This window comes from Mustelus asterias, chromosome 25, assembly GCF_964213995.1.
Source record: "Mustelus asterias chromosome 25, sMusAst1.hap1.1, whole genome shotgun sequence".
Taxonomy (NCBI): domain Eukaryota; kingdom Metazoa; phylum Chordata; class Chondrichthyes; order Carcharhiniformes; family Triakidae; genus Mustelus; species Mustelus asterias.
Genome location: NC_135825.1, coordinates 48,650,691 through 48,772,586, shown reverse-complemented (window position 1 = coordinate 48,772,586; position 121,896 = coordinate 48,650,691). Strand labels below are relative to the sequence as shown.

General features: G+C 46.0%; 1 protein-coding gene, 1 non-coding gene and 1 pseudogene across 2 annotated transcripts; 1 reads left to right on the top strand and 2 right to left on the bottom strand.

Annotated features, from left to right (window-relative positions):
* Positions 1–12,205: 12,205 nt before the first annotated feature.
* On the bottom strand, positions 12,206–79,829 carry ampd1 (adenosine monophosphate deaminase 1 (isoform M)). Its single transcript, XM_078197751.1, has 15 exons — positions 79,680–79,829; positions 73,806–73,980; positions 67,648–67,813; positions 59,794–59,959; positions 55,330–55,546; positions 51,275–51,404; positions 47,726–47,920; positions 37,096–37,227; positions 35,468–35,631; positions 31,469–31,595; positions 28,981–29,144; positions 21,592–21,712; positions 19,743–19,916; positions 17,572–17,682; positions 12,206–14,719 (listed from the first exon to the last, which is right to left on the bottom strand). Exons 1-15 carry the CDS (start codon positions 79,699–79,701, stop codon positions 14,561–14,563), a joined length of 2,223 nt encoding a protein of 740 aa, XP_078053877.1. The 5' UTR covers positions 79,702–79,829; the 3' UTR covers positions 12,206–14,560.
* On the top strand, positions 36,257–36,462 carry LOC144479334 (U2 spliceosomal RNA; annotated as a pseudogene).
* trnas-aga (transfer RNA serine (anticodon AGA)) lies at positions 38,209–38,290 on the bottom strand. Its single transcript has one exon. It is a non-coding gene; the product is annotated as a tRNA-Ser (tRNA).
* Positions 79,830–121,896: the final 42,067 nt, after the last annotated feature.

Below are 121,896 nucleotides of genomic sequence, written 5' to 3'. Positions count from 1 at the left end.
TTTGCATGATGGATACTACCCTTCCTTGACCGCCCTGACCCCATTGTAGCTTTCAGTATGGTCAAACCGCCTGCCTTGCTTCCATGGCTGGCATCTGTGACACTGCCCTCATGTGTGTGCCAATATAACAGCCAATTCCACTGCAAAGGCTTCACTTTCTTCAGCCACACCGTCACCCTCAGTGTGCCCCAGTGTTCCATCGTCGGCGTTTTCTCCATTCTCATTAACACCATCACTTTGTGCGAGGAGAGCTGGGTAACGGATCCTCTCCACGCGTTCTGCTGGATCAGCTGTTGCTGTTTGTGAAACTGATTGGGAAGCTGCTGTGGGCTGGAGTTCACGAAGGCTAGAAAAGAGTTACCTCTGAATTACATTCACTCTGCTCTCTCTGTTCAAACACACAAACCAGACCATTCAGTCCCTCCATCCTGCTCCACCATTCAATAAGACCATGTTTGATCATGTGGGCGGCACGGTGGCACAGTGATTCGCGCTGCTGCCTCACAGTGCCAAGGATCCGGGTTCGATTCCCGGCTTGGGGTCACGTTCTGTGTGGAGTTTGCACGTCCTCCCTATGTCTGCGTGGGTTTCCTCCGGATATTCCGGTTTCCTCCCACAGTCCAAAAATGTGTGCTAGGTGGATTGGCCGTGGTAAATTGCCCCTTATGGTCAGGGGGGGCTAGCTAGGGTAAATGCCTGGGTGGGATTGGTCAGTACAGACTCGATGGGCCAAATGGCCTCCTTCTGCACTGTAGGGATTCTATGGATTCTATGGTCTGATTGTGGCCTGAACTCCACATTCTACCTATCCCCAATAACCTTTGACTCCCTCGTTTATGCAAGAATCTATCCACCTCTGCCGGACATACCTTCATTGACCCTGCCTCCACCGCTCTCTGGGGAAGGGAGTTCCAAAGATTCACAATCCTCTCAGAGAAAAACCTTCTCCTCATCTCCCTCTTAAATGGGAGGCCCCTCACTTTTATACCGTGTCCCCTGGTTCTAGTCTCTCCCACGAGGGGAAACATCCTCTCAGCGTCCACCCTGTCAAATCCCCTCAGGATCTTCTATGATTCATTAAGATCACCACTCCGATAGATTCAGGCCCAGCCTGTCCAACCTCTCCTCATAAGAAAATAGTGCACCCACCCCCACTCTCTCTCTCCCCAACTCCTGTAAACACACACATAAACATATACACACAAGACACACACAAAAATACACACAATCATATAAACATAGCATATAAACATATACACAAATATTTGCATGCAGACAATGACACATTTACATATTATATGCATAAAGATGTACACAAATACATGTAGATACACCCAGATTAACACAGGGCAAAATCTTCCAAGGACTGGCAATCAAGGTCGGATTGGAACTCCACTTCTATTTTTTACACTGCACTGCCTCTCAGAATACCTTTGAACAACCTACCCACTACTGATGCGAGGCTCGCTCGCCTGTAGTTCCCAGGCTTTTCTTAAACAAAGGCACAACATTTGCCACCTTCCAATCTTCAGGCACCTCACCTCTGGTGGAAGCTAAGTCGCGTCCCCCTTTCTATGGCAGCAGCTGCTGTGTTTTGTAAAGTTTTCATTTAGTGACAGAGCTTTGGGACATTTAAAGAGCCTTCCACTCTGTTACTGAATGAGTGTGTGAGGTCAGTGTGCAAGTGGGTAGGGTGGTGGGTGACAGGCTGCACTGGGTGGCAGGGTGAATAGGGTTGTGAGGTGGGTTTGGTGGGAGTGTCAGGGGTGCGAGTTGGAGAGTCAGGGGGATGGAGGGTTGGGGGCGTTGTGGAGAGTCAGGGGAGAAGTGCAGTGGGTGGGTCAGTGGGGTGCCAGAGTGTCGGGGGCGGCATTGTCTGTGGGATTGTCAGTTATATATTTATCCATGGGTTAGGTTTGATTTTTTTTCCAGTCTAACCTTTTCCTGATAACTATTCTGGTCAGTGAATTGGAACGCTCCTCAATCTCTGACTCTAATTCAGAGTTGGAGGCGTTCTCAAAGGATTCAGTCACAGGGGAATAACCCACCTGAAGCTGAAACTTCCTGGGAAATTGCCGTAGAGTGCTTGCGTTGGAACCTCTGGTGATACCTCTGGTATATGACCAGAAGATCTGGGCCACAGATAAATATATGCATATACTGTAAAATGTACATGTGCACGGGAACCGTGGTGCACCAAAAAAGTTTCTTTGTTGGTTAAAAAGAAAAAGGAGGCTTATGTTCGGATGAGACGTGAGCACTCGGGTAGTGCACTAGAAAGCTTTAGATTGGCTAAGAGGGAGTTGAAGAGCGAGCTTAGAAGGGCTAAAAGGGGACATGAGAAGACTTTGGCGGATAGGGTTAAAGAGAATCCTAAGGCGTTCTATAGGTATGTCAAGAACAGAAGGTTGGTTAGGGCAAGTTTAGGGCCAGTTATAGATGGCAGAGGGAAGTTATGTGTGGAACCGGAGGAGATTGGTGAAGCATTGAACCAATATTTCTCTTCGGTGTTCACGCAAGGGGACATGAATATAGCTGAGGAGGACACTGGGTTGCAAGGGAGTAGAATAGACAGTATTACAGTTGATAAGGAGGATGTGCAGGATATTCTGGAGGGTCTGAAAATAGATAAATCCCCTGGTCCGGATGGGATTTATCCAAGGATTCTCTGGGAGGCAAGAGAAGTGATTGCAGAGCCTCTGGCTCTGATCTTCAGGTCGTCGTTGGCCTCTGGTATAGTACCAGAAGATTGGAGGTTAGCGAATGTTGTCCCATTGTTTAAGAAGGGGAACAGAGACTTCCCCGGGAATTATAGACCGGTGAGTCTCACTTCTGTTGTCGGCAAGATGTTGGAAAAAATTATAAGGGATAGGATTTATAGTTATTTGGAGAGTAATGAATTGATAGGTGATAGTCAGCATGGTTTTGTGGCAGGTAGGTCGTGCCTTACTAACCTTATTGAGTTTTTTGAGAAAGTGACCAAGGAGGTGGATGGGGGCAAGGCAGTGGACGTGGTATATATGGATTTTAGTAAGGCGTTTGATAAGGTTCACCATGGTAGGCTTCTGCAGAAAATGCAGATGTATGGGATTGGGGGTGATCTAGGAAATTGGATCAGGAATTGGCTAGCGGATAGGAAACAGAGGGTGGTGGTTGATAGTAAATATTCATCATGGAGTGCGGTTACAAGTGGTGTACCTCAGGGATCTGTTTTGGGGCCACTGCTGTTTGTAATATTTATTAATGATCTGGATGAGGGTATAGTTGGGTGGATTAGCAAATTTGCTGATGACACCAAAGTCGGTGGTGTGGTAGACAGTGAGGAAGGGTGTCGTAGTTTGCAGGAAGACTTAGACAGGTTGCAAAGTTGGGCCGAGAGGTGGCGGACGGAGAAGTGTGAGGTAATTCACTTTGGTAGGAATAACAGATGTGTTGAGTATAGGGCTAACGGGAGGACTTTGAATAGTGTGGAGGAGCAGAGGGATCTAGGTGTATGTGTGCATAGATCCCTGAAAGTTGGGAATCAAGTAGATAAGGTTGTTAAGAAGGCATATGGTGTCTTGGCGTTTATTGGTAGGGGGATTGAATTTAGGAGTCGTAGCGTTATGTTGCAACTGTACACAACTCTGGTGCGGCCGCACTTGGAGTACTGTGTGCAGTTCTGGTCCCCACATTACAGGAAGGATGTGGAGGCTTTGGAGAGGGTGCAGAGGAGGTTTACCAGGATGTTGCCTGGTATGGAGGGGAGATCCTATGAGGAGAGGCTGAGGGATTTGGGATTGTTTTCGCTGGAAAGGCGGCGGCTAAGAGGGGATCTTATTGAAACATATAAGATGATTAGAGGTTTAGATAGGGTGGATAGTGATAGCCTTTTTCCTCTGATGGAGAAATCCAGCACGAGGGGGCATGGCTTTAAATTGAGGGGGGGTAGTTATAGAACCGATGTCAGGGGTAGGTTCTTTACCCAGAGGGTGGTGAGGGATTGGAATGCCCTGCCAGCATCAGTAGTAAATGCGCCTAGTTTGGGGGCGTTTAAGAGATCCGTAGATAGGTTCATGGACGAAAAGAAATTGGTTTAGGTTGGAGGGTCACAGTTTTTTTTTTTAACTGGTCGGTGCAACATCGTGGGCCGAAGGGCCTGTTCTGCGCTGTAATGTTCTATGTTCTATGTTCTACATGCCAAGGCCATACACACAAAATACACACATATTTGCACCTAAACAGACAGAGGCACATGTGTGAATGCACATGCAGACACAATGGGTGGAATTTTCCCATCGTAGTGGGTTGGCAGGGGGAGGAGGGGGTAGCGGGGTGGGGCGGTGTGGGGGGGGCGGTGGGTGGTTGGGGGGACCATGCAAAGGTCCGTTGACCATTCACCTCTGGCAAGATTTTCTGGTCCTGGGGCCAGTGTGGTCGGGCGCACGCGCCCACATTCAATAGCGATTTCCGTACAGCAATTCAGGAGCAGACTGAAAGGCTAACCATTGCAACCCTCCTGCAGCCCAGATTGAGACTCTGCCTGGGCACAACGATCAGTCCTCGCCTCTACCTGATGGGTATGTCCCAGATACCCACACAGGCATTGTCAGTGTCCAGACTGACTGGCGTACTGTGAGAAAGGTGAGTTACTGCCTGCAATTTCCTTTCAGATCCATCTGCCCATCTCCTGTACGGGAAGCTGCTGGCTACAGGCCAGAAGTTAATGACAACTTTTTTCCAAAATGAATTGACTCTATATTCTGCTACATTAGAAATCCCTTAACTGCAGAATTCTAATTGATGAATTCGAACTCTTACAGATTGCTTGATCCTTGCTGAAGCTGGATGCCATTTGTCATTGCATCTGCCCAAGTGTTAATCAATGATACTCAGCATCTAGTCACGCTCTCTCTCTCTCATGAACAGTATCAATTGACTCTGTCTCCTGAAGGTCATTAAAAATATGAATAGCAGAGTCCAGCCCCTGTACCAAGCCTGTGGAAGCCCAAAAGACCAACCCTGAGCATTTAAAAAGTATATCCGTTCTTGGAGCTAAAGGGATGAAGGGATATGAGAGGAAGGGGGATCAGGATATTGAATTCGAAGATCAGCCATGATCATAATGAATGGAGAGCAAGCTCAAAGGGCTGAATGGCCTACTCCAGCTTCTAGTTTCTATGTTTCTATGCATGTGATGTGTCTCACCCGGCTAGGCCAGAATTTATTGCCCATAAAAAGGGCAATTTGTCTGCAGCATCTAAATAAAATTTTTAAATATGAGTGTGCCTTTTAATCCCAATGTGATGATTCCTTGTATGTTTCCAATTCATTTTACTACTTGGTGCAGTACAATCACTAACTGAGGCCTTTCGTACCAATCATTCGTGCTCTGAAAGATGAGTAGTTCTTCCAGTACCCAGGAGACTGCTCCTGTTACATGTGTTTTGCCCCATTTACTCAGTCCCTCCATCTCCTACTGCTCCATCTGCTCCTTTATCCCCTCCAGGGGTGGGGAGGGGGAGGGGAAAAGGGAGTCCTTAAATTCCCTTTCCCCTCCCCCTCCCCACCGCTGGGTCATTGGCCCGTAGCATTGCTGAGGTAGCACCAGAGTCAGATTGCCACTGCGCCCCTACTTACCTCACTGGAGATGAACCCGCTCCTTTCTTGTCCCAACTTCCCGCCCGCCCAGGCTGGGCAAGAGTAACGCAGGCCAGCGGGTTCCTGAGGCCTTATGTCGAGTGCAGCTGAGTCGGGGCTAAGGAAGCCAAGCTCCCGACTTTACGGCACTAGAGGGTCCGCCTGGTGCACAGGACTTCAATAATCGGGCTCTGATTTGATGACATAACTTCAATTGACTATGGGCAGCACAGTGGTTAGCACTGCTGCCTCACAGCGCCAGGGACTCAGGTTCGATTCCGGCCTCGGGTCACCGTCTGTGTGGAGTTTGCATATTCTCCCCGTGTCTGCTTGGGTTTCCCCCGGTTTCCTCCCACAGTCCAAAGATGTGTGGGTTAGATGGATTGGCCATGCTAAATTGCCCCTTAGTGTCAGGGGGACTAGCTAGGGTAAAATGAATGGGGTTATGGGGATAAGTGGTCGGTGCAGACTCGATGGGCTGAATGGCCTCCTTCTGCACTGCAGGATTCTATGATTCTATGATATTGCAGGCAAAAAGAACAACTTACATTTATATAACACTTTTAATGTAATGAAATATCCCGAAGCACCTCACAGGAACATTATAAATACAGACTGTGCTGTAAATTACAGTGGCCTGGGGTCTTGATTTTAATTCTTTCACAGGGTGTGAGTGTTGTTGGCAGATCCCTAATTGCCTTGAGAATGTGATGGTGAGCTGGCAGCACAGTGGCATAGCGGTTAGCACTGCTGCCTCACAGTGCCAGGGACCCAGGTTCAATTCCTGACTTGCGTGACTGTGTGGAGTCTGCACATTCTCCCTGTGTCTGCGTGGGTTTCCTCCGGGTGCTCCGCTTTCCCCTCACGGTCCAAAGATGTGCAGGTTAGATGGATTGGCCATGCTAAATGCACGGAGTTAAGGGGGTAGGGCGGGACGGCGATAGGGGGAAGGGGAGTGGTGGGCTTGGGTAAGATGCTCTTTCGGAGAGTCGGTGCAGACTCAATGGGCCGAATGGCCTCATTCTGCACTGTAAAGATTCTATGGTTTTACTCCCATACAGTCTGCACACAAACCAAATACATCCTAGCCTCCTCCATCCTTTATGTCCATCCATGAAACCCTCAGGCCAACCAATCCCCCAGGCCACTAACAGGCCTCATCCTGGATACTCCAACTGGCCTGGGAGTGTCTCAAATCTGCAAGCAAATGCTTAGACACAGCAGGAAGAAAAATGATTTTTCCTTGTCTCTTAGTTTATCAGGAGCTTTTCTTTAACTTTATCTGATCCTCAGAGACCTGTGCTGCATTTTCTGTTTTTTTCAATGCAATTTTCAGGCAAAGTATAAACCACATTAAAAATTGACAAATATCTTTCTTTGCAAGTTCTGAAATATGCTGTGAATCGTGTGTGTGAATGATGATGGAAAGACTCAAAGAAGAAATATATAGGTGCGTGTTTGCTGTTTTCTAGAAACCGGATTGTTCACATTAATTTATGCCGATGTTACATTCATGAGATTAATGGTTAGCACTGCTGCTTCACAGCGCCAGGGACCCAGGTTCAATTCCAGCCTGGGGTCACTGTCTGTGTGGAGTTTGCACTTTCTCCCCGTGTCTGCGTGGGTTTCCTCCGGATGCTCCGGTTTCCTCCCACACTCCAAAGATGTGCTGGTTAGGTGGACCGGCCGTGCTAAATTGCCCCATAGTGTCAGGGGGATTAGTGGAGCAAATATGTGGGGTTATGGGGATAGGGCCTGGTTGGGATTGTAGTTGGTGCAGACTCGATGGGCCGAATGGTCTCCTTCTGCACTGTAAGGATTCTATGATTCTATGATTCTATGAGATTAGGGGGATAATTGAGGTAACTTGACATTGGCCAAATCAGTCAACATTGGTCGCAATTTCGGGTCCAATCTCTAAGTTGTGTCCAGGGGAGAAATTCCACTGACAGCGTCCTGTGGAACATCTGAGATTTCTCCACGGGACATAGCTGATATCTAGCCAGCAAATTGGGTCCAACAGTCCCCAATTCTGATGGCAAGCTATAAACCTTCATATCCTAATGTGAAGATGATGGGTGGGACTTTACAGCTTCACTCAACCCAAAACCATAAAATCCCACCCTAGGTCAACAGACCTTTCCATGCTCTGCCCCTCACTCGCTCCAATTCCCGCGGCGGGTGAAACGGTAAAATTCCGGCCTAGAACGTCCCTGCAGAGAAATGACATTTGTTGTGCCATAAAACTGGGACAAAATAAATGTGCTATTAGCAGAAGCAGCTCTGACACCTGCTATGGACCCTGCTTAGGCTGCAGTTTCCCCGGAAACAAGAATGGGCCGCTGAGGCTTTCCTGCGGGCCCTCGAATCCTTTTGCAGCCCCTCAGAGGAGTCTTTTAAGGGTCATAAAGAAAATGAACTTTAACCTTTCAATGGCCAGTTCATGGTGGTCATAAGTACACAAGCGAGACTTATTTTGAAATTTGAACTGGGTAGGCAGTGCTGGAGGATAAGCGCTGGCCCTGTTAATGAGCAAGTCGACAGAGTGCGAGTCACGAGGTTGCTTGGCACACAGCTCACTTATCTCAGCCGGGTTAGGGCACGTCCCAGAGCTGCCTGTCGCTCACACTCGCTCCCTCACTCACCTGGGGTCAGGTCAGGTCAAGCCCCCGGGGTTTACCTGTCACTCACTCAGCCTTGTTCGCCCCGGCCTACTGCAGGCTCAGCTCTCAGGTTAGACTAGCTGTCACTCAGGCCTAGCGTCAGACAGTCCAAACCATTTCTGGGCTGTCTCCTGAGACTGAGACTGACACGGGGTGACGAGGGGGGAATCAGATATGAATCTATCAGCTGTGGAACGAGCTGAATTCATTTCCCAGTGAAAAAGCAGGAATAAACAACTGTCAAATCACTCACGATGTGGATGTGTTTTTATTTTAGTTGCCAAACTGCAGTCTTCAGTAACTGGGGTGCAACTGGGAGTGTCACTCACTCAGCCCTTCTCGCTTCGGCCTACTGCAGGCTCAGACTCAGCAGCTGTTCTTTTTTTAACTACCAGTTTTCAATTTCCATTGACTTAGAAAATATTGCCAAGGTTTTTTATTTCAAGTCAAATAAAAGTGACACTGGGACCAGATAACAAGTCCCTAGAAAAGGTTTGAGCCATCATTCCGTGACCTTCAGTGGGTTGAAGATCGAGGCGAGTGAATAATCAGCTCCTGTTTTGTTTTTTAAAGTTTATTTATTACTCTCACAGATAAGCTTTACATTAACACTGCAATGAAGTTACTGGGAAAATCCCCGAGATTTTGTACAAACTACTGCTGCCAGCATAGAACAATTAGAAAAAGAATTTGTATTCATCTCACGCTTTTCACCACCTCAGGACATTACAAAGTGTTCTGGAGCCAGTGAAGTACCTTTGAAATGAAGTCACTGTTCTGAAGTGGGAAACATGACTGCCAATTTGTGCACAGAAAGATCCCACAAACAGCAATGCAATACTGAGTAGATAGTGATGCTGGTTGAGGTACAGATAGTATTCAGAGTACCTTCCCCTTCGAAGTAGCACCATTTGATCTTAATGTGGAGATGGATCGACATCTAGTTAGGAAGCAGATAGGAAGCAAAGAGTTGGCATAAATGGGTATTTTTCCAATTGGCACGCAGTGACTAGTGGAGTTCTGCAGGGATCTGCGCTAGTTATTTATTAATTATGTGGATGAGGGAACTAAATGTATTCTCTCCAAATTTGCAGATGATACAAAGCTAGATGGGAGGGTGAGCTGTGAGGAGGATGCAGAGATGCTTCAACGTGATTTGGACAGGCTGAGAGAATGGGAAAAGACATGGCAGATGCAGTATAATGTGGATAAATTATAAGGTCATCCACTTTAGGACGACAGATTATTACTTGAATGGGTGTAAATTGAGAGAGGTGGATACTTAGCGAGACCTTGATGTCTTCATGCATCAATCGCTGAAAGTAAGCGCGCAGGTACAGCAGGCAGTAAAGAAGGCAAATGGTATGTTGGCCTTCACAGCGCGAGGATTTGAGTATAGGGATAGGGATGTTTTACTACAATTGTACAGGGTGTTGGTGAGGCTACACCTGGAGTATTGTGTGCAGTTTTGGTGTCCTTATCTGAGGAAGGAGTCCTTGCTATAGAGGGAATACAGCAAAGGTTTACCAGGCTTACTCCTGGGATGGCAGGTCTGTCATATGAGGAGAGATTAAGTTGGTTAGGATTGTATTCATTGGAGTTTAGAAGAGTGAGAGGGGATCTCATAGAAACTTATTAGGAGTAGACATGGTAGATTCAGAAAGAATGTTCCCAATGGGGCAGTCCAGAACTAGGGGACACCATTTGAGGATAAGGGATAAACCTTTTAGGACTGAGGTGAGGAGAAATGTCTTCACCCATACTTTCAGATCTGGTGTTGCAAGGTTGGATGTTCCATTCCATTTGCTCCTCTTCAACTATGTGCCTCTCAAACAAACATCTCCAAAGTCCACGCCAGTCAGTCTCTGAGTGTAGGTAGCCTAAAGTGATAGACTCATGGTATGAGCTTGAGTGAACTAATAGCTCGAGACTACCACATGGGACCCTCAGGGTCTACAATCTGAGGAGATGGCCATCCCATTGAAGTACTCAGGGCGAAGGATTGGCATTTAAATCATCGTGATGCGTGGCAGACTCAAATGATTAACATTTCTGTCCCCACATCACAAACTACTCAAACTTTTTTATAATCTGACACACACAGGCAAACAGTATATAAATGCCAGAAATTAACCATTAGATGTAAATAGAACAGTAGCTCCCAGTTGGTGGAACCTCATCTAAACTTTCTGGTAACAGCTTTAAACCCATTGCGTTCTGTCCTTACAGCTTTTTCTGGTCTTCCTCATTCTTGTAATCAATGCCAAAAATATGAGATGGGGTTTTTTTTATTAATTCGTGGGACATGGGCATCGCTGGCTGGCCAGCATTTATTGCCCATCCCTAGTTGCCCTTGTTCAGAGGGCAGTTGAGAGTCACCACATTGCTGTGGCTCTGGAGTCACATGTAGGCCAGATCGGGTAAGGACAGCAGATTTCTTCCCCTAAAGGACATGAGTGAACCAGATGGGTTTTTCAGACAATCGACAATGGTTTCATGGTCATCAGTAGATTCTTAATTCCAGATTTTTTTTATTGAATTCAAATTCCACCATGTGCCGTGATGGGATTCGAACCTGGGTCCCCAGAATATTAGCTGAGTTTCTGGATTAATAGTCTAGCAATTGTACCACTAGGTCATCACCTAATTTTCCGGTCTTCTAGTCCTGCCAATGGTAACAGGTTCCCGAGTGGCAGAGGGTGTGAACAACTTTGACTGCAGCGGGACTGGATGATCCCACCACCAGCCAATGGTGGGCTACTGCCGCTGCTGTGAAACATTCGGCTGGGGGGGTAGGGCGGTGGGGGGGGGGGGGAGGGGGGGGGAAGAACCCCACCCATTATTCTTTTTCTCTTTTTCACCAATCTTCTCAGCCTTCACTCCTTCTTCAATCATGGCTACTCACAGATGTACATGTTCACAGGTGGCAGTCTGTCATAGGTACCTCATGGACAATTATTCTTTGCATCAGGGGCAGGAGAAGCCTCTTGACATGGTCTCTATAAGTCCTACAAAGGCTTTGGGCCTAGTCGACAGAAAGGGTCTTCTCCAGTTACTGGAGAGAATTGGTAGGTCACCACCCCCACCCCTGTCAGCATCCCACTCTGCAATGCACCTCAGTGTGATTCAATCCTTCCATGAAGTGTCCAATCCAGTGAACAATCTGATAAATCCCAAGCGATGTCAAGCAGGGATGTATTTTGGTGCCAATACTTTTTGTACATTCCAACACTCCTTTCTACCCTACCCAGTGCCAAAGGTGGATTACTCCAGCCCAGACCTTCAAATGTGGCATTTATGGAGCAGAAAGGAATTTCAGACAGCCACTGATGAGAGAATTTCTCGTCACCATTGACCGAGTGTTTGTTTCACACAGTGACAAGGAACTTTACGTTTTCACTAGCTTATGATGAATTTGGACTAAGCATTAGTTTAAAGAAGACAGTGATTGGGGCACAAGTTGTATTGAAGGCATTGGGAGTTTCAATGGTTAACACCAAGTTCTCTTATCACAGAACAACTGTTTTGGATGACTTATTTTTCTAAACTCCCACATAGAAAGGCAGCAAACACCTTCAGTTGATTAAGGATCTAAGGAAATTATCAAAGAATGCCAAGATACAGGTTTGGAATTGACTGTGACAAATTGCATTGAAATCTGGACCACCTACAGCAGTGTTCGAGAAGACTAAACTCCTTCTACACCCATTGTCTCTGCTGCATTCTGCACATTAGGTGGGGTTTAAGGAAAACTTTCTGATACTGAGATACTTGAGTGAGCTTTGTTGTCAAGTCTGTTACCTTCCTTCAAATGTAGAAAACACTAATGTCCTGATCATCTTGATCAGATGGGAGAGGAGCCTGTTGCAAAAGGATGTTAATCTTGCAGAGGGCTCCGACTTAAGCTCAGGTTTCACAACAAAGAACTTAAAAACTTTTAATACCGATACAACAAGCAGGGAAGATGCGGCTTGTAACAAGCTACATTAGGGAGACAATGAGGCTAATGAGAGGAGTGAGGAGAGATCAAGAAGGAAAACATAGCAAACTTCAAGAGTTAATACTGCACAAATGTCATGATCTGGAATCAATCTGATTCTTATCCTTTGCTCGAGAATTGTATCACTCCAAAGTGGGTGGCAAGGTGGCACAGTGGTTAGCACTGATGCCTTTCAGCACCAGGGACCTGGGTTCGATTCCAGCCTCGGGTAACTAAATCTGTGCCTGTGCTCCCGTGCCTCCGGGTGCTCCAGTTTCCTCCCACAATCTGAAAGATGTGCTGGTTAGGTGCATTGGCCATGCTAAATTCTCCCTCAGTGAAGCCGAACAGGCACCAGAATGTGGCGACTAGGGGATTTTCACAGTAACTTCATTGCAGTGTTAATATAAGCCTACCTGTGACACTCATAAAATAAAGTTACTGGATTGTTTTGGTGTTTACCCCATTGGCTTCTGATTCGGAAGGTTGCCATATATTTAAAGCTTGGTTAAAGCTAGGACATGAGTGAGGATTCTGATCAGCTTTGCTGGACAGGTGACATTATCACACTGTGCTGTGATATAGAATGTTACAGCACTATGATCAGAGTTCTTTTTCACTCTCTGCCCTGTCTGCATTCAGGTTCCTGATGCCAATATTCCATATTGACTGCCAGCTGCACACAGCTGTGGGTGCAGCACAAACAGAAGTTTGGCATCCTATGTACATGTTTTTATTTATGTGATGGCGCGGAGCTAAATATTCCTACCAGAGCTGTGACTGACTCATGAGCCCGGCTACATCCCATCTAAAAGTGAAGAGTTGCCACCTTTTGCTAATATTGTTGTATTTCTTCTCATCCGTTTTCTGTAATCCCTACACCCTCTCTTCACCTGTATTATGTGTGGTCCAAAGCACAACAGTGGCCTCCATTACCCCTATTGACTATCCATGTGTTCAGGCCGTGATTACCAGTCAGCTATCCAGCTGGGAGGGCATTACAACCAAGACGTGTCCTGACGTGCATGCATACCCACTTCAATGCAGGGGGTAACTGGCTATTAGCCAGGGACCTTCCCCCTCAGCATCACAGAAAAACTGAGGTCAGTTCTACTTTTCTTATTGCCCCCTCAGACGGAAGGATAGGAGTTGGTGCCATCACAGGCAGATTACTAGACAAGCACAGCGTGACACTCTTCCCTCATTAGAGAACAACAGTGTGGATTGCTGGATCTTGTTGAAGAATGTTGTTGGGTCACTTGTTCAACACAAAAACTGATTCTGTTCTTCAAATGCCCCATCAAAATAAGGAATTAGCAACAACAAAATGGCTGAGCAAGCGCGCTACACTCTGAACTTGTCTCTAACTTTTTTTTTCTTCATTCGTGGGACACGGGTGGCCCTGGCTGGCCATCATTTGTTGCCTGTCCTTGGTTTGCCTTGAACGGATTGGCTTGCTGGGCCATTTTAAGAGGGCAGTTGAGAGTCAACCACATTACTGTGGCTCTGGAGTCACATGTAGGCCAGACCAGGTAAAGGATGGCAGATTTCCTTCCCTAAGGGACATTAGTGAACCAGATGGGTTTTTCCGACAATTGGCAATGGTTTCATGGTCATCGGTAGATTCTTAATTCCAGATATTTTTTATTGAATTCAAATTCCCCCATGGCGGGATTTGAACCCGGTCTCCAGAACAGTAGCCGAGTTTCTGGATTAATAGTCTAGCGATAATGCCACTAGGCCATCGCCTCCCCTCCTCTACTATATTTGTAACGATAAAAAGAGGCTGGGCTCAGTGAAGGGAAGTTGACAGAAAGACAACATCGTAATGAAGAGGCTGCCCTACAATAACAGGATTTTTATCTGAGTGGCAGCTACTGCTTGTTAGAGGCAACACGGAAACAGCTGGGAGTTCCAAATCACACTGGAACAATCCTTAATAAGACTGAACTGAAAACAAAAGAACTTAAACTCATGATATTACCTTAGTTCCAATGATTGCACATTGGAGGAAGGTAGAAACGTTCATATAACTGGAAACTATGAGCTCCGGCCTGTGGATCCATGCTCCGGAGATACACTTCCTCATAGCTTACCCACTTTCACAGTGATCTGCCATTGGCATGAGTGACATTTCACACCAATCACTAGCAAATTTCCCAAAATGTTGCCACTGGCTCATTAAGATGTTCCTACTCTTTCTGGAGACCTGAGCAACTAGAACTACAGGGGTAGCTTTCAGAGCTAATGGTGGATTAACCCACATCACCAGTTTTCCACTGATGTAGCAGCAGTGACTTTACTCCAGATCTTTCAGCCCCTCCTTGATCAGGTTCAGTTCATAGCAGAGTGTTTCATAGCGATAGGCCATCCGTATCTGAGCCACGTTCGTCTTCTCAATGCAATTGCCGGCTGGGCCTTCCTGGCGGTAGTTGTGTCCCAGAAAATGGGCTTTCTCCTGCAGAGTAAGGTTAAACAAATGTCTGAGTCAGCAAATCACATTGAAAATTCGAACAGCAATGAGAAACCTTTGGTGCTGTGTAGGAGAATGAAACAAAATGGCAAGGAAGATTCTTTCACAGCATGTGGGCATCACTAACTAGGCCAGTATTTATTGTCTCTCCCTAATTGATCCTGAGAAGGTGGTGGTGAGCTGCCTTCTTGGACCTCTGCAGTCCATGTAGGTACACTCACATGCTGTTAGGGAGGGAGTTTCAGGATTTTGACCCAATGACAGTGAAGGACCGACGATATATTTCCAAGTCAGGTTGGGAGGGGGACTGGCAGATAGTGGTGTTCCCATGCGTCTGCTGTCCTTCTCCTTTTAGGTGGCAGAGGCTGAGAGTTTGGAAAGCTCTGTGAAAGGATGGTTGAAGGGTTCAAACAGGAAATGATTAAGGTACAAATTCCACAGGCAAGTTTTTCCTTGCAGGCTTTTGTCAAGCCCAAATGTGGACTGGATGATTTATACCAGAGCGATCAATTAATGACAAAGCAAGGAACGGGAGCCTCTAAGCTTGCCTGGAGCACTTGCTACCTGGCCAGAAGACCACCTCCAGGTAGTTAAAGAAGCCCCCCGCCTCCTCCGAGAACCTGGACTGTACAATCCACTGGACCATCACAGTCACCCTCCATTAACAGGTATTAACCAGGCTTCTAATTGGATCAATTGGTTAATCGTCGCTTGCAAATGGGTCAGCCTTTCATTGCCATTAGGTGGTAAAAGTTGTGGGTTTAGGGGGTGCTGGCAAAGAAGATATGTTGAGTTGCTACAGTGCATCTTGTATGGTACGCATTGTTGCCACTATGCATCAATGGTGGAGGGACTGAATGTTTATTGTAGTGGAAAGGGTACCAATCAAGTGGGTTGCTTTGTCCTGGATGGTGTTGAGCTCCTTGAGTGTTGTCGGAGCTGCACCCATCCAGGCAAGTGGGGAGTATTCCATTACAATCCTGACTTGTGCCTTGTAGATGGTGGACACGCTTTGGGGAGTCAGGAGGTGAGTACGCGCTGCAGGATTCCTAGCCTCTGACCTGCTCTTGTCACCACAGTATTTATTTGGCTGGTCCAGTTCAATTTCTGGTCAATGGTAACCCCCAGGTTATTGATAGAGAGAGATTCAGTGATAGGAATGCCCTTGAATGCCAAGGGTTGATGAACTGATCTATCTTTTGGAGATGGCCAGCCCAAGCCTGGTATTGTCCAGTTTTGCTGCATTTGGACATGGATTGCTTCAGTATCTGAGGAGATATGAATGATACTGAACATTGTGTAATCATCCCTACTTCTGATCTTAAGATGGAAGGAAGGTCATTGATGATGCAGCTGAAGGTAGCTAGGCCTCGGACACCTGCTATGTACCTTGAATTTTATTTCTCAGTGAGCCACCTTGATGTTGCTAGAATCGGAGAATCTTACTGCACTGACGGAGGCTATTTGGCCCATTGTCCTGCATTGGCTCTTGGAAAGAACTCTCCAATTAGTCTCACTACCCTATTCTTTCCTCCAGATCTTTTCCCCTACAAGTATAGATATCCAATTCTCTTTTGAAAGTTATTGTTGAATTAACTTCCATCATCCTTTTAGGCAATACATTACAGATCATAAAATCCTGCTGCATAAAAATATTTTCCTCATCTTCCCCCAATTAGTTCTTTTGCTAGTTATCTCAAGACTATGCGCTCTGGTTAACAACCCATCCAGCAGTGGTACCAGTTTCTCCTCATTTACTTTATAAAACCCAACATTAATTTGAACTGCTCCATTAATTCCCTATTAAAATCCATATGCAGTCCAGAAGATCAATGAAGAGGTATATGAAATCGCAAAACAAAAACAACTCTTAAAAAGTCACATCCAGAAAAGAAAATGCCAGCATTTCGGTCATTTGATTAGAGCTGAATAACTACTGAGATCTCTCCTGGAAGGTAAAGTAGAGGGCGGCAGAACGAGGCGTAGTCGGATGATGGATGTCACAGAGTGGTTGCTGATGATTCACACTGGATGTGAGGATGGCACAAGATGGATGAGCTTGGCATGCCATCGCAGCAGGATAGAACAGGATTAAATCCCTGCTTAACTTGCCCTGCACTAAAACGGACAACAGCAAACTTGTCTAATCTCCTCACATAACTCAGCCCTCTCATCCCTTGTACCATTCTGCTAAATCTCCACAACCTCTTTTCAAAGAGTTGTGTCCAGAATTGATCACAATACTCCAGCTGAGGACTAACTAGTGATTTATTGAAGTTTAGCATAACATTCTTGTGTTTATAAAGAACAAAGAATAAAGAAAAGTATAGCACAGGAACAGGCTCTTGGGCCCTCCAAGCCTGCGCCGATCATGATGCCTGCCTAAACTAAAACCGTATACACTTACGGAGTCCGTATCCTTTCATTCCCATCCTGTTCATGTATTTGTCTAGATTCCCTTTAAATGTCGCTATTGTACCTGCTCCCACCACTTCCCCGGGCAGGGCGTTCCATAGTACTTGACTTTTCTACCCTAGGAAAGAGCATCTAGCTATCCACTCTGTCCATGCCACTCATTATATTTGATGCCTATAATTAAAGACATGTGTCTTTATTTGTAAAATGTGTAATTTGTATTAACCTGGTCCCTTGCCGTTTGATTACACTATGTGAACAGGCTGAACTTTCACCTTGAGGGAGAGAAAGGAACTTTACCATCAAAAATTAAAGGTGTGATCAGACTAGAATGTAAAGACGATGAAGAATTCTTTTTGTTAAAAAGGGTTTTGGAACGCTCGCGATGCACGTTTCAGTAATCCCAAGCCGGGGCTACTTACCTGTTCGGAGAAGCCGCTCTGTAGGACACTGTTCCGTGCTATCTCACACATGTCACAGGTACTCAGCTTGAAGACCTGAGCAGCAATGGCATATTCCTCCATCAGCGGCTCCTGTCGAAAGTGACACACAATGAAGGACATGATAATAGTCTATTCTATACTGACATTTGGCATCACAGTGGAAGACAGGGATATGGTTCGTGCAGTGGGCATGGACTAATAATTCAGAGCTAATGGAGAATTAGTTCATAATCCCACTCTGGTGGTTTGTGAATTTAAATTCTGTTTTAAAGCCAACTGGATAAATTCAGAATAAAAAGCTGGCATCAGTAAACGTAACCTTGAATTTGTCAGATTGTCACATTGTTCTGGGACCCTTGCTGTTTGTCATTTTCATAAATGACCTGGATGAGGAAGTGGAGGGATGGGTTGGTAAGTTTGCTGACGACACCAAGGTAGGTGGTGTTGTGGATAGTTTGGAGGGATGTCAGAAGTTGCAGCGAGACATAGATAGAATGCAAGACTGGGCGGAGAAGTGGCAGATGGACTTCAACCCGGATAAGTGTGTAGTGATCCATTTTGGCAGATCCAATGGGATGAAGCAGCAGTATAATATGAAGGGTACCATTCTTAGCAGTGTAGAGGATCAGAAGGACCTTGGGGTCCGGGTCCATAGGACTCTTAAATCGGCCTCGCAGGTGGAGGATGCGGTCAAGAAGGCGTACGGCGTACTAGCCTTCATTAATCGAGGGATTGAGTTTAGGAGTTGGGAGATAATGCTGCAACTTTATAGGACCCTGGTTAGACCCCACTTGGAGTACTGCGCGCAGTTCTGGTCACCTCATTACAGGAAAGATGTTGAAGCCATTGAAAGGGTGCAGAGGAGATTTACAAGGATGTTGCCTGGATTGGGGGGCATGCCTTATGAGGATAGGTTGAGGGAGCTTGGTCTCTTCTCCCTGGAGAGACGAAGGATGAGAGGTGACCTGATAGAGGTTTACAAGATGTTGAGAGGTCTGGATAGGGTAGACTCTCAGAGGCTATTTCCAAGGACTGAAATGGTTGCTACGAGAGGACACAGGTTTAAGGTGCTGGGGGGTAGGTACAGAGGAGATGTCAGGGGTAAGTTTTTCACTCAGAGGGTGGTGGGTGAGTGGAATCGGCTGACGTTGGTGGTGGTGGTGGAGGCAAACTCGTTGGGGTCTTTTAAGAGACTTCTGGATGAGTACATGGGATTTAATGGGATTGAGGGCTATAGATAGGCCTAGAGGTAGGGATATGATCAGCGCAACTTGTGGGCCGAAGGGCCTGTTTGTGCTGTGGCTTTCTATGTTCTATGTTCTAACACACAAGTGGCAGTGGGAGGACTCAGAAAGAGGTCCTGTTAAGGGGGCATGAGCAGCTAACGACTAAATTAAAAAGCAGAAGCACACATGTTGTAATCTCTCCGTCACTGCCCAAGCCATGAAAAAACAGGGATAGAATAAATGAGATCAGGGAGTTGGATGTGTGGTTGAATGAGTGGCGTGGAAAGAATGGGCTTTGATTCATTGGGCAACAGTGTTGGGAGCTGTGTCATTGGGACAGTCTTCACCTGAAGTGCCCCGTGGATGGTGTACTGGCTAATCAGGGCCTCAGAGGGGGCCTTAGATAAATAGTTTAGTGAGGTGGGGGAGGGGGGGGGGGGGGAGAGAGGGTTCATATGAGGGGAGATTTCGAAAGTTAAAGACAAAGGACAAGGCAACAGTGCAGAGTTGTGATATGGGGAATGATAACCAGAGCGTGACAGGAAGGGTCAGAGTAGAAATTCCTTTCATATTATTCAAAAGATAGCAAAGGAGTTATCTTCACTTTGTTGTTTGTGAAGTGCTTTTGAGATGTTTGAGGCTGTGAAAGGTGCTTTGTAATGCACGTTCCTTATTTTGTTGGTTCTAGAGGGGAATATGGGAGAATGAGAATCCTTGCTGAGTATTGTGATTGATTGAGGAATCCCTGCTAGTGTCTGGCGGAGAGCAGTTATCTCAGCACTGTCCATGCTGCATAATCTATTGCCATGCCAGGCAATGCATTTCCCCCGATGAGCCATGGGGATTGCTTTCAGCCACTATACCTGCAGTGAAACACTGGGCAGTGCTGCACTCTGCTTGCTAAGCGATCTGGGTGATTCTCACCTTGGTGTAGTGAAATTGCATGGGATCATCGGTGGAGAGTGAGATCATCAGGCCCTTCCTCAGGAATTCAGGAAGTGGGTTCTTGGCGTACTCCAGGAAGAGGCTGTTGTTGCTGAGCGGAGACAAGGCGATGGGGATCTGAGTCAGAAAGTACAGGTACTGCAGCACCGGGCTCTGAAAGAAGAAGAGGACCTCTCAATGTCAGCTTTATAACCTTCATCCCCACGCAGTGTGTGTGACTGAAGCAGTGTGCTCAAACTGCTCCCGTGTGTCCAAACATGTCCTAACATCTCATGAAATAGCAATGGACACACAGCTACTTCTATAAAAGCAAAATACTGCAGGTGCCGGGAACCTGGAACAAAAACAGAAAATGTTGGAAAATCTCAGCAGGTCTGACAGCATCTGTGGAGAGAGGGTAGAGCCAACGTTTCGAGTCAGGATTACCCTTCGTCAGTGCTAAAGACAAGAAAATAGGGCAAGATTTAGAGGGTGGGGGGATGGGAGGTGGTGGGGGGCTGTAATTGATAGGAAGGACATTGGGTTTCTTCACATTGTCATTGAACTGTCCACTGAATCTCACTGACTCAGCATACACCAGTTCATTCAGCAACACCTGTCCTCATTCACCGGGATGCTGTCAAAGAACAAAGAAAATGACAGCACAGGAACAGGCCTTCGGCCCTCCAAGCCTGCACCGACCTTGCTGCCCGACTGAACTAAAACCCCCTACCCTTCCGGAAACCATATCCCTCCATTCCCATCCTATTCATGTATTTGTCAAGACGCCCCTTAAAAGTCACTACCGTATCTGCTTCCACTACCTCCCCCGGCAGCGAGTTCCAGGCACCCACCACCCTCTGTGTAAAAAAACCTGCCTCGTACATCTCCTTTAAACCTTGCCCCTCGCATCTTAAACCTGTGCCCCCTAGTAATTGACTCTTCCGCTCTGGGAAAAAGCTTCTGACTATCCACTCTGTCCATGTCTCTCATAATCTTGTAGGCTTCTATCAGGTCGCCCCTCAACCTCCGTCGTTCCAGTGAGAACAAACCAAGTTTCTCCAACCTCTCCTCATAGCTAATGCCCTCCATACCAGGCAACATCCTGGTAAATCTTTTCTGTACCCTCTCCAAAGCCTTCACATCCTTCTGGTAGTGTGGCGACCAGAATTGAACACTATATTCCATATAGTGGGATTAAGGGGATAGAGCCCTGGGTGCGACTATAAGGCTCAAGGGGCCGAATGGCCTCCTTCGGCACTGTTGTAATTCTATGATTCTATTACATCTATGAAAATTCATGCTGGGTTCATCTTTCTGCTGGAACCACCCGACCCACTCCTCACTGAGAAACCCAACCTGGTCCTCATGCTGGGACCCCCTGCTGGAGCCCCCTGCTAGTACTCCCTGCTGTGCTCCCTGCTGGAGCCCCCTGCTGGCGCCCCCTGCTGGCCTCCTGTTGAGCCTTCCTGGAGAGCAAGGAACCCCGGTTGACCACCTCCTGCCTCCCATCAGGGCTATCCTGGGGCTGGGGTTGCAGGAATTCCCAGTACAGAGAGTGTCTTTTCCCAGCTCTGTCACACTGCCAGAGGACTGGCCTTCTGACTGCAGTGCACAAGCTCTGGCTGTGCAGGGTTTCTGAGATTGGGTAGCAGCTATTTCCCAGCCTGGCTCACAATATTTCAGCACAAAGAGCTCCTGTTTTCCCTTTCTCTGATGGAGAACAGGTCTGCTGCGTGAGTTGCTCCAGCTTGGAAAATGAGGAAAACACAGTTGTTGGGTTTCCCTTCAAACCCTTCTGATCTCTCTTGCTCCTTCCCCATTCCCTCGGTCTCTCTCATGCACCGACCTTTTTCAGGTTGAGTCCGTGCGAGATGTCATCCGCTGTCATGAATGCTGTCAGTAGATGTGTCACAGCTCCAGCCTCACCACAGTGTGGACGGAATAAGAATGTGTTCATACCTCTCTCCCTGGAAGAATGAGAGAAGAGATGAAAGCATGGATATTAACGCACCCCATTCACACAGTTAAAATCTCACCCAATCACTTGTCTGAATGCATAAGGGACATGTATGCATGTCCCTTTAGTCTGTCCTGTCCTTTTGACTGTGCAGTGCAGTGCTGATAATACAAACATATTTCTGTTCCTCTTGGCCCCTGTGCTGCTCAACTCAGGCCACAGGTTAGGTCTTTATTCATTTGTGTGACACGGGCATCGCTGGCTGGCCAGCATTTATTGCCCATCCTTAGTTGCCTGAGGCAGTTGAGAGTCAACCCCATTGCTGTGGTTCTGGAGTCACACGTAGGCCAGGCCAGGTAAGGATGGCAGATTTCCTTCCCTAAAGGACATTAGTGAACCAGATGGATTTTTCCGACAATGATTTCATGGTCATCAGTAGATTCTTAATTCCAGATATTTTTTATTGAATTCACATTCCACCATCTGCCGTGGTGGGATTTGAACCTGGGTCTCCAGAACATTAGCTGGATTAATAGTCTAGCGATAATACCACTAGGCCATTGCACCCCCCTATATGCTTCTATATTTCTCTTCTATAGGGGACACCAGCAGCCTGGGGCTGGACATCCTTGACACATGCAGTTTAAAAGTTAGTTAGTCAAATCAAAGTGAGAAGGCAAGTGGGTAAACCCTTTATTCAATTTTAATTGTTCTGAAAATCATTCTACTCAATTTAGCTTGACAAAGTAAGCTGGTAGATGTTGTTGAATGTTACCATTATATACTTAGGAGAAAAATACATTCTCTGTAACTGCCAACCTGTAAATAGCTGTTAATCTGAGAGTCTTCTTTTACAGGTATTTATTCTGATGTAGTTTAAAGTTTGTTTATTATTGTCACAAGTAGGCTTACATTAACACTGCAATGAAGTTACCGTGAAAATCCCCTAGTCGCCACACTCTAGCTCCTGGAGTGTGGCGACTCGGGTACACTGAGGGAGAATTTAGCGTGGCCAATCCACCTAACCACGACTTTCGGACTGCGGGAAGAAACCGGAGCAAGGACAAAACAAAGTCTCTCGTAGGACAGGAACCCATGAGCGATCGGCTAATCAGAGCAAAGTTTGACTCCAAATACTGCAAAGAGCTATGGGGTGACATGGCTGTGGCAGCATCAAGTACAAGGGCGAAAGGTTAGCTGACTTCTGCCTACACAATAACTGTCATCCGAGGTGCAGTGTTCCCTCACAAAGTCATCCATAAACTATCAGATCCCCAGATGTTCATTCTGTCAACCAGATTGACTGCATCATCCTGAACAGCAAATGGAGGAGAGTTCTCTACTGGATGTCAAAGTCCGTCATGGGGCAGAAGGCAATAGTAACCAACATTTGGGGATAGTTAAAATCAAACTGAAGTTGCAGTACCCGATACCAACTACAAGTGTTGGACATTAGATCTCCTGATGTAAAGAAGGGATTTATCATCGAACTCAGGAATCACTTTAGCCTACTAGTCAAAGCAGATGAAGAAGATCCAGAAACAGTTGAAAAGAAGTGAGGCAACATCAGAGAAGCATTCCACTGAAGAAGATCAATGGATTCAATCAAAGTGTTTCAGAATAGAGGCGTGGAAGAAGATTGAAGAGAGAAGAAGACTTAAGGAAAAGCAGCTGACACTCAGTCACCCAGGCTGGCAGAACAGCCTGAAGAACAATATAAGACCAAAGACAAAGAAGTAAAGAAGAGGCAAGAGAGCCTTTGTTGAGGAATTGGCGAGAGAGGCAGAACCAGCCGCAGAAAGAGAACTGAGCAGAGTATAAACATGACTAAACAGCTCAGTGTACAAAACACTAATCACACCACGTCAGTCAAAGACAAATTACAGAGAGAGAGAGCAAGCTGCAAGATAGGTTCAGCCCTTTGAAAAGGTTCCTAACCGGCCTGAGCCGATGGTCCAGCTAATCTGCCAGTTTCTGAAGACATTGTTGGTATTAATCCCAGTCCACACCTTGGAGCAGAAATGCAAGAAGCCATCAAAGCCATAAAAAAATGGCAAAGTCCTTGGAATAGACTCTCTGCAGGCAGATGTGAACACGGCTGCCTGGCTGCTTACTGATCTCTTCTGCAAGACGGGAGAAAATAAAAGTCATACCAGAAGATTGGAGTGAAGGCCTCATCTTCAAACTGCCAAAGAAAGGGGCGTCTGCAACTGCGACAACTGGCTAGGAATGACAGTCCTTTCCATCTCCAGCAGAATCCCCATAGGATTCTCTTCAAGTGGATTGACAAGGCCATTGATGACGAGCTTAGGCAAGATCAAGCTGGGTTCCGCAAGGGCAGAGGATGTAAAGACCAGAGATTTGCTCTGCACAACCTCATAGAGCAATGCCTTGAATGGAATGCAGCCTTCTACATCAACTTCATAGACCTTAAGAAGGCGATTGACAATGTTCACCATGAGAGCCTGTGGAAGATTCTCAGAACCTACGGAATTCTGCTTCAGATTGTCAATCTCATTGGGAACTTCAATGAGAATCAAATGCTGTAGCATCCTTGGCAATACACTGTCTGAATGGTTTGAGGCAGAGTTCAGAGAGCAGCAGAGCTGCACTCTCCTATTGGCCAAAGTCCTCTGTCCTCATTTGTGACTGGGATTTTCCGGTGCCACTGAGAGTGAATGGAGTTTTGGCTGTAATGCCAAATTTTCCATTCCAGCTCACAACGGATCCCCAGAATGGAGAATTCAGCCCAGTTGAGTGTATTTCTCACCACCATGGTGCCAAACAACATCAGACTGTCCCAGAGGTACTCAATGCACCTTCTCTTATACTTGGAGGACCTCAACTTTGTCACCTCCAGGACTCAGCAGGACAGGTAATAAATAAACTTAGACCTATAAAATGATTAAAATTGGGGGTGTAGAGGAGTGCAGCTATCTCCCAAGGTTGGAGGACCGGAGGAGATCGTAGAGATGAGCATGGACAAAATCACGGAGAGATTATAGAACAAGGATGAGAATTTGAAATGAGACATCGTTCAACTGGGACCGCTGTGTGACATTGAACACAGCGATTGGTGAACGGGGCAAGTTTTAGATGAGCTTAGGAGGAGGGATGATGCAAAGGTAGCCAGGGTGGCACGGTGGCATAGTGGTTAGCACTGCTGCCTCCCAGCGCCAGCGCCTGGGTTCGATTCCCAGCTTGGGTCACTGTCTGTGTGGAGTCTGCACGTTCTCCCCATGTCTGCGTGGGTTTCCTCTGAGTATTCCAGTTTCCTCCCATACTCCAAAGATGTAGGTTGATTGGCCGTGCTAAACTGACCTAGTGTCAGGGGACTAGCAGGGTAAATACATGGGGTTATGGGGATTGGGCCTGGTGGGATCGTGGTCAGTGCAGACTCAATGGGCTGAATGGCCTCCTTCCACACTGTTGGATTCTATGACTGTCTGCATATCAACAAGCAGAAAACACAAGTCAGGAGCATCAATCCACCAGCAGTGCCTCCAATTACCATTGATGGTGAAGTGCTAGAGTATGTCGAGGACTTCACTTACCTTGAGCCTTATCAGTAACGGTAATGAGGCGAAGAAGGACATCAAGGTCCAGCTGAATAAAGCTAGGAGGTGCATTTAGCAGACTTCAAACCATCTGGAAGTCCAAATAATACAGCCTTAAAACCAAAATCAGACTCTACAACAGTAATGTAAAGTCAGTCCTGCTATATGGATCCGAATGCTGGAGGATGGTGAAGACAGACATGGGCAAGGTCTATGTCTTTCATAATAGTTGCCTATGTAAAATCTGTAACGTCTACTGGCTAAATAAAATTGCCATTGAGGGTCTGTAGAAGGAGGCTGGCTACTATATCATTGATGGCTGAGCAGAAACTGATAGCCAAGTTCCGCACACACGAGGACGGCCTCAACCGGGATATTGGGTTCATGGCACACTATTTGTAACCCCCACAGAGTTTCACTGGCTGTCTTGTCTGGAGACAATACACATCTTTTTAGCCTGTCTTGATGCTCTCTCCACTCACATTGTTTTGTTTCTTAAAGACTTGATTAGTTGTAAGTATTCGCATTCCAACCATTATTCATGTAAATTGAGTTTGTGTCTTTATATGCTCTGTTCGTGAACATAATTCCCACTCACCTGACGAAGGGGCTTGCAGCTCCGAAAGCTTGTGTGGCTTTTGCTACCAAATAAACCTGTTGGACTTTAACCTGGTGTTGTTAAACTTCTTACTGTACTATATCATTGCCCTTGAGATTAAGAAGCACTGGACATGATGTTTCGAACATGTGCTAAGGATGTCCCAGAAGTAAATACCGAAGGTTACTCAAAGATGGACACCAGCTGGGAAGTGTAAATGGGCAAACCATAAACAGCATGGCACAGGGCTGTGGTGACTGAACCAGAAGAGATGGGGCTTATGTGGAGCCACAGCACAAGATAGCACCCGATGTAGGAGAATTGTTGTGGCCTTATGTCCCACCAGGACTAGGAGGATAATTAACTAACAGAAGGTGTCACTGACAATGAACCCAAGTAGCATATCTAGGACATGTGTCGGGTAGTGCAATCTATTCTTCATTGTCCACATGGCACCTCTGACAATGCAGCACCCGAACATATCCTCAGTCAGGGTACAGAGAGGATCATGTTGTGAATTAGTAAAGTGAATCTTGGTTCTCAATGTACAGTTCCTCAGAGCTCCAGCATTCTGTTTCACTTTGTCACTGCACTGTAATATATCCATTTCAGCAAAATATATACTCAACTTTAAATCTGGAAAGTCAAATGGAAACAAGCTTCGTCTTGTGTCATGGTGACTGAATACGACAAAATATCAGCATGGAAGTCAGCCAGAAGAAATTTTCAGGTGATCATTTTCTAACACTTTCAACCTGGGAATACAATAATTCTCTCATACTGTACCCACCACCTCAAAGAGGTGTCACGGGACTTCTTCAATTATTACAACCAGAAAGAATCACAAAAAAGCAGAAGAAAAAAACAATGGGGAAACCTTAAATCCTATGACGATCACCATGTGCTTTTTGGGGAGAAAATCTTTATTTTATGTTGGGGATGGTTGCTTTAAGAATTTACATTTTTCTAGGAGTTGATTTCTGGTAAAGCACTTGACTTCCAGTAAATGATCATGTGACCAAGTCACCTTGGAGACTAAAAATAGAATTACAAAGAAGTTAATCATAGGGCTGAGTAGGCTATGGGCATGGATTTGGTCTCAAGAAGGGTTTTTACAACAATCTGATTACAGAGCAGGGAACATGCCCTTCCAACAGAGTTAATTTGAAATTTGGTATTATCGCTAAAAAAGTTGAAACCTCCTGTTAACTGAAAGATTCTAAGCAGTAAGTTAGACTTCTGGGAAAGCAAAGCTGAAAAGAGAGGGAGAGTTCTAGATAGAAGACTCCAAAGCTAAAGATTAGAACTAGGAAAGCTCTGACTCAAGTCACTTAAGTCACTAGCTATGCTTATGCTGAACTGCAAGTCCACAACTGTGGGACATTTGAAGGTGATTTGAAGGGAAATCCTCGCAAGAAGTATATGGAAGGTCCAAGAAATCTCAACCCTGATACAAATCTTTGAAGCAGTACTCAGAGGAAGTTATTAATCTTCCAATCTTTGATAAGTATCTGACCTGTGTTTTGGAAGTGTAAGTCAAATGGGTAGAGAAGGAAGTTTAAGTTAAGAAGCTTGGTTTTGAAAATAAGTAACTGAGTTCATTGTACCTTTAATTGCTGGAATTTTACTGTCTTGCCTGCCTCAGGCAGGATCTTATGAGCCTCGGGTGGGCGAGACGGTAAAATTCCGGCAAATATCTTTAACATCGCTGATCATTTGAGACACAGGGTATTAATTAAAATTCCTGTTCTTTGATTTCAAGTATTTTTTTTTTCTTTTTAAACCATGAGAATTGTGGCTTCCTTCTTTTAGTAAATACTTTGGATTCTTTGGATGTGCTTTGGATTCTAAAAATAAATCGACACATTACTGGCCTCTACAAAGATCATTGCACTGTAGCTGGCATCCATAGGGATCATTTCCTTGGTTTTAAGGGTCTGTCACAGATGAGGGTTAAAGGATTCAGAGAAATAAATTAGAGTAAAACTCTTTTTAGATGTTTTTCAGTGTTTTAGATGACAAGAGCTACATAAGGAAATATTAAGGAAAGGTGATCAAAAATTTGGTCAGAGGTAGGTTGAAGGAGCGATTTAAATGAGGGAGGTGGGGAGTGTTAAAGATTAGACAGCTGATGTCATTGCGACCAGGGGGTGGTGCGATGCAAACCAGAGATGAAGAACAGAACAAAGAACAAGGTATAGTACAGCACGGGAATAAGCCCTTCGGCCCACCAAGCCTGCGCCAACACATGACGCCTTTCTAAACTAAAGACATTTTGCTTCTGCACGGTCCGTATCCCTCTACTCTGTGCCTATTTGTGTATCAGTCACGATGCCTCTTAAACATTGCTATTGTATCTGCTTCTACCACCTCCTCTGGCAGTGCATTCCAGGCACTTACCACCCTCTGTGTAAAACAATGTGCCTCTCACATCTTCTTTAAACTATTCCTCTTTTACCTTAAACTATATCCCCGAGTAATTGACATTTCTATCCTGTTCAAGATGCTCAAGAGGCCAGATCTGGAAACGTGCAGTGATCTCAAAATGTTATAAGGCCGTGATGCCACAGAGTTAGGGAGGGGGGGGGGAGAGAATATGGAGGGATATATACATATATAAAATATGGTTTGAATTAGGAGATTGGCTCTTTGATTTTTGGAGGATGGACAGGATAGTGTTGGAAGAGTCAAGTCTGGACGTAACAAATCCCGACTCGGGTCGCTGTCTGTGTGGAGTTTGCACATTCTCCCTGTGTCTGCGTGGGTTTCCTCCGGGTGCTCCGGTTTCCTCCCACAGTCCAAAGATGTGCGGGCTAGGTTGATTGGCCATTCTAAATTGCCCTAGTGTCCTGGGATTCATAGGTTAGAGGGATTAGTGGGTAAATATGTAGGGGTATGTGGATAGGGCCTGGGTGCCTGGTGCACTGTAGGATTCTATGATTCTAAATGGATGATTATATCAATGGCAGGAGTGGCGATGGGAAAGGTTATTGAGGTGGTGGGTAGAGATGCAATAACCTTACACTGATATGAGAAATTTATCATCCTGTGCATGGGTCAACAAACATAGCAGCAAATTTCACAACTTCAAACTCCAGCTCCCCATTGATGAAAGGGCTTTACCTTCTGAGGTTGTTGAGGACCATGATGTTGGCATACATATAACAGAGGTAGTAGGAGTATGAAGGGTTCTTTGGCATGTTCCATTCCTCAGGTTTGGGGCTCTTTGTGCAGAACATGTGGCCACTGTGCTTGGACTCATCATCCACGCTATCAAAACCGGTGATCTGGGTCATGAGAAGATGCAACTCATTAGCCAAACTAAAATAGTTATTAATCGTGCAGAATCACCCACTGTTACAATAAAGACTCGCATTTCTATAGCACCCCATCACCATCTCTCCAAAACACCCCAAACCACTTCCTGTAAAATCAGCTAATCCAAAGTAAAGAAAGCAAAATTTGCATTTATATAGCGCCTTGCACAGGCTCAGCTCCCTTATGCCAATCAAATACTTTGTGAAGTGTAGTTACTGTCAGAATATTTGTACAGCAAGGTCGTCGACACAGCAAAGTGATAACAACCCGATAATTGACTTTAGTGATGCTTTCTGGCCACAACATGGGGATCACTCCCCTACCTTCCCTCAGAATAGTGACCTGGGATCTTCTTCATCCACCTGAGAGGGAAACGGAGGCCTTGGTTTAAGATTTCATCCAAAACTCAGTGTCTTGAACAGCACCCCCTCAGCACTGAACTTTCAGGGCTGAATTTCGTGGCTGTGAAGGTGGATCTATCCACTGGCTGGGAAACTGAGGACAAGCTGCCATGGCCATTTCTGGAAGACCCGACACAGTGTCATGTCTATCAGGCTGTTACCTGCCTGGCGTCGGGGCTTCTGTCCCTTTCAGGTTGAAGACCCTGCCTCCAAGAATGACAGCCAATGGGATGGCCTGCTGCCCTTCAGTCCCAGCACTCCGACAGGGAGCAGTGGACAACCAGCCTGGGCCGCCAGCAATGGGGGAGGCCGTGGAACAGAGAGTGTGGTGCTCACCAAGGCCAGCCAGGGAGGACCCATCGAAGGTAGGGGGAGCTGTTTAAAGGAAAGAAGGTGACCCTTGCTACTGTGGGCACCCTCTGTGGTACACAAGGTGCCCAACTAGGCAGGTCTCCGAACTCTCCATTAGCCCCCCAAAGAGGTTTTGAGATTTTGCTGGTAGCTCTCTCCATGTTGTACAATCCACCCCACCCCGCAATACCATCCTCCCATCCATTGCTGCTGGTAGAAGTGGTTAATATATTAATTAGCCAATTAGTCACTTAAGGGCCTCAATGGAGTTCTGGGTGGGAAGGCTGTCCATGGCTGATTCTCCTGCTCCCCCTCCCTCAGCCTAGGGTTGCCAACCCTCCAGGATTGGTCTGGAGACTCCAGGAATTGAAGATCAATCACTGGGACACTGCTGAGTGCAACCCAGGACGTTAAAAAAGATTGTTTTTTTTGTCACTTTTTATGAGCATTTCTCTTTAACACATAAAAACTAGTGAAAATGGGGGTAAAGGAGGCCATTTGACTGAGAGTCAAACATCGTGCAGTTGGGTAATTAAACTTTTTGTTCTCCAATTGGTGTAGGACGGCAGAATGTCACAAGGATGGTTGTGTTGACTGACTAATGGCTGGAGTATGGGGCTAGGTCATGTGACAAAACCTCCAGGAGCAAGTTTAATCACAGTTAGCAACTGCACCCCTCCCCCAAGCCAGCCCCAATTTCATATTGAGTGTCAGCATGGCATCTGAATTGGACTTAAGCCCTCATCTTCTCACTCAGAAGTGATGTGCTACCCACTAAACTGCTCTGTAGTAGTGCGATGGCCGTTGTTATACAAACAAACCCAGGTGGCCAAATCCCTTAAACATCAATGAAACGAATGACCCAGATTGGTTTGGAGGGTTGAATGTTGGTCAGGACATGTTCTCGTGGTGCTTTGGGAGGTTTGAGACCAACTGAAGGGAAGACAGCACTGCCATTGCCCAGCACTCCCTCACTGGACATACTGAACTAACGACCTATGTCATGTTACGTGGAAAAGGCTTTAGAATTGCGAACAAAAGTCAGGATATGATAAATAGTCTCAGAAACAATGGGTGGGATTCTCCTGCCCCCCACCCTGCCCCCCCAACTCGCCCGCCCAGGACATGTTTTCTGGCAGTAGAGACTGCACCCCATTGACTGCCAACGGGATCTTCCATTCCTCCGATGTGTATGGCATTTTGCGTTTCTCTTGCCGCAGTGATCGCCATCGGTGGGAATGGAAGGTCCCACCGGTGGGAATGGAAGGTCCCATCGGTGGGGAGGATCGGAAAATCCCACCCAATGTAGTACACACCAAGGGCTCCCGGGTAATTTTGACTTTGTACAATATTGCCAGGCATGTGATCGGGAAATGGGAACCACTTCAACATTTCTCCTGGTTTCCATTGTGTCCAATGAAAGGGGCCACTCACTCCCCATCGACCGTGTTACTCCACCACCCAAAGGCGACACATCAGGCACATGATACGTAAAGCCGTGCAAAGGGGACACAGGTCGGCTGTTAAGTCTCCTGACTCACGTGTTTGAGGAAGATGCTGAGTTTGATATTATTCTGAGGGTTCACCGTGGCTTCAAAGATCGGCATGAAGATATTTTCCAGCATCTTTCCAAAGTGTGGGATGAAGTTCTGGGCTCTGAAAATATCACTGAACGACAAGATTTAAACAGAAGCCATCAGATACAAAGCAAAGAATATTTGGCAGCAGAAATGAAAATACGTTCATATAAGTGTCAGCTTTTAAGAAGTGTTAGAGGAAGTTAGCACCTCCTTCAGCATGCTTCTCGCTTTCAACCTGATCCTGTGTTGCAATATAACTGAGCTGGAGCTTTCATAGAATCCCTACAGTGCAGAAGGAGGCCATTCAGCCCACTGAGTCTGCACAGACCACCCAGGCCCTATCCTCATAACCTTACTTATTTACCCTACTAACCCCTTGATTCTAAGGGGCAATTTAACCTAACCCACAGATTGTTGGACTGTGGGAGGAAACTGGAGCACCCAGAGGAAATCAGGCAGACACAGGGAGAATGTGCAAACTCCACTCAGACAGTGACCCAAGCCAGGAATCAAACCTGGGTCCCTGGTGCTGTGAGGCAGCAGTGGTAACCACTGTGCCACCCCTAGCTGGTGGCAATCATTCAAACATTGTTACACAGATTCCTTATTGTGGAGGGGGAACCTGTTCTGTAAGTGTCTGCTCCTGCCCCATGCATGTTTCCCAGCATCTCTTCCAATGGGCTAATGAAGGGCTGTAGCTGTGAGGTTAACTCAGCCATTCTTCCCACTTTCTCTTTGTTTGTCCTGTATGAATTTGCAGGTGGAAATCCCTATGCCTCACAGCCTCACCTGCAGAATCATCTTCAATACTAAACTCAGCCTCGATCTGCCTAACGTTCCATGTTTAGAATCCCAGGATGGTGTGTGAAAGTCTGTACTACACCACTATGAGAATGAATGTTATTTTAAAACATGATTTAGTTAAGCTGTAGGGAGGATTATTAGAGCCAGGTTGCCTGGAAGGCATGGTGGCACAGTGGTTAGCACTGCTGCCTCACAGCACCAGGGACCCAGGTTCGATCAGAGATTTCAGCCTGGGGTGGCTGCCTGTGGGGAGTCTGCACGTTCTCCCCGTGACTGCGTGGGTTTCCTCCGGGTACTCCGGTTTCTTCCCACCATCCAAAGATGTGCGGATTAGGTGGATTGGCCATGCTAAATCGTCCCTTAGGTTAGATAGATTAGCCATGGGAAAGGCATGGTGTTACAGGGATAGTCATGATATGGAGATGCCGGCATTGGACTGGGGTGAACACAGTAAGAAGTCTCACAACACCAGGTTAAAGTCCAACAGGTTTATTTGGTAGCAAATACCATAAGCTTTCGGAGCACTGCTCCTTCGTCAGATGGAGTGGAAATTTCCACTCCATCTGACGAAGGAGCAGTGCTCTGAAAGCTTATGGTATTTGCTACCAAATAAACCTGTTGGACTTTAACCTGGTTTTGTGAGACTTCTTACTGTGTTACAGGGATAGGACAGGGGAGAGGACATGGGTAAGATACTCTGTTAGAGAGTCAGTGCAGACCCGATGGGCCGAATGGCCTCTTCTTCACAGTAGTCATTCTATAATTCTATGATAGAGGTGTTAGGCTCGTGCACTTAAATGAGATATTATGGTGGGTTTGAGGTACAACTAAATAGGTTAGATCTATCATTTGCATTTTTAGATAAATTGAGAGTTTGTTTGAAAATCAAGTGGAAGTCGGAGGTAACAAGAAGCAGTTTATATCTTCCATGGGTAAACAGAAGAGGGTGTAATACATTTGATTTGACCCTAAAGTTGGGTCTATAGGAAACCATGAAAGATTTTTATATTTTGGAAAAGTTAGTTTGACGAAGTGCTGAGGACAATGGAGTCATAGATGACAGGGGAAAAAGGCTATTTATGGAGAGATGTTGAGTTGATTTGGCTGTGTAGGGAAACAGTCCTGCAAACAGCTCTGGGCTGGGAGAAGGTACAGCTTGAATTAGCCACCTAGTCAAGCCAAAAAAGTATTGCACTGCAAAAAGCAGTCATGGTTCTGAAGTTCTTGAATTTCCACAGCAGAGTAGAAAGGTGTTTGCAAGGTCATGTGGTGAACCTTATTAAAGCATCGGCAGCTTTGCCTTGGGTAATATTACTGGATTTTCAATTAAACATCAATAAGGGAGTGTTGTCCAGAAGTCCAGGCTTGTGGACCTGACCAAGTAGGGTGTCTTTTAGGGGAATGTTTTGTCAGACTAATTTTAACTGTCGTAACTGTAATCTTGTGTGCTTAAGTTGTCTTTTCTTCTTATTGGCAAACCTTTTATGTGTAATTTTAAAAATCCCAGCTATGATATTGGGCATCTTGCTGCTGAGATTAGTATGTTTTCTTCTCAGATAACAAAATCAGAATATAAAAGAAAGAGTTATGGTTCGTAAGCCACATTTCCCTCTGGGGTTTCGTTTGCTCAGCAATTAACATCTGCTGTGGTTGTAACACCATGCTCCCACTCTCCTCCCTCCCAGATAAGATGTGCTTTGCATTCAAGTTATGGGGGATGGATTGATACGAGAGGAAATGTTCCTGACTCTGGCTGAGATTAAATGAAGCTGGGAGTGTCCACGGCCAAGAACATGGTATTTAAATAAACTCCACCATTGAAATTTCAAACAGAACTTCCGTTCTGGGGTCTACGTTTGGTGGTGGGCGTGAAAGTGGGAATGATTTCTGTTGGGAGTGGGAGTGATGGGTGCATAAGATGGCTAACCACACGCGATCTTGCACTGTTATTCTCATTAAATATACATCTGCGAGGACTTCACCAATTTTCACAATGGGGGCGAATACAAAATCACAGTCCCCACTGTTACCTCATGGGCCCGAAGGTCTGAGCACCTCAGTTAAAGGGCTCCTGGACAGCATGCAATATCCCGGCCGCTGCTCCACTCTTCCTCACTAACCCTTCCTCCTTGGTCATCTGCCACGCAACTTGTATTGTCACCCCCCCCAGGTCTCAAACATAGACTGGCATTGACAGACAGTGGACAGGGCAATGCAGTGGTAACTCACCATTAATGATGGAAGAAGTTTACCTCACCAGGTGAACACCAGTTGTAAGAGTTAGCATCCTAATTTCTCGCTGGTGGAGAAATTCATTTGGTGGGGGGGGGGGCTTTGTCCCAGTGAGGTGGCCTTTTAATGAGCATGTATGACTTGCTAATTCAGGCAAAAGGGCTTTCTGATATTGGTTGTCAGGCAGTTCAACCCACCTCTAACCCACCTTTAATCCACCTTTAAAGTCCCCAGAACTTAATTCATAGAATCATAGAATCCCTACAGGGCAGAAGGAGGCCATTCGGCCCATCGAATCTGCACCAACCACAATCCCACACAGGCCCTATTCCCGTGACCCCTCAAATTTACCCTGCCAATCCCCCTGACACTGGGGTCTATTTATCATGGCCAATCAACTTAACCTGCACATCTTCGGACTGTGGAAGGAAGTCGGAGCACCCGGACGAAATCCCTGAGGTTCATCCCCATAATCCCGTGCATTTACCACGCCTAATCCACCTAACCGACGCACCTTGGCTACATCTCTGTCCCTTTCATTTCATAGGCTTTAACATTGCTGACAAGCCTGTGAAATGCCACACAGAGGAAACCCACGGAGTCATGGGGAGAACGTGCAGACTCCACACAGACAGTGACCCAAAGTCGGAATTGAACCCGGGTCCCTGGCACTGTGAGGCAGCAGTGTTAACCACTGTGCCAATGTCGGGAAGCCCTTTTGCCCTTGCCACCCCATCGGCGGAGAGAGAAACAGGATTAACGTTTTCAGTCCAATTACAGACTCAAAATGTCACCTCTATTTCTCTCTCCACAGACACTGCCACATCTGCTGAATGTTTCCAGCATTTTCCGATTTTATTTCAGATTTCCAGCATTGGTAGTATTTTGCTTTTATCCTTGTTCCTGTTGCAGCTTCTGACTTACTAGATCCGGGGCACCTGAATCATCCATTTCATTTTGGGGGAGCAGATTCTGTGCTTGATGAACCAAGATGCCAGCTTAGTCCACTCATCTGGTGACCGTCCGTAAATGGACAAACGTGGCTCTGCATGCTGGTACTTTGCATCATCCAAATCTGACGCCACTTCCTGCCACAAGACAGAGATAACTTTAGTATCACTGACAGCCATTGTTATATTCCAAACAGTCCAGTCTGAACACAGACAGCCCTACAATAAGCTGTGAGAGGTCAGGGATTCAACCAGTAACACCCACTGTCATATAGTGCAGAATTTTCCCATCCCACTCGCCGCGGGAATCCTAGTGGGAGGGACACAGACCATGCAAAGATCCATTGACCTCGGGTGGGACTTTCTGGCTTTGGGGTGAGCGTAGCTGGAAAAGCCCGCCCATTGTGTGCTGGAAGTTGGATTTATAGGAATGTTTCTCCCACTCAATGCCTCCAATGGTCGCCAGTTCCACTGCAAGGAGAAAAAAAAATTATTGACAGCACTTTGAAACTAACTCTCCTAGTAGGAACCAGTAATGATGTACTTTCAGAAACTTCCAAGAACAAAATGTTCGCAGCTCGCTCTACCTGAGGAGATCTTCTCCTGCGGAGATTCCCCACCCTGAGTCCCGATTGGCCACACAGGCCAGGTCACCCTTACTCTGCTGTGTTGCCCATAAAGGGACAATCACCTCAGAAACCATCGCAATCAGGAGCCACTTGTTTATACCCTGTTTGAGTATATTAATGGAGAGTAAATCGCGATCGCTTCTCGGCCTTTTGGCTAAGATCAAGTGTAGTATGGTCGGCAGCCCATGGTCGGCCGCACTTGGTCGAGGTCATTAGGTTACACTGAAGCTTCATATGTTTCATATGAAGCAATTTTTTAAAGCGGCATCTCGGCCTTTTGGCTAAGATGCAAATGAGCTCAAGTCTTGGAGGAGGAACCTCCCCCTTCTCCAATCAGCTTGGCTCATGTAGATCAGGCCCAGGACAGGGTGGTTTGGTCACTCGCCCTGTCTTGTCAGCCTGGATCTGAAATGTCTCAACTTGTTGAGACTCTGAATTGGATTTGATTTGATTGAATTGGAAAAGTATAAAAAAAAATGGAGAGTAACATTTGCAGGGTTTAAAATATGCCCAGCAGACAGAGAATCGAGGACAGTCCTCCTATCCAGCCAGCCCCGCCTCTCCATTGCCTGTAGTTAGGACCTCAGAATCTGAAGTGAACACTGCAGATGAAGTCACGGCTACTCCTCTGCCGCCCTAGTAAGGGGGCGAACTAGAACTCCGGCGCTCACGTCGTAAGAGACAGGTGCCCGTTAGATACACCCCTCTCACATTGGACACCAGGTTGGAGGATGCGGACGCAACGCTGAAACAACCCATGAGGCACAGGAACCAGAGATTCCTCGTACTTGGGTGGGGAGGGTGTGATTACTTCTACGAGACACATGGGGTTGGCCTCTTGGAGTATGAGCTCCCTAATTGAGGTCAGAATTGCCTGCCCAATCAGGGAGCCTCCTGTGGGGCGGGGAGAGGTGGTGGAGGGGCACAGACATCCGTGTGGAACCAAATCTACTAAGTAAAGTTTTCACATTACCTTGATAATATGAGCAAAGTATTCTCCTTCTATGGCATTCTCTGTCTTCAGATAAAGGTCACGGAGTTCACTGGCACCCACTGGATTGTATTTGGCATTAAACTTATCAAAGCGCTGGAAAGTCTGACGACCCTGAGTAAATAATTTCAAATTTGTTAGTTTCTGCACTGTATATTCCTGGTTTGTATTTTTATACATTCTCTCGATGAGGACATTGCTGAGCAGACAAGCACTCATCACTCAGCAGCTAGTTCCCCTGCCTGAGTATACTCCGAAGCTACTTTACAGGGGGGGTTTAAAAGCTAGTATTGAGACTGGAGTCACACGTGGACCAGTCTGGGTAAAGATGGCAGGGTATCCTTTCCCTAAAGACTATTTGTGAACCGATTGGGTCTTTGTGACTAACTGACATCTTGACGCTGACTTTGACCACTACTGATAGTTTGGGCATGATTTGCTCCCGCAGCACCATGTCTGGGTGCTAATACCGGCCCAAACAAAATCCATCACTGAATTAAAATGCTCACCTTTAACAGGTGTTAAAACACAGCTCCCCCTCTTCCTGTCTCTTTATAAGCTGCAACTAAAATTTACCCATCTCTCTGAGAAAATCTCAATTTGTTTGATTCAGTTCTCTGACAAAGGATCATCAGCTCTTTTCTCTCCTTACAGATGCTGCCAGACCTGCCGAGATTTTCCAGCGTTTTCTCGTTCAGTTTCAGATTCCAGCATCCGCAGTAATTTGCTTTTACTCTGAAATGATTTGTCCGATTATTCTCTTTTACAGTTATCATAGAATTCCTACAATGCAGGAGGAGGCCATTTGGCCCATCGAGTCTGCACCTACAAACAAGGCCCTATCCCCATAACCCCACATATTTACCCTGCTAATCCCACTGACACTAAGGGGTAATTTAGCATGGTCAATCCACCTAACCTGCACATCTTTGGACTGTGGGAGGAAAGCGGAGCACCTGGAGGAAACCCACGCAGACACGGGGAGAATGTGCAAGCTCTACACAGACAGTGACCCAAGGCCGGGAATCGAACCCGGGTCCCCGGCGCTGTGAGACAGCAGTGCTAACCACTGTGCCACCCCAAAAGAAATCGACCCATAGTCGGCAGGATTCAAACCTGCGCAGGGAGACCCCAGTGGATTTCTAGTCCATCGCCTTAACCACTCAGCCACAACTACAGACGTTATACTCATTAGAAATTCAGAACTATTAGCTTCATGTAAAAAAAATGAAGTGTTCATAACTGAGACAATCACAAAGTCTGTATGTATTTGATAACCGTTGACCAGACTTCCTCTCAGAGAAGGGCCTTTGAAGTTAAATGTCATTCAACCAATTTCTGTTTCTTCACAGATGCTGCCTGACCTGTCGAGCTTTTCTGACGTTCGTATTTCTGGTTTAACTGCTCGTACAGAAAAATTAACAGTTGTTTCCAAAACACTGATTTAAAAAAATTCTGGAACAACAGCCTGGAATTTGCAAAGGACAATGATGGTGAAGCTTTCAATGGTCATTGCCAATGGAGAACCCAGCAACTTCCAGAGAACACACTGCGGCACATTGATCTGGAAGCGGATTGAGACAATATTCTCTGCTCTTCACAGTCTCGGTCATAAACCTGCAGATTCAAACCAAAGACATAGTAATGGCGAGAAACTGGTTAATTGCTCACTAGCGTCCCTCCATGTCGATGCTATAATTAAGAAAGCCTCTACTTCCTCAGAAGGCTAAGGAAATTTGGCATGTCAACTATAATTCTCACCAATTTTTTACAGATGCACCATAGAAAGTATTTTTTCCTGATGCATCACAGCTTGGTATGGCTCCTGCTCTGACCAATACCGCAAGGAACTACAAATCGTTGTGAATGAAACCCAATCCATCACTCAAACCAGCCTTCCATCCATTGACTCTGTCTACACTTCCCGCTGCCTCGGAAAAGCAGCCAGCATAATCAAGGACCCCACGCATCCCAGACATTCTCTCTTCCATCTTCTTCCATCGAGAAAAAGATATAAAAGCCCGAGGTCACGAACCAACCAACTCAAGAACAGCTTCTTCCCTGCTACCATCAGACTTTTGAATGGACATACTTTATATTCGGTTGATCTTTCTCTACACCCTAGCTATGACTGTAACACTATATTCTGCACTCCCTCCTTCCCTTTTCCCCTATGTACTCTATGAACAGTATGCTTTGCCTGCATAGCGCGCAAGAAACAATACTTTTCATTGCATCCCAATAATGTGACATAATAAATCAAATCACCAACATTGAACTGTTCTGACTAAAAGTTTTCGGGTGGGTATTTCAAGATGTTAAGATTCTTTCCTCATTTTGCACATACTTGTGGACACTGGAACCAGAAGGAACTTTCAAATAAAGCTGTCAGGAACAAAGGTAGTTTTTTTCAACTTTTCATCAGATTCTTTTCAAACGTTCTAAAAGATTTAACAAGATTTATCCGTCTTCTCAAGTTTTGATGTATATAACCTTTAATCATGACTTTTCAGATCTTCAAAAGGATTTAATAAGATTTATTTGACTTATATGTTTTACTGTAAATGTTGTTTTCAACAATTTGATTAGACTTTTTAAATGTTTTAATGCACATGGCTTTAAAAAAATTATTTATATGGCTTTAAAATATGCATAAATTGATGATTTTGGAAAATGATTCTGATCAAATTAATCTGATTTGATCTTTGGTTTCAAGACTTTTAAACATGACAGACCCTGGAACAGCTTGGTTAGGGCAGAGTCTTTGGACATGGCTTCCAGTCACTGCAGCACATGATCTGTCCTTGCCTCCCACACAGACAATACTACAGGGCCACATTGAGGTCCATACCACAAGGGAATGCTTTCTCCTTGGAGCTAAAATTCTTTTTTAAGTTTATTTAATAGTGTCACTTACATTAACACTGCAATTAAGTTACAGTGAAAGTTCTCTAGTCGCCAAACTCTGGTGCCTGTTCGGGTACACTGAGGGAGAATTTAGCATGGCAAATGCACCTAATCAGTCCGTCTTTTGGTTGTGGGAGGAAACTGGAGCACCCAGAGGAAACCCACGCAGACACGGGGAGAACGTGCAGACTCCACACAGGCAATGACCCAAGCTAGGAATCAAACCCGGGCCCCGGCGCTGTGAGGCAGCAGTGCTAACCACCGCGCCACCCTTATTTTCAACCCACTATTGCATTAGTTAGGTTTGTAGTTTGGTTCAAGGTCAGTGCCAAATGCCACTGACTGCAGAATTCTGGTCAATATGAATTAAAACAGAGTTTGACTTGGTCACATCAGTGGCCCTGATAACATGCTATAATAACTCCACTGTTATATCAGAGTCCTATTGTGTCTTAACATATTGTCCGCTCACAGTGAACTGCATCCTTGGGAGATATTTGAAATATCCTGACTATACTGTGACACTTGACACAATTCAACTGTCAAACCTTTGTTACAGATGTCAGACAAAAAAAGATCTGCAATTACCTGCCGCTTTTTGTGACTACCAGGCATCGCAAAGCGATTTTCAGCCAATGAAGTATTTTTGAATTGTGGGATGGGATTATGCGACCTTGCATTGGCATGAGCGAGGCGGGAAAATTGAAGGGCAGCAAAAATGTCAGTTGACTTTTGGCCGTTCTCCAAATGACCTCATCAGCGATGCCTTCTGCTGGCAACGCCGGGAAATCCCGCCCATAGTCGCTGTGCAGCAGCCAGTTGGTGCACAGAAAGCTCCCACAAACAGTAATGTAATAATAACCAGGAGGAAACCCACGCAGACACGGGGAGAAAGCGCAAACTCCGCACAGACAGTGACCCAAGGCCGGGATTGAACCCACTAATTGCTAACCACTGTGCCACCGTGCTGCCGTTTAACTCAGTCCATTTTAACCGATCGGTTTCCTATTGACTTTAGCCTTCACCGGAGTTAAACTCCTTTCCCGGGTTAATTTGGGTGGGAGTTATTTGCAAACCTTCCCCAGCAGTGTCAGGCCGGAGGTGCCATTTGTTTTAATCCATTCCGGAATTGGTTGGTGTTGGATGTGAGTGAGAAATGATTGTGATATATTTCACGCACTCCACAAGTTTAGTCACAAGTTGGGAAACCTGTTTAAAAACCCCCGCAGAGCTGCTATGTTGCATGGAGCGTCACGTGAACACATACTGATCTGTTTCTCTTTTGGCCAAAGCCGTTTCGACTAATTCTGCCTTCGGTTGTTGCCGATGTGTATCACCGCATTGCACACAACACTTCAATCATTTTAAATGCATTCCGAAAAGGCTCCCTGAAACAAGCATTTCAGCTTCCAAGTGGAAAATAAAGGACTGAGTTTCCAAAGTCAGCTCCCACTGGGAGCTACCCTGGAAAAGTTAAAACAGACTTTACTAACTGAACATTCAGTATGCTCCACTGTGAATTATACAGCGCCCGGCATGAACTGGGAGTACAACCTATTGCAGATCCATCTAGAGTAGTGTCAGAGCACCAAAGTTTCATGCTCTCATCAAGATATGGGGTGGCACAGTGTCAGACCATAAAAGATAGATCCGCATTGACAGTGCGCTTTTCGTGACTACCAGGCATCACAAAGCGATTTTCAGCCAATGAAGTATTTCTGAATTGTGGGGTGGGATTATCTGACCTTGCATTGGCATTGGCACTGCTGCCTCACAGCGCCAAGGACCCAGGTTCAATTCCGGCCTCAGGTCTCTGGCTGCGTGGAGTTTGCACGTTCTCCCCATGTCTGCGTGAGTTTCCTCCGGGTGCTCCGGTTTCCTCCCACACTCCAAAGGTTAGGTGGATTGGCCATGCTAAATTGCCCCTTAGTGTCTGGGGGATTAGCAGGGTAAATACATGGGGTTGTTGGGGATAGGACCTGGGTGGGATTGTAGTCAGTGCAGGCTCGATGGATCGCATGCTCTCCTTCCGTGCTGTAGGGATTCTATGAATAGATCAGTGTAGTGTGTCCCAATGAAATAGTGCAGACCACAATATATATTTAGCACGTTAGAGTGCATATCATTGCCAGGAAATGTGCCCCCCTCAGTGTAGATTGTTACTGGCAATCACTACAGTGAATGACACCATTGTTTCCACTGAATTTGAAGTATCTAATCCAACCAATGTATTTTGGTCGAATGCAAATGGTGCATTCGGCCATATTTTAGAATACCAGTTGCTGCTGTAAAATGGTATAACTGCACTAAAGTGCCATTTTAAAAGGATTACCCTGAATTATATAACAGATTTAGCAACTTACTGTTCCATTGGCCTGTGGCCTTGTAAACCACAACATCTAATATTTGCCATTTGGGCCGATCGTGCCTGCATTGTCCCTTTGAAAGAACTAACCAATTAGCCCTACTCTCCGCACTTTCCCCATAAACCTGGAAATATTTCCCAGACCAGGTTTTAGTGAGCTGATATTAATCGAACAATGAAGCATCCAGGTCTCTCTCACTTTTAGTTCTTTCTCTCTTGCTTCTGTCTTCCATTATCTCTCTCTCCACCTTCTGCCCCTCTCTATCTTCCAGATTCCCTACTTGTTTCTGCAATTATAAGTTTAATTTAGAATATAGTGATAAACTGCAATGAAATAAGCTGTTAATTTAAGTGGCGGAGGATGGGTGAAGGATTGAACCCCACCTCCCTCTTGCTGCATCCAATGCCGTGTATTCATGTTGCTGTGTGCCGTGGGAGGAACTTGCTCTTTGACTGGGCCCTGTTCTTGTTGTCGAGCGCATGTGCAGAGCCTGTGAGTGTTCCCTGCTTTGAGATATTAATCCTGCAGTAATGCTCATCCCTCTGGTATTCTGATCAATAAATACCCCACGGATAATATTACTGAAACAGCTTGATCTGAAAATATAATCGTGGTTGCCTGGAGAAGCCTGCCCTGTGCAATTTGCCTGTGACATTTGTTACATAACAAGGGTGATAATGTTTTAAATATAACTTCTGAGTAGTTAAGCTGCAGTTGGACGGTGGTATAAATCTGTGGGTGAAAGCAGACACACCATTTTGTTTTTGCTACAATATTATTTGGTCCCTGGGGGGTGTGAGTAGGGGGAGGAGATTGTGATGGTGTGAGTGGGGGAGGTGTGAATGGGGAGGGGGAGGAGGTTGTGGGGGTGTGAGGGTGTGAGTTGGGGGGTTGAGGGGTTGTGAGTGGAGGGGTTGTGGGGGTGTGATGGGGGCTTGTGGGGGTATGAGTGCAGTTGTATGGGGGTGTGAGTGGAGGGCGTGATGGGGTGTGTGGGGGTCTGAGTGGGGGGAGTATTGGGGGGTGAGTGGGGGGGGCGTGAGTGGGGCGGGTGTGGGGTTGTGAGTCGGGGTGTGAGTGGGGGTATGAGTGGGGGGGGATGTGGGGGTGTGAGTGGGGATGTGTCGGGGAGTGGGGGGGATGTGGGGGTGTGAGTGGGGGGGTGTGAGTGGGGGGGGTGTGGGGGGCGGTGTGGGGGATGTGGGAATGTGAGTGCGGTGGAGTGTGGGGGTGTGAGTAATGGGGTGGGGGTGTGAGTGGGGCGGGTGTGGGGGTGTGAGTGCGGGGGTGGGGTGTGAGTTGGGTGGGGGTGTGAGTGGGGGGGGGGTGTGGGGGATGTGGGAATGTGAGTGGGTTGGAGTGTGGGGGTGTGAAAGTGTGGGGGTGTGAGTGGGGGGGTGTGGGGGGCGGTGTGAGGGTGTGAGTGCGGGGGTGGGGTGTGAGTTGGGTGGGGGTGTGAGTGGGGAAGGGGTGTGGGGGGGGAGGTGTGTGGGGGGGGGGGGGAGGTGTGTGGGGGGGGGGAGGTGTGTGTCGTCCTCTCATTATATTTCAACTGCCACCAGCTGTTCAAATGTTACAAACTCAGCGCCAAAAAATATTTGCATGCCCAGTTAAAGTGGGAAGATCTTATTTAATTTTATAGCAAACTCCAAAATAATATCCGTGAGAATGCTAAAAGTAATTTATACTATTGTTCACACTTTTAAAAAATCATATTGGAGAAATATGATTTTTAGCTATTCAACCTAAATAGTTTATTTTCAGTAATGTTTTTTAATGTATTTCTCTGTTGACTAGGTGGACAAGAGCTGCATGGAAATGTTTTAAGTATCAGTTACTATCTGCAACAAGTTAGCACAAAACCAGCAACTATTCCAGTTTCTCATTAGGTCCATGTTCTGGATGGATCTATTCAAACTATCTATTCCATTCATCTCTTTCTATCCCTTCCCCCCCTCTCTCTCTATCATTCCTACTCTTTGCCTTCCAGGTTGCTTCTTCTTTTATTTAAACGTTTAACTCAGGAATGTGATACACAGAAATGTAAGGTGTTATTTTAAGTGATGGAGGGTGGGCGGATCCCACTCCAGCTCCTCCCAGCTCTGTGTGACCACACATGTTGTGATCTGTGGAGGGAGATGTCCTGTTTGACTGGGACCTGTTCTTCTCAGTGGGCACCTGTGTACAGTCTGTCCGCTATAATTCTCACCAACTTTTACAGATGTACCATAGAAAGATTTCCAGTATCACAGCTTGGTGTGGCTCCTGCTCTGCCCAAGACCGCAAGAAACTACAAAGGGTTGTGAACGAAGCCCAGTCCATCATGCAAACCAGCCTCCCATCCATTGACACTGTCCACACTTCCCGCTGCCTCGGGAAATCAGCCAGCATATTCAAGGACTCCACGCACCCTGGACATACTCCCTTCCACCTTCTTCCATCGGGAAAAATATACAAAAGTCTGAGGTCAGGTACCAACCGACTCTTCCCTGCTGCCATCAGACATTTGAATGGACCTACCTCGCATTAAGTTGATCTTTCTCTACACCCTAGCGATGACTGTAACAATACATTCTGCACTCTCTCCTTTCCTTCTCTATGTACAGTATGCTTTGCCTGTATAGCGCGAAAGAAACATTACTTCTCACTGTACCCCAATATATGTGATAATAATAGTCAAATCAAGTCTGTGAGCATCATCAGGCTTGAGATATTAATGCTGCAGTAAAACTCATCACTGATCCATGAATCCCCTTCAGGTAATATTAGAGTCATTGAGTCATACAGGTTTACAGCATGGAAACAGGCCTTTCGGCCCAACTTGTCCAAGCTGTCCCGTTTTTATCACTAAGTTAGTCCCAATTGCCCACATTTGGCCCATATCCCTCTATACCCATCTTACCCATGTAACTGTCTAAACGCTTTTTAAAAGACAAAATTGTACCCGCCTCTACTACTACCTCTGGCAGCTTGTTCCAGACACTCGCCCCCCTCTGTGTGAAAAAATTGTCCCTCTGGACACTTTTGTATCTCTCCCCTCTCACCGTAAACCTATGCCCTCTAGTTTTAGACTCCCCTACCTTTGGGAAAAGATATTGACTATCTAGCTGATCTGTGCCCCTCGTTATTTTATAGACCTCTATAAGATCACCCCTCAGCCTTCTACGCTCCAGGGATAAAAGTCCCAGTTTATCCAGCCTCTCCTTATAACTCAAACCATCAAGTCCCGGTAGCATCCTAGTAAATCTTTTCTGCACTCTTTCCAGTTACTGAAAAGGTTTTACCTGAATATCTTCTCATGGCCGTTTGTGGGAAGTTATTTGGTGCATTTTCCCTGCTGCGTTTGCTGCATAATAACGGTGAGCTTGGTGAAGTGTGTGGAGGGACGGTGTGGGTGTTAGGTATGTGGGGGCTCTGAGGAGTCGGGAGATCTATTCAACCTGGCTGCACCCATCTCTCTGTCTCTCACTTTCTATATTTTTAAATGAATGTTTAAGAGTACGAATGTCAATAATAAAATGAGATACCTTAATTTAATCGGGGGAAATGCAGTAAAGAGTGAACTCAGTTTGCATCTGGATTCTTGCAGCCCTGTCTGTGAGCTTTGGTATGAACTGCAGTGGGGGTCTGGTGACTGGGGCCTTTTACTGTCAGCGAGAGCCTGTCTATAGCCTGTGAGTGGTGTCAGCTTCTTAGAACCCAATATGGCAGTAATGTTCCTCTCTCCCTCACTCTCTGACCTCCTGGGCAATGAATGCATTCTAGACAACATCCCTATAAATTTAAGCTGAAAGCCTGTGCTATAGCTGGTTGTGAATTGTACTGACTCACAAACTGTTTATTTCCCGTGAATTAAACCCCGTGATGAAACCAACTTATGAAAAGAAACAAGAACATATTACATTACTTAGTTATTACCCTTGGGGGAGGGGCATGATGTCATGGGGTGGAGGTGGAGGTGGGGGGGGGGGGGGGGGGGGGGGGTGGTTCCAGAAATGAAGGTGGGCACGGGGCCCCACAGAGTGTAAGTCCGCCCCTGGAGTTAAGGCTTATTTCAGTTGCCATCTTGTGCTTAACCTTAAACTTCTGCCTGACTACTTGCTCCCAGTATAGAATCATAGAATCCCTACAGTGCAGAAAGAGACCATCTGGCCCATCGAGTCTGCACTGCCCACAGTCCCACCCAGGCCCCACCCCTATAACCCTACACATTTACCCACTAATCCCTCTAACCTACGCATCCCAGGACACTAAGGGGCAATTTTAGCATGGCCAATCAACCTAACCCGCACATCTTTGGACCAATATTGGGTGGATTCAGCACCGTAATGCTTCCACAAGAGATTTACACTGAAAAGGAGATTGGGCCAAGAGGTATGGGCTAGTCTCATAGCCTCATTCGCAGCCCACACTTCCTTCAGACATAGATGTCTTAAATGTGACACTAAAGTCGATGGAGTTGTGGACAGTGCGGAAGGCAGTTGCAGGTTACAGAGGGATATAGATAAGCTGCAGTGCTGGGCTGAGAGGTGGCAAATGGAGTTCAATGTGGAAAAGTGTGAAGTGATTCACTTTGGAAGGAGTAACAGGATTACAGAGTACTGGGCTAATGGTAAGATACTTGGTAGTGTGGATGAACAGAGAGACCTCGGTGTCCATGTGCATAGATCCCTGAAAGTTGGCACCCAGGTTGATAGGGTTGTTAAGAAGGCGTACAGAATGTTAGCTTTTATTGGTAGAGGGATTGAGTTTCGGAGCCAGGAGGTCATGTTGCAGCTGTACAAAACTCTGGTGCGGCCGCATTTGGAGTATTGCGTACAGTTCTGGTCGCCGCATTATAGGAAGGATGTGGATGCATTAGAGAGGGTGCAGAGGAGATTTACTAGGATGTTGCCTGGTATGGTGGGAAGGTCTTATGAGGAAAGGCTGAGAGACCTGAAGTTGTTTTCGTTAGAGAGAAGAAGGTTAAGAGGTGACTTAATAGAGGCATACAAGATAATCAGAGGATTAGATAGGGTGGATAGTGAGAGCCTTTTTCCTCGGATGGTGATGGCTAGCACGAGGGGACATAGCTTTAAATTGAGGGGTGATAGACATAGGACAGATGTCAGAGGTAGGTTCTTCACTCAGAGAGTAGTAAGGGCGTGGAATGCCCTGCCTGCAGCAGTAGTGGACTCGTCAACGTTAAGGGCATTTAAGTGGTCATTGGATAAACATATGGATATTGGAATAGTGTAGGTTAGATGGGCTTTGAATTGGTTTCACTGGTCAGCGCACCATCGAGGGCCGAAGGGCCTGTACTGTGCTGTAATGTTCTATGTTCTATGTTCTACACTTACCGCGTGGACGTCCAAGGAATCAACCGTCAGGTCATAGGCATTCAATTTCAGCTTATCAAAGAGCTCTTTCAGAGTTAGCTTCTGATCCTTGGAGGTCGAGACAACACGATCGGAGTCAATCTTTGTGGATTTCTTTATAAAGCGCAGAAGGTGTTTCTGATTCATGCAGGCTGCTGCGTGGATGTGTGTGTCAACCTGAGAAGAGAGAAAATAGAGATGAACATTACTTGGACTTCCTCGCGTGTGTTAAAGTCTGAAGCTCACAGTGTAGGACGTCACCGAGGTTTAGCGGAGCAAGAAAATGGATGAGGTTAACCTAGAAATTAGATGACACCAACCCTGGGCTTTCAAAGCTTCACATTGACAGATAGAGGCAAAAAAGTTTGGAAGCCCTGATGAAATATGAGTTGTGTAGGAGAATGCGTAAGCAATGTTTTTGGAGCGGCAATATTGGCTTCTGCATCACAGTAAGTAGGCTGATCATCAATAAGTTGTTCTGACGTCAGGTAGGCTCATGCTGCCCAGTCTATCTGGCGTGTTGGGCTGGAGTAGTGCGTTGAGGTTGCAGGCAGCCTGGTTCAGGCTTCGCTAGTGGATGGGGAAAGGGCTGGAGTCGGAGGCAAGGAAAAGGAGCTTGGGATGGGGGCAATGACAATGGTCTACTCGTATTCAACTGGAGGAGACAGCAACTCTTTTGAGAATGTGGAATTCCTGACAAGCTGCCTAAGACACAGAGGCCTTTGATGGATTGTGAGAGGTGTTGGAACGAAGCAGCTGGGAGTTATCAGTACACATGGGCAAACCGACCCATCATCAAGCAACTTGGAGATGAAGAAAAGGAAGGGCCAAGGGTGGAGGTGACAGAGTCTCTTGGGGACTGCGGAGGTATGAATGAGAGGATGGGACAAATACAAATCGCTGGAGGTACTCTAGTTACAATCGGATGTGTAAATGTGGAACCACTGGACTCGACATTTGAGGGGAGGTATTGAGGGAGAATGGACGGCAAATCAAAGGCCACAGAGAGGCAGAAGGCAAGGAGGGATAATGTCACAATTACTAAAGATGGAATCTGTGACTTTGATTATGACTGTTTAAAATTTAAAGTTTATTTATTAGTTTGACAAGTAGGCTTACGTTAACACTGCAATGAAGTTACTGTGAAAACCCCCTAGTTGCTATACTCTGGCACCTGTTCGGGTACACTGAGGGAGAATTTAACATGGCCAATGTATCTAACCAGCACGTCTTTCAGACGGTGGGAGGAAACCGGCGCAGACACAGGAAGCACGCGCAGACTCCGCACAGACAGTGACCCAAGCCGGGAATCAAACCCAGGTCCCCGCCGCTGTGAGGCAGCAGTGCTAACCACTGTGCCACCCATTACTGTTACAGTACTGAAACAGCAGAGGAAACCTGGTTATTTTACAGGAAAGATCAGCATTGATTTGGGAGATGACAACATGTTCAAAGGCTTTGAAGAGGAAAAGGGCATTAATGATGGAGCAGCAGTTAGAAGCACAGTGTGACTAAGGTGGACATTTTCAGGAAAGGTATGATGATGACAGTGGAAGACACCCATTTACAAAGTCAGTTACCACGGGGATCAGGAAGGAAACTTGGGTAATCAGCCATTTAGTGAGGACAGAGTTAAGCAAGAGGGAAGAAGCTGGTTGACGAGATTAGTCACCAGTTACAGCACTATTTGGGAAGTTCAGCAGGATGGGAGGATTGGGGATTTAGGATTGCTGCTTGCAAACAGGCAACATTGGAAGTGTTGATGGGCTCTTCAGAGACAACCAAGAATGGCAGAGAGAATAGCTATAGGCGTCATCCAGGAATTCTAGCCTGGAATGACAGCTGGAAAATAGAAAGACTGAAGGTAATGAGGGGTTAGGATAGCATTAGCACTGTGGTGGGCAAAATTCCTGAGCGGAGATAAATGAAACATGGAAATGAAACAGAAGGCAGGCCAAGAGGAAACAAAGGCTGCGTATTTACAAAGCTCCTATTATCCCTAGGAGCTGTATACTTAGAGGAAAAGGCTGTATCATGGCTAGCCTATCTGTCCCTCTCTGCCTTCACTTTCATCCCTCTCTTTCTCTCTTCATTTTTCCATCTGTCTCTTTCCCCCCTCACTCTCTTGCCACTTTTGTCCTTCTGTCACCTTCATTTCTTATGTCTACCCATTCCTCTCTCTCCTTGACTTTGTCCTCCTTCTTCTCTTCCAGTTCTATCACTCTCTTATTTCTTCTTCATTCTACTCTATCTCCTATGCTCTTCTCTCCTTTTCACATCTGTGTGGTGAACCATAGATGGTTACCACTATGGATACTTGTATATATGTTACTCTCATTACTGTTGGGGTTAGGGTTGTTGGGTGTTCCACCTGTTATTACTGTTTATGTGGTACACTCCGTTTGGCTCCGCCCAGGACTCCGCCTTCTTACAGGAGTATAAAGGTCACTGCTACTTCCTAGTAGTCTTTAGTCTGGGATAATATTGTTGAGTAGTGTGCTCCTATTTGTAGTGAATAAAAGCCTTTATTCCCAGGTACGTTCTAGCCTCCCGTGTGAATCAATCGCGCATCAACTTGCCACTTTTGTCCTTCTGTCACCTTCATTTCTTATGTCTTCCCATTCCTCTCTCTCCTTGACTTTGTCCTCCTTCTTCTCTTCCAGTTCTGTCACTCTCTTACTTCTTCTTCATTCTATTCTATCTCCTATGTTCTTCTCTCCTTTTCACATCTGTCCATCTCCCTTGCTCTCCTTTTTGTTTCTTTCTCTCTCACTGCACTTCTATTTACTTTCACTTTTGCTTTTATGCCTTTTTTTAAACTCACTGAGGCCAGGAAGTATTGAGTGCATCAGTTTGATTATAGGGATAGGGATGTTTTGCTGCAATTTTGGTGTCGTTATTTGAGGAAGGATACTCTTGCCATAGAGAGAGTGCAGTGAAGGTTTATCAGGCTGATTCCTGGGATGGCAGCTCTGTCATATGAGGAGAAACTAAGTCGGTTCGGATTATATTCACTGGAGTTTAGAAGAATGAGAAGGGATCTCATAGAAACTTATAAAATTCTAACAGGGTTAGACAGGGTAGATTCAGAAAGAATGTTCCTGATGGTGGGGAAGTCCACAACTAGGGGCCACAGTTTGAGGATAAGGCCTTTTAGAACTGAGGTGAGGAAAAATTTCTTCACCCAAAGGGTGGTGAATGTGTGGAATTCACTACCATTGAGGCCAAAATATCGTGTGATTTCAAGAAGAAATTAGATATAGCTCTTGGGGCTAAAGGGATCAAGGGATATGGGGAAAGAGGGGAATCAGGATATTGAATTTGATGATCAGCCATGATGAAAATGAATGGCGGAGCAGGCTCGAAGGGCCGAATGGCCTACTCCTGCTTCTAGTTTCTATGTTTCTATCAATGAGTGATGGCTGAGAATTTCAGGAGAATGCAGTAAATGTGATTCAGAGACAGCAGTGCGGTAAGGCACGTGCGTCCACTGCTGCGTTATACACCAGGAGAAAGAGACAAGCACTCTACCTTCCTGACATTGTAGAAATCTCGGTGAGGATTACTCTTCACTTCTTTCATCTCTTCCATATCATTCAGCATTTCGTGTAGGTTGAACTTAGAGTTAAGAAACTTCAAGCGTCGGTGGGCATACGTTTTTCTAAACCAAGGAACCAAGAAAGGAAATCAATCCCATTTCAAAACAAAATAGAACTTTGTTCTCATCTGCAAAGCTGATTATTCTATTGCACGTAATAGGGGAGGATCACACAGAAAATAGATAAAACACTTCTGCCTTTCATGAAGGTTATGGGTTTAAATCCCGTTTCTGAAATTGAGCGCACGTGGGTAACTTTATCCTACCCTGCCTGACAGGGCACTGACCAGATTGAGTGTCATGCCAAATTTGATGCTGCTATTGTTCCCCATTGGCTGAGTTTGGTTAAGGTTATTCCCATAATTTAAGGCTGATACTTTGGTGCAGTGATTCATGCGTCGGTGCAGACTCGATGGGCCGAAGGGCCTCTTCTGCACTGTAGTATTCTGTGATTCTGCATTGTGTTTATGATGAGTTTGTAAACCTAGGGCTGTAAAAGGTCCCGTGGCAATATTTAAAGAAAAGCAGAGAGCTGGGCATTCATTCCGCCAACAAAACATATTGAGGCCTTGATTATCCGTGAGCTCTTTGTGACACCTTGATGTCAGTATTTGGCTGCCGTGCTTCTATACATAACTGCGACTACACTCCAAAGCAATTCCAATAACAGTAACACTGCAGCATGATAGGGTAAAATATAAATGCAATGTTTGGCTTTTTCTGTTGGTGGGGAGCAATTGGGAGGAGAAATCAGCCCCTGGCCTCTGGGAACATGGGAACAGGAGGAGGCCACTTAATCCCTCAAACCTGTTCTGCCATTCAATGAGATCATGGCCGGGATTCTCCAGCCTCGCCCGCGGCTGGGATTCTCCAGTCCTACTGCAGTGAATGGAGATTTGGCTGAGCACCAAAATCTCCATTCTCGCTGGCAGCGGTGCATGCCGTGGGAGACCAGAGAATTCCGCCCCATGGCGAATCTGCCACCTAACTCCATATCCCTGCCTTTGCCCTATATCCCTTTGGTGAACAGAAAATCAATCAATTTCAGTTTCAAAATTAGCAATTGATCCAATTGGGTTGGAAGAGAGTTCCAAACTTGTACCATCCTTTGTGTGTCAAAGTGTTTCCTAATTTTACTCCTGAAAGTTCTGGCTCTAATCTTTTGACTATGCCCCTACTTCTTATTTCCCAACTAGCATAAATAGATTCTCCCTATCTGCACTTCCCTTCAATACCTTGATAACGTCAATCCAACTTTTCTGTCATCAGCAATTTTGATGTGGCTTTTTTTGTCATAATCTTCTAAGACATTAACCAATACAACGTGCAGTTGTGGTTCCAAGAGAGTGAACTCTAGTCACATTGCGTCAATTAGAGCACTTGCCCATTATCCTTACTCTGTTTCCTCCTGCTCAGGCAATTCCTAACCAGGTCAATCATTTTCTTTCAATTCTATGAGCTTCAACTTTAGCTCACAAGTGGTTAGCACTGCTGCCTCACAGCGCCAGGGACCCAGGTTCGATTCCTGACTTGGGTCGCCGTCTGTGGATTTTGCATGTTCTCCTCGTGTCTGCGTGGGTTTCCTCCAGGTGCTCTGATTTCCTCTCACAGTCCGAAAGACGTGCTGGTTAGGTGCATTGGCCATGCTAAATTCTCCCTCAGTGTACCTGAACAGGCGCCGGAGCGTGGTGACTGGGGGATTTTTACAGTAACTTCATTGCAGCATTAATGTAAGCTCGCTTGTAAACTTAATAAACTTAAACCTTCAGAAAGTCCATATAAACAACAACCATCCACATTCCCCTATCCATTACATTAGTCACTGCTAATGAGTTCACAAATCAATCTTGAGCATTCACAAGTCCAAGCTGACTCTCTGAACAGCTGAAACTTTTCAAAGTGTTCAGTCACTCTATCCTCATTATTGATTCTAGTACTTTCCCAATAACAGATAGTGGGCTAGCTGGTCTTTTGTTCACCAGTTTCCCTCTCTCAAATAGTGGAGTGACGTGCACAGTTGTCCATTCTAAAGGAACAGTTCCCAGGAACAGGGGTATTGTGAATTAGCCATGTTACATTCAGTGGATTAACACCTCAGACCGCAGCGTTTTGTTTTAAATAAAGCAGCTCTCCTGAGATTGAACATTTGGTGGAGTAGGCATGTCTCATTCCATTTTAGCGTACAATCCTTTATATTTTAAAATAAATCAGTCAAGGTTTGCTTCACTGTAATTGCAGAGTGGTAAAACCATCTTTAAATATCCCGTACTAATGAGTAAATTATATTCAGAGCAGAAAACCATAGGGTAAGGTGTTAACCCACTGAATGTCACATAGAGTTAATCTTATGTAATTAATGTCATATAGTTAGAACATAAAAACATAAAAACTAGGAGCAGGAGTAGGCCATCTGGCCCCCCCAAGCCTGCTCCGCCATTCAATAAGATCATGGCTGATCTTTTTGTGGACTCAGCTCCACTTCATAGAAATCATAGAAACCCTACAGTGCAGAAGGAGGCCATTCGGCCCATCGAGTCTGCACCGACCACAATCCCACCCAGGCCCTACGCCCATATCCCTACATATTTACCCGCTAATCCCTCTAACCTACACATCTCAGGACACTAAGGGGCAATTTTAGCATGGCCAATCAACCTAACCCGCACATCTTTGGACTGTGGGAGGAAACCGGAGCACCCGGAGGAAACCCACTTACCCGCCCACTCACCATAACCCTTAATTCCTTTACTGTTCAAAAATTCATCTATCCTTGCCTTAAAAACCATTCAACGAGGTAGCCTCAACTGCTTCACTGGGCAGGGAATTCCACAGATTTACATAGTTAATATCATAGTTATAATTAAATATAATTGTTAATGTCATAGTTAATGGGTGGGATTTTCCAGCTGTTTGTGCTGGCAGGATCTTCCAGTCCTGCCGACAGTGCACCCCCACCGTAGTTTTCCCAGCAGCGAGGGTTATATTCAATGGGAAACCCCATTGACAATGGCGGGATCAGAAGATCCTGCCACCGGCCAATGATGAGCCACGTTCTGCCACCTCCAAACACATGTTGCATGGAAGATTCCGCTTGTTGATGGGTTAAGTTTATTTATTATTGTCACAAGTAGGCTTATATTAACACTGCAATGAAGTTACTGTGAAAATCCCCTAGTCACCACACTCTGGCGCCTGTTCAGGTACACTGAGGGAGAATTTAGCATGGCCGATGAAACTAACCAGCACGTCTTTCAGAACGTGGGAGGAAACCGGAGCACCCAGAGGAAACCCACACAGACACAGGGAGAACATGCAGACTCCACACAGACAGTGACCCAAGCCGGGAATCAAACCCGGGTCCCTGGCTCTGTGAGGCAGCAGTGCTAACTACTGTGCCACCATGCCATCATGTCATGTGGGGTTAATCCCTCCCTCAAATGAAAATCACTATATATAGGGCGGAATTTTCCACCCAGCCCACCGTGTATATCATGGCAGCAGAGGGTGGCTTGTTATTAGACAGTGGCGGGGTCTTCTGGTCCCGTCCCTATCAACAGGGTTTCTCGCTGAATGCATCCCTTGCCATCGCGAAACCCACAGTGGGGCAGAGATGTCAGCCGGACTGGGAGATCCTCCCAGTGTGAAAATCCCGCCCGATGTGTGAGTATGAGAAGGTGATCCGTGAGATGAGCAAGGAAAGAGTTACAGCTGAGCCTGAACTTGTCCTTAGTAAGCATTAATATACACACACACATTATCCAGAACAAGTCTCTGTTTTTTTCCCATCTGAGACTAGAGGCCTGGTGGACCATTGCTTTCATGTTATCTTGGCAAAGATGAATGTACCAATATAAATCCTGGGAGCTTCCTGATCTGCTATAGTGCATTGATTTCATGGACTATTCGGAAAGCTTAATTTCCAATGTTTTTAATTGACAATTGAAAGAGTTAAGTCTAAAATATCTTTTCCAGTGAGATGCTAACTTACACAGGCCCCTGAGCGATCAAGGCAATTAGAAAATTCATGTCGTCGATGAAGGTGGGCAGATCTGGGTAGGGTAGGTCTTTGGGCTCATTCCTCTTGGCTGATTCATTATTGGCATAAACGAAGATCACGCCATCTTTCATTTTGCAGATATAGTCGAGATTTTCAGGTAGACTCTTTGTGTCAAAAGGGTCCTCTCCAGGCTTACTGTGGGTAAATACTGGAATAAAAAGAATTACATTTCTTATTCCAGACATAAATAAAAGCAGATACCAGGTACAAGACAATGGTTGCATGAGAGGAAATCAATCTTTCCTTCACTGCCAGCTCTCCAACCCTCTACCTTAACCTTTTGTTAATGTTATTGTGGTAATTGCTCCTCTGAACTTTCACACAATGGTTCCTCTATAACAATGCAATTGGAACTATATTGTCCTCCACCATCTTCTACCTCCCTGCATCTAAATCAGGAGTCAGCGTGCCATTTGCAATAATTCTTCCCCCAAACCTCGATTCTAAGAACTTCCTTCTTATAATCCCTATATTTCATTCTTTCTTATGCAAGCATCAGTGGGAAGGCCAACATTTGTTGCCAATCCCTAATTTCTCTTTAGCTGGGTAACTTCCTGCGCCATTCCAGTGGGTAGTTAAGACCATTGCTCTGCTTCTGGAGTCACATGTGAGCCAGACTAGGTAAAGGACACCAGATTTCCTTCTCTCATTGGCATTAGTGAACCAGATGGGGTTTTCAAACAAACAATTGATGGTTACCTAGCTTTACAGGTCCAGATTTTATTAATTGAATATTAAATTCCAATCGCAGAAGTGGTGGGATTTGAACACATGTCTCAGAGCACAGGCTCGGCTTCTGAAGTGCTACACCAGTGACGGTACTGCTGCGCCTCCACCTCCCCCTGTGACAATAGGGAAAATTCTCAGAGCTAGGGGAAAATTGGGACTAATTGGATAGCCCTTTGAAAAACAGGGGTAGGAACTATGGTCTGAGTGACCTGCCTCTCTGCTGTATGATTTTCCAATTCTATGCCTGAGGATGCCTTCAAAACACATTCCATGCTAAGCAGTCCACTGCTAAAATAGGTGGGGTACTTAAACGCAAATATTGTCTTTATTTCTGCTGTAAAAAGGGAAGTTTCTTTGCTGTATATTGGTGCCATTGCCAACCCATGTAACTGGGGAGGGTTCGGAGCAGGAAGGGCATGTAAAGCCAGCTTAAGTTTAGAAAAAAATGCTCTGGGTTGGAGTTTAAGCTTGAAAAAAAAAGTAGCTTCACCATAACTCCCACCCGAACTAGCTGCATTTGAACATGTGCAAACTAATGTGACAATGGAAAATAATGTCAAGGCAGCTTGGAAGAATGTGATAAAATGGATGCCAGCCCAAATGAGACATTAGGTGACATGACCATAGTTAAAGTGTGGGTAATTGTAAGGTGGGAGGAGATTCGATTATGGGAAGGGGGTATACCCATAGAGCAACTTTAGTTGGAACATTTGGTGCTAATATAAAGCCGGAAATATTCAACAGGTCTGGTAGCATCTAACAAGGGAAGTGGTCAACATTTCAGGGCTGTGACCTTTCATCGGAGCTTTGGGTCTTAATCCCTCCATCACATGGAATAATTAATCTCCTATCTGTGTCTGGAACGCGCTGCCAGAGGTGGTGGTGCAGTCAGATACAATAGGGGTGTTTAAGGGGCTTATAGATAAGCACATGAATGTGCAGGGAATAGAAGGATCTGGTCCAAGGGCAGGCAGAAGGGGCTAGTTTAATTTGGTGTCATGTTCGGCACAACACCGTGGGCTGAAGGGCCTGTTCCCGTGCTGTATTGTTCTATGTAAAATCCTCAAAGAATGAATGGGGATGGAGAGTGTGATCAATCAGCATTCTGGTGACCCCAATGTTACCTGGTAAAGGCTGAAAGGGAAACAGAGAAGAGCAGAGCTGAGAATAGACTGGGCGAATCAATGAGGAACATGGCACTTTATCTAGTCCCCCACAGCAAGCATTTAGAAAGCAGACAACACACAGAGACAACTTTGACCACATCACTTTTCCCACTCTTCTCCTCTGCTTAATTCTTGCCTCGCTGATAGTTTGACCCCCTGCCTAAAAGCTCCAGATCTAACAGAAGTGTCCCAGGAAATATCTTAATTCCCTCCATTACTTTCCACAGTTGAATCAGCTAATGCCTGTGTCAAGGTTTGACATTACAAATACAGATAAAAAAGCAATTCCACATTTGGAAAGCTGAAATAACAATGGGAGTCATGGGAATGTTCCGACATTCGCCAACAATAAACAACACAAGCAATTTCAGCTAATGGGCAATAGTGGAGTGGAATTCAGTTGCATTCCATACATTCCTGTAAGTAGCACTGTCACAGAGGCATTGATTTCCCTATTGGCTTAAAGACCATAATAAGTCACAACTCATTTCATCCTCCCTTAGCACCCCTTACCACGCATAAAACATTTGTCTCATTGTGACCATGTGGTTACAAAATAGGGCAACGGGCTGCACGGTGGCACAGTGGTTAGCACTCCTGCCTCACAGCGTCAGGGACCTGTGTTCGATTCTCGGCTGGGTCACCGTCTGTGTGCAGTCTGCATGTTCTCCCCGTGCCTGCGTGGGTTTCCTCCGGGTGCTCCTGTTTCCTCCCACAGTCTGTAGGACGTGCTGGTTAGGTGCATTGGCCATGATAAATTCTCCCTCAGTGCACCCGAACAGGCGCCGGAGTGTGCCGACTAGGGAATTTTCACAGTAACTTCATTGCAGTGTTAATGTAAGACTACTTGTGACAACAATAAATAAACTTTAAACATTGGACCCTCAAGTCAGGTGACCCACTTCTGCTGTAGCATCTTAAGGAGATAGACGCCACATACACAGCAACATGGAAGGAGACATAATGGACAAAATCATAGCAAAGGTGGAGAGCATGGCTATTGGCTAACGATGATAGATATGATATAGAAGGACTCCTTGCAAAATTCTAGCTGTCACAGACATTCATTCACTTCACTGATTAGGTCCTTTCTTGGTTGAACCCCCATACTCCCAATTGTTATCTCCAGCCCTGCCAATTGATAATACAAATAACCCTCACACATAGGTTAGCAGAATAAACCAGTGGCAGATGGAATTGAACATAGAGAAATATGAGGTGATGCATTTCAGCAGACGGGACAGGGAGAGGCCATATGGACTTATTGACACAATTTTAAAGAGTGTGCAGGATTGGAGCGACCTGGGTATTTATGGACATCTTTGATGTTGGCAGGACACTGTTGAAAAACATATGGGATCTTGGGCATCATGAATATTGAGTAGAAAAGTGGGAAAGCTATGCTGGCCCTTCATAAAGCTCTGGTTAGGCCACAACTGCACCCAGTTCTGGTCACCAGGAAGGATGTGAGTCAGGGTCCTTAAGATTTATCAGAATAGTTCCCGGATAAGGTTAGGTTGGAGAAGCTGGCCTTATTCTCCTTTGATCAAAGAGATTCAAGGGGAGATCTAATAGAAGGGCAGAGGATTATTTACAGATCTACATAAGGTAGACATGGCACAAATAGTTCCCATCAGCTACAGGTGTAAGGACAATGGGACGTGGGTTTAAAGATTTGGGCAAGAAATCTGGGCGCAGGGTTGCAGGGTGAGGAAGAACTTTTTCTTAATGCAGTGAGTGCTAATGAGCTGGAATTCGCTGCCGATGAGAATGTGTGGAAGTAGGAAAGATCAAAAGTTAATTGGATAGGCACTTGTAGGGCTATGAGGATGGGGGTATATTTAGACTATTTATTAAATAAAACACCATCCAACTCTAGCCAATTCTTTCCCAAAGTTGTATCTACCCTTTATCTTCCTCAGCCATCCCTCCTCTGACAATCTGGACACCTAATCAATTATTCTTGATGACCCACCCTCTCTCCCATAACTTTCAGCCATAGAATCCCTCCAGTGCAGAAGGAGGCCATTTAAGCACATCGACTCTCCAACACCACATCCTACCTAGGCTCAAGTATTTACCCCGCTAATCCCCCTAACCTACACATCTTGGGACACTGAGGGGAATTTAGCATGGCCAATCCACCTAACCTGCACATCTTTGGACTGTGGGAGGCAACCCATGCAGACACAGGGAGAACGTGCAAACTCCACACAGTCATCCAAAGCTGGAATTGAACCTGTGTCCCTGGCACTGCGAGGGAGTAGAGCTAACCACTGTGCCACCGTGCTATCCTTCATCCAGGCTTTGTAGTTTAAGAATGTAAGAGGCACTGACTCAGATAATCAATGGGAAAGCAATTTGATTCTATTCTATATCTGAGAGCAGTGCAATTTGTCTTTGGCATAGATGAAAATGTTTGGATCAGAATGTGAAATAGGACCGACCGTTGGGGTGAGTGAGATGGATTTAATCTTTCCTCACATTTCTATATCCTTACCTGGGTGTAATTCATTCTCCTCTTTCCATTGCTCACAACCCATGGTCCGCAGGAAGTGGGAAGTGGTTCTGCAGAATCTCTGAAATGACAGCCGCATGTATTTCTCCCGAATGGTCAGAGCTCTATACAGGCCCTTGCAGGCAACTTCAAAATCTTCCACGGTTACCTATTCATAAAGAGTAAGTAGTCAATCTCATGGTGGATCCAGCCTCTTGAATTTCCCCCAATGTTCCATTGTTCCTAAATCAGCACAGTCATCTTGACAGTACAGTGGTAATGTCACTGATCTAGACACCTGATTAATGATCTGGAGATCAAGGGCAGCATGGTGGCACAGTGGGTTAACACTGCTGCCTCACAGTGCCAGGGACCAGTGTTCGATTCTGGTCTTGGGTCACTGTCTATGTGGAGTTTGCACATTATCCCCATGTCTGCATGGGTTTCCTCCAGGTACTCCAGTTTCCTCCCACAGTCCAAAGACATGCAGGTTAGGTTGATTGGCCATGCTAAATTGACTCTAGGGTTAGGGAGATTAACAGGGTAAATATATGGGGTTATGGGAAAAGAGGTTGGGTAGGATTGTGGTCAGTGCAGACGCGATGGGCCAAATGGCCTCCTTCTGCTCTGTCGGGATTCTATGATTCTATATGAGTTCAAATCCCACCATGGCAGCTGGTGGAATTTAAATTCTGTTCATAAAATCTGCAACATAAAACTAGTATCAGTAAAATACCATGAAGCTATCAGTAGAGGAAGCATCTGGTTCACTAATGTCCTTTAGAGTGAAAGATCCCCTAGGAAATAGTGATCATAATGTGATAGAATTTGATATTCAGTTTGAGAGTGAGAAACCTGGGTCAGAAACAATTGTGTTTGACTTAAATAAAGTGAACTGCAATGAAATGCGGATAGAGTTAGCTAAAGTGGACTGGGCAGATAGAGCAGCAGGAAAGGCAGTAAGCAAGCAGTGGCAGACATTTAAGGAGGTAACTCATGACTCTCAGCAAAAATATATCCCAGTAAGGGATAAACCAACCATGGCTAACCAAGAAAGTTAAGGAGAGTATTAAGTTGAAAGAAAGAGCATATAAGGAGGCAAAAGTCAGTGATAGCCCTGAAGAATGTGATGAATCCAACAAAGGACTAAAAAGGGAGAAAATAAATGAGTGTAACTAAACGAAGTATAAAAACGACAATAAGAGCTCCTTTAAGTACATAAAAAGGTTTACAATATATATTAGTGACTTGGAGAAAGGAAGCGAATGTACTGTAGCCAAATTTGCTGACAGAGTATTATTTAAATGGAGAAAAACTGCAGAAAGCTGCAACACAAAGGGACTTGTGGGTACTCGTGCACGAAACACAGAAAGCTAGCACACAGATACAGCAGGTAATCAGGAAGGCTAATGGAATGTTGGCCTTTATTTGAAAGGGGTTGGAGTATAAGAGGAGGGAAGTCTTGCTGCAACTGTACAAGGTACTGGTGAAACCACATCTGGAGCACTGTGAGCAATACTCCTGTGGGTACGATGTTCTTTCAGATAGTTGGTGCAGACCTGATGGGCTGCATGGCTTCTTTCTGCACAGTAGGGATTCTATGGTTCCACTTAGAAGAATGAGAGGGGATCTCATCGAAACATACAGGATTCTTAAGGGGCTTGACAGGGTAAATGCTGAGAGGATGTTTCCCCTCACGGGAGAGTCTAGGACCAGAGGCAGAGTCTCAGATTAAAGAGGCGCCAATCGAAGACTGAGATGAGGAGGAATTTCTTCTCTCAGAGGGTTGTGAGTCTATGGAATTCCTTGCCCCAGAGAACTGCGGGGCAGAGTCCTATGCATATTTAAGGCTGAAATAGATAGATTTTTGACCAGTAAGTGAATGAAGGTAGTCGGACAAGAAAGTGGGCATGAGAAATGTCAGATCAGCAATAATCCAATTGAATGGTGGAGCAGGTTGGAGGGCTACTCCGGGGTCCATTTCTTATGGTCTCATGGTCTTAAATATGCTGTCCTTACTCAGTGTGGCCTATACGTGACTTCAGATCCATAGTAGTGTGGTTGTCTCTGATAATGATGCCTAGCAAACTGCTCAGCTCAAGGGTAAATAGGGATAAATGCTGGCCTTGCCAGTGATGCCGCACCTCATAAAAGAACAAATAAAAACATCAGGTTTCCACTTGTATAACCTGAAGACAATGGACATAAAGATGGACCAGACTCTGGGGTTAGATTTTCATCTTCCATCTTCACAGTCCAGGCAGTGATCAGGTGAAGTAAATTGCCTGCCCCTTTTTCAACACTTTGCCCATTTTCTTGGAGATGTTGGGGATGGGGGGGAAAGTTCAGTTATGTGGAAAGACTAGACAAGACGAGATTGTTTACCTTAGAGAAGACAGAGTTAAAGGGCGAGTTAATTGAGGTGTTCAAAATTACAAGGAGTTTCTGATACAGTGGATTGGAGAGAAACTGCTTCCACCAGCAGACGGGCTGGAAACCAGGGGACTGGGCTTAAGCCAATTGCCAAAAGAACCAGGGGCAAGACGAGAGTTTTTCGCTCACTGAGTTATTATGATCCAGAATGTTTTGCCTGAGATGTTGGTGGAAGCAAATCCAGTGATAACTTTCAAAAGAAACAGGATGAATAATTGAAAAGGAAGAGATTGCAGAGAGCAGAGTGGGACCAAGAACCAAAGAATCCCTACAGTGCAAATGGAGGCCATTTCACCCAAGGAGCATGAACCAAAAGAGGATTTCACCCAGGTGTCCCACCCTCCGACGCCCTATCCCCATATCCCTGCACATTTACAATGGCTAGTCCACACATCCTGGGACACTAAGGGGCAATTCACCATGGCAAATTCACCTTATCTGTGCATCTTTGGACTGTGGAGCACCCGGAGGAAGCCCACCCAGACATGGGGAGAATGTGCTAACTCCACACAGACAGGGAATCGAACCTGGGTCCTTGGCCTGTGAGGCAGCAGTGCTCACCACTGTGCCACAGTGCTGCCCCCTGGATAGTTGGATAATTCTTTCAAATGCAATCTGCCAAATATTATTCTGATTCTATTCAGTAGCAGCCAACTGGGAGTGGTAGTACATTAGGTGAATGTGCAGTTTCACTCCTGTTGTTGGGTTCTTTCTGCTTAGAAACTTGGTTTGTTAGCGCCATTCATGCTAGTTACTTCAATCATATCGTGTTTATGGCACTAGCTGACTCTAATAAACTTACAATATCATGCAGTGTATCAGTAACTTGCATGGATCAGTTACCTCAGTGGTTAAAGTTAGCTTTGATTTGCATTTCCTTTAGACTTGCCTCATGATGATCTCAGTCTTATGTTTGCAAAGAAGGAAGAAGGAACTTGTTGCTCACAGTAAGAGTGAGTTATAGTTACTTGGTGAAGGCCTTAAGGCTCAATCAGTGACACCCCAGCCTGTGAGCCAAGAGCTCTGGGTTCAAGACCAGCTCTAGGTCTTGTTGACCATGGTCACAACAGATTAGCTAATCAACCTGATGACCCTTCCAACACTTCTCCGCTATTCCCCGAAGGGGGCAGAAGTGTGCACGAGGGACATGAAATAAACAAACAATTCTGTGCATTTTCCTTTCAGAATTGCTGACAATAAATCTGCATTAAAAGACAATATAATTTCTGAGTAGAATGCTTTGAATTCAGAGTTACTTAATTCAAATTATTTGAGAATTCATTTTGCACTAAATTCCTACATTGAGTTATTATAGAATCATAGAATCTACAGTGCAGAAGGAGGCCATTCGGCCCATCGAGCCTGCACCGACAACAATCCCACCCAGGCCCTATCCCCATAACCCCATGTATTTACCCTGCTAATCCCCCCCTGACACCAAGCAGCAATTTAGCACGGCCAATCAATCTAACCCGCATATCTTTGGACTGTGGGAAGAAACCGGAGCACCCGGAGGAAACCCACGCAGACACGGGGAGAATGTGCAAACTCCTCACAGACAGTCACCCTAGGATGGAATTGAACCTGGTGCTGTGAGGCAGCAGTGTCACCGTGCTGTCCCTGCCCTGACTTAGAATATTTAGAATGGTTATTTTGAAATATTTGGGAATACATTTTTTCTTTAGTACAGAAAGGAACACTGAATGATTAAGACTGGGCTATGGGCACTGAAGGTATATGTGCAGATTCCATGACTTCAAAGTATTGCTATGACTGACAATGACAAATGTCCCATTGTAATTGGATGGGTCTAATGTCAATTGCTCTATCACTTACCATTTTGTCAACTATTTTTATGTGACCTATTGCGAACATGTCTTGTATGTGCACAGTCTTGATATCAAATGAAGAAGATTTATTTAGTATTATGGTCTAGTGGAACATAGGGGCAAAAACGTTCCTGTTGACAGAAGCTCCTACACAAAGGAAGAACAATGGAATCATCTGTAGACTATAGTAGGTGGCAAGCCATAGCCAGATCCAGTTACAGTTATGCTGCCAGAGTCAGCTGAGTGGTGCTGAAGTTTCCGTATCGATCAGGCGTGACTATTCCAGTCCCAGAATATCCAATATAAAAAGGCCAGCTGCTCTCAGAGTCACAGTAACAGCGCGTTCCCTTTTAGTAAGTGATAATTCAACCCTCATCTGGCAGTTTCCACTTCAGTTTGTCAATGGGAATAGATTCATAGAATCCCTAGAGTCCAGATGGAGGCCATTCGGCCCATAGGGTCTGCACTGACTCTCTGAAAGAGCATCCCACCCAGGCCCTATCCCTGTAACTCCACGTATTAATCCCACGAATCCCCCTAACCTACACATCTTGGGACACCAAGGGGCAATTTAGCATGGCAAATCCACCTAACCTGCACATCTTTGAACTATGTGGTGATCCATTTTGGCAGATCCAATGGGATGAAGCAGCAATATAATATGAAGGGTACCATTCTTAGCAGTGTAGAGGATCAGAAGGACCTTGGGGTCCGGGTCCATAGGACTCTTAAATCGGCCTCGCAGGTGGAGGATGCGGTCAAGAAGGCGTACGGCGTACTGGCCTTCATTAATCGAGGGATTGAGTTTAGGAGTCGGGAGATAATGCTGCAGCTTTATAGGACCCTGGTTAGACCCCACTTGGAGTACTGCGCGCAGTTCTGGTCACCTCATTACAGGAAAGATGTTGAAGCCATTGAAAGGGTGCAGAGGAGATTTACAAGGATGTTGCCTGGATTGGGGGGCATGCCTTATGAGGATAGGTTGAGGGAGCTTGGTCTCTTCTCCCTGGAGAGACGAAGGATGAGAGGTGACCTGATAGAGGTTTACAAGATGTTGAGAGGTCTGGATAGGGTAGACTCTCAGAGGCTATTTCCAAGGGCTGAAATGGTTGCTACGAGAGGACACAGGTTTAAGGTGCTGGGGGGTAGGTACAGAGGAGATGTCAGGGGTAAGTTTTTCACTCAGAGGGTGGTGGGTGAGTGGAATCGGCTGACGTCGGTGGTGGTGGAGGCAAACTCGTTGGGGTCTTTTAAGAGACTTCTGGATGAGTACATGGGATTTAATGGGATTGAGGGCTATAGATAGGCCTAGAGGTGGGGATGTGATCGGCGCAACCTGTGGGCCGAAGGGCCTGTTTGTGCTGTGGCTTTCTATGTTCTATGTTCTAAACCGGAGCACCCAGAGGAAGCCCATGCAGACACAGGGAGAATGTGCAAACTCTACACAGTCACCCAAGGCCAGAATTGAACCCAGGTACCTGGCGCTGTGAGGCAGCAGTGCTAACCACTGTGCCACCATGCTACCCTAAAAACAGGGCCTGGGAAAGCTCAAGTACCCATTTCAAACCGCCGACAGTTTTCACATCTCCACCAAAGGGATTGGTTAAATTGTGGAACAGGTTTATCAATTTCCAAAATTTCTATTTGCTTCACTGCAGAAGTGCTCAATATATTGCCCCGTGTCTGCGTGGATTTCCTCCGGGTGCTCCGGTTTCTTCCCACAGTCCAAAGATGTGCGGGTTAGGATGATTGGCTGTGCTAAATTGCTGCTTGGTGTCAGGGGGGGATTAGCAGGGTAAATACATTGGGTTATGGGGATAGGGCCTGGGTGGGATTGTTGTCGGTGCAGGCTCGATGGGTCGAATGGCCTCCTTCTGCACTGTAGGATTCTATGATAACTCAATGTAGGAATTTAGTGCAAAATGAATTCTCAAATAATTTGAATTAAGCAACTCTGAATTCAAAGTATTCTACTCAGAAATTATATTGTCTTATAATGCAGATTTATTGTCAGCAATTCTGAAAGGAAAATGCGCGGAATTGTTTATTTCATATGTCAGTGGATCCTTCAAACCATCTTCCAGATACAGTAAAGGAAAAGCCATTGAAGTACGAGAGTGGGCCAGGAATAGGATATTGCAGAAGCAAGCCTCTTCAAGGGGCGAGGCTTCAGAGGGTCATGAGACCCATTCAGCCAATTGGGCCAAAACGTGCGAATCCTGGGGCTGAGCGTGGCTTTCCCAGGCAATAAAGAGACTCAATCGAAACCATCGGTAGCATCTATCTCACTCTCTGTGTATAGTTATTCCTGTTACTAAATTGTTCTTCAGTTACTCCATTTGGAGGTCACCACTCTTTCCAAGATATTACAGAAATGTTAATCAAGTGAGATGAAGGAGTGTGGAAGTAGACTTGTGTGGAACATAAACACCAGCAGGAATTATTTGGGTCGATTGGTTTCAGCTATAAATTTGATATAATTCTATGCAACTTATATAAACCGCTCTTCTTCAGGCATTGTTTTTGCTGTGAGCAGGCTGGGTCAACCTGGTGATGGAACTTCAGGCCCCCCCCCATAGTACATTCTGTGTCCTTGCCACCCTCACTGCTTCTTCCCAAGCGGTGTTCAACATGGAGGAGTTCTGATTCATCAGTGAGTGTGGGTGGTAGATGGTAATCAGCAGGATTGCCCATATTTGACCCGAGGCCTTGAGGCTTCATGGGATTCAGAATCAATGTTGTGGACTCCCTGGGCCACCTCCTAAGGCGGATTTTACGACCTCACTCCTGGAATTCCTGCCCAAGGTCAACGGATATTTTCGTTGTCCACCAGCTGCGAGTCCATGGCGGGTGAGGCAGTAGAATTCCGATGCTAATGACTATGTGAGGGTAGGTCTGTCCTGCCAGTGCGGGCAGGAAGTGTCCAGGATGGTGATGAAGGAGCCATTGAGTGTCACGTCTGATTTATCGAGTATATCAATGTCAAGCTGTTGCATGCCAAGTATGTGGGCCACAATTTTGACACAAGGCCCCAAATGTTAAAGAGGACTTTGCAGGGTCAACAAGCTGAGCTTTTACAGTTCAAATTGGACAAGCTGTTGTGTGGCCTGTTTGGTTTTATACTACTTACTCTTTGTAGCGTTTGGCATAACTGAGGCTGTTTCAGACAACAAGTAAGTGTGGTGTGGGATTGGAGTCAGCAATAGGTCAGACCCATTAAGGATAAAAGATTTATTTCCCTCAAACACATTGGGTAAACAGTTGTGTTTTTGCAACAACTTGACAATTTCTTGATGAGCTCCAGTCAATGGAACGGATAATCAGACACTGCACTTATTGAGAACCCAATCCAATAGCCCCCGTTTGGCTACACCGGTTCATCATTGCAAAACCCCATGTTTCTCTCTTACATTCTCCTCCGGTTCTCTCCATGCGTGGAAAAACTCTTCTCCTCTTATCAAAGTTTCCCTGACCCCACCCTTCCCCAGAATCTGCCCGTTTTATGACTCAGGTGGGTGGGAGGCTTCTCCCTGTAGACGGGAAGGAATGACACGAGGAACAAAGCTCAATTCAATCAAGCAAGAGTTAACCTTACCCCTGACGCGTAGTCTCCAGAAATAGTGACTCTCTGGAACTCTGGTACATTTGCGTATGAAGGCTGCACCATCTGAATGACTGAGCCTGTGCGCTGTGTGGCTTCAGGGACTTGGATAACCGGCACTGAAGCACCAATTTCCTTTGCTCTCATTATTATCTTCAACCTGAGAGGGGGACACATTCCAAGAGTCAATCCAATGTTATTTAAAGCAAAGATTGAGACCTGGATTTGTAACATATGTTATCACCACCAAAATCACTTAGTTAGCAAATTTTTAAAATTCTTACATGGGATGTGGACATCACTGGCATTTACAGTCCATCCCTAATTGTGCTTGGTCTGAGTGGTTTGCTAGACCATTTCAGAGGGCAGTCATGAGTGAACCACATTGCTGAGGGTCTGGAGTCACATGGAGGCCAGACCAGATAAGGAACACACATTTCCTTCCCTAAAGGACATTAGTGAACCAGATGGGTTTTTACAACAATTGACAATGGTTTCATGGCTATCATTAGGCTTTTAATTCTAGATTTTTATTGAATTCAAATTTCACCATCTGCCGTGGTCCCCACAGCATTACCCTGGGTCTCTGGATTACTAGTCCAGTGGCAATAGCACTACTTCACTGCTTTGTTACGCCGCTGTTTAAAAAAGGAAGGAGACAAAAGGCGGGTAACTATAGGCCGGTCAGCTTAACGTCTGTAGTAGGGAAAATGCTGGAATCCATTATTAAAGAGGAGATAGCAGGGCATCTGGATAGAAATGGTTCGATCAATCAGACGCAGCATGGATTCATGAGGGGAAAGTCGTGCTTGACGAACATGTTGGATTTTTATGAAGATGTGACTAGGGCGGTTGATGGAGGAGAACCGGTGGATGCGGTGTTTTTGGATTTCCAAAAGGCGTTTGATAAGGTGCCCCATAAAAGGCTGCTGAAGAAGATTAGGGCACACGGAGTTGGGGGTAGTGTGCTAAAGTGGATTGGGGACTGGCTATCCAACAGGAAGCAAAGAGTCGGAATAAATGGGTGTTTTTCCGGTTGGAGGAAGGTAACTAGTGGCGTGCCGCAGGGATCGGTACTCGGGCCGCAACTATTTACCATTTATATAGATGATCTGGAGGAGGGGACGGAGTGTAGGGTAACGAAGTTTGCAGACGACACAAAGATAAGTGGAAAAGTGAATTGTGTGGAGGACGGAGAAGATCTGCAGAGAGATTTGGACAGGCTGAGTGAGTGGGCGAGGATATGGCAAATGGAGTATAACGTTGATAAATGCGAGGTTATACACTTTGGAGGAAATAATAACAAATGGGATTACTATCTCAATGGAAACAAATTAAAACATGCTACCGTGCAAAGGGACCTGGGGGTCCTTGTGCATGAGACGCAAAAGCCCAGTCTGCAGGTACAACAGGTGATCAAGAAGGCAAATGGGATGTTGGCCTATATTGCGAAGGGGATAGAATATAAAAGCAGGGATGTCTTGATGCACCTGTACAGGGCATTGGTGAGGCCGCAGCTGGAATACTGTGTGCAGTATTGGTCCCCTTATATGAGGAAGGATATATTGGCATTGGAGGGAGTGCAGAGAAGGTTCACCAGGTTGATACCGGAGATGAGGGGTTTGGATTATGAGGAGAGGCTGAGGAGATTGGGTTTGTACTCGTTGGAGTTTAGAAGGATGAGGGGGGATCTTATGGAGACTTATAAGATAATGCGGGGGCTGGATAGGGTGGAGGCGGAGAGATTCTTTCCACTTAGTAAGGAAGTTAAAACTAGAGGACACAGCCTCAAAATAAAGGGGGGTCGGTTTCAGACAGAGTTGAGGAGGAACTTCTTCTCCCAGAGGGTGGTGAATCTCTGGAATTCTCTGCCCACTGAGGTGGTGGAGGCTACCTCGCTGAATATGTTTAAAGCGCGGATGGATGGATTCCTGATCGGTAAGGGAATTAAGGGTTATGGGGATCAGGCGGGTAAGTGGTACTGATCCACGTCAGATCAGCCATGATCTTATTGAATGGCGGGGCAGGATCGAGGGGCTAGATGGCCTACTCCTGCTCCTAGTTCTTATGTTCTTATGTTCTTTCTGAAGTATTGAGCCATGAGACAAGTGTTACTTAATGTCAGACCCAGTTCTTTGCTGAGGAACCAGGCAGGCCATTACAGCTGGAAACACTGCCCAAATCAATGGGTAATAGACCCTCATCCAGTTTTAAAGTTTATTTATTAATGTCACAAGTAGGTTTACATTAGCACTGCAATGAAGTTACTGTGAAAATTCCCTAGTCGCCACACTCCAGCACCTGTTCAGGTACACTGAGGGCGAATTTAGCATGGCCAATGCACCTAACAAACATGTCTTCCAGACCGTGAGAGGAAACTGGAGCACCCGGAGGAAACCCACGCAGACACGGGGAGAATGTGCAGACTCTGCATGTGACCCAAGTCGGGAATCGAACCCAGGTCCCTGGCACTGTGAGACAGCAGTGCTAACCACTGTGCCACTGTGCCACCCAGTCACCTCTGCTGGGAAATGTGGGATGGATCTCAGACAAAGACAGAATTTGGTTTAACAGTCATGACTGAATAACCTCTCAGAGGTGGAGAACAGTACCTGGAGCAAGTTACTGTAGGATGCTGATTACTGTAGAACTTTACCTCAGTGTGAGGTTGCAGTCTATGGTTTGCGGGGGTGTGGTGTTGGGGGTGAAAGATTCATCTACTTCAGACTGTGATAATTGCGATATTAGTTATCTCTCAGTCATTGATGGAAAGTGCAATGACAGAGCACATTATTGTCAGGGTATTTGTCATAGATCCCACTATTCAAAGTAAAGTAGGGAAAAAGCTATTGTCAAACACTCAAACAGGTGAATTGGCCATTTATCCCAGTTGCCTTGTGAGTTGGTACTTGTGGGGTACCGATGCAAATCGGTTGTCAAATTTATCTTCATAACAGCAGAGAGTTTTCTTTCAAACAATGTTCATTGGCTCTGAAAGCACCTTGGGATACCCCAAGGATGTGAAAGGTGTTGTATGAATGCAAGATTTTTCTTCTTTATTTTCTGATGTACTGTGTTCTACAAGGGCTGCACGGTGGCACAGTGGCTAGCACTGCTGCCTCACAGCATCAGGGACCCAGTTCAATTCTGGCCTCCACACTGTCTGTGTGAAGTTTGTACATTCTCCCTGTGTCTGTGTGAGTTTCCTCCGGGAGCTCCGGTTTCCTCCCACTGTTCAAAGATGTGTGGGTTAGGTGGATTGGCTGTGCTAAATTGACCCTTAGTGTCAGGGGGATTAGCAGGGCAAATACGTGGGGTTACGTGGATAGGGCCTGGGTGGGATTGTTGTTGGTGCAGGCTCAATGGGCCAAATGGCCTCCTTCTGCACTGTAGGGATTCTATGATTCTATAACAGTAGGAAGACATTGATAACTTGTGATTCCCTCCTCAAAGGGGAGAGCTGTGTATTATTCTACAATAAAGGAGGTGATACTCAGATAAGTCTCATTGGCACATAGAATTCAGATCAAGGTCCATGCTAGAAGTTGAATAGTTAGTATCTCAATTGGCTTGATTTCACTTTTTGAAGTTAATCTAACCTGACTTTGGAGAGAAGGAGAAACAAATGATTAAATAACAAATGATTAATAATCGAATACATAAAGGCTGGAATTCTCCGATCTTGTACTACCACTGCCAGCGAGAACAGAGAATTTGTCGCTCAGCCAAAACTCCATTCATTGCAGCGGGACTGGAAAATCCCAGCCACAGCCAAGGTTAGAGAATTCCAGTTAAAATGTCCACATGTGAAATTGATAGAATAGTCAATAACATCAATTATGGGTAATAGATGGCATTGTACATCAAATTTTATCTCCCCCACAGGCATCTTACATTTCACTGCATCATTTTGATCCAGCTCTGACATTGGGTAGACTTCCTCCTATCCTATGAACATCACACATACACTCCCCACTGCCACTCCTAGCAACTCCACAAGCCACAGAGTACTGCCCTAACACTGGGTAAACCAAAGCCAACATTTTTAGTCCCCATCACAAATGTCGTTTCCATGAACACCATTTCCATCCCTCCCCCTGGCAACTGTCTGATGTTGTGTTTGAGCCCAAGGTGAGCTTCTGACCACAGCCATCAAGTCTATTTCCTGCTTCATAACATTGCCCAGCTCCACCCCTGCCTCAGTTCACCTGCTGCTGAAACTCGTCCACATTTTTGTTACTTCTGGACTTGGCAATTCCAATGCTTGGCTGGCTAGCCTCCTATCCTCTACCGACATAAACTTGTGCTCATCCAAATCTCTGCTCACTGGAACTAGCACCAGATCCTGTTCACCCAACACACTTCTGCTCTCTGACCTACATTGGCTCCCAGTCTCCATAGAATGGGTAGAGCACAGAAACAGGCTGCTCAGCCTGACCAGTCCATGTCTGTGTCAATGCTCCCTCCTCTCATATTTGCATGTCTATTTTCCCCTTAATTACATCCACCACTTCAACCATTCCCTGGTAGCGAGCTCCACATTATTGCCACTTTCCTCCCAAATTCCCTGTTGGACTTCTTGTTCACTAACACTGAATGCCTCGAGTTGTGCTCTTCCGAATAGAGGAAATATTGGTGGAATACTCCTTTATTTCTTCTAAGTGTTGGCAGTGCCTGGGGGTTGGGGGGGGGGAAATAGTGCTGGGGCAGAGCTAGGGGAAGTGCGGGGGGGAATGTCAGGGGGCAGAGCCAAGGGCAGTGTTGGGAGCAGTGCCAGGGGACAATGCCAATTGGCAGAGCTAGGAGCAGTGCCAGGGGACAGTGGCGGGGACAGAGCTGAGGCAGAGTCTGGGGGCAGAGCTGGGGGCAGTGCAGGTGGAAGTGCGGCGGGCAGTGCAGGGGGCAGTGTGGGGGGCAGTGCCAGGGGCAGTGCCAAGGGGCAGTGGCAGGGGAGGTACCAGAGGGCAGTACCAGAGGGAAGTGCTGGGACGGTGATAGGGGGTGGTGCCAGGGGACTGCCTGGGCATGTCCTTGTACCTTCCCTGGGGCTATACCTTACCATGTGCTGCAGGCACGGTCTCGTTGCCTGTCTCACGTTGCCTCACCTATTGTGTGCCTCACCGAAGTGAGCGGGGGAATTTTCCCATCCCGCCCGCCATGGGGAATCGTAGCGAGCATGGGGGCGGACCATGCAAAGGTCCATTGACCTCGGGTGGGATTTTCCGGTTTTGGGGCGAGCGCGGCTGGAAAATCCCGCCTATGGTCTCAGTATCTACTCCAAAAAAAGAATTCTAAAATCACCTATGAGGTCACCCTTCAGCCTTCTTTTTTCAAGAGAAATGAGACCCAGCCTATCAATCCTTTCCTGATATGTAAACCCAGACATTTATCATCCTTGCTAATCTTTACGGCACTCTCTCCAATGCCTCTATATCTTTTTCATAATATGGTGACTAGAACTGCACACAGTAATCCAAGTGTGGCCTAACCAAGCTTCAATACAGGTTGAGCTTATATTCCTTACTTTTCAATTCTATCCTTCTATATGTCTAGTGCTTGATTTGCTTTTTCTAATTGGCTTGTGAAGCTTTGGCACAACAGCTTAATTTTTGTTTTCATATCCTTCCATAGCCTTGCCGCTCCCCAGCCAGGATTTACCATCCACCTTACGGTGGGTTTTCTGGCAGGGGAGGTGGCTCACCATTGGCCGCCAGCAAAATCTTCCGGTCCTGCCAAAGTCAATGGCCATTTCTGTTGCTCACCGGCCGTGCATTGGGGAACCTGCCAGCGAGTGGAACCTGGAAAATCTGCTATTGGGAAGGGGGGAGGTTACCAAGCCCCAATCTATTTAATTTCCCCCAATCTTGCAGGCCTTCTAGATCTATACACCTCTTCAATTCTGGCCCCTTTCCCTCCACGTTTTAGTCATTCCACCATCAGCAATCCTGCTTCCAGCTGCTTTGGCTCAAAGTTTTGGAATTTCCTCCATAAACCTCTCTCCCCTCCTTTAAGTTGCTCCTTAGAAGCTATGACCACATTTTTGGTTGTCTATCCTAACATTGCCTCTGTGGCTTGGTCAATTTTGCATTGTTTCCGTTAAACATCTTGGAATAGGTGAGATATATAAATGAAAGTTGTTGTAGTTTTGGTACCTTTTTTTGGTTGATTCCTTTGATTTTCTGTCCATAAAATTGTGCTGCATCTCAAGTTGTCCAATTGGACAATCATCTGCCATGTCGAATGGCGAGATCTCGTCTCTTTCATCTTCATCTTTAGCATCATGAGCGAAGACTTTCTCAGCCAAGATCCGCGATTCTTCATCAAGCTCTAAAAAGGATAGTCAAGCGATTACTTCAAATGACAAGAAGTGTCAATCGATCAGTATTAAAATATTAGCAGTGGGAACTTGCAGAGTGACTATCAGATGCAAGGGTTAAATGCAAGACATTTCTGTATTATAGGACCATATATACTACAACTGGACTGGGACAACTTTTAAACAAAGGGCAAGTCTTCTTGTCGGACTACAATACTTCTAAAATTAAAAATGTTTTTAGAATTAATACAGTGGTTTTAGAGTCATAGAGGTTTACAGCATGGAAACAGGCCCTTCGGCCCAACTTGTCCATGCCACCCTTTTTTTTATGAAGTTAGTCCCAATTGCCCATGCTTGGCCCATATCCCTCTATGCCCATCTTACCCATGTAACTGTCTAAATGCTTTTTAAAAGACAAAATTGTACCCATCTCTGCTACTACCTCTGGCAGCTTTTTTCAGACACTAACCACCCTCTGTGTGAAAAAATTGCCCCTCTGGATGGACCCTTTTGTATCTCTCCCCTCTCCCCTCAAACCCTCTAGTTTTAGACTCCCCTACCTTTGAGAAAAGATATTGACTATCTAACTGATCTACGCCCCTCATTATTTTGTAGACCTCTATAAGATCACCCTAAGCTTCCTATGCTCCAGGGAAAAAAGTCTCAGTCTATCCAGCCTCTCCTTATAACTCAAACCATCAAGTCCCGGTAGCATCCTAATAAATCTCTTCTGCACTCATTCTAGTTTCATAATATCCTTTCTATAATAGGGTGACCAGAATTGCACACAGTATTCCAAGTGTGGCCATACTAATGTACAACTTCAAAGGTTTTAATGCAGCAAAACATAGGAACATCCTTGTCAATGAGGTGGATAGGACATCAAGCGGGGTGGAGAGAGGAATTCGCGAGAATTGACTACAGATGTGGTCTAAACAATAGGTTTCAAGGAAACTTTTGAAATTAGGAGTGTTGCAGCAAGGTTGGAGAGGGAGCACTGATCCAGATTCAGAAATGAAGATGGTATAGGCTAGGGTATACAACTGAAGGAAGGTGCGGAAATGGAACAGCTTCATGGATAAGAGCAAGAATTATGATTGGGGAGTTGAGGTGCCAAGCTCCACATCTTTGGTATGCTATTTTCAACTTCCGACTGCTTCTACATACATGAATCCAATAAAATGCAAGACTTTAGAAAGCCAATGTTTCCAGAAACAAACCAATTTTCACTTTTAGACTACTGAGGTACAATAGAACATTATGGAACCTACACTTGCAGGCATGGATTGCTTAAGGCAAGTGTTAGCCCAGACAGTGAGAAATGTTTGCCACTGTATAAAGTTGTAATGTCCTAACTCTGTTAGGGATTGTGGGTTGTAAGAAAAAGTACAAATGTGGTTTGCATACTTAGATTCTAACTAACTAACAACAGATTTATTGAAGGAGCGCTTGGCTGTACAGATGACAAACTGAAAGTAAAACAGCAGATCCTGCAGCCTAATGACATCACCATCAAAACATGTGATCAGTTCTTAAAGCACCGTGGGGGCGGCACGGTGGCACAGTGGTTAGCACAGCTCCAGGGACCCGAGTTTGATTCCCGGCTCGGGTCACTGTCTGTGTGGAGTTTGCACATTCTCCCCGTGCCTGCGTGGGTTTCCTCCGGGTGCTCCGGTTTCCTCCCACAGTCCGAAGATGTGCGGGTTAGGTTGATTGACTCTGCGAAATTGCCCCTGAGTGTCCCTGGACCATTTCTTCTGATTCATACACAGCCATTATGAATCAATAAAGTTCAAGACTTTGGAAAGCCAATTTATCCAAACACAAACCAATTCTCACTGTCAGACTAGAGAACCTAGACTGATGCACATGGATTGCTTGGTTATGCATCCAATATCATGGTCTAAGCCTCTTTGTCTTATCAGGATTATTTCACTATATTCTAAGTTTCTAAAGGGAATCACCAACCCATAATGCATTATGCAGGAAACTATAAGTACATTTCCATACACTATAGAAAGCTGGATTAAAATTGAGATTCCTTAAAGTACAACCTAAATATACAGTATTCATGTTCTGAACAGGAATCAGTTATAGAACATAGAACAGTACAGCACAGAACAGGCCCTTCGGCCCACGATATTGTGCCGAGCTTTATCTGAAACCAAGATCAAGCTATCCCACTCCCTATCATCCTGGTGTGCTCCATGTGCCTATCCAATAACCGCTTAAATGTTCCTGTCTGACTCCACTATCACTGCAGGCAGTCCATTCCACACCCCAACCACTCTCTGTGTAAAGAACCTACCTCTGATATCCTTCCTATATCTCCCACCACGAACCCTATAGTTATGCCCCCTTGTAATAGCTCCATCCACCCGAGGAAATAGTCTTTGAACGTTCACTCTATCTATCCCCTTCATCATTTTATAAACCTCTATTAAGTCTCCCCTCAGCCTCCTCCGCTCCAGAGAGAACAGCCCTAGCTCCCTCAACCTTTCCTCATAAGACCTACCCTCCAAACCAGGCAGCATCCTGGTAAATCTCCTCTGCACTCTTTCCAGAGCTTCCACATCCTTCTTATAGTGAGGTGACTAGAACTGCACACAATATTCCAAATGTGGTCTCACCAAGGTCTTGTACAGTTGCAGCATAACCCCACGGCTCTTAAACTCCAACCCCCTGCTAATAAAAGCTAACACACTATAGGCCTTCTTCACAGCTCTATCCACTTGAGTGGCAACCTTTAGGGATCTGTGGATATGGACCCCAAGATCTCTCTGTTCCTCCACAGTCTTCAGAACCCTACCTTTGACCCTGTAATCCACATTTAAATTTGTCCTACCAAAATGAATCACCCCACATTTATCAGGGTTAAACTCCATTTGCCATTTTTCAGCCCAGCTTTGCATCCTATCTATGTCTCTTTGCAGCCTACAACAGCCCTCCACCTCATCCACTACTCCACCAATCTTGGTGTCATCAGCAAATTTACTGATCCACCCTTCAGCCCCCTCCTCTAAGTCATTAATAAAAATCACAAAGAGCAGAGGACCAAGAACTGATCCCTGTGGCACTCCACTAGCAACCTGCCTCCAATCCGAAAATTTTCCATCCACCACCACCCTCTGTCTTTGATCAGATAGCCCGTTACCTATCCAATCGGCCAACTTTCCCTTTATCCCACACCTCCTCACTTTCATCATAAGCCAACCATGGGGGACCTCATCAAACGCCTTACTAAAATCCATGTATATGACATCAACTGCCCTACCTTCATCAACACACTTAGTTACCTCCTCAAAAAATTCAATCAAATTTGTGAGGCACGAATCCGTGCTGACTATCCCGGATTAATCCGCATCTTTCTAAATGGTCGTAAATCCCATCCCTAAGGACCTTTTCCATCAATTTACTAACCACCGAAGTAAGACTAACAGGTCTATAATTACCAGGGTCATTTCTATTCCCTTTCTTAAACAGAGGAACAACATTCGCCAGTCTCCAGTCCTCTGGCACCATCCCCGTGGACAGTGAGGACCCAAAGATCAAAGCCAAAGGCTCTGCAATCTCATCCCTTGCCTCCCAAACAATCTTAGGATATATTTCATCAGGCCCAGGGGACTTATCGACCTTCAGTTTATTCAAAACTGCCAGGACATCCTCCCTCCGAACATCTATTTCCTCCAGCCTATTAGCCTGTAACACCTGCTCTTCCTCAAAAACATGGCCCCTCTCCTTGGTGAACACTGAAGAAAAGTATTCATTCATCACCTCGCCTATCTGCACTGACTCCATACACAAGTTCCCACTACTGTCCTTGACCGGCCCTAACCTCACCCCGGTCATTCTTTTATTCCTCACATAAGAGTAAAAAGCCTTGGGGTTTTCCTTGATCCGACCCACCAAGGACTTCTCATGTCCCCTCCTAGCTCTCCTAAGCCCCTTTTTCAGCTCGTTCCTTGCTAACTTGTAACCCTCAATCGAGCCATCTGAACCTTGTTTCCTCATCCCTACATAAGCTTCCCTCTTTCTCTTCACAAAACATTCCACCTCTTTCGTGAACCATGGTTCCCTCACTCGGCCATTTCCTCCCTGCCTGACAGGGACATACCTATCAAGGACACCCAGTATTTGTTCCTTGAAAAAGTTCCACTTTTCATTAGTGCCTTTCCCTGACAGTTTCTATTCCCAACTTATGCCCCCTAATTCTTGCCTAATCGCATCATAATTATCTCTCCCCCAATTGTAAACCTTGCCCTGCCGTACGGCCCTATCCCTCTCCATTGCAATGACAAAAGACACCGAATTGTGGTCACTATCTCCAAAGTGCTCTCCCACAACCAAATCTAACACTTGGCCCAGTTCATTTCCCAGTACCAAATCCAATGTGGCCTCACCTCTTGTCGGCCTATCCACATATTGTGTCAGGAAACCCTCCTGCACACACTGCACAAAAACTGCCCCATCCGAACTATTTGACCTACAAAGGTTCCAATCAATATTTGGAAAGTTAAAGTCCCCCATGACAACTACCCTGTGACCCCCACACATATCCATAATCTGCTTAGCAATTTCTCCCTCCATATCTCTATTACTATTTGGGGGCCTATAGTAAACTCCTAACAACGTGACCGCTCTTTTCCTATTTCTAACCTCAGCCCATATTACCTCAGTGTGCAGATCCCCCTCGAAGTGTCTTTCCGCAGCCGTTAAACTATCCTTGATTAACAATGCTACTCCTCCACCTCTTTTACCAGCTTCCCTACACTTACTGAAACATCTATACCCCAGAACGTCCAACAACCATTCCTGTCCTTGTTCTACCCACGTCTCCGTAATGGCCACAACATCGTAGTCCCAAGTACCAATCCACGCCCCAAGTTCACCTACCTTGTTCCGGATGCTCCTTGCATTGAAGTAGACACACTTCAACCCACCTTCCTGTCTACCGGTACCCACCCTTGACCCTGATACCTTCCCCAATACCTCACCACCCTCAACACTGAGGAGTAATGGTCTTATGGCTCATTAGGGAGAACCCCCTGTCCCTGAACCAGAAGTTCTGGGTTCAAGTCCCACTCCTGCACTTATTGGGAACATAAAGAGTGTTCATAATGTGTTTGGAGGTAGGTAGTGCCCTTATAGTTGGACCCCCTTGGACAGTGCCCTTATAGTTGGACCAGAAGCTCCGGGTTCGAGTCCAACACCAGGACTTGTTGGCCATGAAAGGAGCATTCATAACGCGGTCCAACAGGCTGCTAATCAGCTTGAGAATCCTCCCACCATTCTCCCCATTCTCCAAAGGGTAAAAAAAGCATGGCTGTGAAGATACGCGAGAGGGAGAGATGATGTGGCTCAAACAAGACGAAAATTAAGCTGCTAATCTTTCTGAGTCTCGCCCCAAGGGGAGGGAAAAGTGTGTGAAGAGGTCAAATAAACAGTGAAAGATAACGTCAATCAAATCTGCCCAGCAGAAACATTGAAATAGGAGGGAATTGGTTTCAATCCTCTGGCAAATGCCCACTTCTGATCAGCGCATGGATGCCAACCACACATACAGCAACCAAACTGGATTCCTAACTTAGCGAGCCATGTTAAAGGCTCTCCTTTACGCATCTGCAAACTGGCTCAGCTCAACGCAAACGTTTGCTTATATCAATCAGACAGTGGTATGGATGAACTCACGGTACTTGGAAAGGTTTTGTACCTGGCTTCTTGGCTTTGGACATCTTGGCTTAATCGTAGTTCTCAGAGATTTCCCTGCCTGAGGTGGAACACAGCAGTGGGTGGTTGAGTGTTGATTCGAGTCTCACACAGAGTTTTGATTGCTGCGTGATCTCGTCTGACCTGCTCCTATAAAAGGCTGGAAGTATTTATACACGGAGCTATTTCTGGAGGAGTGTCTTCGTGTGTGAATGCTGTGCGATAGATACTGGGTTACCATCCTGAACTTAGAAAATATTTTTATTAGACTTTCTCCATCATTGGCACATCATATAAACTGATGCTGGTTAAAGGAATTTCATCCCATCCCATCAGAACCAGGATTTGAGCGCATCAGCCAGTCTGACACTTCTGGGGGGGGTGAACCTGCAAAAAGGGGAGTGTGCGTTGGTACATGGATGGGGTTGAAGAATGAATATATCCTTTCGTGTTGTGAACCTGACTTCCTCTGACTTCCATCTTTAACCTGTGCATATGTTGAGATGTCGGGAAAACCCCTCGGGGGGGGGGGGGGGAAAACAGGCTGTTGCTGATTCAAAGATGCAAACAGGGCAGCACGGTGGCACAGTGGTTAACACTGCAGCCTCCCAACGCCAGGGGCCTGGGTTCAATTCCTGGCTTGGGTCAGTGTCTGTGCGGAGTTTGCACGTGGGTTTCCTCTGGGTGCTCCAGTTTCATCCGAAAGATGTGCCGGTTATGTTAGGAATGGGTTAACTGCAACCTTCCACTTATTTGTATGTTATTGTATGTACCTTATTTGTACGTTAATTGTTTAATAGTACTCACCAAGATATATAAAGGGGTTGCAGCTGGCACTGGCTGTTGGGTGTGTGTGTGTGGAATTGTAAAAGAGAATAAGGTGAGTTTGTGAAGAAGCTGGACTTGCATCGTCTTTTATTACTGGACTGCAACTGAGAGGCTTAACAAGTTGGGTGCATTGGCTATGCTAAATTCTCCCTCAGTGTGCTCGAACAGGCACCAGAGTGTGGTGACTAGGAGATTTTTCACAGTAACTTCATTGCAGTGTTAATGTAAGCCTACTTGTGACACTAATAAATAAACTTTAAAAAAACTTTAAGGCAATAACTGAGGATTCAACTCAGCATTCTGGCTTTCGCTGCTAACATATGGATTTCCCGAGATGTTTGAAACCCGACGGGGTCAGCAAGACGAAAGGGCAGAGGGGATTGATGGCTGGCAGGCTGAGAAAGTTTTAAATAGTGACCCAAGACAGCTGCTTCCCTGCTTAAGTGAAAGGCGCTTGCTCGCTGGGTAGCTAACAGAAGATCAGCTTTCTGGTGCAGCAACAGATGAGGTTTTCTGGGCAGGTTGTAATACTGACATCTCCAACTCTCTGTAATAAACCTTCCTGTCCAGTTGAGCAAGTGGCCACTACCTGTCAGTGGTCATTGAGTACACCACAGCCCTGAACCCTTTCACATCTGACTCCTGAACCATCCTGAACTTAGAAAATATTTTTATTAGACTTTCTCCATCATTGGCACATCAATCCTGCTGGTGACATCAGCAGGATTTCACAACCTGCTCTGGACAAGTGCATCTTCCAGTTTACTGATGCCATATCCACTGCACATCCACATTGCAATTCAGGTGGCCGGGCAGAATGAGAGGGGTCTGGAGATTATCTACAATGGCCAGATTGCCACAATCCTGGCAATCAGAGATTGCCCCCATTTTTATTATTCATTCGTGGAACATGGACGTCGCTGGCTGGCCAGCATTTATTGCCCATCCCTAGTTACCCTTGAGTAGGTGGTGGTGTTACAACTGATTGGCTTGGTAGGCCATTTCAGAGGGCAGTTGAGAGTCAACCACATTGCTGTGGCTCTGGAGTCACATGTAGGCCAAACCAGGTAAGGATGGCAGATTTCCTTCTCTAAAGGACATTAGTGAACCAGGTGGGTTTTTCCCGACAATGGTTTCATGGTCATCAGTAGATTCTTAATTCCAGATTTTTTTTATTGAATTCAATTTCCACCATTTGCCATGGCAGGATTCGAACCCAGGTCCCCAGAACATTATCTGAACATTAGTGATAATACCCACTAGGCCATCGCCTCCCCATGTGGCAATTGAAATGCCATCAGATCACCCAGGAATATTCATCTACAAAAAGAGATTCTGCTCCATTAGTGTGCAACAGGTTTGTAACCAGCAGGAGATTATCATGTGTGTCTACACAGGATATCCAGGGAACCGCTATGGTGCCTTCATTCTGTGTCCCTTAGAACTTCCAAACTGTGAGTTGACTCAGTGGATGGCTCCTTGGAGGCAACAGATACCCTCTGAAGATGTGACTGATGGGACTTTGAGAGGGGGCAGCTGGGGGGGAGGGGGCTTCTGAAGAGTCTCCACTTTCATGTGCATTTTCTGTATTTTCTCTCTCTCAGCACTTCCCCACTAGCCATGAACTGGTGAGCAGTTTGCTGCACTTCTGTGAGGCACTGGAGCCTTTTCTTCAGCCCATTTAAACTGATAGCCTCAGTGTGCAGCCATTTAGAGGAGGTGACTGGGTGTGTAGATGAGGGCAATGCAATTGATGAAGTCTACAAGGACTTCAGCAAGGCTTTTGACAAGGTCTCACATATCATAGATTCATAAAATCTCTATAGTGCAGAAGGAGGCCATTTGGCCCATCCAAGCCTGCACCGACCACAACCCCACCCAGGCTCTATCCCCGTAACCCCACGTATTTATCCTGCTAAACCCCTGACACTAGGGTCAATCTAGCATAGCCAATCAATCTAACCTGCACATCTTTGGACTGTGCGAGGAAACCAGAGCATGCGGAGGAAATCCAAGCAGACACAGGGAGAAAGTGCAGACTCCACACAGTCACCCGAGGCCAGAATTGAACCTGGGTCCCTGACGCTGTGAGGCAGCAGTGCTAACCACTGTGCCAATGTGCATAGGAGACGGATCACAAAAGTAAGTGTTTGTGGGATCATGGACAATTTGGCAAATTAGATCCAAAATTGGCTTAGTGGCAGAGGGTGATGGTCGAAGGTTGTTTTTGTGACTGGAAGCCTGTGTCCAGTGGTGTAAACACAGTAAGAAGTCTCACAACACCAGGTTAAAGTCCAACAGATTTATTTGGTAGCAAATACCATAAGCTTTCGGAGCACTGCTCCTTCGTCAGATGGAGTGGAAATGTGCTCTCAAACAGTGCACAGACACAGAAATCAAGTTACAGAATACTAATTAGAATGCAAATCTCTACAGCCAGCCAGGTCTTAAAGGTACAGACAATGTGGGTGGAGGGAGCATTCAACACAGGCTGGACTTGCGGATAGCGAAGAGCATTGTCGGGCAATACAGCAGGATATAGATAGGCTGGAAAATTGGGCGGAGAGGTGGCAGATGGAGTTTAATCCGGATAAATGCGAAGTGATGCATTTTGGAAGAAATAATGTAGGGAGGAGTTATACAATAAATGGCAGAGTCATCAGGAGTATAGAAACACAGAGGGACCTAGGTGTGCAAGTCCACAAATCCTTGAAGGTGGCAACACAGGTGGAGAAGGTGGTGAAGAAGGCATATGGTATGCTTGCCTTTATAGGACGGGGTATAGAGTATAAAAGCTGGAGTCTGATGATGCAGCTGTATAGAACGCTGGTTAGGCCATATTTGGAGTACTGCGTCCAGTTCTGGTCGCCGCACTACCAGAAGGACGTGGAGGCGTTAGAGAGAGTGCAGAGAAGGTTTACCAGGATGTTGCCTGGTATGGAGGGTCTTAGCTATGAGGAGAGATTGGGTAAACTGGGGTTGTTCTCCCTGGAAAGACGGAGAATGAGGGGAGATCTAATAGAGGTGTACAAGATTATGAAGGGGATAGATAGGGTGAACGGTGGGAAGCTTTTTCCCAGATCAGAAGTGACGTTCACGAGGGGTCACGGGCTCAAGGTGAGAGGGGCGAAGTATAACTCAGATATTAGAGGGATGTTTTTTACACAGAGGGTGGTGGGGGCCTGGAATGCGCTGCCAAGTAGGGTGGTGGAGGCAGGGACGCTGACATCGTTTAAGACTTACCTGGATAGTCACATGAGCAGCCTGGGAATGGAGGGATACAAACGATTGGTCTAGTTGGACCAAGGAGCGACACAGGTTTGGAGGGCCGAAGGGCCTGTTTCCTGTGCTGTACTGTTCTTTGTTCTTTGTTAAAGAGATGTGTATTGTCTCCAGACAGAACAGCTAGTGAGATTCTGCAAGACCAGGGGCAAGCTGTGGGGGTTACTGATAATGTGACATAAGTCCAACATCCCGGTGTTTCCTGTTCTTGGTGTGCATGTAGATGGTGTAGTTCCTTTGTCTCGTCTGCTTGAACCAGTGGTGTACACAGGGATCAGTACTGGCTGCCTTGCTGTTTATAATGTACATTAATGATCTAGACAGGAATGTGAGGAGTATGATCAGTAAGTTCACAGATGGTACAAAAATTGGTGGTGTGGTAAATAGCGAGGAGGAAAGCCTTAGATTACAGGGCGATATAGACGGGCTGGTCACGTGGGCAGAACAGTGGCAAATGGAATTTAACCCTGAAAAGTGTGAGGTGATTCATATTCACAGATTTAAAGTGATTTCCCGAGTGAAAGTCTTTTTCTTCCTTTTTTCCTATTACTTCTAGGTGTTATCACCCTGGTGGCTTCATCAGAGCTGGAGGTAGGCTGCTTATTCCCCTGCTCTGAGACACACGCAGTGAATGTCCTCTGGGCTTTGAGCTGGTGAGGTTCTGCCCCACCTGCAGCTGCGCATTAATGATCTAGATGTGAATATGGGAGGTATGATCAATAAGATCGCAGATGACATGAAAATTGGTGGCATGATAAATAGCGAGAAGGAAAGGCTTAGATTACAGGATGATATAGACGGGCTGGTCAGATGGGCAGCACATTGGCAAATAGAATTTAACCCTGAAAAGTGTGAGGCGATGCATTTTGGGAGGACCAGCAAGGCAAGGGAATACACAATAAACGGCAGGAGGCTAGGAGGTTCAGAAGACCAGCATGTCCAAAGATCCCTGAAGGCAGCAGGTCAGGTAGATAAGGTGGTTAAGAAGGCATATAGGATATTTGCTTTATTAGCTGAGGCATAGAATATAAGATCATTGAAGTTATGATGGAGCTGTATTAAACGCTCATTAGGTCACAGCTAGATACTGTGTGCAGTTCTGGTCGCCACTCTATAGGAAGGATGTGATTGCACAAGAAAAGGTGCAGAGGAGATTCAACAGGATGTTGCCTGGGCTGGAGCATTTCAGCTCTGAAGAGAGGCTGGTTCGGCTGGGGTTGTTCTCCTGAGAGCAGAGAAGGCTGAGGGGGGACCTGATTGGGGTGTACAAAATTATGAGGGACATTGATAGGGTAGACAGGAAGGAACATTCTGCCTTAGTAGAGGGGGCAATAACCAGCGGCAAAGATTTAAGGTCAGGGGCAGGAGATTTAGAAGGAATTTGAGGAAAAACTTTTTTCACCCAGAGGGTGTTGGGAATCTGGAACTGACTGTCTGAGAGGGTGGTAGAGGCAGGAACCTTCACAACATTTTAGATGAGCACTTGAAACATGATGACATACAAGGTTATTGTCCAAGTGCTGGAAAATGGGGTTAGAATAGAAAGGTGCTTGATGGCCGGCACAGACATGTTGGGCTGAAGGACCTCTTTCTGAGCTGTGAATAAGGGACAGCATGCACTCGGCTGCCTGCTGAGTCTGATGCTTCATGCAAGTGGACATCAGTTCGAAGGCAAATGCATCAAGGCACTCATGCCGGAAACAGGCTCCTGACATTCACAACACTTGGAGAAAGGCTGAGGGAACCGCACACATTTTCAGCAGAATGATCCTCCTCATCGATGTGCAGCTGGTCGGAGCTTGGATTGTCCAGCGCTCTCCAATAGAGATCCTCCAATGATGAGCTTGTGTCCAGCACCTCCTCCTGCTCACATGTGACATGTGCTGGCCATGTGACACAACAATTACTTGTGCTGGTGATCCCATCAATGTGTGTGTGCATGAGCATGTGGAGGATACACATGACTCGTGTGAAGATGCTTCCTCAGAGTGTGTGGCCTCCTCCAAGGGCTCCTCAGCATCCTCCAGCAATATCTGCCGTGTCGCAGTGGAAGGACCTATGGGAGATGACAGAGACCAGTTAGAACTGACAAGGGGAAAGGTGCAGATTGTCATATTTTAGTTGCAGGTGACAGCATATCAACGCGTGAGTGAGTGAATGTGTGCTATGTGGGGTCTCTAATTCTGTCACCAAGTATCTGGGAGACCTCCATCTCTCAATCTGCAATGGCCAAGCACTCCAACACTACCGATTTCTGATGACTCTTCTCCCAAAGCAGAGGGTGGTGATTACTGGAGGGTCAGACCTGCCGCTGGTGGAGTTATGCACTCTCTTATCCTACAAGGAGAGAAAGCAGAGATGTATAAGTGTGAGAGACGGATTGGAACAAGAGGGTGGGCAGGCAGGAGTTGTGGAAGGTGTTTGTGATGGAGCAATGGCCATCAGCTGAGGATGAGGGTCAGTGGCAGCTGTACCGATAAAAATGTGAGGAGGGGCCCAGTGAGAGGGGGATGGATAGAGTTGCGAGGTGTGTTGTTCTGAGGGTGATGTGCAGGAGAAGGCTGGTGAAATTAGAGTGAAGGGGTTGGCACCTGAATGTGGCATCTGCTTCCCTTTCCTGCCCTGTGAGGTCATTGAACCATTTCCTGCACTGTCAACAAGAGTGAGAGACTACACTCCTGCAGCTCACCTCACTTCCAGCCTTGCCTGTTCCATTTCAAAGGCTTCTCCTCCCATCCACTAGGAAGAATATCTCCCTGTGGGCCCTTGTGATCCACGACGTGACCTCCAGGGGAGCCTCTGAGAAGCATGGGGGCTGCGGGGGGAACAGCTTTCTCTGTTGAGTCTCCATCATTGAGGAAGCTGCCATTGTCCTGGTTGTTGTAGTATGCTTTTACTGGAACCCTGTTCCCTTAAATCGCAAGGCTTCAACAGTCAGGTATGAGTTGTCATCATGAAGAGAGAGGAAGTGCCCTTGTCGTCAGGGCAGCATTTGATGTGTGGCATCACATTGTAGGTAGCATCAAGGAATCCTCGCAAGATTGAAGAGATGAGGATTTGGAGGCAACATTCTCCACTTATTGGAGGCAGGCTGAGCACAAAAGATTGTGGTTGTCATCCATCTTAGGCCTAGGACATCATTGCAGGAGTTCCATAAGATAGTATCCCTGCTTCATTAATAACCTTCCCTGCATCATAAGGTCAGGTCACAATGATTACACAATGTTAGGTATCATTCACAACTCTTCAGGTACTGAGACAGTCTGTGCCTGCACTCAACAAGACCTGGAGTACATTCAGACTTGGGCTAGTAACTGGCAAGTTTTAAAAATTCTTTTATGAAACATAGCAAGGCCAGCAGTTGTTGCCCATTCCCAATTGCCCTTGAACTGAGTAGCTTGCTCAGCCATTTCAGAGGGGATTAAGAGTCAATGATATTGCTGCGGGTCTTGAGTCACATGTAGGTCAGATCAGGTAAGGATGGCAGATTTCCTCCCCTAAAGGACATTAGTGAACCAGATGGGTTTTTATTAATAGTTTCATAGCATGGTCACCATTACTGAGGCTAGCTTTTCAATTCCAGATTTATTCCAGATTGAATTAAAATTCCAACAGCTGCCTTGGTGGGATTTGAATCTGTGTCCTTCGAGCATTAGCCTGGGCCGGTGATATTACAACAATGCCACCACCTCCCCCCACTCATATTATACAATTACCAGGCAATGACCATCTCCAACAAGAGAGAAACTAACCATTTCTCCCTGATGTTCAATGGCATTAACATCTCCCAACATCCTATTGACCAGAAACTGAACTGGACTAGATGAATATTGGGGCTAAAAGTGCAGGTTAGAAGCTGGGAGTTCCACAGCGAGTCACTCACCTCCTGACTCCCCAAAGCCTGTCCACTATCTACATGGCACAAGTTAAGAATGTGATGGAATACTCTCCACTTGCCTGGATGAGTGCAATTTCAACAACACTCAAGAAACTTGATACCATCCACACAAAGCAGCCGCTTGATCGATACCCATCCACAAATATTCACTCCCTCCACCACTGACACACAGTGGCAGCAGTGTGTACCATCTATAAGATGCACTGCAGCAACTCACCAAGACTCCTTAGACAGCACCTTCCAAACCTACGCCCTCTATCACTTCGAAGAATGACATTGGCAGATATATGGGAATACCACTGGCTGGAAGTTCCTCTCCAAACCACTCACCATCCTAACCTTCCCCCATCTCCAATACTTTTAAAACCAAGAAACAAAAATGTTCAAAGAATGTGAAAAATATTGCAGAATATTTTCTTTGCCCCTCAGACTTTTCTCCTGAGTTTCTCACAACAGTGTGCCAGGAGATTCTTTTTTAGTTCCTGGAATTTCTGGAGGAGGGAGCAGGCCTGGCTCCAGCAGGTAGGTCTGCTGGAGAGAACTGTGAGGCATTCTGGACTGGAGATCACCCAAGAATAATTGTACAGGGGTCCATGTGTCTGCACGTGTGTGTGCGTGCATGTATTCATGTTTGCATGTGTGTGTGTTTACGTGTGCATGTGTGTGTGCACATCTGTGTGTGTGTGCGTGCGTGTGTGCATTTGTGTTTTTGTGTGTGTGCATTTGTTTATGTTTGTGCCTTTATGTGTGTGCTTGCATGTGTGTGTGTTTGAGTGTGTGTTTGTGCGTGTGTGTTTGTGCATGTGTGTGTGTTTGTGCATGTGTGTGTGTTTGTGTGTGTTTGCATGTGTGTGTGTGTTTGAGTGCATATGTGTTTGTATGTGTTTGCATGTGTGTGTTGTGTGTGTGCACTGAACCCAATCAAAAGTCAACCTGAATCAATGGCAGAAGAAGTTCTATGTTACAAAAGCAATTTGAATTTAGAAAATATCTTTTCCATAGTGAAACATCCCAAGTGTTTCACAAGAATGTTATCAGGAAACATTTGACACCGAACCCCATAAGACATTAGGGCAGCTAACCTAATGTTTGGTTAAAGAAATCTGCTTCAAGCAGTGATTTAAAGGAACAGAGTGAGAGTGAGAAGTTTAAGGTGGGGATTTTATAATTTTGGCCCTGGAGCAATAGAGGCTCGCACAGTAATCTTTGTCAGAAAGGACTAACTAGTGGACACAACTCTGCAAGTACTGACTGTCAGCATATGATAGTAACAATTGGCAGATACACATTTCCTGCATTTCCTAGTTCCTGACACACTTAGGATAGTGAGAGAAGAGGGACTTAGCCCTTTAGACACTGGTTGTAAAGGGTTTAGCACTCACTCACCCGTATCTGTTGGTTCATGTAAATCGCTGAGTCCTCCAATCCAAATCGGTCCGGACATTAAGGAGCTAATTATAGAACTAGACTGCAGACTGACAGGATCCTGACTCCCCTACTGTTCTTTACTCAAACATGACAAAGAAGTGGACAGGACTCCAGGTGCTGGTTAATATTCAGAGTGAGCGGTGAATTGGCTCGCTGTTAATATTTATAATGAAGTTTACCAAATTTACCCACTTCACACACCTCTGTCTTGTAATTTTTCCTGCAATAGTTTTTACTGACTCATTAATACATGTTCATTGTCACTGTGAGATTTCAAGTTTGTCATTTCCACCAGGTATTGAATCGAGCCCAGGTGTGCTTTAGTATTCGAGTACAGAGATAATTCCACCCCACCACTTCGCATCTTTCCTTTTCTAGTCGGGAGCTTCAAGTTTCTAGATGTCCAGATCACCAACAATCTGTCCTGGTCCCTCCACACCGACCCTATAGTTAAGAAAGCCCACCAATGCCTCTACTTTCTCAGGAGGCCAAGGAAATTCAGCATGTCCACTACGACTCTCACCAATTTTTACAGATGCACCATAGAAAGCATCATTTCCAGATGTATCACAGCTTGATATGGCTCCTGCTCTGACCAAAACTGCAATAAGCTACAAGGGTCGTGAATGTAGCCCAATCCATCATGCAAACCAGCCTCCCATCCATTGACTCTGTCTACACTTCCCACTACCTTGGAAAAGCAGCCAGCATAATCAAGGACCCCACATATTCTCTCTTCCACCTTCTTCTGTTGGGAAAAAGATACAAAGTCTGAAGTCACGTACCGACTCAAAAACAGCTTCTTCCCTGCTACCATCAGACTTTTGAATGGACCTATCTCATATTAAGTTGATCTTTCTCTACACCCTAATTATGACTGTAACACTACATTCTGCACCCTCCCCTTCTCGGTATGTTTTGTCTGTATAGTGCGCAAGAAACAATACTTTTCACTGTATCCCAATACATGCAACAATAATAAATCAAACCAATTAAAATCAAAATTCCGCCGGCATTGAACCTAGCTCGAGATACGGTTCCACAGGGTATTGCCAATCTTCTGCCATTAATCTCTTGCCTATTTACCATGAGATAGACAGTGAGCGTAAACAGGCTGTTTGACTGTGATGAGGGCATGACAATTCCAGCCCGTGCTGTCTTTACCTGCCGTCTGCACATGCTCAGCAGGGCTCACTGGGCGGTGAAAGGAAGCGGGAAGTAAAATCAGCTGAGGGCAAGGGAGACAGGTACCTCTGAATCTCAGTTACCACTTCCTATAGTTAGCTATCATTGCAGAGAAACATTTCCAACACTTCAAAACAACTTCATTGGTTATAAAACACTGGGAGATTGTGAAAGGGGCTATGTAAATGTAAGTCCTCCTCTCACATTTTCCTACCAAGCTGAACTGCCGAGGATATTCCTGTAGTGGGACTGACAGGTGTCTTGGTGTCACAGCGATGATTAAAGTTATGTTCAACTATCTTGGGATTTGAATTCGAGCTGCATTTTCAAGTACTTGAAGCTCATGTAACACTCCTGGCACGATTTGTAACTTTAGCCAGGTATCAGACGCTCCCACTATTGGACTTGACTTATTAGGAGTTCAGTTCCAGCATCAGATAGTGACTGCCATTGACATCAAGGCGATATTTGACTAAGTGGGGCATCAAGAAGCCCTAGCAAAACTGAAGCCAATGGCAGTCAGGGGGCAAACTGGCTGGGTGTCATATCCAGCTCACCTAAACATGGTTATGGTTGTTGGGGACCAATCACCTCAGTTCCAGGACATTGCTGCAGGGGTTCCTCAGAATAATCACCTCGACGGGATGTTCACTGCTGATCAGTGAATTCAGTACCACTTGCGACTCCTCAGATACTAAAGCAGTCCATGTCCATATGCAGCCATGATGTGGAGATGCCAGCGTTGGACTGGGGTAAACACAGTAAGAAGTTTAACAATACCAGGTTAAAGTCCAACAGGTTTATTTGGTAGCAAATGGCACTAGCTTTTGGAGCGCTGCCCCTTCGTCAGGAGGAGTGGGAGATCTGCTCACAAACAGGGCATACAGAGACACAAACTCAATTTACAGAATAATGATTAGAATGCAGTCTTTACAGATAATCAAGTTTTAACGGTACAAACAATGTGAGTGGAGAGAGCATTAAGCACAGGTTAAAGAGATATATGCAGCCAGACAGAGGGTGGGATTATCCAGCCTCGCCCACCATCTGGATCATCCGGTCCCGCTGAAAGTCAATGGACTTTTGGCTGAGCTGCCAAATCTTCTGTGGCGGGTCCCACCATGACAGGGCTAGAGAATTCCAAAGACAACATTCAGCCTTGAGCTGATGGTTGGCAAGTAACATTTGGCAAGTAGCCACAATCTTCAGGCAAGGACAATCTCCAGCAAGGGAGAATCTAACCATCGCCCCATGACATTCAATGACATCACGATTGCTGAATCCCCCACTATCAACATCTTGTGGGTTACCATTGACCAGAAACTGAATAAGGAAATCATGTTTAACTAACTTGCTGGAGTGTTTTGAGGAGGTAAAAGGAAAGGGTCATTGAGGGTAATGAGATAGATGTGGTGTATATGGACTTTCAGAAGGCTTTTGATTCAGTGCCACACAATAGACTTGTGAGAAGAGTCATAGCTCATAGAATAAAAGGGACAGTTACAGTGTGGATACAAAAATGGTTGAATTAATAGGAAGCAGAGAGTAATGGTTAATGGATATTTTTTGGGCTAGAGGAAGATTTGTAGTTGTGTTCCCCAGTTGTGTAGTTGTGTTTTTCCTGATATGTATTAATGATCCAGATCTTGGTGTGCTGGGGACAGTTTCAAAATTTGAGGATGACACAAAATTTGGAAGTATTGTAAACTGAGAAGGTGACAGTGTAGAACTTCGGAAGAGCGTAGACAAGTAGGTGGAGTGGTCAGATAGGTGGCAGATGAAGTTCAATGCAGAGAAGTGTGAGATGATGCATTTTGGTAGGAAGAAAATGGACAAACAATATAAAACAAAGGTGCAATTCTTAAGACAGTTCAGGAGCACAAGGATCTGGATGTATATGTGCACAGATCATAGAAGGTGACAGGACAGATGGAGAGAGCAGTTAATAAAGCATATAGTATTCTGTGTTTTATTAATAGGGGCATTGAGTACAAACACATTGAGGTTATACTGAACTTATACAGGACACTAGTTGGACCTCAGCTGGAATATTGTGTAATGTTCTGGACGCCACTCTATAGGAAGGATGTGAACACATTGGAGAGAGTGCAGAAGAGGTTTACAAGAATGGTTCCAGGGATGAGAAATTCCAGTTATGGGGATAGGTTGGAGAGGTTGGGACTGTTCTCCTTGAAGAGAAGGAGGCTGAGAGAAGAATTGATGGAGAGGAGATGTTCAAAATCATGAGAGTAGGACAGAGTAGATGGGGAGAAACTGTTCCCCCTCATAAACGGATTGAGATCGAGAAGGCACCGATTTAAAGTGATTTGCAAAAGAAGCAAATGTGATGTGAGAAAAAACTTCTTCACACAACAGGGGGTTTGGGTCTGGAATGCACTGCCTGGAAGTATGGTGGAGACAGGTTCAAGAGGACATTAGGTGATTATTTAAATAGTTCTGCTCAGTCACTGTTATGATGATGGAGAAAAAAACCATGGAATTATACACACAAGTACTGGACTTTAAAAAACCTGAGTTTCATATTTCAAAATGAACACAAACCCTGAAGATGGTGGAGCATATACCGTCAGCCACTGACAGAAATGGGAGGACGAAGATTTGACAGTAGATGAATGATCATTATGGTCCCTATGGTCCCAGTCAAGGTACTTCTAAAAGCATCCACTGATTGATTACCATCTCCGGTAAAGACAACGTAACATAATGGTTATCCCATCTCAATGACCCTGGGTGTAATTGCTTCCCTGACTAGAGGACTCCAGGTTGGAATACACAAAGGGGGGATTAAGAGCCAGCTTTTGGCTTCCCTGCTGGCCTGTGTCTGCCCGGCTGGTCCATCTGTGTGTGTGTGCTTTGAGAAAAGCAGCTGGATGTTTTCCACACTGTAGGTGTGCAATACAGAAACGAAAGCAGGACCCCAGCAAAAATAGCCATCTTTTGCAGGAATATCTAAAAACTCTCTCTCCGACTGTGGAAGTTAATCAGCTAGCAAAAATAGATTACAGCTGGAAAAAAGAACTGAAATCTCTGTACTAAACCACAGAACCCGACCTGAATTGAACAATCAACTACCCACTTACAGAAGTCAACTATACTGGAATCAATTTGTAATGGTCACACGGGTCATCATCTATTCCTCACAAATCAAGGACTGATCCGTGTAACTTTTTATGTATATTTACTTACGACTGAACTCAATTCTTCCTTCTAATCTGTATGAATGTAGATGCATGTGTTTTACCATTTCTCATTATCTTTTTAAATAGTTAATAAACTTACTCTATCTTCACTCAAGATTGTCTCTTTTTAAAATCGCTATTGGGTCTGGAGAAGCTATTTAAGGGAAAGGGAACCTTGGGGTTAGATTAAACTTTGTTACCAGCAGAGGGTGCGTTGAATAAAGACATGGAATTAGTCATCCCCTCCTCACCCAGGTTTGTAACAATTTGAAGGTATCCCACCCGGAGGAGGAGTCTCGCCTGGATTAATAACTTTCAGGGAACCTCACTTGGGGCTGGTTGTAACATCATTCAATATCCCGACTTGGAAATGTCTCACTATTCCATCACTGTCGCTGGGTCAAAATCCTGGAACTCCCTCCCCTGTGGGTTTACCTCAGGGGCAGCAGCGGGTCAAGAAGGCAGCTCACCACCACCTTCTCGAGGGCAATTAGGGATGGTAAATAAACGCTGGTCAAGCCAGCGATGCCAACATCCCATCATTTTAAAAATGCTGTGCATAAACCCACGCCGAATCATGAAAATGATTCTGCAATTATATCACGGTTTTCTCCGGATCATTGTGTTTGAGTATTGTGATCATCAGGACTTGTTTGATGGAAACGATACAGAAATATTTAACTTCATGGAAAAAAACAAGCAGTCTTTATTGCCTGGCAGAACAACCCAAGGTTGTAAGTCAAGAAGGCAGCACTGTAATAGCTCAATGTCAACACCCAAAGACAAATCTGGAAGATAAAAGGACAAATGGTGGGAAAAGAACGATATGTATCAGTATACTGACTGTCAGGACACGTGAAGCTTTGCTGAAGCCACCAGAGCCAGCTATAGACCAAGGTCAAATGGAGAAAATCTCCCCTTCACTCACAGGATGATGTCTCTGTTCTTCAGGGTGCCATTGACTAACACTGGAAAGATCATTTCCGGCAACTCCTCAAGCACGAATCCACAGCTGCAGCTGATGTTCTCCAGACTATCTCCAGTGTCCTGTGTGGGTGAAGAACCAGAGCTGGGAGATCTGCAACAAGCAACCAAATGAATGAAAAACAACAACATGACAACCTGACAGTCCAGCTGAGGCCTTCACAGCTGCTGGGCTTTGGTCACTTGGTCCTTGGATTCATCCTATGGATTTGGAAGGAACAGGAACTCTCTCCCCACGCACCTACCCACCCCCAACTTCAGGAATGCGAGAATTGTAACTATCTTGAAGGGATGCTACCCGGACTTGAAGGTTTGAGTTATGAGAGGCTGGATAGACTGGAACGTTTTTTCCCTGGAGCGCAGGAAGCTTAGGGGTGATTTATAGAGGTCTGTAAAGTAATGAGGGGCATAGATCAGCTAGCTAATCAATATCTTTTCCAAAAGGTAGTGAAGTATAAAACTAGAGGGCATAAGTTTAAGGTAAGAGGGGAGAGATACAAAAATGTCCAGAAGGGCAATTTTTTCACACAGAGGATGGTGAGTGTCTGGAACAAGCTGCCAGAGGCAGTAGTAGAGGCGGGTACAATTTTGTCTTTTAAAAAGCATTTAGACTGTTACATTGGTAAGATGGGTATAGAGGGATATGGGCCAAATATGGGCAATGTGGACTAGCTTAGGGGTTTAAAAAAAAGGGCAGCATGGACAAGTTGGGCCGAAGGGCCTGTTTCCATGCTATAAACCTCCATGAGTCTATGACTAAGGAAGATAAGTGACTGTGGGATCTATCAAGGTATTTCCCTTTTGTCAATAGAGAAGTCCCTGAATCACCTATTTCCTGCGGCTGAGGGAATCCTCCCAGAGACGCAGTGTGGCTTTAGACCTTCCAGACGAACTTCTGACATGATCTTTGTTCACAGTAAGAAGTTTAACAACACCAGGTTAAAGTCCAACAGGTTTATTTGGTAGCAAAAGCCACACAAGCTTTCGGAGCTCCAAGCCCCTTCTTCAGGTGAGTGGGAATTCTGTTCACAAACAGGGCATATAAAGACACAGACTCAATTTCAATTTACCTTTGTGGTCCAGTACTTCCCCGGAGCGGAGAAGCTACGGCATCTCCTCCGGAGCCTTCAACATGTCATTGATGAAGACGAACATCTCGCCAAGGCCATCCCCACACCCCCACTTCTTGCCTTCAAACAACCGCACAACCTCAAACAGACCATTGTCCGCAGCAAACTATCCAGCCTTCAGGAGAACAGTGACCACGACACCACACAACCCTGCCACAGCAACCTCTGCAAGACGTGCCGGATCATCGACACAGATGCCATCATCTCACGTGAGAACACCATCCACCAAGTACACGGTACATACTCTTGCAACTCGGCCAACGTTGTCTACCTGATACGCTGCAGGAAAGGATGTCCCGAGGCATGGTACATTGGGGAAACTATGCAGACGCTGCGACAACGGATGAATGAACACCGCTCGACAATCACCAGGCAAGACTGTTCTCTTCCTGTTGGGGAGCACTTCAGCGGTCACGGGCATTTGGCCTCTGATATTCGGGTAAGCGTTCTCCAAGGCGGCCTTCACGACACACGACGGCGCAGAGTCGCTGAGCAGAAACTGATAGCCAAGTTCCGCACACACGAGGACGGCCTCAACCGGGATATTGGGTTCATGTCACACTATTTGTAACCCCCACAGTTTGGTTGAAAGAGGGATCACTTGGTTGAAAGAGGGACAGGACTGGCAGCTGAATATTCCAGGGTACAAGTGTTTTAGGCGAGACAGAGGAGGGGCCAAAAGAGGTGGGGGAGTAGCGGTATTGGTTGGAGAGCATATTACAGCGGTGCAGAGGGAGGACAATTCGGAGGAGTCGTGTAGCGAGTCACTCTGGGTGGAGCTTAGAAACAGGAAAGGCGCAGTCACTATGTTGGGGGTGTACTACAGGCCCCCCAACAGCCCAAGGGAAGTGGAAGAATGGATATGTCAGGAGATACTGGATAGGTGCAGGAAATATAGGGTTGTTGTAGTGGGAGACTTCAATTTCCCTGGTATAGACTGGAAATCGCTGAGGGCAGGGACTCTGGATGGTGAGGCATTTGTAAAATGTGTACAGGAGGGTTCGTTGGAACAATATGTGGACAGCCCAACTCGAGAGGGGGCTATACTGGACCTGGTGCTGGGGAATGAGCCCGGTCAGGTCTTCAAAGTTTTGGTTGGGGAACATGTGGCAAATAGTGACCACAATTCTGTTAGCTTTAGGATAGTGATGGAAAAGGATGAGTGGTGTCCCAAGGGTAAGGTGTTGGATTGGGGGAAGGCTAACTTTATTGGGATCAGGCAGAAATTGGCAGCTCTTGATTGGGAGAGGCTGTTTGAGGGTAAATCCACATCTGGTATGTGGCAGTCTTTTAAGGAACGGTTGTTAGGGCTACAGGACAAGCATGTGCCTGTAAAAAAGAAGGATAGGAAGGGTAGGATTAGAGAACCGTGGATAACCAGGGAAATTGAGGGACTGGTCAAAAGGAAAAGAGAGGCGTATGTTAGGTCCAAGCAGCTAAAAACGGAGGGAGCTCTGGAGGAGTATAATGAAAGTAGGAAAATACTCAAACGGGGAATTAGAAGAGCAAAAAGGGGTCACGAAATGTTCTTGGCAGACAGGATTAAGGAGAATCCCAAGGCATTTTATTCATACGTTAGGAACAAAAGGGTTGTTAGGGAAAAAATCGGACCTCTCAGGGACAAAAGTGGGGACTTATGCTTGGAGCCCAAAGAGGTAGGGGAGATCCTAAATGAATACTTTGCGTCGGTATTCACTAAGGAGAGGGATGTGTTGACTGGGAGTGTCTCGGAGGGGAGTGTTGAACCGTTGGAGAAAATCTCCATTACAAAGGAGGAAGTGTTAGGTTTGTTAGAGAATATAAAGACTGACAAATCCCCAGGGCCTGATGGAATCTATCCAAGGCTGCTCAGGGAGACGAGAGGTGAAATCGTTGGGCCTCTGACGCAAATCTTTGTCTCGTCACTGGACACAGGTGAGGTCCCAGAGGATTGGAGGATAGCCAATGTGGTCCCGTTATTTAAGAAGGGTAGGAAGGATAACCCGGGTAATTATAGGCTGGTGAGCTTGACGTCCGTGGTGGGGAAGTTGTTGGAGAAGATTCTTAAAGATAGGATGTATGCGCATTTAGAAAGGAATAAACTCATTAACGATAGTCAACATGGTTTTGTGAGAGGGAGGTCATGCCTCACGAACCTGGTGGTGTTTTTTGAAGAAGTGACCAAAATGGTTGACGAAGGAAGGGCCGTGGATGTTGTCTATATGGACTTTAGTAAAGCATTTGACAAAGTCCCTCATGGTAGGCTAGTGAAAAAGGTTGGATCCCATGGGATAAAGGGGGAGGTGGCTAGATGGGTGGAGAACTGGCTTGGTCATAGAAGACAGAGGGTGGTAGTGGAAGGGTCTTTTTCCGGCTGGAGGCCTGTGACTAGTGGTGTACCGCAGGGCTCTGTATTGGGACCTCTGCTGTTTGTGATTTATATAAATGATCTGGAAGAAGGAGTAACTGGGGTGATCAGTAAGTTTGCGGACGACACAAAACTGGCAGGACTTGCAGATAGTGAGGAACATTGTCAGAGGCTACAGAAGGATATAGATAGGCTGGAAATTTGGGCAAGGAAATGGCAGATGGAGTTCAATCCTGATAAATGCGAAGTGATGCATTTTGGTGGGAATAATGTAGGGAGGAGCTACACGATAAATGGAAGAACCATAAAGGGTGTAGAGACGCAGAGGGACCTGGGTGTGCAAGTCCACAGATCTTTGAAGGTGATGTCACAGGTGGAGAAGGTGGTGAAGAAGGCATATGGCATGCTTGCCTTTATAGGACGGGGCATAGAGTATAAAAGTTGGGGTCTGATGTTGCAGATGTATAGAACGTTGGTTCGGCCGCATTTGGAATACTGCGTCCAGTTCTGGTCGCCACACTACCAGAAGGACGTGGAGGCTTTGGAGAGAGTACAGAGGAGGTTTACCAGGATGTTGCCTGGTATGGAGGGGCTTGGTTATGAGGAGAGATTGGGGAAACTGGGGTTGTTCTCCTTGGAAAGACGGAGGATGAGGGGAGACTTAATAGAGGTGTATAAAATTATGAAAGGCATAGATAGGGTGAACGGTGGGAAGCTTTTCCCCGGGTCGGTGGTGACGTTCACGAGGGGTCATAGGTTCAAGGTGAAGGGGGGGAGGTTTAACACAGATATCAGAAGGACATATTTCACACAGAGGGTCGTGGGGGCCTGGAATGTGTTGCCGGGCAAGGTGGTGGAGGCGGACACACTGGGAACGTTTAAGACTTATCTAGACAGCTATATGAACGGAGTGGGAATGGAGGGATACAAAAGAGTGGTCTAGTTTGGACCAGGGAGCGGCGCGGGCTAATTGTTCCTGGTTTCTCGTTTCAAGGCTTCATTCTATGATCATCTACAGTACAGAGTGCCAGTACAGAGTGAGACTGCGGATAGTTGGGAACCTGTCTCGGGGGCAGGGAATTCATATGGTGTTCGTGGAAGTGGAAATGACTAGGGTTGGGAAGCATTTTCCGATCGGGGCCATTGTGATCTCCTGGACTCGTTTCGATCGCCTCAGGGGGTCGGAGAGGAATTTCCCAGATTTTTTTTCCCCATATTGGCCCTGGGGTTTTTCACTCTGGGTTTTCGCCTCTCCCTGGAGATCACATGGTCTGGAATGGGGGGGTGGGGGTAAGTTAATAGGTTGTAATGAACAAAGCATCGTAGCTGTGAGGGACAGCTCGGTGGATAGGATATTGGTATGTAGATAGGCTGGAAAATTGGGCGGGGATCCTGGATTCAGGATTCAATCCTGGACCGGGGAGCGGCGCGGGCTTGGAGGGCCGAAGGGCCTGTTCCTGTGCTGTATTGTTCTTTGTTCTTTGTTCACAGCTTGCGTGGACCTGCAGAGTTTCACTGGCTGTCTTGTCTGGAGATAATACACATCTTTTTAGCCTGTCTTGATGCTCTCTCCACTCACGTTGTTTGTATCTTAAAGACTTGGTTAGCTGTAAGTATTTGCATTCCAACCATTATTCATGTAAATTGAGTCTGTGTCTTTATATGCCCTGTTTGTGAACAGAATTCCCACTCACCTGAAGAAGGGGCTTAGAGCTCCGAAAGCTTGTGTGGCTTTTGCTACCAAATAAACCTGTTGGACTTTAACCTGGTGTTGCTAAACTTCTTACTGTGTTTACCCCAGTCCAATGCCGGCATCTCCACATCATGATCTTTGTTGCCAGACAAATCCAAGAAAAATGTCGAGGACAACACCACGAGCTCTTCGTTGCATTTATCAACCTGACCGAAGCATTTGACTCAGTAAATAGCAAGGCCCTGTGGGTTGTACTCCAGAGGCCTGGATGTCCAAGAAACTTCATCACAACCCTGCAACTGTCTTGAGTGGAAGACCTGAAAAGAATCCTGTTCAAAATCCAGTCCAGTGTTAAGCAAGGCTGTGTGATAGCCACCATACTTTTTACAATCCATGTGAACATGACTATTCACCTCCTCAAAAATCAACTGGCTTCTGATGTCAGTATTGAATACTGTCGAGATGATAAGCTCTTTAACCAGGTCACTTTCATGCCAAAACTAAACTGACCACCATAGACAAACATGATCTACATTATGTGGGTGACTGCAGTGTCGTTGTCCACTCTGCACCAGATCTGCAAGCTACTCTTGAGATCTTCCATTCTGCAGGAGAGCCGGCCTGTCCTTGAATGTTGTCAAAACAAAGTTCATTTCAACCCTGACCTGATCTGTCAAATCTTCGTCCTCCCATATCTGTTTAAGGAACAACTCTGGAAAACGCTGAGCACTTCCCGTTCCTTGGCAGACACCTCTCCTGAAAGAAGGTCACCATTGGAAATCCAGCACTGAATCAGCTGTGCCAGTTCAGTGTTCTACAAATGATGGCACTGAGTGTTTGACAACAAAGAGCCCCACAAGTCAACACAATTCCTCAAAGGTCCTCGTGTACAGGGCAGCTGTCATCGCCACACTGCTGGACTGAGGTGATACCTGGATGGCGACACATAAGAGTGCTAGAGAAATCCCACCTGCAATGACTCCACCACATCCTCCAAATTCAATGGGAGGACCAAACACTAATGTCCTTCTTGAAGCCAGTTCCACAAGCATTCAGGCAGAATCAAGCTACGATAGACTGGATAGCTGGCCCTGGCTGGGTCCTGTTCTCTCAACTTTCAAATGGCCAACATTCTGGGGATAAAGGAAATGCTACAAAGACAGTCCGAGGCTCTGCATGAAGTGTGGCAGCATTGACATTAATGACTGGGAAGCGATGCTACCAATTGTTCAAAATGGCGACAACTTGTCCATCACACTGCTTCACGCCTTGGGTCCAAGCGCTTTAGCAGAGCGTGGCAGAGAAAGCGCAAATCCTGCTCTCTGGATCCCTCTACCTCATGGGATGCCCTACCCCAGGTGCCCAAAGAAAAATATGTGGGTCGAGAGTGGCCTGCTTAATCGCTTGATGACCCATGGCAGAAGCTCATGATGTGAAGATGCTGGCGTTGGACTGGGGTGAACACAGTAAGAAGTCTCACAACACCAGGTTAAAGTCCAACAGGTTTATTTGGTAGCAAATACCATAAGCTTTCGGAGCGCTGCTCCTTCGTCAGATGGAGTGGAAATTTCCACTCCATCTGACGAAGGAGCAGCGCTCCGAAAGCTTATGGTATTTGCTACCAAATAAACCTGTTGGACTTTAACCTGGTGTTGTGAGACTTATTACTGAGAAACTCATGACCCAGAGCGGACATCATCCTTGAATCGAAGGACAGCTGACGGCTGCCATATTTATAACCTCTGGGCAAGTGACAAATTAGTACAGAGAAAGTGATCATGATTAATAAGGTTCCTCACAAGGACAGTTGGAAACCTGAGTATAGAAATCCGAATGTTCACCGAGTCTCGGCCTCTAATTATTATACCTGTCACGATGATAGAGAAAGAAAAACGTCGTTACGGATGGAAATGTTGGACTTTAAATAAGACCTGCAGATCTTAAAAAGTGGAGCCAAGGATGGCTAAGGATGTAAACTTAGTCATTGGCTGAATTGCCGGGGGGTGATACTCTGAGAGAAGATGGAACCCCACCCTATTTTCAGACAAGGTACTTCTAAAGCATCCAGTAACTAATTACCATGTCTGGCAGAAACACTGGGGCATAACGGGAAATGAGTATCACCTCCTCAAGAGAGATACTGAGTAATGCCCATACAGGATTGTGGATTCTGCCTTCCAGGGTAACACAAAAACTGGGGGCGATTCTCCCCAAAAAATTCTAAGTGCTGAATTGGTGGGAAAAATGGTGTAAATCACGATTGTTTTTTCAGTGGGAGTTCAGACTCGAATCTCCCACACTCAGTGCAATGCTGAGGTCACAATCGTGAATATCATTAAAAGCTCAGAGGTGGGGCCGGTTCACACCGGAGTCTGACAGTTCCGGAACTCTGTGCATGCGCAGTGGCCCCAAACTGTCAGCCTTCCAATCGCTGGCTCGCCTGGAACCCCCGCAGTGCTGCCCCCACGGCAGACACCCCCACGGTCCGATTGTGGCCCGCACAAGCATTCCCGGGCCAGCCCTATCTCTCCTCCCTCGCCCCAGAGCACCGCAATCTCCAACCCCCCCGCCAGCAGTGATGATCCGCCCCCAGCCTCCTTGGCAGACCCCCCCCCCGCTGACTCCCCCCCCCCCCCCCGCCGACTCCCCCCCCCCCCCCGCCACGGGATGTAGACCCCCTCCCGGGAGGCAGGAACCCCCCTCCAGCAGACCACTCCCCCCAGCCCGCCCCGATCGCTGGCCTCCCTCCAGCCTTGACCAATCCCAGCGCAGAATGGCAGTGGAACCCCCCCCAACCCCACTGATCGCCACTGAACCCCACTGGCTCTGCCCTTAAGCCCCACCCCCTTGCCTCTGCCCAATGCCTGGTGGACAGTGCCAAGGTGCCTCTGGACATGGGCACTTTGCCCCTTGAGCAGTGCCAGGGGCATAGGCTGGCACTGCCAGGGTGCCCATGCCCAGGGGGCACAGCCCCCCCACCCCCAACCTCCTGGGAGGGGCCCCGATTGCCCTCCCTTTACTCCGGTGGGGTCTCCCGCTGGTTCCCCAAAAGTGGGGAGCTATTCTAAACCCCACCAGAGTGAAATACTCCTGGCGGGGTGGGAGATGCTATCGGGCCCAGAGAATTCAGAACCGGGCCCAATAATCGCATTTAAAATACATGAAAAATCGTTTTAAATGACTTACCTGGTCTTCCCGCCGATTTCCAGCTTGGTCTTGACAGTGCCTGCTCTCCAGTTGTGGTAGATGGCATGCGTTGGGAAGGCATACGCGAATCCCGCAAAATGGCCGACAAGCGATTCTCCCAACCCGATGTGCCAAAAAACTAACGCGTCCCGATGGGAGAATCAGGTCCTGGGTTAAAAACCAGGTGAAAGCTGCCTGTGTGCGCATGGGCATGTGTGTGTGTGTGTATACATATACACGTGCGTGTGTGTGTGTGTGTGCGCATGGGCATGTGTGTGTGTGTGTGTATACATATGCACGTGTGTGTGTGCGCACGCGCACGCATGTTTGTTTGTGTGTGCAGGTGTGCACGCATGTTTGTGTGTGTGTGTGTGTGTGTGTATGGACCCTGCACTGGGTGTGTGACACAGAAGCATAAAACCAGTGAGCAGCACCCCGGCAGGTATCTCTCTCTCTCCGACTGGAAGTCAACCAGGTCAGCAAAGGACCATAGCGAAAAGAGGACTGGGAAGATTCTCTGCCAATCTGCAGAAGCCTCGAATCGCCTAAAACCAACCATTCATCTACTGAAGTCAACTCTACTGGAATCTCGAATCGCAATACTCAATCGTCAACTCCTCATATGTCGAGGACTGTTCTGTATACCTTTTTTTCCCTATATTTACTTACTTTGAACTCAATTCTCTTTTCTAATCTGTATGTATATCTATGCATGTGTTTTATCATTTTCTTACCTGCAGTAATTAATAAACTCACTCCATCCTTAACCCAGCAAAACATAACTATTGGATCTGGGAAAAAGGTATCCATGGAAAGGGATCCTTTTTATATTAAATTTTGTTGAACTAAAAGAGGAGGCTGAATAAAGACAGGAAGCCAATTCACCCCTCCTCATCCGGCTTTGTAATAATTTGGGGGTATCCCACCCAGACAGTGGCGAATTGACGGGGTCTCACCCAGATCAACAACTCTGGAGTACCTCACCTTGGGTGGATTCTAACACACCAGAGTTGTTGCACTGAGCACGGACTGGTCGGGCTGAATAGACTGTTTCTGTGTCATATATCCAATGTAATGTAAAAGCAGTGCACTTAACTAACCCTTATATCCAAAGACACCCATGAACATGGCTTAATGTTTCAACAGCTATCGATGGTGAGGGATTCCTTTGGTCAGTTGGTGATGGATTTAAGATCTCCAATATGGAGAGAGGGCTGCTGAGAACACTTCACACCATTCAGTACAGGGATGATTCTCCCAGCTCCAGAATGTGGGTCTAGCAGTAACAACAGTGGCAGTGGAATGTACACCATCTTAATGAGAAACCCAGGGTCATCAGGATAAACTCGCAGTCACAATCCTCAGCCCTTGCAGTGCAACACCGCCATGCAGCAGCTAAGTACCCTGGAGGAGCTGATGCATGGAACAAAAATATGCAAAGTGGAATAAAATCTCCTCCGTTGGCCTCAGTGGAGCGAGGCAGTTAGATGTCATGCTGACTTTATATGGGGTGAAGCACAGGAGGGATGGGTGGACAAGAGGGCTGAATAGCAGGCTTCTCGAAGGTGTGTGTGCTCACTTTGCTAAGCCTGACCGCAACATTTTTAAAGACAGGAAAGGATAATTAAGCTAAATGAGCCTTTGCCTGACTTTAAAGTTTCTTTATTTGTGTCACATGTAGGCTTACATTAACACTGCAATGAAGTTACTGTGAAAATCCCCTGGTCGCCGCACTCAGGCGCCTGTTCGGGTAACACTGAGGGAGAATTTAGCACGGCCAATGCACCCTAACCCGCACATCTTTCAGACTGTGGGAGGAAACCGGAGCGCCCGGAGGAAACCCACGCAGACACGGTGGAGAACGTGCAGACTCCGCACTGACAGTGACCCAAGCCAGGAATCGAACCCGGGTCCCTGGCGCTGTGAGGCAGCAGTGCTGACCACTGTGCCACCATAACCTTCAATCACATCGCTCTCCAAAAGTAACTGCCTCTTTAAACCTTTGTTGTCTGTCTGTGATCTTCTTTCAGACATTAAACCAAAGCTCCTTCTTCCCTCTCAGGTGGCCAGAGACGATCCCACGGCAATATTTGGAAGAGGAATGGGAGAGTTTTCCCTGGTGCCATTGATAATATTGATCCCCCATTGAAAAGTGCTACTATCTGGTCATTGCACTGTGTGGGATCTTGCTGTGCACAATTTGACTGATGTGTTTCCTACAAGTCCAAAGCATTTCATTGGCTGTGAAGTGCTTTAGGATGGCAGGCACACCTTAAATGCAAATTATTTTTGTTTCTTTGTGAGGTAACTTATTCCGTAGCCACTTTAATCTTTGGATGGAGAGGTTTCACCTCGTTTCCCTTATTGAGCTCAACTTCTTTTATGAACCCCATGAATCTTGGAGTTGTCTACCTTCCAGGATTGTCCTCTAAGAATTGAAGATTAATCTCCAGGTCACAGCGCTGAGCAATCCAGGAAAAGAAAATCATAGCAACATTAAAAAGTCGGGCAACCTTTTTAAAGTTTCTTTGAACACTTCTGTTTAATGATAAAAATATCGGACATGGGGAACTGGGCTGTTTGCCTGACAGTCACAAACCATCCAATCATGTAACGGTGTTTGTGCACTTTTGGATTGGCTTGAAGGTTGGGGGTGCCATGATGTTGGACATACTGGGTGACCAATGGCAGGAGTGCAGGGGGGGGGGGCAGTAGGCAACAGGAGGTAATTTGTGAATGTCTCCAGGAATACATCCAACCAGAGTTGGCAATCTTACTGCTCCTTGACATTGAATCCATCTCCGCAGTGCCGGGTATAATCAAATCATCTCGTAACTTGCTGATATCAGCTCTCTCCAATTGGCCTGACTTGCTTAACCTTTAATTTGACCCTTTGGAACCTTCCCTGTTACTCCTAGGAATCCAGCAGCTGTTTCACACAGTGACAACACCATGGGCTAGGACTGGGCTGGAACCCGCATAACCTCAACAGGTAACAGGTACGCCAGAGGAAATCTGAGACCAAAATCGAGTTGCAAAGATTGCAGCCTCACGCTGACCACATCCTAACTTCTATAAGATTTTTTAATTTATTAGTGTCACAAGTAGGCTTACATTAACACTGCAATGAAGTTACTGTGAAAATCCCCTAGTCGCCACATTCCAGCACCTGTTCGGGTACACTGAGGGAGAATTTAGCAAGGCCAATGCACCTAACCAGCACGTCTTTCTGATTGAGAGGGGAAACCAGAGCACCCGGAGGAAACCCACACAGGCATGGGGAGAACGTGCAGACTCTGCACAGATAGTGACCCAAGCTGGGAATCGAACCTGGGTCCCTGGCGCTGAAAGGCAGCAGTGCGGACCACTGTGCTACCATTTTTCCAAGCATAATTTAAAAAGTTGCATGGATCCAGCGCAGCAGCCAAAACGCACATGAGAACGGGTACAAGGAAAGCTCAAGTTACGTAGACTATTTGAGTGGAACAGTGGCACAGTGGTTAGCACAGCTGCCTCACAGCACCAGGGACCCAGGTTCAATTCCCGACTTGGGTCACTGTCTGTGTGGAGCCTGCACATTCTCCCCGTGTCTGCTTGGGTTTCCTCCCGATGCTCCGGTTTCCTCCCACACTCCAAAGATGTGTGGGTTAGGTTGATTGGCTGTGCTAAATTGACCCTTAACGTCGGGGGGGACTAGCAGGGTAAATACACAGGATTACAGAGATAGGGCCTGGGCGGGATTATTGTCAGGGCAGGCTCGATGGGCCGAACGGTCTCCTTCACTGGAGGGACTCTATGAATTGGTAGGATATATATGAACAGGACATAAATGGGGATAGAGTGGAGACAATAGGAAGGAGTCTCGAGTTAAAGTTGGAAGTCCCTCGGTAGAATACAGTTGACCTAGGTGAGGTAGTTTCAGCATGGAATATCGATGAACTGTTGTCCTAGTTCGGAGAGAAATGTGGCTGGTGGCTGAAATCCACTAAATTTGAAGGATAAAGCTGGAGAGAACACACTACTGGAGTTGCTTCCAAGGGAATGGGGATCCAGGTGGAATTGGGGTGACCACTGACGGAACAACTAATATCAGACACCATGGGGGTGACACCACACTGTACAGAGATTCACCAGGGTTTGAGAGACAACAGGGAGGGGGCTGAAGGAAAATGAAAACCGACTTTCTGTGACTGAGTCAGTTTAAAGCTGTAGCAGATTGAGAACAGAATGAGCACATGTGCTCACCGATGCTTCACTGAGGTAGAGTCATAGAGGTTTACAGCATGGAAACAGGCCCTTCGGCCCAACTTGTCCATGCCACCCCTTCTTTTTTTAAACTTCTAAGCTGGTCCCAATTGTTCACATTTGGCCCATATCCATCTATACCCATCTTACCCATGTAACTATAAAATGCTTTTTAAAAGACAAAACTATACCCACCTCTACTACTACCTCTGGCAGCTTGTTCCAGACACTCACCACCTTCTGCGTGAAAAAAATGCCCCTCTGGACCCTTTTATATCTCTCCCCTCTCACCTTAAACCTATGCCCTTTAGTTTTAGACTCCCCTTTCTTTGGTAAAAGATATTGACTATTTAGCTGATCTATGCCTCTCATTATTTTATAGACCTCTATAAGATCACCCCTCAGCCTTCTACACTCCAGAGAAAAAAGTCCCAGTCTATCCATCCTCTCCTTATGATTCAAACCATCAAGTCCCAGTAGCATCCTAGTATATCTCTTCTGCACTCTTTCTAGTTTAATAATATCCTTACTATAATAGGGTGGCCAGAACTGTACAGTATTTCAAGTGTGGCCTTACCATGTCTTGTACAACTTCAACAAAACGTCCCAACTCCTGTATTCAATGTCCTGACCAATGAAACCAAGCATGCTGAATGCCTTCTTCACCATTCTGTTTACCTGTGACTCCACTTTCAAGGAGCTATGAACCTGTACCCCTAGATCTTTGTTCTGTAACTCTCTCCAACGCCCTACCATTAACTGAGTAAGTCCTACCCTGGTTAAATCTACCAAAATGCATCACCTCGTATTTATCTAAATTAAACTCCATCTGCCATTCTTCAGCACACTGGCCCAATTGATCAAGATCCTGTTGCAATCTGAGATAACCTTTTTCACTGTCCACTATGCCACCAATCTTGGTGTCACCTGCAAACTTGCTAACCATGCCTCCTATATTCTCATCCAAATCATTAATATAAATGACAAATAACAGTGGACCAGGCACCAATCCCTGAGGCACACCACTGGTCACAGGCCTCCAGTCTCCAAGTAAATATATCAAGATGTTAAATAGAGGCATAAAGCCACCCGGTACTGGACCGGGTGGTCAGACTGACGAAATATCGGACAGTGTGATCCAGTTGTGGGGCAGAAAGGTGAAGGGGAAGTTGGAGGTCACCATGAGATCCAGAGGAGTGAAGAAATATAAATATGATCCAGCAGTTGTTTGGCCAAGAATCAGACTGTAACTGAATTCCTAGACTTCAATTCCAACCTCGGGTCACTGTCTGTGCGGAGTCAGCATGTTCTCCCTGTGTCTGCGTGGGTTTCCTCCGGGTACTCCGGTTTCCTTCCACAGTCCGAAAGACGTGCTGGTTAGGGTGCATTGGCCATGGTAAATTCTCCCTCAGTGTACCCAAACAGGCGCCTGACTGTGGCGACTGTGGGATTTTCGCAGTGACTTCATTGCAGTGTTAATGTAAGCCTACTTGTGACACTAATAAATAAACCTTAAATCTGCCGTCCTTACCTGGTCTGACCTACATGTGACCCCAGAGCCACAACAACATAGTTGACTCTCAAACTGTCCTCTGAAATAGCCCAGCAACCTATTCCGTTCAAGGGTGACTCTGGATGGGCAATAAATGCTGGCCCATCCCACGTCCCACAAATAAATTTTTTTAAATTCCTGATTGTCTTCACTGCACTGATACCGGCCATACCTTCAGCTATTGAGACTCTCAGTTCCCTCCCTAAACCTCTGTCTCTCTATTTCTCTCTTCTTAAAAAGACATCTTAAAGTCTAACCTCTCTGACCAAGCTTTTCATCTCCATGTCAATTTTCTTTGCTAATGCTCCTGTGAAATGCCTCGGGACATGTTACTACATTAAAGGCGCTACACAGATGCAGGTTTGTTGTTGCAACTTTTAAATCAAGACATCGCAATGTCCGTAACATCAACTTGCGATATGTATAAATGAATGGGATAAAAACAGAAGATGTTGAAAATACCTAGGCCTTACTGACCCTTCACACGACCTGAAACGTTAACTCTCTTTCTCTCCACAGATGCTGCCAGACCTGCTGAGTCTTTCCAGCATTCTCTGTTTTTATTTGACATTTCCAGAATCTGCAGTATTTTGCTTTTGTAAATTGAGGGGGCATGGATTTATGTGACCCTCAAGTCTATCTGGGGCTACTTGTGGCCCCATATATGCATTTTGACACTTTCTGCTCTAATTATCCCACTAACAAGGTGACCTCGTTTTACCATAAAGCGGAACGCCAGCTCCTTCTACTGGCTCATCGTAATGCTACGAATGACAAGAAAATTAGCTTTATTATTCTGTCGGCTGCAGGACTATAGTAGTAGATTTTCAGTGACCTCCCCGCCCAGCCCACCACCAGATCCCAGCTACACTTCTGAGCCTGATTTTCCCAGGGTTAAGACAGTGCTTCGGATAGGCACCAAGCCACTAATGCAACATGGAGCGCCTGATTAAAGTGGGCCAGTGCGAACTTTAGGAGAGCAATCAGCCTCTCTCAGTCTATTCAACCATTCAATGAGATCCTGGCTGATATGACTCCGAACTGTACCTTAGCTCCATATTCCTTAAAACCTTTAACCAGCCAAACACGGCATCTCCCTCTGTAACTGAATCCTGAACTTCCTGGCTCACAGACCACAATCAGTAAGGATAGGCAACAACACCTCCTCCACGATCATGCTCAACACCAGTGCCGCACAAGGCTGTGTTCTCAGCCCCCTACTATACTCCTTATACACCTATGACTCTGCGGCCAAATTCCCCTCCAATTCGATTTTCAGGTTTGCTGACAACACCACCGTAGTGGGTCGGATCTCAAACAATGACGAGACAGAGTACAGGAATGAGATAGAGAATCTGGTGAACTGGTGCAGCAACAATAATCTCTCCCCCAATGTCAACAAAACGAAGGAGATTGTCATCGACTTCAGGAAGCATAAAGGAGAACATGCCCCTGTCTACATCAATGGGGACGAAGTAGAAAGGGTCGAGAGCTTCAAGTTTTTAGGTGTCCAGATCACCAACAACCTGTTCTGGTCCCCCCCCATGCCGACATTATAGTTAAGAAAGCCCACCAACGCCTCTACTTTCTCAGAAGACTAAGGAAATTTGGCATGTCAGCTACGACTCTCACCAACGACTCTCACCAACTTCTACAGATGCATCATAGAAAGCATTCTTTCTGGTTGTACCACAGCTTGGTATGGCTCCTGCTCTGCCCAAGACTGCAAGGAACTACAAAAGGTCGTGAATGTAGCCCAACCCATCACGCAAACCAGCCTCCCATCCATTGACTCTGTCTACACTTCCCGCTGCCTCAGCAAATCAGCCAGCATAATTAAGGACTCCACGCACCCTGGACATTCTCTCTTCCACCTTCTCCCTTCGGGAAAAAGATACAAAAGTCTGAGGTCACATACCAACTGACTCAAGAACCGCTTCTTCCCTGCTGCTGTCAGACGTTTGAATAGACCTACCTTGCATCAAGTTGATCTTTCTCTACACCCTAGCTATGACTGTAACACTACATTCTGCACTCTCTAGTTTCCTTCTCTATGAACAGTATGCTTTTTTTGTTTAGCGCGCAAGAAACAATACATTTCACTGTATGTTAATACATGTGACAATAATAAATCAAATTAAAATTATAGCACAGGTGGCCATTCAGCCCAATGTGCCTGTCCTGGCCCTCTGCAAGAGTGACTGAACTAGTCCCACTCCCCTGTCCTTTCTCTTCCGTCCTGTTAATCTTCCTCCTCAGCTTTCACGGGGGAATTGGATTATTATCTATTGAATCTGCCTCCGCCTCATTCAGATAGTGAATTCCAGATCCTAATATGTCCCGGCATAAGAAAATTGCCCCCATGTCGCCATTGGTTCCTTTGCCTTTTAGCTACATCAGTGTCCTCAGATTTTCGACCCATCTGCCAGTGGGAACCATTTCTCCTTATCCACCTCTCATCAGTTCAAACACCTCTGTCAAATCTCCTCTCAACCCTCCTTTGTCTAAAAACACCAGCGTCGCCAATCTATCTAAACTGCCTCACCTCTGGAACCATTTTTGCAAAATCATTTCTGCACCCTCTCTAAAACCTTCACACCCTTCCTGAACAGACTAACTCTGGTATTAACACATTGTCCGCCTGTCCTAAAGTCTCCCTGTCCTAAACGCCTCCTGGCTAAATGGTTTAAAAAGCTTTTAAAAGTGGATTGATTTAGAATGCGTTGCCTCCACTAGTATAATCGATTGCTCCACATTGAGAGAACTGGCCACTTCAGTTTAAGTTTAATGTTTATTTATTTATTAGTCATAAGTAAGCTTACATTAACACTGCAATGAAGTTACTGTGAAAATCCCTGAGTCACCACACTCCGGCGCCTGTTCGGGTACACAGAGAGAATTTAGCATGGCTAATGCACCTAACCAGCATGCCTTTCGGACTGTGGGAGGAAACTGGAGCACCCGGAGGAAACCCACGCAGACATGGGGAGAGCGTGCAGATTCCGCACAGTGACCCAAGCCGGGAATTGAACCCGGGTCCCTGGAGCTGTGAGGCAGCAGTGCTAACCATTGTGCTACCATGGTCATTACGTGATGACGTGGTCACATGGAGCATCACGGGGGTGGAGCTTGGCAGGATTACCCGGGAACTTGGGCAGAGTAAGCGTGTTAAGGAGAATTTGTATGTGTGGTTACGAAAGTTCCTGTTTGTTAAAAGTTCCTTGAATTAACAGATCACGCAGAACTACATGGTGTCAGGGCTGGCAGCATGGCACAGGACTTCAAAACATGGACCACTTATCTTATCTTCGATGAGAATTTGGCAGACGGTTGGGAGATTCAAGCAGGAATGCATCACCTTGTGCGGTGAAGCGCTGTCTGAAAAAACAAACAGGTACAAGCCTATACTCTGCTGAACTGTGGTTGCAAATTGTTTAAATTCGATCTGGAAAAACATAAAAGAGGATCCCATAATTATCCTACAGAAATTCAAAGAAATATGCTCTCCACTTAAAAACATAACTTCAGACCAGTGTGGACACATTCAAGGTCTGAGCAGAAAAATGTGCATTTGGAGTGTTCCTGACAAATGTGTTAGAAATCGGTGAAAACCATGTACTCTGAAAACAGCCACTGAAACAGAAGGACTCGACTTTCCAGTCTGCTTTTGAAATGTGCATTTTACATCAGCAGACCGAGAGATGGAACAGGGAATTCAGGTGGGAAGCAACCTGGTTTAGGAGGGAGACAGAAGGATGCGCAGTACAGGCGGCGCTCTGCATCATTTGCAGCACCCAGCAGTCTGTGTGCACAATTGATGAACAATCTGACACATTGCATAAAGATTTTCAGTGGGAGGGGGCACGATTTCAGTAGGACACTGCAGTACTTTCAATTCAGGGGGCACCCTGCGCCAACTGCAGCGACCAGCACCCTCCAAACAGTGCACAATGTTTCGCCTTTGGAAATCATAGAATCCCTACAGTGCAGAAGGAGGCCATTCAGCCCATCGAGTCTGCACCGACCACAATCCCACCCAGGCCCTATACCCGTAACCCTACATATTTACCCTGCTAATCCCCCTGACACTGGGGTCAATTTAACATGGCCAATCAAGTTGGTTAGTTCTGCTACAGAGGGGAGGGGTAGAAAGTGTGCCAGTGCAATAGCAAGGGGAATAGACAGGCGTTTCTGTGGTTGCAAATGAGACTCCAGGATGGTATGTTGCCTCCCTGGTGCTAGGGTCAAGGATGTCTCGGAGCGGCTGCAGGACATTCTGAAGGGGGAGGGTGAACAGCCAGTGGTCGTAGTACCACAAATGTAGTAGTTGGTACAAACGATAAAGGTAAAAAAAGAGATGAGGTCCTAAAAGCAGAATACAGGGAGCTAGGAAGAAAGTTAAGAAATCGGACCTCAAACGTAGTGATCTCAGGATTACTACTGGTTCTACGTGCTAGTCAGAGTAGAAATGACAGGACATATTGGATAAATACGTGGCTGAAGAGATGGTGTCAGGGGGAGGGTTTCAGATTCCTGGGGCATTGGGACTGGTTCTGGGGGAGATGGGACCTGTACAAGTTGGATGGGTTACACCTGGGCAGGACTGGGACTGATGTCCTAGGGGGAGTGATTGCTAGAGTGGTTGGGGAGGGTTTAAACTAATATGCCAGGGGGATGGGAATTTATATTAGGAGTCCGAGAAGGAGGGAGCAAGGACAAAATGTGGGGAGAAGGTTCCAACTACATCAAAAATCAGGAAAAAAGTTAAAAGGAAGGAGAACTCAGGAGGTGTTATCAATGGAAGTGTCAGAATTCAAAAAGAAGGTACAAAAGCTAGCATAAGAGCACTTTATCTGAATAATCGTAGCATTTGAAACAAGGTAAATGAGTTGACGGCACAAATCATTGCGAATGAATATGATTTGGTGGCCATTACAGAGACATGGTTGCAGGATGGTCACGACTGGGAGTTGAATATCCAGGGGTATCAGACTGTTCAGAAGGACCGACAGGAAGGTAAGGGAGGTGATGTAGCTCTGATATTTAAGGATGATATCAGGGTGGTAGTGAGAGATGATATAGTTTCTATGGAAAAAAAAGGTTGAATCCATTTGGGTTGAAATTAGAAATAGTAAGGAGAAAAAGTCACTGATAGGTGTATTCTATAGGCCAACAAATAATATCACGGTGGGGCGAGAAATAAACAAAGAAATAACTGATGCATGTAAAAATGGTACAGCAATTATCATGGGGGATTTTAATCTACATATCAATTGGTCAAACCAGGTCGGTCAAGGCAGTCTTGAGGTGGAGTTCATAGAATGTATCCATAATAGCTTCCTTGAACAGTATATAGTGGAACCTATGAGGGAGCAAGCTATCCTAGATCTGGTCCTGTGTAGTGGCAAAGCAGTGTGTGCAGCGGACGCTGAAAGTCTGCAAAGGGATATAGATAGTTAAAGTGGGAGGGCGAGGGTCTGGCAGCTGGAGTACAATGTTGGTAAATGTGAGGTCATCCATTTTGGTAGGAATAACAGCAAAATGGACTATTATTTAAATGGTAAACAAATTGCAGCATGCTGCTGTGCAGAGAGACCTGGGTGTCCTTGTGCAAGAATCACAAGGAGTTGGTTTGCAGGTGCAGCAGGTAATTAAGAAGGCAAATGGAATTTTGTCCTTCATTGCTAGAGGGATGGAGTTTAAAAACAGCGAGGTTATGTTGCAGCTGTATAAGGTGCTGGTGAGGCCACACCTGTGTACAGTTTTGGTTTCCTTACTTGAGAAAGGATATACTGGCACTGGAGGGGGTGCAGAGGAGATTCACTAGTTTGATTCCGGAGTTGAGAGGGTTGGCTTATGAGGAGAGACTGAGTAGACTGGGACTTTACTCATTGGAATTCAGAAGAATGAGGGGAGATCTTATAGAAACATATAAGATTATGAAGGGAATAGATAAGATAGAAGCAGGGAAGTTATGGTGAGCGGGCGGGTAAGTGGAGCTGAGTCCACAAAAAGATCAACCATGATCTTATTGAATGGCGGAGCAGGCTCGAGGAGCCGGATGGCCTACTCCTGCTCCTAGTTCTTATGTTCTTACCACTGTGCCACCGTGCCGGTAGCAAGTGGAATCACTTCACCAAATGCTGCAGATCCAAATGGCAGCAGTGTCTCTTCAATGCCAGCAGTACCCTGCCAGTGGCTCCTCCCAAGGACAGATGTGTAACTAGGATCAGTGAGTTACAGTATCATCTGACTGAAACGACCAAGGCACCATCAACACAATCATCTGTGCCATATTGCGAAAGTGTGGAATCGGCCACTCAAAATGGAGAAATATTCACTGCACTCATAATCTCAATTAATGCCAAGTTAAAATCGGCACAGGAGATAGTGCAACATTCTATCCAGAAACAAAGAGTGAGAAATACACCCGGAGGCAGTGCTGGATCCCAACCTCCTGGTGGACAGGCAGTCGCCACCAAGGGCATGGCCACACTTGGCTGTGTACAGGGAAACATCCACTCCCACATTGCGGCTCAAAATCTCAAGCTGCGACTCGGACTCCGGGACTGCATCTCGTTAGGGGTCATTCAATCTGGCCCAGATGTCCTCACTGTGCCCGAGATGACAAGGTACAGTGACATTTTTGACTGTCAGACAATCAGCAAACTAGCTGGTTGAGGTATGATTAGATGTCTCGGTCACACCAACAATATGTGCGCCCAGAAGGATACCGATTGCAATGAAGCAAAAGGTCCATCAATGAGCTGCATCGAGTGACAGAAATGGGCATAAATGCCCCAGTGAGAGAGGCCACAGAATCACAGTGAACAAGGATGGTATGATCAGGATATGTATCGACCCTGTACATTTAAACAAACGCTACTCAGGCCACATCACCCCATGGAGACAGGAGAACAGGTCACCTCAGACATGCCACTAGCAAGAGTATTTAGTGTGTTAGAGGCAAAATGCGGATTTTGGCAAATTCCACTGGCTTCCTCATAATTAATCACATTCATGTCTCCAGTAAGCAGATACTGTTTTCTCCAAAAGCCATATAGTATCTCTACCAGCAGTGAGGTTTCTCAGTGCTGTATGAAACATCTCTTTGCAGACCAACCGTGTGAGATCAGAGTCAATGACATTCTGATCTGGGGTTGTACTGCAGCTGAACCTGACGAGCATCTTCATTGTGTCTGAAACAAAGTCAGGGATCTCAACTTGAAGCTTAACCCTGCAGAATGCCAATACAGGCTCAATGGGGTGCAGTATGTGGTGACCTGCTGACAGATGGTGGTGTAAAACTTGATCCAGAGAAGACTGCAGCCATGGACAATTCGACATGGACATTCTCGTCGATAAGCACACTTTACAGCACTTCATGGGCGTGACAAACCAGCTCTCCAAATTCATTCATTGCTGTAGTTAAATCACTGGATCACTCCGTCAACTCCTACATCAGGACACTGAACATTGCTGGCAAGAACACCACACAGTGTTGTTCAACAGACTCAAACAATCATGGAAGTATGGTAAAACTGGTGGAGATGCCAACATCCAAGCTCCTGTCCTTCAGCATGGACTTGGTCAGTGTGCATACAAAATGGTGGACCAAAAGCTTTAGCCTCGAGGGCATTCACTGACAGAAACTTGGTATGCACAAACCAAGAAATAGCCTTGCCCTGGTTTTGCACGTCAAAAATTCCATGACTTCACCATGGTCCACCATTTTGTATGCACACTGACCAAGTCCATGCTGAAGGACAGGAGCTTGGATGTTGGCATCTCCACCAGTTTTACCATACTTCCATGATTGTTTGAGTCTGTTGAACAACACTGTGTGGTGTTCTTGCCAGCAATGTTCAGTGTCCTGGTTGTCTGGCAAATGTGGAAACTGCCCATCAACCCCTCAAAACCATCCTGAAGAAGCCTCTTCATAGTGCATCTATATGGCTGCAACATATGATGCTAATACTACAACACTGAAACACCAGTGTGGTGTATAAAAGCAGCAAGGAACTCTACCTAGCCGATGCCCACTCAAAGCCTTCCTACACACCACAGGCCAGACTGATTGTGAGGCAGACATCGACATCATGGAGATAGAGGTATTTTCCTTCTGTCGTATCCAGGGAATTGAAGCAAAATGTCACATACGCTCGACTGCATGGTGTCATCATGCAAGGCTGCCCAGAATCCTCTAGGGAGCTTTCTCTTGACCTCAGCATGATGTTTGCTTTAGAGAAGAACTAACTGTTCTATTGGTCTAATCCTGCGAAGTCAGCGATTTGTCATTCCGCCAACTCCCAGTCAAGGGCATCCCGGATTGGATACAACTATGGCCAGGGATAAAGAGTCGCTGTATTAGCCCTCCATGCAAGCTGACAAACACGCCCACACTCTATGTCCTCTAGAATCAGGCCAAAGGTTCATATGCAGAATGCACAAGGCTACGACCAATTAGCAGTGGTCAATGACAAGTCCCTACAGCCCAACAGCTATGCGGTGGCCTCCAAGCACTGTCACCTCTTGTCAATAACCAAGCCACCACTGGGAGCTGATTACTCAGATCGACCACATTTCCTGGACCTCAGGCCCCAAACACCTCCCTCAATCCTGAAGCCATTGGAATCCCGCGTGGCTAGTCCAAAGCCTTCACACCGCATGAACGATGTGCCTTGCATGCCCACCACTGATAGGACAGTCCCACCGGCATCTGTTGGTATCTCTACACATTCCAGATGCTTGAACAGTCCAACATGCCGTATTGGGGCTTTGTCAGGTCTTAAACTGACCACACTGACCAAAGTCATTCTGTCCGTTTTACCTTTGCCATTCCGCCACTTATCCTGAAAGGGGGAGAAGTGCACATAATGGACATACAACGGGCTGTCCGCTAGCTGCTCGAGCCAAGTTGGAGTTCGATTATTCAAGTGCACACAAACAGATGATGCACTAACTGCGAGAGACAAATGGTATTTCATTGTCTGTACAGACTGTTATATGCTTCTGTAAATGCATTGTTCTCTTCAGCACACACTTTGATGTACATAGTTATATATGTGTACACTGTTACATCTCACCGCTAGGGACTAAACTAAATGGGGAGGATGTAGAGCGGGTTGTTGTGTGGAGTGTCACGGGGGTGGAGCTTGGCAAGACTACCTGGGACCTCGGGCAGAGTAGTTGTGTGAGAGTTTGCATGTTTAATTAATTAATCTCCCGTTTGTTGAAAGTCCCTTGTGCAGTCGTTGATTTAACGGACCATGCAGAACTACAAAACCATAATTTTTCTACCTCCATGGGTCATATAGCTTGACACCAAGGGCACACAGACATCCATGCGCCCTGTGTCACTACATTGTATGGCATCCTGCTAGCATTGGGCTCTCATTATAATAGGTTTTCCCGTATTTGGATGGATATACTGTAAGCCTGCCACCACTATTTTCTGCAATTTTGTACTTTGCATTTTATTTCTGCTCTACATTTTAATATTTAAAGTCATTTTGTATTTTCTCACTTGATAGGCACTCATCTTAACCCAACTATGATTGTGCTTTGACTAATTCATCAATAATAATCATTAGTAAACTGTTCTTCTAGATTTTGTTTTCTCTCTGTACTAGCCAGCTTGGCTGTTTTTTAGGCTAAGTCTTTGTTTGGCACTTTCCCAAACTGGAATACTACAGTAAGTTTTTTTCATATAATCAGAACTGCCGTTCCACAGCATTCCACAGGGTGGCACAGTAGCACAGGGGTTAGCACTGCTGCCCCACAGCGCCAGGGACCCGGGTTCAATTCCCAGCTTGGGTCACTGTCTGTTCGGAGTCTGCACGTTCTCCCTGTGTCTGCATGGGTTTCCTCCGGGCACTCCGGTTTCCTCCCACACTCCAAAGGTGTGCAGGTTAGGTGGATTGGCCGTGCTAAATTCTCCCCCAGTGTACCTGAACAGGCACCAGAGTGTAGCGGCTAGGTGATTTTCACTGTAACTTCATTGCAGTATTAATGTGCCACTAATAAGTAAACATTTTGTGACCCTTGGACTACTGACCAATAATCTTATCTGGTGTGGTTACCTGAAGCATTAGATGAAGGTTAACTGATGGACACAACATCTGATTAATGGCAGATGAAAAGACACCGTCGAGAGCTAAGCAAACAACCTGAATATTGCAAGGTCTGCGTAACCTTGTGGTTGCTGTGAGAAGAAGACTAAGAGTGGTGATCTGTTTCGGGAAGGAGTGTGGATATGGCTTCCAAGACTGGAATGAAGCCAAAAATTCAGACTCTTGGGACTGCAGCTGGGTGGAATTGTCAACTACCCATGACAGGAAGAAGGGCCAGAAACAAAGTGACTGACAGCAGTGTTTACCCATTGGTTACTCAGCAATTTGGGAATGTTATGTACCAAGAGGATGGTAACTTGTATACCAGTTTGGGGGAGCTGCCGTTGGACCGGCCAAATTGGGGACTACAAACATCTATCTATCTCCTTTTCTTCAGATATATACAAAGTGATTTTTTTCTTTCAATAAAGTTATATTTCTAATCTCATATACTGTAGTCCACATATAATCAATTAGAATGATCATACTATTGATATAATCAATAAAAGTCTATATTCAATAAAACTGGTATTTTAACACAATACTTGTCAGAGTCACTCACGCCTGTTGCATCCAGAGTACGGCTTCGAACTGAAATGAGACTCTGAAAGGGATTCTTGGTCCATTCCAACAGAATATTGTCCAGAGATGCTGATGGAACAGGGCACCAGGCTGAATTTTCTTGGACAACAGGCCCAGGTTGTGTTGGTTTACCAATCTAGCCAAATTGGCCCAATAATTTCAAATAGGGGAAACCACAAAACAGAAAATTCAACTGGGTAAATTTGAAGTGGTTTGTCAGAGGTTGAGAATGAATGCGAGATGGAATCACATTTTCTGGTAAAGGGCTCAGGGCTGGCAAAGGATCAAGACCCAAAATGTTTACACCAGCCTATCTCTGTTTAAAAAAAAACTTGCTTCATCATAGCACCTTTAATGAAGGCAAACATTCCAAAGCGCTCCATAACTGTCTGATAAAAATGGGTGCTGAGCCAAAGAAGCTGTTAAGAGTTAGTAAAAGCTTGTGAGGGCTTTAAGGAGGGTCCGAAATGAGAGGGACCCAATTCCAGAGCGGATGAATCTGGATATTCCCCAATACTCTGTTTGGCCAATTAGGATTTAGGGGCTCGCGAATTACAGGTCAGTAACTTGCATGTGGTGCCACTAGGAAGCGAGCAGTGGTCTTCTTTGTAGCATCATTCAAAACAAAATCTTTCTTGGGATATGGGCATCAGCATTTATTTTCCAGAAAGACAATGTAATTCATCAATTGGCATATTATCTATTTCTAATTGAGAAACTGCTGCTAATCCCAAACTTGGGAGAATATCAACACCCACCCAGGGAGACAAATTACTACCTCTCACATTGATCCTTGAAAGTGATGTCACAGGTGGAGAAGGTGGTGAAGAAGGCATGTGGCATGCTTGCCTTTATAGGATGGGGCATAGAGTATAAAAGTTGGGGTCTGATGTTGCAGATGTATAGAACGTTGGTTCGGCCGCATCTGGAATACTGCGTCCAGTTCTGGTCGCCACACTACCAGAAGGACGTGGAGGCTTTGGAGAGAGTACAGAGGAGGTTTACCAGGATGTTACCTGGTATGGAGGGGCTTAGTTATGAGGATAGATTGGGTAAACTGGGGTTGTTCTCCCTGGAAAGATGGAGGATGAGGGGAGACTTAATAAAATTATGAAAGGCATAGATAGGGTGAACGGTGGGAAGCTTTTCCCCAGGTCGGTGGTGACGTTCACGAGGGGTCATAGGTTCAAGGTGAAGGGGGGGAGGTTTAACACAGATATCAGACGGACATATTTTACACAGAGGGTGGTGGAGGCCTGGAATGCGCTGCCAGGCAAGGTGGTGGAGGCGGACACACTGGGAACGTTTAAGACTTATCTAGACAGCCATATGAACGGAGTGGGAATGGAGGGATACAAAAGAATGGTCTAGTTTGGACCAGGGAGCGGCGCGGGCTTGGAGGGCCGAAGGGCCTGTTCCTGTGCTGTATTGTTCTTTGTTCTATTTCAATAGTTCTTTGAAAACCTCCCTTCATTGAGTTTGAGCAAGTATTTTGAGAGATGTTGAGCCACATTTAAAGTGACGTGCTCCGTGGAAACTGCCCTAATCTCTTCATTTGGTCGAGGTCAGTTGATGCTTATTTGTAAAGAAGCAAAGCACAAAGTTTGATCCCTAGTGTCAAAGGGATTGAATTACAAGCAGACTGGAGGAACTTGGCCTTTTAAACCTTTGAAAGAAAGCAGCTACGATCTCGGAGAGTCTGAGAGATAGCAAATGGAATGGAAAAGGCAGATCTGTAAAATTACATCAGACTAAAGAGACAAGGGCAAGAGATGACGGAAACATGTTCTAATAAAAAGTAAATTTAAGATAGTCAGTAAGTTTGACACATTAACAGCTGGAAGAGCAGAGGAAAAGTCCTGAAATCATTCATACAGTAAGATGCCAACTGATGAATTACATTGTCTTTCTGGAGCTGAATGATCGTCCTCATCAATACTTAGTCGGGAAGCGATGGCCTGGTGGTATTATCACGATAGCATTAATCCAGAAAGTCAGCTAATGTTCTGGGGACCTGGGTTCGAATCCTGCTATGGCTGATGGTGGAACTTGAATTCAATAAAAAATATCTCGAATAAAGAATCTACTGATGACCATGAAACTAGCGTCAATTGTCGGAAAAACCCATCTGGCTCACTAATGTCCTTTAGGGAAGGAAATCTGCTGTCCTTACCTTGTCTGGCCTACATGTGACTCCAGACCCACAGCAAAGCAGTTTACTCTCAACTGCCCTCTGAAATAGCCTAGCAAAAAAGTTAAAGTTTATTTATTAGTCACAAGTAGGCTTACATTCGCACTACAATTAAGTTACTGAAAAAATCCCCTAGTCGCCACATTCCGGCGCCTGTTCAGGTACACCGAGGGAGAATTTAGCATGGCCAAAGCACCTAACCTGCACATATTTGGAATGTGGGAGGAAACTGGAGCACCCAGAGGAAACCCACACAGACACGGGGAGAAAGTGCAAACTCAACTCAGTCATCCGAGGCCGGAATTGAACCCGGGTCCCTGGCACTGTGAGGCGGCAGTGCTAACCACTGTGCCACCATGCGCCAAGTTCAAGGGTGAC

Coding starts and splice junctions, on each gene's coding strand:
- ampd1 (XM_078197751.1), bottom strand. CDS start 79,701: ATGTCCAAAGCCAAGAAGCCAG. Junction 35,632..37,095: donor ACTTTGCTCATATTATCAAG/GTAATGTGAAAA, acceptor GTCTTGTGGCAG/GAAGTGGCGTCAGATTTGGA. Junction 29,145..31,468: donor TCAGCATCTTCCTCAAACAC/GTGAGTCAGGAG, acceptor CTCATGACCCAG/ATCACCGGTTTTGATAGCGT.